This window comes from Uloborus diversus, chromosome 1 (genome assembly GCF_026930045.1).
Source record: "Uloborus diversus isolate 005 chromosome 1, Udiv.v.3.1, whole genome shotgun sequence".
In the NCBI taxonomy this organism is placed as follows: domain Eukaryota; kingdom Metazoa; phylum Arthropoda; class Arachnida; order Araneae; family Uloboridae; genus Uloborus; species Uloborus diversus.
Genome location: NC_072731.1, coordinates 231492552 through 231613868, shown reverse-complemented (window position 1 = coordinate 231613868; position 121317 = coordinate 231492552). Strand labels below are relative to the sequence as shown.

The following is a 121317-nucleotide window of genomic DNA, read 5'->3' as shown; positions in this document are numbered from 1 at the left end:
ATTTCACGTATAATACGTACATTAAATTGAAAGTCTCGGCTAAGACGAACAAAATTTTCTGACTTCTTTACTTAAAATGTTCGTGGTTTAAAAACAATATTCATCATTTTGTTGGGTATTAGAAGTCCCATTGTGTATTGAAAAGAAAACAATAAACATTTTGCGTAGAAAATAGCCCGTACATTTGTTTTACTATGGACATTCTAATTTACTCGGAGATAACATTGTTCAACTTCCATTGTGGATTACAACCTATTCCGCAATTGTCGATTATCATCTTCATTTTTCCATATTTTCCAAAAACATTCATTTATAAGAAATAGATTTTTTTTCTGAATATACTAATAGTTAGGTTACAATGTGTGTATTGATAGTACTATTTTTTACATATAGGTAAGCATTCCATCGTTTTTTCACAATATCGCTCGTTCACGGTTGTTACGAATAACGGTTAATACGAAAAAAATCGTGAACTTTTAACATTTCGTATTAACTGAGTTCAACTGTATTTATTTAATCAGACTTGTATAGTCAGCTCTTAATGTACAATTTCTATGAGTTTAAAGATTTTATAATAAAGCGATTTATTGCGAAGTTTTTTCGTATCCAAACTGTTTAATATGTTTTAACACAGGCATAATATTAGTATTTCCATTATTATTATTTTATTATTTTCATTTTTCATATTTATTTTAATTAGTAGATTAGATATTTACATATATTCTTTTTTTCTTTGTTTTGAAGAGTCAAGCTTTCGTTTACAACGCATTTTAAATATGTGCCTCACAACGCTTTTAAGACTGTAAACGTTATTATAATCGTTTACAACAAGTTTCATGAAGTGTATTATGTTCAAAAACATGTGATAATATATAAACGTTTGAATTGAAATCGTTGATTTCAAGATTCTGATTTGAATTTTAAACACATTCTACTACTCATATACACTGTGTATTGTTATACATTTGATAGGATCGTGAAAACAATAAAAGAAGGAATCTTCAGTTTAATTTAAAAAAAATAAATAAATATAATAATAACAATAATAATAATAGTAATAATAATAATAAAAACAAGTTTTTTTTCAAACAATAAATTGATATAAACAAGTTTTAGAGTCTTCAATAAAAGAAGAAAACTCATAAACGTTCGGTGATTTCGAAGAATTGATGAGTTAAAACTGCACATCTTTTTGTTAAATTATTTACTACAAAATAAACTGGATAAACTTTGAATTTACTTAATTTGGAGAGAACAAAGTTCTCGCAATTTTTTTTCTCAGATGAGATTTTTTTTCCTTAAACGAAATATTAAATACAATATAAATGTTTTTTTACAAACTGGAAAATAAAAACTCATCAATTAACAACCTTAGTTACTACTGTTCAAGTTTTTTCAAGGTAAATTTGAATTTGAGTCGAGGAATTATTTCATTAATTCGGAAAATGTTAAACTAAATTATCAAAAATTATTCAATATTTTTCAATTCATACAAAGAGTAAAATATTACACTTCTACGAAAATTTAATGCACATGTACCTTTTAGACAGATAACTTACTACTGAAAAAAGAAAAGATAAATAATTTTCAAAATTTTAAAGCTATTCAGAATACAAATTAGTACATCGGTAATCCTGAAAACGTGTTATAAACTAAAAACAAATTTAAAATGATTTTGAAAAAATGCATTTCTTAAGCACATGAAGAAGTACGAAAACACCACTTACCGTCAATGAGCAGTATTTTCTATTTCTAACCAACTCCAAACATTTTACAAATTAAAGCTGCAATTTTTTTTCTTGTGCCTCAGTAATGAAGTTAAGATCGAAATCTTTTCAAGATCAAACTCACTCATTTGAAGCGATTCGTTTTAAGATTATCTATGTTCTTCCATCACCCTTTTGCAAACATTATGTTTCTTCACTCTTCAAAGCTTTAAAAACTGCATACATATTACTTTAATTTATATTCAACAAACATTTTTCTCAAAGAGGTTAAAAGAATTTCAAAATTGTTTGGCAAATGCAACTAACTAATTGACTTTCAGATCCCAAAAACTAATTTATTTATTTGAAGAATTTTTCGTGTTGCATGGGTGTAGTATTTATGTTAAGGTCGGCATTGTAAAGTTTGCATCCATGCGAGACAATTTCAAAGTGTTGAGTCTGAGAATTAATAACTGTTTTCCGAGAAAGCTTCATGTCGCATTGGTGTAGTATTTCAAGTACACATTATTTGGGCCATTCCACGGAAAAATAGAAATTTTGTCCTGATTCATGTCGTATGGGTATAGTATTTCAAATATACTAGTAGTAGTAGTATACTACTACTATACTATTACTAGAAGTATATACTAGAAGTATTTCAAATATACTAGTATTTCAAGTATACATTATTTGGGTCATTCCACGGAAAAATAGAAATTTTGTCCTGATTCATTTCGTATGGGTGTAGTATTTCAAATATACTACATTTCGGCCACTCCGCGAAAAAACAGACATTTAGTCCTGCGTCATGCTCCATGGGGCTGCTTCAGATATACTTCACTCGGATCATTTCACGGAAAAATGGACATTTTGTCCTAAACGTGACAGTTCCATACTTCATTAAAAAGGTGTGATAAAACGAAGTTTTTCTCCAAGTCGGACATATATGTGTCCAGCTAGTCCTACTTGTGATGGTGCAATTGTTCATTCACAAGACATAAATAATATTTTTGTACCACTTGATTTAACCGATAGATGCCACTCCAGCAAAGTCCCAGTACATACTGTTACAAATTCTGTAAATAACTTATTATTTTGTGATTAATTTGTCGTAATCTAGCTAAATTTGGCGTTTATTAAATTATCTTTTATCTAAAATTATTGTAGTAACGTAACCTGTAAATAGTTTCTTGTGATGAATATACAGCACCCGTACATTCGGCTGAAGTATACGGACCCCTCATTTCTGAATAATAAAATTTGTGAATGGAAAGAAATAAGAAAGTTTAGAACGGTGTAGGATTTTCTGGAATATCTGAGCATTTCTCTTTCGATGACTATAAATAGCCGTGCCGCATGATAAAAAGTCAGTCTCGGCTGAGCGCGGTTGTACTGATAGTGTATTAGCACTGTTTATTGCGATGCATTTCGCTGTGTTGTTTTGCGTATTTCGATGTAAATACCTGTGGCATCGTGGAGTATACGGTGTTAATTGATATTTGCCTAATTGCTATGGTGAATTTAGCAGTTGTTAACGATCTTTATTGTACACAGTGTAAATAAATCTCCTGTGTTTTCTCAGGCACTGTGTCGTCATTTCAAGAAAGTTTGAAGCTGCACCGAACTCTTAACAATACAATAGAAATCTTTGAATCAAATAAAAGTATTCTACTTGCCTTAATGAGTACTAAACAATTTTCCGAATCGGTTCCGTTAAAAAAAAAAAAAAAAATGTAAGGAAACATGATGGGGCAAAGTGAACTAGCGGGGCAAAGTGAAATGATGAAATATTTACTCTACTTTTAGATCCACCTATCTGGTATTATTTCAACTATGTAGTACCATATGTAGTCTATTCCAGTCAGAAAAAAAATACCGCCGAAGATTAAAGCATTTAGTAATATAGGCGATTAAAAAAATTTGGTACTCATATTGTGACATTTTATTGTCAGTCCAAAATTATTTTGGTACTGTAAAATGATAAAGTTCTTGCAATTAACATTTTAAATATTAATTGAGACCTCCTAATATTCAATGCAGTATTGATTTAGTTAATATTAAGCATATTTGTATTTTAAATAAAATGTAAAATTAGTCAAGTACATCCGGGGCAAAGTGAAATAGTTTGTTTCATTTACTCACTCAATCATTTAACATAAATCACTTTCGTTTTCATTTATTAATTGGTTCATTTACATTCTTTCATTTAGTTATTCACTTATATGTATTCATTCATTCGCTTATTTTCTTATTCATTCATTTTTTTTCGCTCATTTATTTTTCTTCATACATTAATTGATTATTAATTGATTCAATTATTTGTTTATTGTTTCATTATCTTTTCATTTAATCATTCAACCAACCTTTTATTTATTGATTCTTTTGATCAAAAATATGTTTTATAATCGAACAGGAAATACTTTATTAGAAAAATATTGTACTTTTCACTTCGCTCCATGAAAAAAAATAGTAAAAATATCCTTTTTTTTTTTTTTTTTGAAAACTGAAATTAACTGCCAAAAATAAAAAATACCGTTTCAACGTAAGCTGTATTATAAAATACAATGTTCTTTCTTTGTAAACTGTAATTTTCAAAACAAATTTCCGCTTTGTTCATTTTGAAAAAACTCCGTCATCTTAACTATTTTACTTTGTCCCACATTCCCCTACTGAAATCTGTTCTAAAAGTGTACCTAAATATGTTCCACTATGGAAATTTGTTAAATTAAAACTTGGAAACAAAACGATTCCGGATCGGATTAAAAGATAGTGCTGTGAATAAATTGGGGACGCATTTGAAAATAGAGTGGGTATACTTGTGAAATCACCGTTTCTTTCTTACAAAAAAAAAAAAAAAAAAAATTAACCAGCTTTTTGTAACTACCAGTTAATCAAATCGCTCAAAATGGTACTACTAGAAGTTTGTTGTATTAAAATTCCAGATAATCTCAAGTTAATTAAAAGCTCTCCGCCTACATTCTAAAAAGAAAATCTAGATTCTTTCAACAATGTTTATTTTTTGTCTCAAAAATGTGATATTCAAAAAAAAAATCTGCTAAGGCACTATCTTGAAAAAATCTCAAGTTATTTGGTACAGCTCTAAAACCTGCATTCAAAAATAACCTAGAAATTTACCTTAGTACAATTTTTAAAAAATGCAATTTTTTTTCTCTAGATTTTCTCGAAACGGTTCTAGCTTGAAATCATTAAGAGTTTTAATGTGGGATTTAATATTATGCTGAAATGTGACAATATTAATTACCAGTTATATCGTTTACATAAAAATTAATTTTCAACACAACTTCAGAAAAAAGAAAGAAGACTAGGAATAAATATTTTTCATTAATGTTCCAAAGTTTTCTATGTTTCACTTCGTTCACTCTAGTACGACCATTTCAAAAATAAAATAAACATTGACATTTAATATGGTAATAGTTTTAAAAAGACTGAAAAGTACAGCTTCCGTGATTAGTTAGCTTCTTTTTTAATTCTACAATCAACAAACAATTTGAAATTAAGACACTTTTTTCTGATAAATCATTTGAATTGTTTAATGCTCACTCTGTTACATTTTTATGAACGTCAAGAAAAAATTTCTTGAAGATTTAGGCAGAATGAATTTTAGAATTATTACTTAATTTTATGCTGGTTCTGTAAGTTAACGTTCTTTTGTGATTTAGGAAAAACTTTTCTGTGCTTGTTCGATCTGTTACGTGAAATGATCAAAATATTTAAAGACCTTTAAAGAATTACTTGTACAATTCATTACTACTTTATTACAACAAAAAAAGGGAAGTTAATTTTAAAAAAAATCATAAGTTGGTTGAAATTATTTAAATTGATAAATAAAGTTGAACAGTCTCGGACACAATTTGTTCCATTTTCGTGAGAATTAGCCAGTAATGGTGCATCTTTCAAGCTGTATTCTGCCACTAAAATAGGAAAAGAACTGAAAGAGAAACGCGGCACTTCTTCTGAACGTCTGAGTGTGGGTAAACCCCCTAGTTCCTCTCCGAATAATTATACTTTATAGTATAATAATAGTAGAGAGAACTGTAGCATAAATTTTGAGCGGAGACAGAAAAAAACTATAACCTTAGCAGCCTAGGAACAATTTTAAGTGACAGATAAATTGTTTAAGATTATATAGGAAAATTCAATGTATGTGACTTCTAAATAATTTTTGTTAAACTAGTTCCAGGTTATTTTTTTATTTGCCGCGACGATCTGGCACCCAGGATTTTTCACTCTAACTGTATTTGGCTTCAATAATATTTTTAACTAAATTTAATGATATCTATAATTTTAAACACAAAATTTCATCTATAACTGTGAACTAAATTCAACGGCCCTTTTTGTTGCTAGACATACTGCCTATAAAATTTTGCCTAACGTAAATTTGATAATTTCTTACATTTTGAGACTAAGTTCTTTTGTTTTGATCCTTTGGGAAATTAATTTCATTTTGACATCTTGTCTTTGCAATCACGTTCCACAAAACTGCGACGCAAACTTTACGTGTTGATTGTGCCCGAAAATGACATTTGAATTTGTTTGTTCATTATTTTTAAAAATAGTTTAATTATTCCTCTTTTTTAAATATAATTACTGCACGAGATACTCTGAAAATCTTTCAGCACTTAAATCGTCCAGAAACAAACGCATTAAGTTCATATTTTAATATTTTCTGATATTTGTTTTAATTTTAGTGGAACAAATAATAATTTTCTTGATAATAAGAGGATTTACTTGTTTTTTTTTGGTTTTGTAAATGAAAAATTTTTTTCTTCTAAATATAGATATTTTTTCTATTAGTAGTACTTTGCTTTCATTAATTTATCAGTTTCATATATAACAACATTCGCTTTCCAGAAAACAATTAAAACATTAAATGATTCATTGATACCCTACGCAAAGGAACACACAGTGACACAAATCAATGAAATAAAATCAAGTTTTATTAAAGTCTTCATGAAATAATTACAAAAACAGAAGCAGAGAGAGAGCGAGAGAGAAAGCGCTCTACGACGCAAGCTCTCCATAGATTTTCTATGCACTGCTATTTACCAGCATTGATCTGAGAATTGTTGATCCTCTTCACTCCGACAAAGAAAGAATGAGTTGAATATATCTCTCATGGGCAAATATTTTTTTCTTTCAGTATAACCGACTTAATAGTTTTAATATAATTATATGCTGATGCAGAGGTCATATTGACACGGAAAAATATGAAAAGTTACGGAATCCCGCTGATTGAAAGAGGGCGACTAGACAAAAATTATTATAGAGAAAATTATATATCGTGTAAGTAAAAACAAAATCACGTTCCGGATTTTTTGAGCCATCATAATAGTAATCAGAATATCCGTGTTTTCTTCGTCGGTAATTACGCAATGCATCCAGTGTTACATTTTGGTAACATTTGTACTGCTTTCATTTTTCATTTTTCTTCTTCGTTTGCAGCATAGTAGTCATCATACTGAGGTTCCTTATCCTCATATTCCTCGCATTTAATCGTACTCTTGATGATGTCAGAGGCTTTTTCACCAATCATAATTGTAGGAGCTTGAACACTTCCTGATGGGATTATTGGCATAATAGATGCATCAACCACACGTAGTCCTTTAATGTGTTTCACTCTGCAGAAAAGATAAATTAAAAAATGCAGTAATAAGTAATGGAATATGAATGTTTAAAAAAATATAGTGGAAAATATAAAATTTTGCATAATTTCATAAATTAAAAAAAAATGCAGTTGTGGGGCAGGCCGTCATGAGCTATGCTTTTATTTTATGCTCTTTTTATATTACATTTATATATATGATTATAAAGTTGAAGTTGATAATGTTGAATAAATAAATTTAACTCTATTAACTGAAACCTTTTTCGATTTGTTGTTTGGACATACTTTCAGAATTACAAACCTATGTGATTCAGTAAAAGTATATCTTCTGTCGACCGGTCCTGCGACTGCCATTTTGTTTTTTAAATAAAGAAATACATCGCTTCTTTTTTATGTGGGCTTGAACCTCCAACTTTTTTCAGTTAACAGCTGAACGCGATAGCCGACTGCGGCACGAAGGCTTCACTTTAGTTGAACTGATAGACAAGTTAAAATAAAGTTATGCGCATTCGCTTTAAAAGTAGCAAGTGCAATGCTTTTTTTTATATCGTTCTCTTTCTTCTTTCAATTTACTCCCGCCGCCAACGTGCAATGAGAAGCACAGCTTCAAAAAGAAAAAAAAAAAAAAAAAAAAAGAAAACATCCAGCAAAGTATTTTTGGCTCATTTTTTTTTTGCCATTAAGCTATTAGTATCAGACTACATTACTTACATACTAAAAATTTATTCCAGTCTTCAAATATTTATTTTTGCGTACAAAAAAGTTAAATATTGAGCTTTTTTTTTTCGTTATTCTCAACATGCCTGTATAGTAGAGGAGAGTGTTGTACCTAGAACACTGCTAATTTCTAAGAATCTGTTTTTAGCAGCCATGTTTTTGTAATCTCTAATAGTAACCTTCACAACTAAATGGTGTCATAGTAAAAATCACTATCAAATGAGTAAAATTGGCGATTTTGTGAGAGAAAGAAAATTTCTCGACTCAAAACTAAATATTTTCTTAATTTTTATTTTATTTTCTGTCATTGTATGTGTAAATTTAATAAACTGAATTTTATTTTGTTATAAAAGAGAACAAAATAAACTTCACACTCTTCCCTACTATTTATCATAATAATGACATAGTTAAAGAAGGAAATGTAACTAAATATTAAAGATTTTACCATTAATTATTTCAAGTTTGATGTCACTATGTGCAATGTTGTATGAGTCATCAATGTTTCGCAGATTTTATCATTGAGCCCTAAAACGTTCGCGTACAGATATTATTCTATCCCGCACTTGACCAAATCGCAAGAAAGATGAAATTTTAAACTGTTTAAGAGTTAAAAAATAATGTTTAAGAGCGGAATATCAATAGTAATTGAACTGCCTTTATTCATCTAATGTATTTTCCTTCAACTAAAATTGCAATAAATCGTCGAAAATCCTAAAACTTTTTTTAAAAACAATTCGCGTTTGTTCGTTATGAACTATCGATTTTTTAGACAGGATACTGTTTGACCAAGGATTACATGTAATTCGGCAATCGTCCAAGTAAAGACGATTCCAAGTGAATGCATTTAGCAGGGGAGAAGGGAAAATAACGATGGGATTTTGATGCACGAGCTTCATAATGTCACTGGTGCCTTATTCATTCATTGCATTCTCAAAAATAAAATAAAGGGAAACAAAAATAGTTACCATGGAAACAACAAAAAGAAAATACAGTATTTTCAGTTCGTTCAGGAACGTTAAAACAAAATGGTAAGCTCAAAACTTTGTTGTGAATAAATAAATCGATTATTTTTTACCGCAAGAATATAGATCGAACATACTTTATATTTAAAAAATGTTGCTGTGAGCAAATTTTCATTTTTACAAAACTAAGGCTAAATAATAGAGAGGCAAAAGTGCACATCTAAAAGCAACCAAACTAATAGATACGTCCATTTCCGACTATATACCGGATATTAGCCTTTCCATGTAATCGATGGTCAGACAGTACTAGTGTAGCATCAAAATTTAAGCAAAAATAGCAGTCTAATACTTTTTACATTTTCATTACCTTAAGAATGGATCTACAACAGTCGAACGATCACCAGGGTTACCCATTTTAGCCGTTCCAACAGGATGGTAAAGTGTTATCACCGATGTTCTTGCTTGACACCGGAAGTACAAGTCATCATCAGAAGCATATTTTTCACATCCAGGAAATACGGTGCTGATGGGTTTCAAGCCAATTTTTCTCAGATATTTTCCGTTTCCAATACGATTGCAAGATTTCAAAGCTAGAATTAAAATAACACGTTTTTAAAAACTTTTACTATTACTTGTTGTCACTTCATTCAATTAAAATTTTGGCAAAATACTTCAAGAAGATTTAAGCTCTGCTGACACTTAGTATTTGTTCTATGGTTAGATGTAAAAAGAGGAAGTCAGAAAAAATAGAAAGTTATAATTATTATTTACTAGTGGCACCCGCACGGCTTTGCCCGTAGTAGAAAACTAGGTCTTTTGGTTCGCCTGTCTATTTACAAATAATATATGGAGCATTTCTTGCCAATTTTAGCTTGCCCATGTTACGGTTCCACGTTATGATAACTTGGTAATTTACTCGTCCATCTTATGATAATTTTGCTCGGAAAAATGTTTTTAAAATTGGAATAGAAAAAGAACAAAATCGAATTTTCGAAAAATCGCTTCGAGTTGCACACTTTGCAAACTAACTTTGTACCAAATTTCATGACAATCTAGGCGCTATGCGCGTCACAGAGATCCTGATAGAGACAGATCCAGGCTTCAGCTTTATTATTAGTAAAGATTGATTTGGCGAACGTAACTAGAAACAATATATAATGTGTGGTTCAGTAGCTTTCAAAAGGCAATAAATTTTACCTCAAACGTAAAGCGTTTTCCTTAGTGGTAGTTTGCTGCTTGTGTTGAGAACAAAGCGTAAGAAAAATGGCATACGACCTTGAAAAAAAAATCCGTTATTACGATTTCCCAATATGTGTGTATAGAAACGTAATACGAGTGTAATATTTAAAGCAAGGAGACCATAGTCACGGACATGCTTTACAATACTAATCCAGTTAAACAGTGTCTAAACTATCCTATAGCGCGGATCTAGTTAGTAGAGCTAAGACTCTGACAGTGAATACCACTTTTTTGGTAGTTAAGTTAAAAAAAAAATAAATAAATAAATAAACGTTTAGAAAACCGATTAGATTTGGGTTAGCAAAACTACTTCGAAAGTATTTCTACTATAATCAGCGCCAATTACTGAAAAAGAGGTAAGAAATGTCCAGGTTACATAAACGTAACTAACCGGAGCTGGGATATACTTCAGCCAGCTGAAACAGGCGGGCAAACTTGCTTAGCTTAAGTGTTTTATCTTTTTTTTTTTTTTTTCAAATCTCTGATTTGAAACCAACTATGGAAATATAATTATTGCAACGAATTGAACAACACTGTTTGGTTAAAATTTTGGAAAACTTATGCGTATTATTTCAATTTCTGTGGTGATGATTATGATTCAAGTAATAAGTAAAATATTCGATTGTTCCGAAAGAGATCATGCATAATATGTGAATTTAAAATAAAACTGCGGGAAGTAGCTAAAGGTATGGGACAAGAGAATGTGACATAACCTAACCTAAGAATTTTTCCTCTCGTAGACTATTTTAATAATTTACAGAACATACATTTAAACCAGAAGAGTGCGCCATTTAATCTTCCAAGAGGAATGGCGGAAAGTATGCTGTTATCATATTGTTCAAATATGAATTAGAAGTGAATTATACAAAAAGAAAAAAAAAACTCACCTTCGACAACGCTGTCCAAATCACGAGGATCATCAAAGTAGTTCGGGTCAATGAGAGGAGGGTCGTATGGATTTTCTGAATTTAGGGTCACACGTCCTCGACTTTTAGGCTGCAGCAAGAAAGCATAGCATGCCAGTAAAGGTTTGTTCTCATATGGTCCGTACACTTGTCGATACACCTGATGAGAAAAAATTCATATTCTATATGATAGTATGGCTATAGAATGCTATATACTATTGTAGTTGGCGCTCGATTTTACGAAACTCTATTTTAATAACTTTCAAAATTTTACTCACCAGTCCAAAATGTATTTTATTGAAACAATGCTATTTGATTTTATGTACTCATCCGTGGTCCCAAACAGTACGCAAAAACAAGCGTCAACTAAAGTTAGTTTTAAAAGTGATAACTTCTTAGAACCGATTTGTGACATAACGAGCGTAACGGCGCAACTCTCGTCTGGCATTCCTTTCGTGCGCGCATACGACAGAAGCACGCATGGTCGGGGAAATTTTGTTTCTTTACTCTTTGGATCAGCTTTAGGCGTTAAGTGATAGTAGAAAAAGCAATGAAACTAACAGAAGATGGATGATCGTCGCAACATAACGCAATTTCCTAACGAAAGGTAAGTTTAATAATACAATATAATACCAATAACATTGTAAACAATATATATTCAAAACAGCATTTAATCTTAAAATTTATTTTCAAAACAAAACATATTTGCGATAGCTGAACTAAAAATATCTCGCTTCATTTAGGGTTTCGAACTGTGATAAGGTGTACATATTTTAAACGAATTTCATCCCCGCAAACTCCACAACGCGGGGGTTGCAAAAATGTCGTTGCTACCATAAGCCAATTGTTACTTTCCTAGGATTAAATAACGATAATAATTTAATCCTATGAAAGTATTTACTTCTGTTGAGCGTCCCGTGACGCACATTTTGTTTTTTGTTTCTTTAAATAAAACTATGGTAACAATAGTACACAACATTCAAATTAGCAATCAAGCACATTTTAGCAAATTGATTGCAGACATGTGTTTTGAGGTTTTAATGAACCCTTTTTTCAATGTGAGGCAGTGTGATCATTAGGATGAAACGTCATTCAAGAAAAGGAAAACTGTTCTCGAGTACGTGTCTGCATGCTGTTTACTATAGTTACTTTATTACGCAAAGGTATTTATTAATTTCATAACTATATTACCTTCAAGATTTCCTTATTTATTTTCTCTCTTTCATTTTTTCTTGTTTGTGTATTTAGTGGTACACACAAGAAAAAATTGAATTTAAACCAAAATTTTACATTTTTATGTCTAACTTCAATCTCAAGCATTTCTCCTATAACATATTGTTTTCAACCTTATTACGAAACTACTTCAACAAACTTAAGTAACACTGCTGTTGCTGTAACACCTTCTATAAAACGAATATTTTCCTCATGAAATCTATATTCCTCCAGTCTGGATTTACATACCTCTGGTTTCAAACCAAAATATTTTCGAACGCTATCTGACGTTCGTTCAGCAAATAACAACTCATGGTCGGGAAAATCTTCCTCTGAATCAGTATCAGGATTCAAAGATGCTGTCAGGATAATTCCATCGCTAGATGCCAAGGGTCCTAGAAGAAACATTTATTATTTTTTATAGCACCTAAATACTTTACAATGTTGGAAAATAACAAACTACACAATGAATAACATTATTCAAAGTCATACTTATGCTTTCAAATTATTTATAATTTTTCTTCAGTGTGACTTTAATGCATTTCAGTCACCTAATGAAATCTTACAAAAAATAATTTTACTGTAGAAAAATAGTGATATAAATGCTTCTTAAAATAGGTAAATCCAATATCCAATGGTGGCAAGCCTAATAATGAACCATTTGATAGCTTCTGGTAAACTCCAAAGGGGTTAGGGTTCAGATATAACTAAAAACCTATTACTTTTCACACAAAAAGTAAAATTTAACCAATACTAACCTCTTTTCGTTTAAACGAAAGTGATGTACTGTCACACTGCTCTTTAAGTAAATATACCGAGTGGTCACAATTAAAGATCCCTAAATATACCATGCTTAGAGTTCGTTTTAATAGACCCATGTCATTGAAACTTGGCATGAAAGTTATACACCGTGGGAAAAAGGAATCCGCAATAAAGAATAATACTTAAAATGTGTCCCACAAGGTGAGAAAGTGATACATGAAAACGAAAACAACGCAAATAAGAAACAAAACGCTGTATTTAATCACTGCATTTATACAGTGTGCATTTTCTTCGCGGCAATCACATGTTCAGAGCGTGTTACTGCTTCAGAGTAACGCAAAATTTGTTGTTCTCAATTGCAGAAACATGACCAGCCATACATTTAAAAATTCCCACAACTAGAAGTCACTTATATGTAAGTCCGGAGAATGTGGAGATCAGGCAGCCAGGTAATTTCCAGCAATCATTCTATTGTCTATTAAGTGGTCACAACGCAGTGCCACTACTAGTTGGGCATAGTGAGGTGTTGCACCTTATTGCATAAAAGCAGTTGTCTCCAAGCAGTCTCGTTCTTATAATGCAGGAAGAGCTTGCTGCTGAAAAAGTTTGCAGCAACGTGTTCCGGTGAGGAAACAGCCTTGGGGATTTAAGGGATTGTTCTTCTCAAAGAAAAAGGACCAAGAATGTGATTAGCAGTTAACCCACTATGTACAATAACGGAATTGGAGTGCAGTTCTTGCTCAACATTAGGATGCACAGTGCCCCATAAGCGACAATTTTAAGCATTCAATCCTTCTTCAAAGAATAAATAGGCCTCGTCTCTAAGCAAAACATGTTTCAAGACCATGTATTGTTAACATCTATTCTAGACAAAAAACGACTAGCAAAGTCGTTTGTAAGGGCCTGTAAAGAGCAGTTTTTACACTACATAGTTCTTGTGCTGTTACTTTACAATGAATAGCAGATTTTGTTTTTGTTCCATAAACAAAGAGAGAGACAAATCACGCTACACTGCTAGAGCGCTTGCCAAGGGGTATAAGGAATCAGATGAAAATAATCTGTTGGCCTAGTCTTCTCGTTCTCCTAGACTATCACGTCTGTAGAAAAAGCAAACTTAAAATCCCTCTGAAAAGAAACATAACTCTTTATGTTGCTGTAAGTGACCAGCGAAACCCTTTAGGAGCACGCTCTAACTCACTTTAAATATCCGACTAACACGAATGGAAAGCACATTAAACGAATACTATGATTAAATATCGTGTTTTGGTTACATTCGTGTTTTTTTCTTAACTTTGCATGCCCTACTTTCTCACCTTATATCAAAAATGTGAACTGTAACTCTTTATTGCAGATTTACTTTTCATATAGCCTATATTACGCACAAATCAAGCTTGCAGGAGATGAAAGCGTTCTAAGCAGTTTTTGACAGGATGGCTATAAGTTAACCACACGGCAATTCTAGCACTAGATCAGCATTCTACACAGGTTATCTCTTTGAATGTTTTCATCTGTACTGTAAAATAACTTGCGTTGTGTAGCAACAAAAGATGATGCCAAATGGCTATCTATGAAGGGTGTATAAAATTACTGTACTTTTGTGCAACATACGAAAGTAAGCACCAAAATGTGTATCTGTTGCATAAAAGTATATTAAAATTATTATCTTATAGTTAGTAAACTAACACCATGCTCCGTTTTAACATACCTCTTTCTTTTTACTCAGTATAATTATGATCGTATCTCCATAAGGTTAAAAATTTGGGAAAAGTTTCTTTTTTTATGTCTTTAAGCGTCTGTCAAGCGGTTAGTGGCTAGTTTTAGACTTTCACTGTACAGGGTTTTTTCTGTATTTCAGCTTTGGTTTTTAGCTATCAGTATTTTGTATAGTTATACATGTTATTTGCTTTTTTCGCCTGGTTCTTAAGTTGGTAAAATTCCGTTCAATTTAGTGTATAAAAAATTCAACAAATAATTCTACTGCTTAAAAATTCTTTTGTTTTACTTACAGAATGAAAATTACCTTCAGCATAAGATGTCTGAATAAATGTCCTTAAAAAGGTTTGCATGAAATACGAATTATGTAAAAATTTCTCACATTTCTATTTCACTGAACATACCTGTTCTGTTATAAATATATTGATAAATATATTTAGGATCTCTTAACTTTCGCTCAAAGTTTTGAATAGAAGAGGGCAACACAAAATCTTGAGATGGACCGACATGATCTTGTAAGTTCAATCCAACTGGAAGGTTGGCTTCCACTTTGATCTAAATATTTTGGGCAAGAAAAAATTACCAAGCATGAAAGATTAATTGCATCAATTACGTAAGTTAAGCAATAGAATAACAATATAGTAAGTTTGCATAGTTGTAATTTGCATAGTTTATATATATAGTTATTGCAATATTATGGGTAAAATAGCCCGTAACATTTGATTGAACGTCAAAAGTTAATATTTTGTTCTATTGGATCGGTAAATTTTTCATCTTGGTCAGACATCCTTGGAACATAACAAATCATTTTTAAATGCCTTATTGGAGAAAAAGTAAAATAAAATAAGTAAATTAATAGTGAAAGAACACTAATTTTCTACATCTCACCTTAAATTTTTCCAGTTCTTTTTTGGGACCAATTCCAGACAGCATGAGTATCTGAGGGGTATTGATGGTACCCGCTGAAAGAATGACTTCTCTCTTAGCTCTTACTTCATAAGTATCGCCACTGTGGTCAAATATCACACCTACTGCTTGCTTGTTTTTAATTAAAACCTGAAAAATAGGCATATGGATGTGATTCACTCATGAAAAGTACAATTTCATTTGCAATTCTGCAAGACATTCAAAAAACTGACATAATCTAGTGCCATGCCAATCTGAAAATCCAATAAAGTAAGTGCTGTTTTATCTGTAATACTGGGTTTATTACGCTTTGCTTTGAATAACTTTTCTTACCATGTAAAAAATACTTAAGTTTCGTAGGAACTTGCAACAGGAATCCTGAATACCAAAACTGTATCGTCCTCATTTTGAATCTCCAGATTTAGCCTGATAAATAATAATAATATAGTAATAAAATCATTATTATTTCTTTTATTTTTATTATTTTTCTTTTTTTTCCTGCAATCTGCGTACTTTCTCGAAACATTTTCATTTAATTGTGGAAAAATAGCACTAAAAGACAGATCGAGCAATTTTTATTTTAAAAAAAATTTATTTAAAGCCTGTTATGTAATTTAACACATTTTACAAACTAATTCAAGTGAGTTAAGTATTAATAACTGATTTTGAAAAGAAGTTATCTTATATTTTAAGATGGTATTAGGTAAATTAGAAAAATAATTTCTATCAAAATGTAGTATTGGTATGTTTGCTTCGATTACGGTACATAGTACTAAGATGTAAGAACTAAGCCAGACCAATCAACATTTTCAAAGCATCTCTTTCGTTCAAATTGCTTTAACTTGAACCAAGTATTGTGGTAAATTTTAAATTTTATTTTTATCTCAAAATTGAATGGAAATACTTTTAAAGCATTCATAATCATGATACGACTTTGACTCACCTTTCGAACCATAGCTCTTGTAAGGATGTCTAAATTTGTTCTATTTTCAGCTGGAACAAGATACGCTTTTGCAGTGCTGCACCTCTGACCATCCCGTATGAACGCCTGATGATCATTGAAGCCTAAAAAGCAGTAAACAATCACATACACCTTGCCGACAAGGAAAAAAAGCTCTTCATAAAAAAATAATGTACATCATATTTACCTGTTTGCATTTTGCCATTTGGATCTGTGAAATCATATCCCATTTCTATTGCCGATTTAATGAGGGGAATTTTAATTTCTCCTCGATACCGCGGTCGCTGGACTGTGACTGGGCCTCCAACAGCATGGTATCCTTAAATTACAGAGCAACCACATGTATTCAGTTTGTTTATATCAGTATGTCACAACTGGTTTTTATAGAAAGTGAGCAAGTTTATTAAAGTCAGTAGGTTCAATATTAAGGTGTTCTGCCCTTAATACATGCATTTAAAAATTTTGTTTTTTCAAAAATAAAGCAAAGAAAGGTTAAAGCTTTGAGCTATGTTAGAATATTACCATTTGATACCACATCTGCATTCCGATTGTCTTCAAACTTCTTAAAGTAGGGCAATACGTCTTTATAGCTCCAACCTTTGGCTCCTTCTGCTGCCCAGTCGTCATAGTTGTGCGGATTACCACGACTGTAAATCATTCCACTCGAAATGGTAGTGCCTCCCAAAGTTTTTCCTCTTGGGTATATCAATTGCTAATAAATAAATTCACATTAAGTTCCACTTTGAATTTTTTTTTTCTGATTTGCGCAGTAATATCCGCAATAATAATGCATTTCATAAAGTAGTTTTGCGTTAATTTTAGTGTGAAATGTTGACGAAGAGACTTCAAAATAAATGGTTTCTCAAAACTAATCTACCCATATCCAATGAGGTTATATTTTTCGTGCAGTATCCGAAACCAAGTAAATAGTATACTGGATGCGGCTTTTTGTTAATTTATCGTATGCTGTGTTTTGAATTCAATTTTACTTTTTATTATCGTCTTCCATGTATAATTTTTATTATTATTTTTTTATTTTTTGTTGTTTATCATCTGCGCTTACCATTGTATTTTTGTAATGGCAACAGCAAAATATTGTGATGGAATTGTGAATGTGGTTTCTTTCTCGTCTCATGTTGGCGGAGAGCATAATTTATGCAGTTTACATAATGATGAAATAAAAAGTCTTCTTTCATAAAAAGTAAGAATTCTCTTTATTTATTTATTTATTGAAGTCCAGATTTATATTTATTCTGGAATTTCCTGTACTGAAAAGGAAGAACAAGTACTTGCAATAAGCTAAACCCCCCCCCCCCCTCTCTTTGGAGCAAACACTATGAAATTCAGTCAATTTTATTAATAAATGTATTACTGTTGATTGTAAGTGATACTTTAAAAAATGCAGGAAAATTTGTGAATTTAAAGACAGACAAGCTCAAGTTAGAATGATATATACGACGAAAATGATTGATTTTAAGTTAGAGTGATTTATATGACGAATATGACTCTAATTGACTTTAGCAATATATAAAACAACTGGAAAATTATTTAATATTTTATTCAAATGCTAAAAAATGAATATTTGCACACAAAATATAAACGTATGCATATGAACTTACGAATATTCTGCAATTTTTAGTATTTCATCTATGATGGTAATTTTATCAATTAATTTAAGCTCCGACAATAAATTGATGAGTAGGTTAGAAGTATAGTTTTTAAAAGTATTCACATTTAAGGTGAAACACCAGTAGTGACCAGTGCTTAAGTAAAGCCAACTTCAAGGTTTATATTTAACAAAAATAGTATTCCAGGTCTACCAATGTATTCAAAAGTGCATCAAACGTCCAGGATATTACCTCCCTCACGTTTGACCCCGTTGGGAAACAGGGATTCCTATTTTGTCAAACATAAACCTCGAAGTGGTCACTGCTGAAACACTGGCCACTACTGGTGTGTTTACCTTACTATATTTAGCTTTTTTATTTAAAGAAAAGAGTAATATTTATAGTATAATTAAAGAATTATTTTTCGATTTACAATGAGAAAAGCTCGTGTTTAAGAGAACCTGTCGTTTATTTAAGAGAATACGAGCTGTTCTAGGTTTTCATACTAAAGGATGTGTTTATCAGAAGTGCATGATATTAGAATTATATATGCTGTGCTGACAAAAAGAAATTTTGTGCACACATTCAGAAGGCAATGGTACACTTCAGTGTGACTTTATTACGCAACAATTTTCAGTAAGAGCACCTTACGAGAAAAAGTGATTTTTGTCTTTGTATTGTTGACACAAAGCAGTCAATCAATTCGCTTTAACTTAATAGTGACAACGGTAGCTTGAGTACATAAGAATTTCGCTTTAAACTTTTTACTTATTTTGTAACGACGAATTGTTACTTATCCTCACTTGACCGTCATTCGTGTTCCTTTGATTTAGAAGATTTCCATGACGCCGAGAATAAGTCTAGCTCGTTGTTTTTGATACCTATTTAGAGAGACTAATTTTCGTCGTCATGTTTACAAATTGTCTGCGTTTATTCAAGGCTTAACTTCAACAGATTGTACATTCAAAAACGGGTTTTTAGGTGTAAAATCGCGTTTTTTTCGGGAAAAACAACTATATAAATAAATTTAAGTAGCACAATTTCCTCTATATACATTAGTAATTCCCATCATTTCGGATTGATATGAATAAAAATAACGTTACGGCATACGCTGTAAGTATAATCTTTATGATAAGTGTACGGGAGCAAATTTGCTATAATAACAATATCTTTTTTAGCGCATCTTATTAACCATTTCGTGTTTTACCGATATGCTTCGTATTACCTAATCTAGAAACACACCAATCATAATATGACGAATTCCAATTTTCTTTTCCATTTTAATTACGTAGAAACAAGAGACCCAGCAAGTCAAAAAACCACACTAGAAGCAGTCTGTGTCTACTGTGGTGTTGAAAGAGTAAGGTCCTATCGCAATTCGTAATAGCGAAAAATGTAATTTGTATTCAAGACTTCGAAATTCAGAAGAATGTCGGGGGCTTTATGATGCACGTTTTTCTAAAATATATATTAATATCAGAAAATAATTCATCTTTTAGCTCAATGAATGACTCTTACCCTTCCAATGAGCCCTCGTCCAGTGTTTTTCTGAGGAGTTGTGACGTAATTCCAATCATATTTCGTGAATGAAGTGTCTTGTGTGAATGCTGGTACTTCAGAGAGTATGGGAGGTGACGGACCCGCCTCAAGCAAAAGGACATTTACACAGGATACTTCTGATAGCCGATTGGCAACGACGGATCCAGCTGCTCCACCTCCAACTAAAGAGAAGATGATTATCTGAATACAGTAGAAAATACAATGACACAAGTTGTTTTAAAACATACTATAATCATCAGATCTAATAGGAGATATAAAACATGAACGATTCCCTCGAATTATTGGTAGCATTTTATATAGTAGTATAAGCGATATGTTTAGTCAAGCATTTGTCTGGAAAGATGTAAAAAAAAAACATCTCTTCGCACAAAAAAATATTATAAATGTGATATTTAATTACCGATAAAGCAAACCCTTTCAATCAAAAGGGAACAATGAAGTATTAAAATTTAGTTCTAGAAAAAATGAAGATAGATATATTTTTCAATAATATTACGTTGTATTATATCATGTTGTCTTTGTTTTGCATTTTTAATGTAAGCAACTTTGCTTGCCTTTCATTATATACTTATTTTTTAAAGCTTCAACATATTTTATGTCTCCAAAAATATTATACTGCATCAGTTTATCTTACTATCAATCGAAATAAAGAGGGAAAGGGAATGTATGTGTAGGAAATGTATGTGCATGTATGCGTGCACGTTCTCTTCTCCCTTATCTGAGTTTCACGTCAGATCTCTACCAAATTTATCCCAAATAAATCTCATAGGTACAAAAGCTAGTGTCACAAGTAATTTTTTGAACAAGACCAAATGAGGCAGTGAGAAGCAAAGGAATGCAAGTGGACTATTTTAAGTTTCGAGTAAAACGCGTTTAAAGATCAGATCCTGCGTAGGTTATCATTGAAATTTTTTTCTAAATCAGGCTGTACAGCAGCACCTACCAGGGCTACTAGTACAAGTTTTTGCCCCAAGACAAAGAAGGGGTTCACCTACCATGTGTACTGGTTATCTCCAAATTATTAATTTTGCCACTTGCATCCCTTTGCTTCTCACTACCTCAAATGTGAATTAATCCTGTTTTTGACAAAAGCAGTGAAACATTATATTTAGAAAAACCATTTTAATAGTGAGTCATGATTTTCTTTGACGGGTAGCAACAATATAGATATTTTAGGGACTTGATTAGTCAAATGGATCACTGAAAATTAATCATTAAGAATTATTTCAACAGAACCATCCATCCCTCTTTCCAACTGAGGAATACATTTGATGAGGGAGATAGGCAATCAACAGGCTCTGAACATGTTGTTTAGGGGTTGGGACAGAAGAATATACTGGTCTACCAATTTAATATGTTTGTACATATTTTTAAAGCATAATTTTTTTCGTAGTGTTCAATTTTAGTTGGTCATCATCTTACCCAATAGGTGGCGTAAGGTGACGAAAAACGATTAATGACGTATTTTTGATATTTGAAAAGGAGATAACAAAAGTTCCATGTTTTTTATTAAATGTAACAGTTTAAAAAAGTCATGGGTATAAATTTCAAAATTCAATTCACATCCTAAAGCGAGAAAAAAAAAAAGCTCAGTATCGTCATCTTACCCCACTTTCCCTTAACTACAATTAGTTATTTTCATACTGCTTTGACGAATCATGAAAGATTTTTTTTTTTTCGATTTTTGGATAATGTAAAGATTTAAGTTTAATGTTATTGCGCCTCAATTTCTAGTTTTCATTCAATCAGAAATGTTTACGTGTTCTTTCGAGCAAATATTTTCAACAAAAATAAAATATTTTTGAGCAATCATGATTGCTAATTGCTTTCACTTGACCGTCCTTGATATCCGGTTCCTTTTTCAACCGGTAGCCGCTGCTCCTGGTCGGCAGCGTCTATGTCCTAGACACACACATACACACTCACACACATCCACACACGCACCTTTACACACATACATACACGCCAGCGTACTTACACACAGGTCTACGCACACACACAAGCCTACACATACACAACTATACACACGTAACCGCCCAAGAGGAGGGACAGGAGCCGTTTCTAGAAACAAGCAAGTAGGGTAGTAATAAGTAACGTATTACTTACCAAGTACAATAAGTACGGTCCTGGGGGCGGAGGGTTGTAACTCGTGATTGCGAAAAACACAATTTGAATTCCAAATTTCAGAATTCAAATTAATTTTGGAAATTCGAAAGGTCCCCCCTCCTTCCTTCAAATTTGCAATTACCCAGATGCAGACTCAGCCCACGATGTAATAAAAATTACTTACCAATGACATAGTCATATTCGGTTCTGATTTTTGTTGCCACTTTTGGGGAATGCTTTTGTCTTGCGAGCGAAAGGAGCAACAGAGGTAGCAGAGTGGAGTTGCTGACAGGTGTGGAGTACACCCGTTGCGGCGAATAATTCATTTTTGTACCTAAAAGTCAATTAATAACTTTTTAAAAAGACAAACATTGTTTTTGCAATGTTTTTGCAAAAAAAAAAAAAAAAAAATGAAAATCCGTTTTTGAAGAATCTGAGTGTATGAAGCTATACAGAAATATGGTTTATGAAGCAAGTCTTGATCTCATATAAGATAAGAACTGAAAGCGAAATATTTTATGCACTAAGCAGAATAAAGCTTTTAAGAGGTCAAAGAGATAGAGAGGAGGTCCTTAATATATTTCAATACCCAACTTCTCCATATTCAATGAGTTGAATAACGGAAACGGATTCAGAGTGCCAGTGTTCAGTGTTCTAAAGACATGCCGGAAAAAAAATATCAGAAAAAAGTGACTCGCATAGGTCTTGGTAATTTTTTTATTTTAATTTTATTGTAATTAATTTATAATTACATGTTCGATTCGCGTGATTTCAATTTTCAAGTTGTAAAATGCATTAAGTTTTTAATTTTGTTACTTTTTATTTATTCATTTATTTATTTTATTCATTTATTTATTTTATTCATTTATTTATTGTATTCATGCATTTATATTCATTTATTCCATTTTTTGTTTGTTCATTTATTTGTTTATTTATTCAACTGTTCTTTTATTTATTTATTTATTCATTTATTGTTTTGTCATTATAATTGCTGCTGTTGTTATTGTTATTGCTATTTTGATTATTGTCAATAAAATATTAAGTACTGGTGAAATACTACAACCAAAAGAAGATACTTTGTCGCCACTTATATAAACAATTCAAAGTATGAAACTTTATTTTTAACTAATAATAAGTAATGATACAAAACTTAAGCTTAAATTTAAATTTTGTCTTTCGGAAAATTCATTCTTGAAATAGAAAAAATATTTATACTTTCAAGTTTTTATACAACAAAATGGTACTCAGATTGTAATTTAAATGCAAAAGCAACCATTCTTTTCTTGATTCTAATTTATTTACATAACTTTCAGCGATATATGCGACTACGCTTAAATCGATGTTAATCAAAGACGTAAAAAAACAAACAATAAAAGAAACCATTTAGAGCACTGAGAAGAATCAAAATATCTCTCGTGAAAACTGATTGTTTTTGAAAATTCTCTACATACACTTACGTATTTTAACTACTAACATTTTTTTAAAGTCCATTGAGTCTTATACAGTTGAGCTCGGTTAATACAAAATGTCAAAAATCTACGAATTTGTTCGTATTAACCGTTATTCGTAACAACCGTGAATGAGTGACACTGAGAAAAAACGAAGAAATACTTACCTATATTTCAAAAACATCCCTACAATTACATACATTGTAATCTTACTATTAGCACATTCAGAAAAAAATCACATATTTCTTATAAATGAATGTTTTTGGAGAATATTGAAAAGGAAAATGATAATCGACAATCGCGGAATAGGTTGTAATCCACGATGGAAGATGAACAGTTTCATCTCCAAGTGAATTGAAATGTTCACAGATAAACGAATGAATGGGCTTTATTTTCTATGTAAAATTTTTAATATTTTCTTCTCTTCACACAATGAGACTTCTACTACTTAACAAAATGACGAACAATTTCCGAAAAAGAAAATTACAGTAGCACGAACATTTTAAGTAAAGAGGTCAGAAATTTTTGTTCGACTTAGCCAAAATTTTAAATTTAACGTACGTATTATACGAGAAATTTTTAATGTAATTAGATAGCAAACGAAACTTGACGAACAAAATGATCATTTTAGCCGTGATTTCGTATTAAACGTGATCGTATTAAGAGAGTTCAACTGTACTTTTTCTTTTCTGAAAACTATTTAATTTGATTTGACATAGTAATCCCAAATGTCACAGTGGTTATTATTTTGCTATTTTGCTTATTTATTGATTTATTGCATAAAACTTATATTAATTTATGAGTGTAATATTAAAGTATGCGCTTTATTTTTTTTTTTAATTAAAACTTTCAAGATTTGCTGTTCGAGTTCGACTTTTTTTTTTTTTTTTTTTTTTTTTTTTTTTTTTGACTTTGTGACCAATATTTTTTTTTTTTAATTTCAAGCGTTATTATTTTTTTTATCCCAAGTATAGCATTTTTATAATATTTAAGTATGTATAATAGACACCGTTGCTATTTCCAAATTTCGAAACATTGATTTCCATTTTAAAGTCATTTTTTTCTAAATAAATAGTTTTCCTTTAGTTACACTTAGAATTGAATTAGAAAAGGAGTGAAAGGATAAATCTTAATTAAGCACTAGAAAATTAGATTTTTTTTTTTTTTTTTTTTATAAAAATGAAAAGGAAGAACAAATCATTACTTATAAAGTTGCCAATTAAATCAGTAAAATAGGAATGGGGCCGTTTCCAAAATTTTAAAAATATTTTTTTTCTGAAAGAACATGCTTAAAAACTTAGGATCTAACCATTTTCTAAGTAATTTGTTTAAGTTTAGTATTTTTAAAAAATTACTTAAATCGGTGCGCTTTCATTGTTTACATTTCTTGCCGATGACATCACAAATGATGAAATGCCATTCTGTGTTGCCATTTACTGAGCAAAATATTTAATTCGCATCTTTACTCACGTGTATTGGCAACGAAATGGTTGATAACAAGCGTAGAGCGCAATTTTAATTCGCTTCTTGATTATCATAACGTGGAAACGTGGTACAAAGATGCGCCAAAAAGCATCATTTCGCCATCAAGACCATGCCTTGTTTGCAAAATCGGACATTTTAAAAAATTAATTAAAAAATAACTGTTGGGAAAAATGAAAGAATTTTCTGGGTTCATGTTTTTTTTTTTTTTTTAATTCTTTCAATTTCAATGACTAAAAGTAGTACTTTTGACTGAAGGAAACAACCCAATCTCAAATCTTTTGTGAATTTATTGACAGAATTAATCGCATAAGTTTAAAATGACTTGATTAGACGAAACGTAGATTTTATCATTTATTTTCTTAAGTAAATAAGTTTCTCAAAATTTACGTTTCCTGTTGTTCTAGTTTCCTAGAAAGGAACATTTCCTTTCCTCAGAGCCAAAGCAACGTAAGTCACAGTCGCTACTTTACAAGAGAGATAGAAAACGTTTGTCTGACGTATGAAAATGATAGTACCGGAGCTTTTTTTTATATATAAATCGTAAAAATTACAGGAGTTTTTTTTTTTTTATTTATTATTTATAGAGTTTCGTTCACATGTCTCTATGGGGAATAGGATTTTACATACAACGCACTTATAAACAAAAAAAATCGGAAATTTTGGACTAATGCTAGTCCGGCTTTTAGTTACAGATTTTATGCAATCTAAATTGTAAAAATTGTAATGCAAAAAAAACAATAGTTCATCAAAATTTGGTTTACAGAATAAAAAGTGGATTTAATGCGTCATAAGTTATAGTTCCAATCAGAAAAATATTTCATCTTTATTATTTGTGCTAAAAATTTAAAAAATAATAACCGTAAAACTGTCAGCATTCTTTAATTTACAATTTCCACGTTCTTGTTTTTCAGAAAATTTCTTTACTTTTAAGGAGAAATTTTGAAAAGTGACAAAAAGTTAAAGCAAAAGTTATTGAAAACGAGAAGAAGTCCTAAGTTATACTGAATGGAAACAAATTTGAAACAAGAAAAAACTGAAATTATCAAGCACCTGAAGAAGTTGGAAAATTCACTTACCGTAAGACAGCAATATTTTGTACCTCTAGTCAATTGCAAACATTTTCCAAATCGAACTCAGAATGAAAGGTTCTTCCCTTTTTTAGCAGTTTATGCCTCAGTAATGAAGTTAATAGCGAAATCTTTTCAAGATCAAACTCAGTCAAATGAAGCGATTAGTTCCAAGATTATAAATGTTCTTTGATCACCGTGATGCAAACATTATGTCTTTTAATTTTCTTAAGCTCTAAAAATTGAGCAGAAAACACAATACGTGAATTTATTTTCGACAAGGATATTTTCTCAAAGAGGTTATGAGAATTTACACAAGCTCATACAAATAATTAACATTCTGTGGTATCGTATCATTGATTTCAATTCTAATAAAAACAAACCACCGGAACTAATTTATGAGTGTTAGTTTATGACTAAATGTTAAGGTCGGCATTGTAAATTTTGCGAACTATCCAAGCGAGACAAGCAGCTAGATTAAAAGATGATCTGTGTGCAGGAGCTGCAATGAATAAATGGGCTGTTTCACCGTGTTGCTTTTCTGGATGACTTTTCATCCAGAAACTCACACTTCTTTGGATTGAAAAAAGTGTTCCTTGTAACACCGAAACACGTGTCTGCAGTAATTTGCATTTTTTGTGCTTCAAAACGTTGGATAACCGATTTTTTTAATCAATGGGGTTGTTTCCAAAAACTTAAAAGTGTTTTTTCTGAAAAAGCATGCTTAGAAACACAGAATTTAACCATTTTTTAAATAATTTGACAGAGTTTAATATTTTTTAACAATTAATTTAATCTGTGTGCAGATTGATGTTCATTTTTTACGCTGCTGCACATGATCACAAATGATGAAACGCCATTCACTGATACCATTAGCGCACAGCGCAAATCATCATAACCTGGCAACGCGGTTGATAGCAAAGCGTAAACATTTAGCGTAGCAATGAAGTAGCACCTAACAGCACATTACTTGTGACGTCATAAAGACCACGCTTTATTTCCAAAATCCGACATTTAAAAAATAACTCTTGGAAAAATAAAAGTTTGTATTGCTTTATTTATTTATTTTATTTTATTTTTATTTTTTATTTTTTTTTTATATTTTTTTATTTATTTATTTATTTATTTTTTTTTTTTTGCTTATTCTATCAATTTCAGCGACTAAAAGTAGTACTTTTGACTGAAGGAAACAACCCCATTGAGGCAGTGAGAAGCAAAGGGATGTAAGTGAGCTTTTAAAAATTTTGAGTAAATTGCGTTTAAAGTAGAGGTAGGCAATGTCGTTCTTTTAATGTTCCGTTCATCAAAGGATCGTTCTTTCTTTTGATCCGTTCATTTAACTCGTTTATTTGAACGACTTCGTTCATTTAATAAAAGTTTCAGGTCGTAAAGAAAGTCCCAGGCTCTGCACGATATACTCACGTACATTCAAAATGTTTCATTAGATCAGTAATATTCTTTGAAGGAAAAACAATTAAAATCATCTAAAAGTAAGAAACTATGCCTATGAAAAATGATTTTAAAAAACTTAATTCAGGTTTAGATGTACAAAGCAATTATAGTTCATTTTGAAAGATATTTCTCAGTTGCTGGATGGTAAGATATGTTTTCCATTCCGAAAATCGCAGGTTCTATTTCAGCAAGATACAAAATTAAGGTATTAAATTTTACTGTATAAAAATAAATAAACTGCTAAATGAAATTTGCAAAATTTAACTTGCGTGAAATACTGCACTAGTTTTAAATTGAAATATCATATCGCCAAGTGCAGTATGGTCACGGGTGAAAATAAAACAAAATATAATTTTGAACGTGTACTTGGGGTTACACTTTAAAAAAGGAAAATCACAAAATAAATAAAAGAAAGAATTACCGAAAAAAATGAAACAGGTTATAACGCATTAAACACGAGGAAAAAGAAATGTTTATTAAAACTATGTACGTTAAATATACATAAACTTAACAAAAATATTCTAATCAGAAAACGTTTGCTTTTTAAATAAGAACTGGCGTAAATTGTCAAAACTGACCTTTTTTAACAACAAAACAAACATCTGTTAACCATGACATCTACCCAAACAAAAAAGAGGTGCGTTCCTTCAAATGTTTTTTCTAGCTACAGCTCTGTATACATACATATAGTATTACCAATAGAACGAAAAAAGTAACAACAAATATATTGGTAGTTCTACTGGATAATGTTATGGAAGACAAAATGATCACTAGAAATTAGAAAAGTTCATTGCAACCGTTAAGGAAAATTGCAACCGTTAAGGAACTTTTGTCCTCATTGCCCAGATGACATCCCACTGTCTCGTCAACACATCTTCAGCTGTCCAGCAATCCAGGCCAAATTTTTGAACATCGGCTTAGTAGATCCAGTGAATCTACTCTATACAGATAAGGCTGTTGAAGTTGCAAAGGCTGTCTACGACAGCTTCGGAGCCATATAAATGCACATTATCATAGACACGACATCATCATCAAGGAAAGTAATGAATATAGTAGCAGAAAGTAAAAAGGTTCGAAATGAGCATATTGTACTGCACTGAGAAAAAGGAAATTTGAGATTAATTGTTAGTTAAAAATTTGAAGATTAGTGTAATTCAAAAAAAAAGCGATTTTATCACAAGTGCATCCATAATGTTCCAAACTGCTCACCGTTCAAAAGAACGGTCGTTCACATTTAAGGTGAACGAACGGATCCCTTCATTCTAAAGATTCGTTCCTTTTGACCCGTACGTTCATGAACGACACATCCCTAGTTTAAAGTTAAGATCATAGGTAGGCTGTCATTGAAATTGTTTATTAAATTTCGCTGCATAGCAGTACCTACCAGAGTTACTAGTATCTTCAATGGTCCCATAATAGAGAAGAGGTTCTCCTAACCTTTGCAGTAGTTATCTTGAAATTTTTAGTTTTATAACTTACACCCCTTTATTTCTCTGTTTCAATTATTGCCTGTAATTATATCTACTTAATCTCGTATGAACGTAATTTTTGAACTAAAAACTACAATTAACTAGATTTAGCTATCAGATGCATTGTTCTTTCTTTTCTTGTCTAAATTTTTGCTTCCTATGTAAAAAGGAGGGTCAAAAGCTGCCATTAATTTTTCCATCACGTCAGAATTTTTTGAGAATCTCAACTGTCGAAAACCCGTCGAAAAACATAAATTACGAATTCAAAATAGAGTTAAATTGTTTTCTTCTTGCGATAAATTTTTCACAGATTTAAAATCTTATAATCTTGTCCGAGCTGAGTACATTTTACTACGCGTGTTTTTTAACCCCTTCTTGCCCGCTCTCGTCAAAATACCGATTATCCTTTCGTATTCTATTTCTCGCATCCGTGATATTTCCGGGCTAGAGTTTATTTTTAAATCCCAAAATCAAAAATGAAGGCAGATATCGTACTAACATCTTTATTTATATAATTTCCTTGAAGAAAAAAAATTGGCCCTTTGTGAGTTTTTAGGATTTTAATTCTTGATGAGTAGAAATTATTGAATCTAATGTCCTTGTTTTTCTTCGCAATAGTAGTCAGTCATTAGCTTGAAAAAAAAATAAATAAAAAAAAATAGCAAGCTTGGGAGCTATATTTTTTGAATGCTTGGTTTCGGAACTTGAGCATATCAACACATTCAAGCAAGATTTTTCAAGATTGGTGCAGTCAGAAGGGTTTAAAACACAAAATTTTAATACCTCAATTTTAGATCTTTGCCTATCATTTCAGATGAATTTAAAGGCAAAATTTTGTTTGTTGCATCCAACACTTTTAGAGTAAATGTGTTTGAAAAAGTTTACTTTATTGCTGTTTTTACATAATTAAATCATGTTTCTATTAGAGAGTAAATAGAAGCAGGAATAGATGCTTTCTCCATGCGTATGATGTAGAACGTAACTATGTATTAGAATATAAGAAACCATTGTGTACTGTACATAATGGTTCATTATATTCAAATATATCATAATTAAAAGTTCAAGTTTACTGTTCCGGAATAATGTGCAAATGTATGAACAAATTGTGCGAATGAATTGAGCATGTTCTTGATTTTTTTTTTTTTTTTTAAATATTATTTAGGGCCATACCGCGAAAAAGTCAACCCTTTGTGCCGCACGTGACGGTTCAGATATTTCAATAAAAAGTAATAATTTTCAACGGCAATGACGAAATTTTTTGCTTAAGAAATCTCACATAGGTTTGTAATTTATAAAGCAGCAAAAAAATGTTCATTATTAATATTTTAAAATATTATTTTTAATGAAATACAAAATGCCCGTTTTCCGTGGAGTGGCCCTTTAAAATATCCTAAAAATAATACATAAAAACATCTTTCCAATCATATTTGTTCGAAGCAAAGCCATTAGTTAGGTCAAGATTTAATGCAGCGTTCAAATTCCCCCGCAATGATTTACGTTAAGATTTTTTATGCATAATGTGAAACATGTATAAGTTTCAATTGAAAAGAAAATACTGGAATGAGGCATCTTTGTCTTTTTAAAAAATGTTTTTCTGGAATTGAGCTTGTTCTCAACAGTTATTAAAATGGCATGCAAGCATTTCCTTCGAATCATTACTTTACTTTAAAATATTTAATTTTGTATAGTAATTATTTAATTCCTTTGTTTTAGTTTCTCTTATTTTTTTTTAATGAAAGACATTTTTTAGGGGCATTATGAGTTTTTACAAAACTTAAACTCAGTACAACAGCCCATGGGGGCCAAGGTCTACAGCACCCATCTCAGTTTTCTTCACCGAGATGTATGGGGTGCACGGCAGATGTTTTGCTTAGGTGGTCAGTAGAACGTAAAATCGCTAGGGTTTAGTTCCCAAACTTGCTTAGTACTCATTATATCGATCCACTGAAGGAATTAAAGGCTGAATCGAACGTGTCCGACCCGGGAATCTAACTCGGTTCTGTGGTGTGGAAGCGCGAAGCGCTAAGCCACTGTAACTCATTATGCGTTTTTGCCATGGTTTAATTAATTAATTACTTTTTGATTTATATGTATTATTATTGTTTATATTTTAATTTATTTTATTAATAAAGTAGTTAATTTGTTAATTATGCTGAATTGAAATATAAGATAAGCAAGAAGTCCTCAAAATTTAACCTGAAACCATTTAAAGAGAAATGTATTGCCAAAAATTAAAATACAATATTTTTTTGTAAAATACTAGGGAGCTCCGACCCCTCCTCGTTGACAATCACCAACCCCCGAAGATGATTACTTCGCAATCTTATTTCATTCGCAAAGATTTAAATCGTCAATTAGCAAGAAACAGATTAAAAACGCATTACGAGTTCCCTTTGGAACAAAAAGCACCGGGTTTCAAAATAACTTGTTCTAACTTGCAGAGCTGTAAATGCTAAGGGGCTCCTGAGCATTGCAAAACTGCAGTTGTGTACGTTTGAAAAGTCGCTTTCATATTCGTGGTCTTTAGCAATATAATTTGTTCTTTAGCCCGGGGCTTGAATTGAGTTAAACCAATGATTTCCTTTTTTTTAAAAAAAAGGAAACTTAAACTAAAATTAACTGTTTTGATTAATTTTATTTTTTTCTTAGCTTTTATTTTTAGCGTGAACACTTTGTTTTACTTTTACATCGAGTCATTTTTGTGAAACTGCTCTATACCTCATGAAAACAGTTAGAAAACCAGATTGGATACTATGCCAAGAGCCTTCGTATAAGAAACCTTAGCATGCATTACCAACTTACCACTTGATGCTACATCTGCATTTCGATTGTTTTCCATTTTCTTAAAATAGTGCAAGACGTCTTTATAACTCCAACCGGTTGCTTCATGTGCAGCCAAGTCGTCATAGAGGTGCCGATTGCCACGAATATAAATCATGGCATTTAAAACGCTCGAGTCTCCTAAAGTTTTTCCTCTTGGGTATATCGTTTGCTAAAAAATAAATGCACATTACGTTTAACTTATTAATAGTATTTCTTTCTGATCTATGCAGCAATATCCTCAATAATATTGCATTTCATAAAATATTTTTGCTTTGATTTAGGTGCGAAACACTGACGAAGATACTTCAAAATAAATGGTTCCTCAAAACCAATCTACCAATATCCAATGAGGTTATATTCTTCACACAACACCTGAAACCTAATTCAAGGAATGGTTGTTTTAACCTGCGCAATGATTTCCTGAATTTATCTGATTTTATATATTTATATTATATTATTGATATTTATTTCCTGAATATCTTTTAGTTTGATTAAAGTGCTCTTACCCCTCCATAATGATGACTCTTCTTGTGTTCTTTTGAGAAGTTGTTACGTAATTCCAATCAATATTTGTAAGTAAAGCTGTCCGTGCCGTGGTGGGCCCGCCTCCAGCAAGAGGATATTTACGCAAGATACTTCTGATAACCGATTGGCAACGACAGATCTTGCAGATCCTGCTCCAACTAGAAATAATGCGAATGTCTAATTAAAATTAAAAAGGTTGACATAAAAGGAGCCCGAAAAAATTCCTCCTCGTTAAAAAGTAAATTATGGAAAATACTTACCAAAAACGTAGTCATATTCGGTTCTGATTGTTGTTGCCACTTTCGGGGAATGCTTTTGTCTTGCGAGCGAAATGGGCAACAGAGGTAGCAGAGTAGAGTTGTTGACAGTTGTTGACATCCGTTGAGGCGGATAATTCATTTTTGTTCCTGGAAACAATTTAAAACCTGTATTTGAACATATAAGCCAAAATATCATTTTTCAAAAGGGCTAAATGCCTTTGTATGATGTTTTCGAAAAATATTTTACGAAAATACTCCTTCAGTATGCGGGTATGAAGGAATAACTTTATCAAGACATATTTATTGAATAATTTTTAAATTCACAAAATAAATGGAATTAAAAGAAAAATATAATTTCCTCAGACAAACCCGTTTTTAATGTACCAAATTCAAAGTAACGGAAATCTTCCTATTGCGCTGCATAAAGCTTTTAACACAAAGAGCATTAGTAGAATAAATTGGAAAAATTTGTCGATTTAGGGGTTGAAAGATTTTTTTTCATTTTTTCAAATAAAAAAAGTCATCAATTATTTCCATCTTATGGTTGTTTAAAATTCCGTAAGACAAATTTTAAGTACAATCTAAGATCCAAAATTAAAAACTTGCAAAATACTTGTTTATTAGTTGGATGCTTCACTTGCCAAATTCATTAACAAGAAGTCGAGAAAAGTGATGAAGAAGATAGTGTTATCCAATAGGAGTGAATGGGACCTCGTGTTATATTTTCTGCCATCGCAGGATCAGAAATGTACTGAACCAAAAGTTTAATAGAAATTCACATTCTAAGCATTGATTAAGCACTATTAAAGCAGAAATGAATATTTTTTCAAAAAGGCAAAATTTTTAATCGATTTGGCAACTGAGCCATCCAGTTATAATTTGTTTCCGCAAAGTTTTTGAGGTAATTTTCATGCTTGAGAGTCCGACAAAACATTATAATATCAAAATGCTAGTGCTACATTTTTTTAAACTCACCAATTATTCAACTTTTTTTATTTTTCGTTAAAGAAAACATTTTAAAACATAGTGCACTTTTTATGTCTTTCTCTTTCTAAAGTATAATTTACTTTTAAGGGTAAATCATATTTAATGTCATAAATATTATAAGTTATTTAAAACAAAAATTTGTCAATAGATACTTAATCATATCTTCGGAAAATTTCAAGATTAATTTTTAGAAAGGTTATTGACGCCTGTTTATTCCACATATGTAACTGGCAGAAATTAGATACACTATTTAATTACTATTTTCCATTTACGTTCCTGGATGTTTTTTACAGTGTGCGTTTTCTTGCAAAACGAAAGTGGCGGGCAGTTTTGTTTTGTTTTTTTTTTGAGCAATCACGATTGTTTATTGCTATCATTTGACTGTTTTTGACGTGCTATCATTTTATTTTCCCACCGCCACCCTCCGCACCATCACCGTCGACCGGCTCCTCACGATGCTGCTCCTACAGCGCAAGCCGTCTCCAGGTTGCATCCATGTCCTACACACACGCGCATACATACACACGCCTACATACACACGCCTACATACAAACGCCTACACACACACACACACACACACACACACACACACACACACACACACAAACACGTACACACACATACACACGCACGCATACATATAGACACCTACACATATACACACAAAAAACATACACACACACATACACACAACTACCCACACATTCATGCCTGCACACAGACAAACACATATGCCTGTACACACATACACATACCCGCCCCGCACACACATTCATACACACAACTACCCACACACTTATGCCAGCACACAGGCACAAACACACATGCCTACACACACATACACATACCCCTACACACAAACACACATATCCCTCACACACAAACACACACGCCTACATACACACACTCGTGATTGCGAAAAATATAATTTGAATTCAAGATGTCAAAATTCAAATTAATTTTCCTTTTTTTTTCCTTGAGCAATCACGATTATTTATTGTTCTCACTTGACTGGACTTGATGTTGTGATTCCTTTTCCAGCTTGGACCAGGGGCCTCTGCAGCACCACCGCCCACCGGCGCGGCTCCTCTGGTTCTGAGCACTGTCCCCCATCGCCCCAGAATCCACTTCTGCTGGGCGGTGGCGTCCATGTCTACACACACATACTCATAGACATACACACTCACACACGCGTGCGCCTTTACACACATACACACACGCCTACGTGCACACACCTAAGCCTACACACACACATACACACACTTAACTATACACACGTAACGACCCGGGAGGAGGTATATGCTTGGGGGGAGCCATTTCTAGAAACAATAACTCAAATGAGTAGGGTCTTGTTGCAACTCGTGATTGTGAAAAACATAATTTGAATTTAAATTTTCGGAATTCAAATTAGAGTTTATTGGGGGAAGCGGTTAACAGGTCTTTTTTTGAGCAATCACGATTGCTTATTGTTCTCATTTGACCGTCTTTGATGTTCCGTGCCTTTTTCAACCACCACCGCCACCTGCAGGCGCGGCTCCGTCCTCCGGTAGCCGCTCCTGGTCGGTGGCGTCCATGTCCTACACACACGCACGCTCATACACATACGCACTCACACACATACACACACGCCAACGTGCGTACACACAGATTTACACACACACAAAAGCCTACACATACACAACTAATACACACGTCTCCGTTCAACAGGAAGGTAGAATTGGAGGGACAAGAGCCGTGTCTAGAAACAAGTGAGTAGAGTAATAACCAATGAGTAGGGTCCTGTCGCAACTCGTGATTGCGAAAAACATAATTTGAATTCAAAATTTAAGAATTCAAATTAATTTTTTTAATTTTTTTTCTTTTATTTTCTCCAGAAAGTGGAATCCCAAAAAGGCGACAATAACATTCTTCTTTCATAGAAAACAAAATCAGTTTATGCCATCATTTTACAGGTTCTTTTAAGTGCACAAACATGCAATGAGCTGACGTAATAAAATTAGTATTCAAATGAAAATGTATAAGAACTCTTCAGCAGAAACAAAAGATTTCTTAATTGAATACAAAATGGATACAAAGTTGCGCTTACGTTAAGGCAGAAACACTTCGGCATTCCATCGACTCGTAAGTCCTTCAAATTGCGACAAATATCTTCTAATCTTATGTCTCAGTTACAAAGGTAATGGCAAAATGCGTTTCAAGATCATATGTAGTCGTATGAAGCGATATGTTTTACGATAAGCTGTAAAAGTCATTCAAAATTCCTCATGGTCATTACGAATTTAAGTTTTCAGAATTAAATGCAAATTATTTCAAACCTGCGTAAATGTTTTGAGAAAGATAGCTGCTCGGTGATGCGCTTCAATCGTTTCAGTGTTTAAAAATGTAAAGAATGCTCCCATTGATTTTTATTTCCTTTTAAAAAAAAAGGAAGTATTGCATTCGCGAAAACATTTTCACCCAAAAATCGACCTTAATTTCCATTTTACTCACCCCCGAATGAATGTTGTTTTTTTTTTTTTTTTTTTTTTTTTTGCGACTCGACCACACGTGGATAGTGCTTAAGGACGTATAGATCCCCGAAATATCCATTACGACGATTCCCGAGTTAATTGAGTTAATTACAACGAGTTTTCTCGTGACGTCTGTATGTATGTGCGTATATGCGGACGTGCGTTTGTGCGCATGTACGTATGTATGTCTCATAACTCAAGAACGGTATGTCCTAGAAAGTCGAAATTCGGTACGTAGACTCCTAGTGGGGTCTAGTTGTGCACCTCCCCTTTTGGTTGCGTTCGGGTGTTTCTAAAGGAGTCTTTCCTCCTTTATAAACCCCCCTTTTTGAGGGGAAATCATTGTTAATTTCGATGTAAACTCAAGTGGTGTTATAATTTGGTAGACATTTGGCGATCTATCACCAGCACTTTGGACGCCAAGTTTTGTCGCTAACTTGGCGACAAATTTGGCGATTTTTATTTATTAATTTTTTTTAAATCTGGTTTCAATTTGCCTACTGTTGGTGATGTTTAGAGAGTAAACTATTGAATCACATTTAAAATGCCAATAATGGGGAAATGACATTAAATTGGAGTAAAAGGAAGTCATGTGATGTACACATCAGCTCGTTTTTAAATCTAATATCAATTTCGTGTATCTGGCATCAACACTGACTGTTTTTTAGCTCTTTAAAGTGCGTTAAGAAGTAAGGGGTTTAATAATTAGTTTATGGGAAATGTTTCCTATTGATAAAAGAATTATTCTTTAGTGGGTGATAAGCTCAGCTTTGTACGTGCTTTAAATGAAAATGTTAATTCGAAGAGAGGAGCAAATAATTATCAAAACGACGCAAACATTCCAAAGTCATTTTTTTTTCTACTGAGGCCAAAAACTAAAACAAACATAATTTAATTATTTTTTAGTGATATTCATGATATAAGTTTAAAATAAAATTTGCTAGTTTTCTCTAATGCTTTGCATGTCATTTTTGAAGCAAACCCTTGAAGTAACGGAAAAGGGAAGGTGCTTTTGTATTTATTTTCAAAGTTCTTATACAAGGTGTCCATAATTAAACAACTTTACATTAAAGTTATCTAGCAGCGAAGCATTTGCTCAGAAATTGACGAAATTTTGTGTACAACAACATGAAAGGATGGGAATTTTTATTAGTTTAAGCTAATAAAAAAAGAAGGCGAGATTGGATTGTATATAGAAACTTATTTCTTATCAGAGATTGGAATATAGTAGTACATCAATTCATTTCAAATATCCTTAACTTCAAACTTTTGAAAAGAAAAAAAAAGCGATTTGTGACCCAATAAAAAGTTTTATTATTTGCTAATATCCATTAATATTATAGTTGCTATCGGTGAACACATTGCAGTATAATTTTGTTCATCCAATTCGATTCTTGGCTTTCCACGCAAGTTTACCTTTTCTTTGCCGTTTTAGTAGATTGCTGGATATGAAATTCAAGCAGAAGAGAAACAAAATAACTATTTTAACTTAAAGATCATCATGGGGAAAAGCTATTACGAACTATAAATTATTCAGTTTAGCTCTCAATGCTCGTTTCAAAACCGATCAAAGAAATTCTTTGCTTTTGCGACTCATTTCAAACAAAATAGTTCAAAGTAGTGAAATTGTTACCCCTGTTTTTGGAGTAAACTTTTCTTCCAATACTTTTCTCTTAGTTGCGAATGTATCGGCACAGATATCAGACACACGAAGAACTATTGTATTTCAAGGGGTGAGTAAATGCTAATTAAATGCATGAAACAAAAAAAAAAGTTTGAAATTTACTCTAAAAGTCTGATGATTCCAAATATAAAGAGATTATCAATAAGCATTTCCTTTTTTAACAAGAGTAGGTGTAAATAGAGTAAAAACTCAAGCAGGGTGTAAAAAAATTCAACGCGTTTTTTTTTTATCGGATTGATATTGTTCTTTCAACTGTTATATCTTTTATTTTTAAAGAAAATGCTCCTAAAACTTCAGTAATTAATTATTTTACGTTTGTAAAAACAGTTATAACATATTGTTATACATGGTCCGACAAATCCCATGCTCCAGAACGTCTGGGTGACTAAAAAATTCCCTTTGCGACTAGGGTTTTTTTTTTTTTTTTTTCAGAACAAGAGGGGATGGGAGGATCTGTATTACAAATATAACTATTGATCTAGCGTGTGTTTTTTTTAATAACATTTTTGCTTTTAAAATACCGAATGAAATAATATTTTTCGAGCGAAGCATAATTTATGGTCTTGTAGAAATGTAGATCTCCCAATTTTCGGATTTTCTTATAAACAACATATTTTTAATGTATGACGTAAAACATAATGTAAACTAACGGAAAAAACATAAACCAGTGAATATTTTGAAAATAATTGCGTCGCCAGGCTTTGCACCCTCTACCTCGAAAATAAAAGTTACGTCAAGGGACACGTGTTCAACAATCAAGCATGAACAAAAAACAAAATCAGTGAACTTTGCGGCAGATTGCGGGAAAATGACCAAAAAGTAAAGATTTTTAAAGCCCTCAATTAGAGGAAAAGCCTTTAAAACCAAAACCAGAGTTTTACTTATTCATACTTGAAAAAAAAATGGCAACAGATCTTTCGTCTCAATGATTTTCTTCACGCTATAAAATTCAATAAAAGCATTGTTACGGAAAGTTGAGATGAAGCACTGAATAATAATTTGAATGGAGGAAAGTCTTCGAAAAATAGGGATGTTATGTTGAAATCTAAGTGTCATAATTAATATATATATATTAGTTTTTAATTGATATCTCCTCTAATTATTATCGGAGGATTATGCTAAATAGCCAAATCCATCGATACCCGGCTCGATGATCTGGTCACTGCCGTTCGGAAGAAGTAACTTGGAGATACATACATAGATACATACCCTCAGTTTTTAATAATATAAGATTTAATTTCGATTCGAAAGATTTAACAATTTCTCTTTTGGTTAGTTCTTAAAATCGTCGATTTGTAAAAAACCAGAATTTTGCCTATCTGTATGTAGCTGCAGTAGCAAAGTCGTTAGTATAGTGAAATTGTGAATCGGTAAAATATTTTTCCAGTTTGCTGCTCCACTTACATTCAATATTTGAACTATGCTCTTAAACATTTCATTGATTCTAATCAAAAAACAAATAGCTCTAAAGATCAATCCATATTATAATAACAAGTCATTTTCTAAATTTGACACTCAGATTGTTATGTCCTATGTTCTATCAAAATCATTTTTTAATTAAAATTAAAAAGTTTTGGTAATAAGCGTTTTAAATGTTAATTGAGGTCTGAAGATATTCTTTGCACTATTTAATTATTTAATATGGCACGGTTTGATTTAAAATGTTTAATACAAGTTGTCATGTTTACGTGGAGCAAAATGAAATAGCTTCTGTCGTTTATCAATTCATTCATTTATTACATCATTTATTACATATTCATTCTACTTAATTCACTCATCTATTGTTGTTCATTTCTTCATTTGTTCATTCCTTTATTTTCTTATTCCTTGATCGTTTTATTCACTTTTCACCGATTTATTTACTATTTTGTTTCTCTGAAAGATAAATAAATTAATTTACCTAATTATTCGTTTACTGTTTCATAATTTATTCATTTATTAATTCTTTATTTATTCATTCATTCGTTTATTTATTTATTCATTTGATGAAATTTTGTTTTTATTACCAGAAAGAAAAATTTCATAGGAAAACAATTTATGTCTCATCTTTTTTTAATGTTTAAATTTACTGCTAAACATGAAAAACGATGTTTTTATGCAAGTTTTATTGTAAAACAGATTGTTCTTATAAATTGTAGTTTGCGAAAGAAATTTCCAATTTGTTCAATTTTAAAAAGATAAGTCATCTTAACTACTTTGTAAAACGTTAGTCCACATCCCCCTTCCCCCCTAACGAAATCTTTCAAGGCATTCGAAACTGAACAAGAAAGTTAGTTTGAAGTGTGACATGGAATTTTTCAAAACAATATTTGAAATTTCAGAAAAAATTATTTTTCGCTTTTGAATTTTAGCCCTCTTTTTTAAAGTTTTCTGTAATTGATTATTTTTTAATTCAATTAAGTTGTTAATTGCAAATCGTGTGTTGACCAGCCATGTCGCACCGAAATTTTCTCCAATGGTCTAGTTTCAAAAACTTATAATTTGTCGTGTGTGGCACCAAAACATATTTTCCTGACGCCAAAACAACTTTCGTCTTACGCTGCCCCCTAGTCGTCCTTCCCTCTAAACCACTAAAACAAACTTATTATTGCACTTGAAAAGTATGGAGTATCATTTTCAAAAGGTTGGAAGGAAATATCAACGCATCGGGAATAACTTATCTTTTTTACTTCTTTTTACAAAAAAGGAAGTATTGTATTCGCGAAACATTTTCACTCAAATATCGACCTTAATTTCCATTTTTCTCACCCCCGAATAAATGTTGAGTTTTATTTCCGACCATACCACACATGCATATATACCTAAGAACGGATAGACGCCCGAAATATCCATTTCGACGATTCCCGAATAAATTACAACGAGTTTTCTCGTGACGTCTGTATGTACGCATGTATGTATGTGCGTATGTGTGTATGTGCGTATGTATGTCGCCTAACTTAAGAACGGTATGTCTTAGAAAGTTGAAATTTGGTACGTAGACTCCAAGTGGGGTCTAGTTGTGCACCTCCCCTTTTGGCTGCATTCGGATGCTTCTAAAGGGTTTTTTTGCACCTTTTTATGGGGAAATCATTGTTAATTTCGATGCAAACTCAAGTGGTGTTATAATTTGGCAGTCACTTGGCGATATATCGCCAGGCTTTTGGTCGCTAAGTTTTGTCGCCCACTTCGCGACAAATTTTGCGGTTTTTTTTTTTTTTTTTTTTTTAAATCTGGTTTCAATTTGGCCTCTGTTGGTGATATTTAGAGAGTTAACTATTGAATCACATTAAAATTGCCAATAATGTGGAAATAACATTAAATGGGTGTAAAAGGAAGTCATGTGATGCACATATCAACTCGTTTATTTCATACTAGAAAAAAAGATAAACAATAAAAATAAATACACACAGACTTTCAGCTTTATTATTAGTAAAGATATATATTTCTTTTTTGTTTTACTTTCACAATTTCAAGCAGACCTCGTGAATTTTAGCGGGTAAAAAATCAAAATTTGGAGTAGAAGAAGAAATTTCTGTTTGAGAAACTTGTTATTTAAAGTGCGCTCCAATAACAAGTGTAGATATATTAAACGGAGTTGCTCAGAGTTCAAGAAATTACTTTCGAACAAATAGATTTTCTTTCGATTTCTAGAGTATCAAAAGCTCATTGATAGCAATGCAGTTTTAGCTTTATAACGCTGTAGTTGCAGGAATTATAATGAAGTATCGACCTAACTTATTTCAAGTTTGGCACAAGTTCTTGAGGTCCTTCCCTTTGGTCAGTAATCACATAATGCTCAAGAAACGTTCTTATCCCATGTAAGCATTTGTCCCAATTTAACTTACGTCCTGAGGGAGGAGGTTTAACTTCTAATTAAATAATAAACAGTTAGGACTGGATAAGTCAGCGCTATACTAAAACACATTCTGATGGGACTAAAATATGCCACATCCAGTTGTGACACTTGATAGCGGATGACTGTTTACGATAAACACGAAGGAAAAGTATTTTTTAAAATTGAATAGCGCTGTACGATATCGAATTTTTTTGTTTGCCATCGAAATGCTACTTGCTGTGAAAGAAAGACAATCACCTAGCTAATATTCAAACACTCTGAATAAAATTTAAACTTTTTATCGTAAACTTGTATCCTGAAAGTACAATTACATTTTAATTTCAACATGTGAGCCCGATATTTGAATTTTCGTTTTCTTTCTTCTTCCCCAGGAGGACGGAATTACATTATGGAAAACTTAACTCGTTTACCTGACGATTTCAACAGTACCATATCGGGAGAATATCAAAGAATATTGTCCATGAGAATACTGGGCTCTTCTGTCGCTCTTTTGATAGGGATGACAAGCACTTTGGGCAACCTGGCCGTGGTTCTAATTTCTACCTGGGACGAGACATTGCGGACCCAGCCCAGCAATCTACTCCTGATATACCTAGCGATGACCGATGCAGTGACGGGACTTTTTGCCACCATTCCTTCTGCCGTTTCCGTAGCCTACGATTACTGGCCATTCGGAGACATTCTCTGCAAATTCCACAATGGACTGTACTACGCAAGCACTTGTTCTTCTTCGTTCAATATCTTAATTATCAGCATTGACAGAGCTATTGCTGTGATGATGCCACTGCAGTATCCTAACATAATGAACACTAAAAGGATTCTGTCACTGTGTCTTGTGCTTTTGTGTCTGGGCACTTCTCTACTCATAGCTCCCTTAATTTTTGATTGGTCTCACTACAGATATCCGGAATCAGCTTGTGCTTATGACTTATCAATTCCTGAGGCCCGTTTAACGATATTACCGGCACTATTTACCTGCTTCTATCTTCCTACCGTGAGCGTTGCCATCTGCAATTCGATGATCGTTTTTGCAGCTCTGAAGCAAAAGAAGCGAAAGCTGTTCATCGTTAGAAGACAATCGATGGCACTTCAGAACCATTCCAACGGTTCAAACGTGAACAAAACGATCTTAAGTATCATTGCAGTGGCTGTAGCATACATCACTTTGCAGCTTCCGTTTACAGCTGCAATTACCATTCACGCTTTGATTGATTTGGAAATTTCTTGGAGATTTTTTTACTCCTTTTCAATACTATTCTATCTATCCTCCGTTGTTAATCCTTTTATTTATGGATTTCTCAGAAAAGATTACAGAAATGCTTATAAAAAGATTACAAGAGTTTTTATCCGCAAAATTCTAGGGCAGAACTGAAGCACTGAAGTGTCTGGGATTTCTTACATCACAAAATACAGAGATCTTTATTTATGTAGCGCTAACATAATAAAATTTAGTTGTTTATAGGGGTTTATATAATTATATAATAAAATTTAGTTGTATATAGGTTTATATAATAAAATTTAGTTGTTTATCCAGGGTACTAAGAAAGAAAATTTTAGCAGAATATTTGCATCAATGGCGAGAAATCCTGTTAAAGTAGGGGAACGTAGGACAAAGTTAGCTAGTGAAATATTTACTTTGCTTATAGTTCCATTAATCTGGTAATATTTTAATTGTATAGTAACATATGTATTCAATTCCATTCAGGAAAAAAAAGCCGCCGAAAACTAAAGAATATGACAATATTGGCTATTTTCAAAAAATGATACTTATAATGTAATATATTTGTTAAAAATAAAAAATTATTTTTGTTAGTATTTAATGATAAAGTTTTTATTATTAACATTTTAAGCAGAAATTTCTAATATTTGATTATGTATTTATTTAGTCAATATTAAGCTGATTTGTATTTTAAATATTTTGTACAATTAATCAATCGCATGCGGGGCAAATTGAAATAGATTATTTCGTTTATTTCTCTCAATCATTTACTAAATCACGTACAAGTATTCATTAATTCAGAAATTCATTTCCTTTTCTTCATTTAGTAATTTACTTATATTTATTCCTTCATTCACTTATTTTCCTATTAATTCACTCGCTTACTTACTCATTTATTTTTCTTCGCGTATTAATTAATTAATTAATTAATTAAATTATTCGTTTATTGTTTCATTATCTCATCATTTATTTATTAAACCTTTTTTTTTTACTGATTCATTTGATCAAAAAAAATTTTTTATAATGGAATAGAAAATATTTCGTTAGAAAAATATTTCATTTTTCACTTTGCCCCATGAAATAAAAAAAAAGTGAACATTTTCCACTGCTTTTTGAAGGCACAAATTTACTACATAAAGTAAAAATATTTTGTTTCAATGCAAGTTTTATTTTTAAATACAGTGTTCCTTCTTTATGTACTGTAATTTTCAAAACAAATTTCCAATTTCTTAATTTTGAAAAAGCTCAGTCATCTTTAACTATTTAATGGACGTAATTAATAAAACCAAGGGAAAAAAGATATCCCGGGTATTTTGTACCGACATATTTGGCAATAAAAGGTATCTATCATATATTTCAGTGTGTTTGCGTTCTTCATATTTGTTAGATTATTTTGTACTGAATATTTCTCGCATGTAACCCCCCCCCCCCCCAGGTGTTACTTTTAACTGCATTTTCATCGCCTAAAACGCGACTATGAAACTTTGCTTGTTGTTGCTATTGTCGTGTACCAGGGCTGTCCAACCGGCGGCCCGCGGTCCCACCAAAACATATTGTGCGGCCCGGCAAATTCTTATTCAGCATATTTCTTTTTTCGATATTTTATGGTGTTAAGAAACATTCGAGACTACCATTCTTGTTCTAGCCGGGGTCCCCGAAATTTTCTCTTGATCGCTCTTTTGCTCATTTCATTGTACTGAGAGAAAAAGGTACAGGACATCTACAAGTCAAGGTCAAGCAGTCCTGCACTCTGGTGTTCAAATGAATTCCTAGAAATAGTATTGCCTCGCGTTGGCGGGGGGAGACAGACAGGGAGGGAAGAGGAGAAACATTTCAGATAAGCAAAACCTGCCTGCAATTGGTTAAAAATAAAGACCCCCCTCACTGACTCTACGGCCTTTGTTGATTTCGAAAAATTGAGAGCTTGCTCTCGTCAACTCTCCGCCCTTTTCCGTTGATGATATCGATGTTGACATTCCTGCCCTTCTAAAGAAGGTGGATCGACCTTAGTTTTCCCCTTAAAATGTAAGCAAATTGTTTTATAATCCATCTGTTTCATTGTTTCATAATTAATAATTTAACTATTAAATGTTATTGTGCAAGAGGTACGAGGTTATTGTTCAACTTTTTCAAACTGCGGCCCGCCAGGTGATCAGTGACCGGAATTCTGGCCCGTGGGCTCCTTGCAGTTGGACAGCCCTGCCGTTTATCGCTTAGTAGATAAAGCTTGATTCGTGTGGAAGGCTTCTGGTAGACTGCTCGGACTGAGGCCCTCGAGCGGAGAGGAGTCAGATTTTGGGTTCCATGCCTAGATGACAGCACCTCCTCCACAACATAGGCACAGTTCTAGAGGGGGAAACCGTAAATTTCCAAGAACTATGCACGAGGGTGATGCGAAATAATTTTTATTTTCAAAACGCTTAAAACTTTCGATTGGTCAAAACGTAAAAAAATGAATAAATAAATAAATAAATTTAAAAATAAATAAATAAATGAAATCAGATTTTTTTTTTTGAAAAGTAATTGAACTCTATATCTACAAATTATCTTTAGAATTTAGACATCTAACAATATTTTTAAAAAATGAAAGTTTACATTTTTTGTAAATTTTTAAAACTCATCTGCTTTAACTTTTACTGCGTCGTGTTGGCATAAAAATAGTTCTGGACGATATGGAAGTATATATTCCCGATTAATGAGTGGATCAACTAGGCCCAAGCCCAAGTTTCCCCGACGTTAGGGCCCCCAAATTAAATTCGGTTCGCAGTTTGCTAAAAATATTAATCGGATTATTTTTGAAAACTCTTATTTTGTATTTTTTATTTTTAAACGATATTTCAGGAGCAAAACATTAAAAAAAAAAAAAAAAACATATTTTTTTTTGTTTTGTTTTGATAGTAAAATTTTGTTATTTTACTATATGACATGTAGGGGAGGGTGGCCCAAAGCAGGTAGGTCGCCCAAAGCGTGTAGGCATTTATTTGCTGCAGCATTGTGTGCATGCTGCGATGTATGCGTATGCCGTGTTTAGCCGAACATCCCCGAGTTTCAATCAGTCACAGAGAAGCAGCAATGAAGCGGCATGGCGTAACCAGGCTTAAAATAAGAAGAATGATACATGTCTAAAGAAACTGAAGGTATGTAACTTGTGATTAGTCGAAGACCACTTTATTTATTTTTTTTTAATGTCAATAATATTACGTTATTCTGACACCATCAACCTACAAACTACGATCGTCACTTTGTTTGTTTCTTTTTTAAATTTCAGATTGTAATTATTAAAACAAAAAAAGTGCTTTCGGGCAAAACGGGTATAAGATTTAATCTTATATTTATTTATAATTTCTTGACACATGTGCTGACGATTTTCTGTTTCAACAGGATAAGTATAGGTAACATTAAAAAGTTATTTTCCATGATAGCAATTAGTTAGACTATCAATTTAATCAGTTATTTCTTTATGTTTTATAAACAAATGTGCTGACTAGACGTTCAATTTAAATTGGATAAGTACAACTTTTTTATACCTTTTTTATATTGGCATTCAGCAAATCAATTAATTTATTGATTTATAACTTCATATTTGATTGGTAAACTTACCAATCACAATTAGTTAAGTTTACCCGCTTTAAACCAAACGGCTTACACGCTTTAGGCTCCCTGGTAGGACAAAGCAGGTTTTTCAAGTTTTTTGTTAATGTTTTATAATAAATAAATATCGGGTTTGAGAAATAATGCGAAAATCAATTTTTTTTTTTTTTTTTAAGTTCAAGAACCCTGCTAGGAGGAAATAAAACCGAAATTGTTGCGATAAAAATCCAAAAACTACAACTTTCGAGTGTTCTTCGTTAACCTACCCGTTTTGGGCCACCCTCCCCTATGGATTACTTCATTTTTCATATTGCTATGATATTGTGTGGGATTCGATGGGTTCTGATCTTGACACTGTCACTCAACGAACGATTCGCATTAACACTCATAATGAAATTTTAATTAATACTAGAACCTATGTACAACAGCTATTTACATTTATGAAATCAAATATGAATTCTACATCTACAACTACGGCATTTTCACAGCGAACTATTCGGGCGGCCTTTTAGCGCGTCCGTCCATTCTCGTTTCCTTGGCTCTTTTTCCCGCCCGTCCCGCTGACTCGTGGGATATGTTATGTAGTAGATACTCGGTGGCGCCGGCTCTTCCAGCCATCTCAAGGTAGTCTGAGCGCCCCGGTCTGGGCTCCTACACTCGGCCGTGCTGACAGGCATTGCGCCCTCGCAATGGGCTTCCTACGACAGGGCCCATACGTCAGGATAATCTGAAAGAACAAAATAGAAAAAAAAAAAAAAACAAAATAAGAGAACAAAAAAAACAAGGTTTTTTTTTTGTTGTTGTTGCAAGAAACTTGAGTCTCTGATGATGCATCTCATGACAGATGCTCTCGTCTGATAGATTGGCCTATCTAATTTTCTTGGCTGTTTGGGTGACTTTTTTTTTTTTTTTTTTAAATCCTCCATGTCGAGATAACATGCTTCCTCATCTTTTCTGTAAGACGATAATCTCCTTTATCTTCAGTGTCATGGTGACACTCTTTTTTCCCTCTTCAGTGTCGTGTTGACACTCTTTTTTTCTTCAGTGTCGTGGTAACACTCGTTTCTCTTCTTCAGTGTCCAGATGACACTCTTTTTCCTCTTCAGTGTCGTGGTGACACTCTTTTTTATTCTTCAGTGTCGAGATGACACTCTTTTTTTTCTTCAGTGTCCTGGTGACACACTTTTTTCTTCTTCAGTGTCGAGATGACACTCTTTGTTCCTCTTCAGTGTCGTGGTGACACTCTTTTCTCTTCTTATAAGGTCAGTCGCACAGGGAAGGAAAGAAAAAAAAATTGTAAACTTAAAAATCTTCTTTCAATTTGTGGTTCTTCAATTCAGATTGAGCTAGATTTCTTCCGTCCAAGCTTTCATGTATTCAGCACATGAGCTTGTATACATTGGACCGTCAGTGAAACCAATTTTTTGAACATCGTACGTGTCGTTTTTCTTCACTTTAATAATCTTGTAAGGTCCTAGAAATTTTGCTTTTAGTTTCAAACCGGGACCTTGCTGTGTACGTTTAATGGCGACTATGTCGTCAAGCTTGAATTTTTTAGCACTTTTTCGTCTTAAATTATAAGTATGACAATTTTCATTTTGAACTTTTAAGATTTGCTTCTTCGCTTCTTTTCTTAGGTCGTCGCGACTGTTAACAAAATCAATCTGTGATTCGGAATTTAAAAGTTCAGAAATTTTGACATCACTTTTGTGCTTCATTTTAGTTCCAAATAGTAACTCGAAAGGGGTTGTGTTTATGCTTCTTTGAAAAGTAGAATTTATAACTTGCTGAACAGGGTTGACATGTAAATACCATTTGGCAGGATTTTCAATTGATAGTTTGGATAAGACAGAAATTATAACGGAGTTCAGACGTTCAACTTGTCCATTGGCTCTTGGTAAGCCTGTGGTATTGAAAATGTGGTTGATATTTTCTTGATCGCAATAGTTCTTAAAGTCTTTTGAAGTGAAAGCCGGGCCTTTGTCAGATATTATTTGAGAAGGGCTTCCAAAAGTAAACTTTTGTAATTCTAATTTTGCAATTACCTCCGCTGCATCAGTAGATTTTGTTGGATACAACCAAACAAATTTTGTGAAGGCATCTATGACAACGAAAATATGTTTGTAGTTTTTGTGTGTACTTTCTAACGGGCCAAGGTGATCGATATGGTAAGTGTGCAGAGGAGAGTCCTCTTTTTCTATCGGATGCAATAATCCCTCTTGTTTGCCACGTTTACGGTTACTTAATATGCACGGAATACAATTCAATATGCATTTTTCTATTTTTTCCTTAATTTTATCAATGTAAAATTCATTTTTTAAGTTTTCTTTAGTGCGTTTTACCGAGAAGTGTCCCTTTTCATGAGCGGTTTTAATTAAACTCATTTGCATTTCTTCTGGTACTACGATTAAATCATTACCATTGATATATTTATAAAGAATATTATTTTTCACTAAATAATCATCGTACGGTTTCGACTTTAAAACTTCTTTAATTGTTCTGATATGTTCATCAGTTTCTTGAGCTTGGATTATTTTCAGAGTTACAGTATCTTGTGTAATCATGCAAATAGGGTTTCTGCTTAAACTGTCAACGTGATGCATTCTTGTACCTTTTCTGTGTTCAATTTCGTAGTCGAAATCGGATAGCATTAAAGCCCATCTAGCGATTTTCGCGCTAATTTCTTTTTTCTCCATAGTCATTTTAAATGCGTTGCAATCGGTTATGATTTTAAATGGAATGCCCAAAACATAAATCCTAAATTTTGTCAATGCTTCGATGACAGCTAAAACTTCTAGTTCATAACTTGAGTAATTGCGTTCGGTATCTGTTGTTTTCTTACTCATAAAATACACTGGGTGTAACTGATTATCTACTATTGATTTTTGCATTAAAACAGCACCGTAGCCATCTATACAAGCATCGCAATGAATTTCAGTTTCACTTTTTGGGTTGTAAATAGACAGAACAGGTTCAGAAGATAAAATTCTTTTAAGTTCATTAAAAGAATTTCGTTCATTAATGTCAAATTTGAACGCAGTTTCTTTTTTGAGTAAATCGCTCAATGGTTTAGCAATTATGCTATAATGTCGAATAAATTTTCTGAAATATCCAGTCAAGCCTAGAAAACTTAAAACATTTTTAGTGCATTTTGGCTCTGGAAAATTCATTACAGCTTTAGTTTTAAGCGTTGAAGGACGCAACACACCATTAGCAATCCTATACCCTAAGAATTCGATTTCTCTCTTCAAAAAATTACATTTTTTGATATTTAACTCTAGACCATATTCTGACGCGGTTTTCAGAACAAGTTTCAATTTTTCTATACCTTCAGCTTCAGTTTTGGAAGGAATTATGAGATCATCCATATATATTATAACGATATCATCTTTTAATAATTGACGAAAGACATTATAAACATATTTAGAAAAGACGCTGGGACAATTTGTGAGACCAAATGGGCATTTTAAAAATTCGTATTGCCCTTCATGAGTTACAAAAGATGTGTATTTCCTAGAACTTTCTTCTACATCTACATGGAAGAAACCGTTTTTAAGATCTAACGTTGTGAATACCTTTGCGGAATGTAATTTGTCGATTACATCATCTATTACGGGCAACGGAAAATGTTCTCGTACTGTTTTCTTATTTAGGCGTCTGTAGTCGACACAAAGTCTAGACGTGTTATCTTTTTTTTTCACCAGAACTACAGCAGAAGAAAAGTCCGAACAGCTCTCGCGAATGATTCCCTTTGCTAACCATTCTTCGACTTGTGCTTCCACGACCTTTTTTTCAACGGGTGGTAGCCGTCGAGGGGAAGAGAAAATCGGGGTTTCATCAGTTAAATTAATTTTCATTTTTACATCGATGGATTTAGTTTTGTTGGGAACATACGTCTTTATTAAGGACAGTAATTCAAAACGCAATTTTTCTTCGGTCAAGTGACTTAAATCAATTTCGGAATCATCCAAAACATTAACCATATTAATCAAAAAATTTTCGGGTTCACTCTTCAGCTCTGAAAATGATACTTCATTTGGTGAAATGTTTAGAACTCCCTGCTGGATAACATCAATGCCGATAATTAAGTCAAAGCAAATGGAATTGTCTTCTATGACAAAAATATCTGTGGTACATCTGAAATTGTCAATTTCAATGTCCGCTTTAAAATATCCTAATGGTTTGATAGACATTTTTCCCAAACCGGTCAAAGATATGCTTGTTTGGTCTAATTTTACAAATTTTTTTATTTTTTCATACTGGCTTCTTTTCAAAAGTGTTTTTTGACTACCTGTGTCCACTAATGAAATTAAATTAAGAGAACAAAGTTTAGCATTTTTCAAGAGTAAGTTCTGAGAATTAATTGTGTTTACAACCGATTGTCCGTTTGTAGCAATTGTTTCCTTAGGTTTCGCACAATTAAGTGATTTGTGCCCTAATTCACCGCAACGAAAACAACGTATTCCTTTTTGTTTATGATAACAGTCTGTACTTATGTGATTATTTTTCCCACAAAAAAAACATCGTTTTTCTGGCGATTTTGGTCTCTGAGGGTAACTTTGGTTATGTTGATTAATTTTATGCATCGGTTTATTTGTTTTGTAGTTTGTGGAAGATGAATTGGGTTTTGTTCGGGGTGGCCGTATATTTTCATATGCATCAAGTTTTTCTGCAAGTTTGAGGGGATTCGTCAAATTTTCCCACTCATCAAGAAAATGTTCTTTACAATCTGGGGGGCATTTTTTCTTAATCTCATCTGAGATTATGAGTTCCTGTAAACCTTTGAAATCGTTTATTTGTAATTCATCTAACCAGCCTTCAAAGTAGTTTCTGATTTCAAAATAAAAATCTTTCCACGTACTGTTATCCCGTTTTTGATGTTTTCTGAAAAGAGTTCGAAATTTGTCGGCAGTTAATTTGAATCTTTGCAATAAAATGTTCCGAATATGTGAATAATTTTTAAACAGGTCTTCCGGTTCTCGAGCAATTAATTTTGCTATATCGGTTGGAAGTACTCCGATTAAATGTGAGACCCACAAATTTTCTGGAACATTGAAAAGCTTCATTTGTCTCTCCACAATTGTTAAAAATAATGACATATCGTCTTTTTCAGGGTTGAATAATGGTAAGACATTTTTAAAATCAATCCGCATCCGGTCAAAGTCTATGGGATTGTGTGTTACAACATCCCTAGGGCGGTTTTGTGACTCTAATTTTAGTTTTTCTAGTTCGATTGCACGTTCGTCAGCAAGACGACGCGTTTCCCTATCGATGCGTTCATTTTCTAATTGTTTTTCCACTTTTTCCGCTTCTTCCATTTCTTTCCGTTCGTCAATAATTGTGTTTAAAGTGTTCTTTACAAAATCCAGGTCATCAGTAAATAATTTACATTTAGTAATTTTGTCCCGTAAATCAATTATTTTGTCATCGGCATTTACGTCGACGCGTAGTTCTCTGGCTAAAGTTTGCAGATCAGCCTTTTTACCCTTGGACAAGAAAGACATGGCTTTTGTTTTCGCTTTTGAAATTTTTCGTTAACTAAGAACAATGTGAATTATCTTTGCGATAAAATGAAAAAAAAAAATATATGATTTCCGGGATGTTTTTGTTCAATGTTGAACACATATCATACATTCTATAAGTAAAATATTTCAAAACCAAAATCTTCAGTAACAAAATGTAAACAATTTTTTTTTTAAATCTTCAACACTGATATTGGACATATCTAATATCTTCTCTAAACAAAATACTTCAATTTTAACGACATCAAAACGAAATGTACTTTTCTTTAAAAGTTCAATGTTGAACCACACATCATAAATATTCTATCAATAAAATATTTCAAAACCAAAAGCTTCGGTTACGTAATGCAAGTAAAATGCTTTATCTTCAATACTATATTGAACATATCTCATATTTTCTACGAATAAAATTTTCAATTTTAACTAAAATGACATCAAAATTGCAAAATGTACTTATCTTCTTTCCTTTTTATCCCACTTCTGACACCATTGTGGGATTCGATGGGTTCTGATCTTGACACTGTCACTCAACGAACGATTCGCATTAACACTCATAATGAAATTTTAATTAATACTAGAACCTATGTACAACAGCTATTTACATTTATGAAATCAAATATGAATTCTACATCTACAACTACGGCATTTTCACAGCGAACTATTCGGGCGGCCTTTTAGCGCGTCCGTCCATTCTCGTTTCCTTGGCTCTTTTTCCCGCCCGTCCCGCTGACTCGTGGGATATGTTATGTAGTAGATACTCGGTGGCGCCGGCTCTTCCAGCCATCTCAAGGTAGTCTGAGCGCCCCGGTCTGGGCTCCTACAATTGCAAGAAAAAAAAAATTGCGAAATGATATTGATTTTTTTTTAAATTTTTTATGTCATATACTGAAAATACCGGAATTTTGAATAACCGGATCAGGAAACAATTTGTCATCATTTATCCTAAAAAAAAAAAAAAAACTGCTTAAAATATCCCAATAGTGCATTGTGGTAGTAATGGTTTCGGGTGTAAAAATAGGAGAAACGGGAGAGATGACACGAGCTCTAGAACCAGTGGCGTAGCTAGGGTGGGGCGGAATGAGCGGTCCGCCCCCGGCAGCATATTTTTAGGGGCAGCGATTCAGCAACTTTCTTGCGGGAAAAAATCTAAATAAGGGAATCATACTTTAAATTTATTACTGGAAGCAAAGGAAAAAAAAAAAACTTCTCGAAATGTAAGGTTTTGTTGTGACTACAATTGCGTTTTGCAGTGTTCAAAGTTGAAATATTTCCGTAGTGAGCCCCTGAACCTTCCTCATTCCCTTAACGTCCACTAAGACCGACTTAAATTGCAGTTATTGAAACCCAGTAATAATTAACAAAGCTCTGCGCATGCGCGTCGAAAGAAGCAGGTTGAACACTTTTTTGTCGTACTTTTTCCAGCTTACTCCAGCCGCAAAACATCCCTTAAGAGGCATAGCTTTGAATCTTCTTTAATCGGATAATTCTTCAGATCGAGCAACATGCTTGAATATGTTTCCTTTCTTTTTTTGAGCAATCACATTGCTTATGGTTCTCACTTGACTGTTTTGATGTTCCTATGATTTTATTTTCCCCCCTCCTCCCTCTGCAGCACCACCGTCGACCGGCCTCCCGATGCTGCTCCTCTAGCGAAAACCGTCTCTAGGTTACGTCCATATCCTACACACACACGCATACATACACACGCCTACACACGCACACGCACACATACGCACCTACACACACGCGCACACATACACACATACACACACACTCATGCTTGGACACTAACACACGAGCCTACATACACACACACTCGTGATTGCGAAAAACATAACACGCATACATACACATACCTATACACACACACACACATACCCACGCAACTCATGCCTGGACACAAACACACGAGCCTACATACATACACTCGTGATTGCGAAAAACATAATTTGAATTCAAAAAGTGAAAATTCAAATTAATTTTATTTTTTTTTCTTTTTAAAGTTCAATTAAAAGGCTTTTTTTCCCCTTGTTTTCCAAGATGTTATTATTTTCTCCTTCATTTTTAGTGCTGTCCACCAAAAATGTTGCAGCCCGCTTGAAATTAAATTTTCATATATTTTTCACATTCTCATTATTGGAAAACCATTATTAGGCAATCGGTAAGTCGGGTAGCTGTTTTCAAAATATTTAAATTCTTAAGGACATAAAATGGGTCAGTGATGGTCCTGAGTTTATGAGAGACGATCAAAGTTTTGGCCAGAAAAATATTAGATTAGTCAACATTTATTCACTTTCGCAGTTTTTTTTTTTTTTTTTTTTTGAGCAATCACGATTGCTTATTGCTTTCATTTGACTGTTTTTGGCGTGCTATCATTTTTCCCACCGGCGCGGCGCCACCCTCTGCCAGCACCACCCGTCGCGTCGGCCGGCCTCACGATGCTGCTCCTCTAGCGAAAACCGTCTCCAGGTTGCGTCCATATCCTACACACACACGCATACATACACACACCAACGCACACGCACACACAAACACATACACACACGCATGCATACAGACACCTACACATACACACAACTGCCCACACATTCATGCCTGCACACAGACACAAACACATATGCTTACACACACATACACATACCCCGCCCCAACGCACACAAACACTCATACACACAACTACCCACACACTCATGACTGCACACAGACACACATGCCTACACACATACCCCCCCCCCACACACACACACATACAAACACACACTCGTGATTGCGAAAAACATAATTTGAATTCAAGATGACAAAATTCAAATTATTTTTATTATTATTATTATTATTTTTTTTTTTTTTTTTGGAGAACATTGCGCATCAAATTTTCTCCCTCATTCATAGTAGTTATTAAAGTTTCCTAAAATGAAATGAACAAGTATCAAAACATTAAATAAAAGATCATTCTCTAATTTCTATTCGAAAAGTATATTTATTAAAGTATATTTTTTGTTGAATGTTACGCCGAACATGAACGAGAGTGAATCTGACGTCTTAGAAGAAAATAAAATAAAATGAAATAACGGATATTTTACGGATTCGATGACAATCATTTCAGAAAGAATTCTTTTTACATCCGAAAGAAAAGTTTGGAACCGGCTGATTGCCTACATCATCGCGAGTGCATGCACAGATACATTTGGTGCACATTAAACGAAATAAATAATAATAATTTAAAAAAAAAATAATTTGAATTTTGACTTCTTGAATTCCAATTATGTTTTTCGCAATCACGAGTGTGTGTGTGTGTACGTAGGCATGTGTGTTTATGTGTGTGAGGGAGTATGTGTGTTTGTGTAGGGGGTATGTGTATGTGTATGTAGGCATATGTGTTCGTGTCTGTGGGCAGGCATGAGTGTGATGAGTGTGTGGGTAGTTGTGTGTAGGTGTGTAAGTGTAGGTGTCTGTATGTATGTGTATGTGTCTGTATGTATGTGTTTGAGTGTGTGTATGTGTTTGTGTGTGTATGTGTTTGTGCATGTGTGTGTAGGTGTATGTATTTGTGTGTGCGTGTGTGTGTGTAGATGTGTATGTAAGCGCGTGTGTGTAGCATATGGATGCAACCTGGAGACGGCTTTCGCTATAGGAGCAGCATCGTGAGGAGCCGGTCGACGGTGATGCTGCAGAGGGTGCTGGCGGGAAAATAAAATGATAGCACATCAAAACAAGTTAAGTGAGAACAATAAGCAATCGTGATTGCTCAACAATTAAAAACAAGTTCTGTGTAATATTTTTACCAGGAAGACTTACGATAGTGAAAAGTGAAAAAAGGTGAATAAGCTTTCAACGAGAAAGAACCTAGTAAAACAAGTTTTCAACAAAACAAGTTCCCGTTATTCTAAAATTTTAAGAAAATTAGCCAAGTTTACCGAGTTTCGATGCGTTAATAGATAACATCTTTCACACGCTTTGCAGATGGATGTCTTGCCAGTGATAAAATCGCATTTCACCTTCCATTACTAGCCAAGTTTTTTAATTTGGTGATTTTTCTTTAAATTTCGACAGAATTTAAAGAAAATTCTGCAGGAATTTAAAGAAAATACTAGAAAAAAAGTAATATGACTACCTAATACAAAGAACTTTTTATTTTGTAAATGTTATTCTACAAATATTTTGCTTTTAAGCTTCAGAATTGTTTGAGAAAGTATTTTAAAATGATTTTGAAATTCAGTTTATAATTCAATGAAAATAATTTGTGTCTTTTTATTTCCTATAAGCTATTATATATAACACAAAATTATTGACTTCATTAAAAATTAAATTAATTAATTAATTTATAACAAAAAATAAAAAATAAACATAAATAAATAAGTACTTATTAATGTTAATAACAATTCACAATAAATTTACGAACCAACTATAGGAAAATAATAATTATTAATATTTACATTTTTTAACACTTATTATATCATGCATTAATAATAATAGTACGGAGAGCGGCTATGAGAACTGTTTACTTGTGCCTCTAGATGTTATGTTCACTAGTGCCCCATTCGTCTACTTTAGAGCTAACTCGCAAAAATAAAGATTTTTTAAATTTAATTAAAAAAAATTAAACATTGTCATACATTTATTTGAATGTTCATACAGTGGTTCGTAATACTTAGGTTTAGCACTGCAATTAGTTTTGAAAAGGTTTTCACGCGAAGAAAAAAAGGGAAAAAAATTTTTTCAACACCTGCTAAAACAAAGTTGCCACCACAGACACATAAAATGGCTCATTGCTCCAAATGTTTGTCCAAGAAGTACAACTGGTACTTACCTTATTTAAGAGATTTTTTGCTTGAAGCGAGCTTAGTACACGTCTTGTTTTGTGTCCAGTGTTCACATGAGTCCTTTTCCCCTACGTAATTTATATTTTGTAAGACTGGGGAAACATATATAGCAGTTATATGGATGTGAGAAATGTCTGTCAGCTTTGGAAGACGACCACATTTTATTAAATTCGTGACACATTTTGTAAAATTTTCCCTTAGCTTATAGTATTTCTTTTCTTTTCTTTTCTTTTTGGATATGAACTTCGAAGTTATCACATTTTGCATACCTCAGCCATAATGCCAAACCGTTTTTATATGATTTTCTAATTGCTAATTAACACGTTTAGCCCTTTTTATTTTAACTATTTTGACTTTGGTTGTGAAAGGTCTGTGACGCTTTTAAGCAAGCTTATGTGTTTCATTTTATACTTTTATCCTCTGATTCAACCATGAACCTGACCAGTGTATGTGTGCGTGTGTGAACCTGATTACTTTCATGTTACTTATTTATTCTGCCTCCAGTTAGAGTGACTCTAGTCCTCTAGAGTTTGATTTTGACATATAGAAAATTAGCCAAACAGGTAAATTATTTCAATTCTGCACGGACAAGGCAATTGTCTCATTAAACAGGAAGGGGGTTGACAGAAGTTTTCTCTTTTTCAGCCAGTATTTACGCGGAATTGTCGCGCTCATATAGTTTATTTGAATTGCAAATTATATACGTATAGTTCAAATTAGAAAGAATTTTGCCAGGGCTGTGGAGTCGTAGTCGGAGTCGAAGAGTTGGAGACGGACTGATTTTGGGGTAAAGGAGTCGGAGTCGGGGTCGTTAGAAAACATGCCGACTCCGACTCCGGGCTTCTTTTTTCTTTCCTTTATTCCTTTTCACTGACTCTCCTTGTATTTTTTAAAAACTGACTACCAATTGGTTCGATTACATGTATAAAAAGATACTAATGAGAAAATAACTACCACTATATGGCAATCAGCTAGCTTGAGTGCTTACCGAACTTTCTGTAGTCGATAGTCGTCCCCTAGTTTGCTTGCTTTTTAACTTAACTAATAGCAACTGTCAGCAAACGGTTTTGTTGCATAACATTTTCAAGTAATCATCTTTATCTTTACTAATAATAAAGCTCGCCTGTGTGTGCTCGCCTAAAATGTTCGCCTGTATTGTAAATACAGGCGAACCAAAAGACCTTTTAATTTTTCTAATACGGGGAAGCCGTGCGGGTACCACTAGTTTTCAAATAAAAATAGAAATATAGTGTTTTGTTCGATCTCAGTTATAAAATAGTAAAAGAAATGTAACAAATCAGTAAGTCGAGGCCCTTAGCTAAGGTTAAAACGTTTAAGGGTGATCGGCAAATTCAAAGAAGTTCGGGCGCGGAAGCACGAATCCAAAAGATTCGATGAAATAATCTTATGCTTTTTCTTTATTATGACTATTTCTATAAGCCTGGTTCTCACTAAAAAGTATGGAACAAAATAAGTGTAAATGATTTCTTGATTACAACACTCAATAATTGCAGTTAATCTTAAAATCTCCATATTGAGGTTAATTCTAAAGCAGCCAATAAAATTTAAATTAAAAATTTAGCGAAGAAGAAATATAGGTATAGTAAAAGCTATTCGCGTACAAATTTGTACACCACTGCATTTTGTGTAAAATTAGCTCCTGACGTATATGTGCCCTATTTTCGTGGAAATTTTATTGATGAAATATAATTTAAAATATATTCATGTAAATCTTCAGAATTAAAGTATTTAAATTTTTTATAAACTCTGAAATTAACTTTGGGTCTCCTCTACCAGATGGGTGTCACCCCGGGGCAACCCCCCCCCCCCCCTCAAGAACTTGGATTTAGAACAAAAAAAAAAAGCCTTTTTTCTCTCAAGTTACAGCTTTCAAAAATTGAAAGCACACGATTTGATCAATATCTATTAGTTAAACATTAAAAGGGGGCAAATTACAGATGAACCTATTCAAATTTTTTTAATAGTGATTTTTAAGTCATCTCACTTTTTAACTCGTAACTATTGGAGTCGGGATCGGAGTCGACCATTTTCCTTCCGACTCCGCAGTCCTCGAATTTTCTGGAGCGAAAACGACCTAATATTGTAGTGGCGTCCTCTACTAGTCACATTTGAAACTTTTGTGCTCGCATAAAAAGAAACAATTTTATCAGCAATGGAGAACAAAAATTTTTTTCTCAAATCGCTGTCAAAATTAAAAATAAAAAGCCAAATAAAATGTTTTCAAACAAAATATTAAAATTTTCTACGTGTACAAAGTACGTTAATAAAAAGAAAAAGATAAGTTTTCTTATAGTAAATCCCTTTTTTTATTGGTTGCTTGAGATCCTGAGATACGGAAACTTCAATACAAATCCGTATTTTCGAGGCATCAGGGAGGTCAATTGACCGCTATCCCTCTCGAACTTTGAAACATAAAATGTTTTTACTTCCGATAAAATTTGTATTTTGAGTACACACCGGCCTATGACCCCCCCACCTCCCCGGAGAAATTCAAAAGGACGGGCCAGCTTCAAATTTAAGATTTTTTTTAAGCTAAAGGGTTTTTTTTTTTTTTTTTTTTTAAACCTTGTTTCGAAAAAAAGAAGCTCAAGGTGTTCAAGATGATGATATTTTAGCAATGACAGATTCCTTTTTTTTTCCTGGAACATTTTCCTCCTAATACATATCAAGATCATTACTGTTCTACGAGTTTATCTTTATTAAAACTTTCAGTGAACGTAAACAAATGTTTGCTTGAACAAACTATTCCCTTCATGAAAATCCTGAAACGATTTAAAGCGTCCAATATTCTAATTATACAAATACTACATTCTCTTTAAGTTTCAAATGTTCCTACTAGATGGCAGAGCTGCTTTCATTATTTAACAGGTCATTGTTTGTTCTCTTACACAGAACTAAATGGCATAGCAATGGACATGAGCAAAGCGTAGTAAAAGCGCAAATGTTGTAAATTAATATTTTCTTATTTTGCCATTTTTTGTGACTATCTTTTGCGCAGCACTGAATTTAATTCGTGACGGTCAGCAGTATGCATCACTTCATGGTAATTCTTTCACAAATAATAATAAGATTTTAAATAAGAAATGAAGAATGAGAACAAACTAATGGGGATGCTGCAAAAAATATTTCTTTGGGAAAAGATGATTTATGTCTCGTTTGGACTCGCAACTGGAGTCAGGGATGGATTTAGAGAAGGGCAGGCGGGGCTACTGCCCCGGGGCCTCCACAACAAAGGGACCCCCACAATAAAATTTTTACAAAATATCTTAACTTTCACGGGTCAGCAAATTTTACGTTTTTTCTCCCCTATAAATTATAATGATAATAATATAAAAAAATAAGCAGCAGTATATAATTTCAGGATGTATTTTTTATTAAAGTGCTGATCAAAAATATCGGATATATACATATATATCAAAACATTCGGATATATATCAAAGTATCGGACATTTTCGAAAATATGATGATCTTTTCGAACCCTGATTAGCGGCCTCCACACAGTGGCGTAGCTACAGTGTTTGCCGCCCGGGGCGGTTCCTCAAATTGCCGCCCTTTGGTTTTGAAATAAGACATAAAACTATCAAAGGTATTTAAATTAAAACTAGAAATTTAATTGAACAGAAAAAATAAGACTTAATTGTCCTCTATATTTTTCATAAGAAAAAAAAAGTTAAGGAGGATAAGGGCGCACACGCGGAGAAAATTGCTAAATTTAAGTCAAAAACTGCAATTTTAGTAAAGTTATTAGAAAGAGCGCTTTGGGTTTACTGCCGATTTTTTCCAGAATTAATCTTTTTTGTGTTTCTTTGTTGACGTGAGGGAATCAGTGGGCAACGAAAGGAAATTTTACGAAATTTTAAAATGCAGCTTAGGCTACTTAGGAGAAGTCAAGGAAATCGGGAATGGTAGGATACTCAATGCGGCGTGCGTAGTCTAACGCAGTTGTAGGCACTAAGGCAGAAAGGGGCTCGGAGGTTTCTTACTCAATTTTTAGGTACTCTTGGTGGTTTGGTTGAAAGGGAAGGTTCGGGTTCTTTGGAAATTTTTCGGCACCGAACTCTCGAAAACGCAATTCTAGGATGTCTTTGGTGACTTTGGGGGGTTCCTTAATGGCATAAAAAAATGTTGTGAAGCCCAGAGGTTCTCTCCTGAAAAATTTCCGTAATTGACGTCCGGCTTTGGGCTTTGTTTTATAATGTTAGGAGAAAGAGAGAGCAGAGGGAGGTTCCCCTCTCAAAATCATTCTTAAAGCTGAAGTTCATTTTAGACTTTCTGTCAGAAGGAAGGGTTAGCAAACTCTCCTACTCACGCAAATTTCTAAGAAAGAAAATTTTGGGCTACCTTTGGGGACATTACGAAAAGGGGTAAAGAATTCTTCCCTAGGAAATTTTTCAAAATTGAAGTTTTCAAAACGCAGTTTTAATTTTCGAGACGTTAGGTGAGAGGAGAAAAGCGATTAAGATAGCTCTCTCGGAAAATTTGCAAAATTTAAGTCCTAAAAACATATTTTAGGCTATATTTGATCACGTTAGGGAATCAAAGACACTCAGAGTTCAAATGCTGTTTTCACAAATTGATATTGAAGTAAAACGATGCTTTAAAAACGTAATTTTAGGCTAGATATTGAGACTTAGGAAGAGAGAGTGGGAGTTTTTTTTCTCCAGGAAAGTTTTCAGAATTAAAGGCCTAAATATATACTTTTTGGCTGTATTTGCTACGTTAGAGGAAACGGCAGGGGAAGGGACTCTGTCCAGAAAATTTTCAACATTGAGGTCTAAAAACGTATTTCTAAACTATCTTTGGTGATATAAGGAAAAGGGATGAGATATTAAAGCGCTCTACGGCCTAAAAACATTTTTGCACTATTAGACTACAGAGTGGGGGTGGGAGAGGTTTCCAACCGGAATTATTTGAAACTGAATACTTTAAAACGCATTTTGGACTATGTTTGTGTAAGTAGAGGGTCCAAACCAAACGTTAAGAAAGGACATTCGCTTACCTTCTACATCCAAAATTGTCGGATGCATTATCTACCCTCAAAAGCGAGAAAACGGAAATCCCTTATACTTCATTTGAAGAAGAGATTTCTTGTAAAGAGTGGGAAATTAAAGCAAACTCCAAAACATATAAAGTATGATGAGCAATAAATTGTTTAGTGTAACATTTTACACCTCCCATTCTTTTTCTTACTCTTGTCACCATTTTTCTGATGTAAAAAAAAAGTATTTGTTTTACGAGTAGGCTTTTAAGAAACTCTCTTAAAATCTTGTTTTAGCTTTTTCTTATAACAAAAAATGGAATAGTTCATTGTTTTCGTCTTTCTGAAGTTGACCTCTACAACAGTCTATAAGTAACAGATTTTTTAAAAAATTCTTTGCACTTTTCATAATGCACTTAAAAGAAACAAAATAACTTTTCTGGGTTAGAATGGAATATTTAAGTATTCCTTTAGTTTTCAATTTCTCCAATAAAATGACACCACAAACGGAGAAAAGTGTGGCTCAAGTCAGAAATAGAATTTCTTATTATTATCAAGCTTTCATTCAAATTTGAGTGTTGAAACACGCATATTTTTCTGGGGAAGTTTGATTTGAAATGACTTGAGCCGCACTTTTCTTCGTTTGTGGTGTCACTTTCTTGGAATCATTGAAAACTACAGGAATACTTAAACTGTCCATTATGCCCCAGAAAAGTTATTTCGTCCTTTTGAGTGCTTTAAGAAGAAATTTTCGTTCTGTCTGCAGTAACAGAAAAATCATAACTTCCTTATTTGGAAAATACATTTATTTTTTCCATATCAAAAGGGTCAATTTGCCGCCCCTAGAAAAGTGCCGCCCCTTGCGGGCCGCCCCCTCCGCCCCCTTAGCTACGCCACTGCCTCCACACTTCCAAATCCGGCCCTGACTGGAGTGTTGTGGATTCAATACCAGCCGGTCGAAAATAATCCGAGTAGTGTCAGAGATGTACGTGAAATCTATCGTGTGGTCACGAAGTCCTCCAAATTTCCGTTCCAAATCAATACGTCTGGTGTTACTGGACCTAGGGTTGCTCGGTTTTTCCCAGTCTGGATGGAAGGGGGGGGGGGAGGAACAGAGCAGTCTTCCGAATCCCTTCCAAAAAGTACGTGAAGTGGTAACTACGGGGGACCTAGTGTATATCACGACTCATCAGGAGTAAAAGTAAATCGCGTGAAAACAACACGATGTTACCGAGAAAGATAGTTGTACCAGGTCTTTGGTAATATTATCAGAGTAGCATTTTGTATTAGTAAAAAGTATGGATAAAAAGTTGCGCTTCGTTTTTGCTTTGGTTTTCAACTCTGAAGAAAGTTCTATCAAACAGTCTTTTAACTAGCTATAAAAAATATGTTTAAACTTGATAGTTAAAGAAATTCCATATTAAGAGTCCTCCAAAACTCTCAACATAAACTTGACGGGAAGAAATGACTGCAAAACGGTAATTTCTTCCCACACGTGACGCCACATATATTTCATTAAAAATAATCATTCAAAAGGATAATGAATAAAATTTTGTTGCTTTTAGAAATCAAACATATATGTGATCCCTTAATCAAAAAATTTCGTTATCAAATTTTAAAACTATTACTTTTTTATGAAATACATGAACCATCACGTGCTGGAAAAAGTGACTACTTTTTCGTGGAATAGTCAAATACATAATTTTTTTTTTTAGGGTGAATATCAGAAAAAGTTCTAACATAAGTCCCAGATGAATTTCTCAAACACTTCAAATCAATAGCAAGTTTTTTTTTTCCCCCATTCAGTAAACTTCGTCGTACATATCATCCAAGACAAAATTTTGAGGCTTTACTTTTGACCCTGGAACTCTTTTTAACCGACTTCAAAAAGGAGGCGGTTATCAATTCATACCGTATGTATGTTTTTTTTTTTTTGTTTGTCCACTCATAGCGTCTCACCTAGTGAATCGATTTTGATGATTCTTTTTTTAATGGATAGGGGATGGCTCAACTTAGGTCCCATTACTTTGTTTGACCATATTTGTTCTTTAGAAAAAAAGTTATGGGCAAAAAACAGTACATTTTATGCAATTTCCCTATTAAATGATTTTGTAGCGAAGTTCGCACTTGTCATCCGTGGATAACGGTGGCTCAGTGGTAGAATTCTTGCCTCCCATACGAGCGTCCCGGGTTCAAATCCCGACTAGGACAAAGTGAATTTTACTAAAATTTCGTTTCGACTGTTTCCCGTATTTTCTCGAATCTTCTTTTAATTTCTGTATCTTTCCAAGTCTGGAAAGTTCCCGCACTTTCTCAAGTTGTATATAAAGAGATGTAACGTTCATTCTTGGTTCTGAATAAAGATCTCGAGTTGAGACTAACGAGTATTCGCTTCATTTAGCTTTCACATTGTCTTCGCTATCTTCATCTACGCGACAATAGGAAACTCATTGTTATAAAACTTTGGTGCCCTATAACAGTAACATTAATAGTAATTGTAATGATAATTTTGAATGAAGGCTTCTCTGAAGCAAGCATCAAATTTCTTCAAGGGATATTTCGATAATGGGGAATCTGGCGCTGTCGTCTCATTTTTGGGTAAAGAATTTTATTTTAGTAACCCTGCTGATGTATAGTAACCCTATGTGAATTATCAAAATCTTCCTTTCTTCAGTGCTATTGCTCCATAGTAGGGGTAAACCTAACCTGGAAGCGAGGTGATGCAGTGATTAGGATCTGCTTAGCCTTCACAATGCTACCATTAGGTTTGACTCAACTACTCTGTAGTATTTTTATCGTTATCATCTCGGGGCTAAGTAAGAAAATACAGGATTGCATCATGAGCAACTTAGATGCTGTGGAATGTAAATTAGTTAGGAAAAACGTAATACTTAAATGGTTATAATTAAATTAACTACGCATGATTTCCAGAGAGGAACAAAGATAAGTTTTTAGTGCCAATCGCTTAAAGTTTAACGCGTGTCAATGGTTTTTTTTTTTTTTTTAGTATGGAGCATTTTTAAGAAAAAAATGTGAAGTTTCGTGATGGTAACTTCTTATTGTTTCTGAAATACTTAATTTACACTAAAAAGAATGAAATAAAAAAATTTTGAAAAAAAAAATAGAACCGACTTCAAAATTGCTCTAAAAAGTGAAAAATAATTTTATTCTTTAAACACCATCGATAATGCTTTTAAACATAATTTTTGAAGTTGGCGCAAAAACGATAGATAAAATCATTCACAGCCATAACTCAAATACAACTATAAATTTAACCAGGACCAGTTTCTTCACTATCACATACATTATGCATTGATGACAGCATATTTGAATAGCGATATAAATGTTTCGTTCGTAACTTAGGATGCTTTTCTGAAAAAAAAATATGAACGAAGCATGATTACACTAGATTTTACGTTTTGTTTTTGCGCCAACTTCAAAAATTATGTTTAAAAGCATTATCGATGGTGTTTAAAGAATAAAATTATTTTTCACTTTTTAGAGCAATTTTGAAGTCGGTTCTATTTTTTTTTTCAAAATTTTTTGTTGCTCCAAAATCATGTCGGTAACTGTCCCACGTCAGAATCGTAAGTTTAAAAAAAAAATCCTGTGCATCATAAAACATCGCAGCAGAAACAAATACAAAATGAATTAACGTGTTTTATGTTTGTCTATGAGAATGACTCTTGTATTTTAGAAAAAATAAATTTACATCAATAAAAAAAGCATTTTATGCTTGTCTCAAGTTTTCACACCATGTCTGGAGCTCAAACTTCTGGGATGGTTCCTTCTGGTAAAAAAAAACATTTATTTGGCTCAAATGAATTGCGCCTTTTATGTGATGTATAAGTTAAAATCAAAAGTTTTCACTTCAGTTGCATAGAATTACAGGTAAGAATTTTCCAATTTTTACTATTCTGTTTCGACCAAATGAAGCGCCATATCAGTCGCAAATTAAAACGGAAAATAAATTTATTTCTCAAACTATTTTTGCATAATTGAAAGTAATTTTTCTGCGATGAAAATTACAATGCTTTTTAATTTTCGAATCTTTAATTTGCGATGTTCCGCGATCAAAAAATCGGCAATTCGTCGTGTCGGCAATAATTATGTAGGTAACTCGTAAGAAGAAACCGTTTGTCGCTGAAATGATGCGTGCGTTCGTTAACGATGTTTTTATCAATTCTTTCTTTGTGTAATGAGTTTGGCGACTATTTCATGATTAAAAAGTAGTTTAATTTCTTAAAATATGCTTCTGAAACCTTATTTTCTCTCCAAAATTTAAGTTCTCTAACAAAATATTTTATTTGTTCTTCACCTTCTTATCTTTCACATAAATATTCAGACCTTCGTTCGTAACTACTGCCCCAAAAGATGTAATTTTGGTTTAAAAAAGTAAATCTGTAACTTGGTGTAAATCTACCTTCCCCCTCCCCTCGAAACTCGGACTGTCTTGAATTAGTTTTGTTTTTCAAACTTGTTTTAAGATTATTTTTTTTCTCATTCTAAAAACTATTAACTCATGCGTTATTTTTTTCTCAATCTATTATTAATAATTTTAGTCTCTAAAAATACTTTTGAATTCAAATTTTCAACTTCAGATATTATGAAAGTATAATCCAACGGCTATCAATATAAATTAAAATTTTCTTTTAAAAATTACATATATTTCCTACCTATGAGGCAGTGAGAAGCAAAGGGATGTAAGTGGCAAAATTAAAAATTTGGAGATAACCAGTACAAATGGTAGATGAACATCTCCTTTGTCTTGTTGCAAGAGATAGTACTCGTAGCCCAAATAGGTGCTGCTGTACATCATGATTTAGAAAAATAAAATCGATGAAAGCCGACCTAGGACTTTATATTTAAACGCGTTTTACTCAAAACTTGAAACAATGTCCACTTACATCCCTTTGCTTCTCACTGCCTCATATCCATCCACTATAATATTAAAATCTGTTCGCGTCCGTCTGTCTGTCTGTCTGTCTGTCTGAAGATCGATCTCCTCGAGAACCGCTGCAAATCGAGAGTCGAACGAGATACCGATCAATTCGAAATTTTCCAAAGAAAACAATAGAACCAATTTCGTAATTGTACGACTTTAATTAGCGGAGATATTAATTAAAACGTTAATTAACATAACGTTATTCAGGAATTTTTATTTCTTTCCTGTTGCCATTTTGCGTATGAGCAAATAAAATTCTAATAATTGTTTTAAAAGAGATTTTTTTGGCTGCTGTCCAAATCTTAAAACAACGTTTCCATCCAGAATTTCATTTCATATTAGTTTAAAATTGGTTGTTCTATTCGGATATAGCCTTTATTCTATCGTCTGTCCTTTTTTTATTTTTTACATTCAACGTTCTTAACTCTTTTCCTCATATAAAAGTTGTTTCTTTAGCTATGTTTATTGATTGTAGTGTAAGTTTATCATTCACCGGCCTCATATTTTGATACATTTAGGATGTGCGACTAATTATGTTTATTTTGTTGAACTTTTTCCCGTTAGATGGGTGAGTTTTCGAATTGCAATAACTTTCTTTTTCTTTCCTGTTTCTATTTTTGAAATACAGTTTGTATCGTTAAAAGAACATGTTAAATCAAGATTGTTTGGATTTCTTTAAGTGAAACAGAGTTGAACAAAAAAATTGTTTTTAAGGATTTTAACTAAAGCTATCTTGGAATCTGATGACTTGGTATTTAATTAATGCTTATTGGTATTTATTTAGTCTTGGTGCTTTAGTTTCACATAATCAATCAAAATATGTGTGTCATTTTATGTAAAAAGATGATCGTAATTGTACATAAATATTTCAGATATAGTCTATCAGATTTAATTCAGTTTAAAGTGACCAGAGATTATAGTTGATAATGCATATATTTTCATCTTTTGTGCTAATTGAAAATACTCATAACTTGTATCATTGATAACTATGATTAACGTTAAAGAGAATTTTGACAAAAATATGCTCTACTGGTGTTTTACAAAATTTGCATTACGCGTATTTATTTACTTCTTAGCGCTTTAGAAACTGATGTCAGAGTAATACAAAAACATCAATTGGACATCTCTTTCATTTTTTAAGTAGCCCGTGCAACGCCGGGCACGCAGGCTAGTGGTATAATAAAATTGAACATTTAACAAGTAAAACATGAAGCAATAAATTTTTAACCTAGTGACATCGAAACTGTCAGCAATCTTTAACTGATAATACCAGCTCTTAATCATTGGTATTCTAAACCAATAACAAGCAAATTCCGAGCGTGGAGTATTTATTCTTTAAAAGCTCTTCATTGATTGCACTTTCCATCTTCACTGTCCGTCCTTTTTTTATTACATCCCATTCCAAGAATTTAACCCACATACTTAACTGGATAGATTCCCAAGATAAATCGCTCTCCAATCTTCAGCTTTACAACGTGACTACCATCCTAAAAAAGTCGGAAGCAATTACGAGGTATATCTTTCTAGTGTATATTATATTATTCGTATAAATTATACAGGTAATGTATCATGCATATTATGTATAAAAATTTGTAATATTCATCTGATCTGTAGTATTCACATCAGATCTGTAGCAGTAAAATACAACCACTCTTAGAATGGGGGTTAAATGTTCACTTTGACCTTGCTCCTATTTAAAAAAAAATATGTTTCAGACGTGTACCCTATTAACTTTAATTTCTGAGTACCTTGAAAAGTCGAAAATTTCTATGATCAAATTCGCATTTTTTCTGATATCTATTATTAGACTATTGTTTCTCAAGAAATGAGATATGTTCCTTTACATTGCAACCATCGCTTTCAAAATCTAGTTTATTTTGTTATTGCTGCATTAATAAGGCAAAAAAAAAAGGAAAGAAACTGATTCATTCATCAAGTTACCAAGTGGTTGACTTTGGATATCCCCGTACGTGACGCATGTAAATAAAGTAAATTTTAATTAAAAACCTTATTGAATAAAAATATAACTGTTTCAGGAGTATCTTTGTATCAAATGTAAAGATTGAAAATGTGCTAAGTTTAACTAAAATGTTAAGAGATGCGACAAAATGCTAGTGAAATTTAAGTCTCTGATTATCTGGCACGTGACGATGGAATGACCCATGATTAGTTAAACTTTTAATTGGTCTCATCACATTTCCAAGAATTTAGCAGTAATCTGATGATTTTAAAACACCATGGGAGAAGTTTAACCATTCAATTCATTTTCTTAAAACGACAAGATGTAAATATTAAACTACCTTACTGATTTCAGGACTAGCCTGAGGTAGGGGGTCAGCGAGAAACAGAAAAAAATTGCAAGGGGTCCATGGAATAAAACAAACTTGTGAACTCCGGCTGTGTAAAGACTCAATGAACACATTTTATTTATTCTTTTCCATTACAGTCGAACCTCGTTATCACGACACCTTTGGGACTGTCAACAAAATGTCGTCATACCCGAGCGACGTCATAACCGGAATAGTTTTAAAATTCGTAATTAAACATTAGTTAACAACAAAATTAGCTTTAATGAAGAAATTAATAGCGTTTATATGTTTTTAATTAGATTAAACTAATGACAATTTGAATTATTGGTAGATGTAACAAAAATTATTTAAAAAAACTTCACTCTCTCTCCTTTCGAAGGTGAAAAACCCTTTTAGTAATTCTTTTATCCACTTGAGAGTTGTGTGTCCCTTTTCAATCTAATGAGGAGCTCTTATCTCTTTTTCTCTCATGGCAGAAGCTTGCAGTGACCACCTACAGCTTCAGGTAGCTATGATCAGTGGCGTAGCTAGACCCGACTTTCGGGGGGGGGGGGTTACTTCTTTTATATATATATATATATATATATATATATATATATATATATATATATATATATATATATATATATATATATATATATGTGTGTAATCGCTTGGAATTTTTTCCTTTCTCTTCTCTCTTCTTTTTCTCTTTTTTTTTGAGATTAACTTTTCGGGGGGGGGTTGTCCCCAAACCCCCCCCCCCCTTAGCTACGCCCCTGGCTATGATCTTTCTTCTATGATGATAGCTATGAGTAGTCTTTCTCTTCTTCTGCTCTTTTCCTCGTCCATCTTTACAATCCACCTGCTTTGAATTCCTTTCTATTGTCCCTCAACTTGTCAAAATCTGAAACCTGTACCTTTCAGAACTTATCTACTCGCCCCCCGCCATTCTTGAGGTGTTGTGCCTGATCAAATCTCTTGTCAGAGTCCAAAGTTCGTACAACAAACATTTCCAAGTGTTTTCATTATTTTACTGAAAATTTGTCAATTTCAAAGAAATTTTTGATCTAGTTTGCGCAACTCGAAGCGTCGTCGTAACCGGAGTTGCACCAAAAAAACTGTCGTAAAATCTGGAGCCAGTTAATATTAAAGTAATACGGCATAAGTTCGCGACTTTCAAAAAGTGACGTGAAACCGGAGTGTCGTGATAATAAGGTTTGGCTGTATTCACAATCTGGGACATCCCGATGGGAGATCACTATAACCTTCCAAAAGTTTTCTTACTCGGCAAATTTTGTCCACCGATTCGGCAAAGCTATCCTCATTCGGCCAAACTTTGGAGCTCTGTTCGGTAAAATTATCATCATTCGGTGAAATTTGGAACTCCATTCGGCAAATTGGAAATTTCCGCCCTTCCCGAAATTTAAGTTCAGGGCGCCCCTGTTCAGAATCTCTGGTTAAAAACTAACTCCATAATAATGTTGTACATTATGCTCACCATTGCGTGTTGAAATCGCATTTTTGCCTCAGTTAGAAGGTCATCCAATTTCAAACTTGATAAATGGAATTATAAATTCCGTACACATTACTGAAAAGAGAATATATGACAAGAGGAGGTGAGAAGTTTCCCGAGACACTAAACGAGACTTAAACGTTATTTTCAGCCTTGACAAGTCTAGACCACGGGTCAACTTTTTATTCGAGGATGTTCGTTTAACTATAAGTAATGACCCGGTAGTTTCTTTTCAACACGAAACCCTTCATCATCCATGTCGTATTTACGGAATTTTAATTTTTTCAATAGCCCAATTCAAATTGCAATGTTAATATCACGAACCTGTATCATACTCAAGAGCACCCATGTGCAAAATTTTAAGGGGGGGGGGAGGGCTCAAAAATTTTCCCCATGGTTTAGCAGAATATTTTCCCTGTAGAAACCGATTTCAGTACAGATTAGAAATATTAAAATTTAACATTTTTTAATAACTTATTCATTAATGGCTGGAAAAGAAATTTTTATACATTTTTGCGAAGAAAAAGCACTAAAAGCAAGGAAGTTCTCATTTCTAAGGGGGGGGGGCCTGTCCCCTCTCTTGCCCCCCACCCCCTATAGGGGCGCCCTTGATCATACTCTCATGCCGGTTCAGTCATCATATAGAAGAACCTATGCTGACATGGCCAGGTAAAGAACAGTGAATGCAAATTTTTAAATTTTCTTTTTCTTTTTTTCTTTTCTTTCTTTTTTTTTTTTTTTTGCATTTTTGTCATCTATTTTACGTTAGTTTTATTGTACATGCTTGCTTATTTGGCTTCCGCTGAAAAAAGAGCGCCAAAAAATTTTCAATTCCAACATTTCCTTATTCTTAATACATAGATTCCAAAACCCGTTTCTTCAAATATCTCGAAAACTCATTTCTGCAGGTACTGCCGTTTACCTGCACACGGCAGTATAGAACTAAACTGTTCAAGCTATAGTTACATTAGTGTAATTCAATTTGATTGTGTTATTTATTCATAGTTTTAGTTTTGATGTCCAATGTTCATTTCTGTCCATTCATTTCAATTACAAATATTGTTTGAAAAACATGATATCACCCCCCCCCCTCCCTGCCCATGACAATGAAGCAAGGGCGCCCATATAGGGGGCAAGGGGGTCTCAAGCCCCCCTTTGAAATGAGAACTTCCTTGCTTTTAGTGCTTTTTTATTTCCAAAAATTTATTAAAATTTCTTTTCCAACCATTAATGAATAAGTTATTAAAAATGTCAAATTTTAATTTCTCTAATCTGTACTGAAATCGGTTTCGAAGGGGAAAATATTCTTCTAAACCACGTAGAAAATTTTTGAGCCCCCCCCCCCCTTAAAACTTTGCATATGGGCGCCCTTGCAATGAAGCATGAATTCTGACTTAAATGTATGTCTATGGAATGGCTCACCGCTCACCATTTGTTTCTTTTTAATACTAATACTAAAGACTATAAGTAGGAAAGCAAAGTTAGTATTTTTAAAAAATTGGCATCACTAGATTCTGAGGATATTTTGCGAAAACTCCGAACTCTAAAACTACAGTCCAAAAGTGTACCCAGTGTGCAAAAGATAAACTTCATTCAAAAAAGTAACATGAAAAAGGTATTGGGAAAAAATGTTTGCTTGACAATCACACAACTCAATTGTATTCCCCCCGTAATGAAATAAGGGGTCACTCATGCAAAAAATGTGGAGATGAGGACTGATACTTCCTTATTGGGAAATAAGCATTCCAAAAGCAGTTTCAAATAGAACGTTTTAAAAAACAAAGTTCCTGTTTTTAAAACAGAAAAAAACCTTTTGCTATGGCAACTAGAGACAATAGCAAAGCAAAGAACATGCGGCAACCGTCAACAGACTTTTTTGCAAAGTAATGCCAATGAAGAAAAGTGTTTACTCATATACTTCCATCATAGAACATTTCTGATGTTTTGACTGAGTTTTTACTACCATTCTGAGTGTTTACTACCAGTATTTCAAGCACTACTTTTGTTATCGGGTTTAAAAAATGGGAATCCAATGGTAGAAGCGGGCTGATATTCATTTGCAATCTGAGGAAAAATAAAAACACTTGAACTTCAATTGAAAACAAACGCTACAATAAATTGATGAGAATGCAGTTCGGTATTGAAAAAAAAAATACATAAAAAGAAAATAAATAGTGGATAGATATTTTTCATGAGTTGGTAGACATATTATTTCTTGACAAAAAAATTTAGTCTTCTGTGGTCACAAAGAAGAAAAACATCTTAAAAGCAAAGGAACGTCTTGCGGTTTGTGATATTATTATCCAATTATATGCCCCCTGTCCAAAGAACATTTAGTTTGTCAACAGACAGAAAGTCTCATCAAAATTTCGTATGTTTCGCCTAGCACCTAAAATGAATGAATTAATTAAATGGCATTATAGCAAGTCATGATGGAAAACAAAATTATTACCAAAACGCAATCTTCTAAATATTGTGGGTTTGAGTACGTTTAACAATACACACAGATCAGCAGACACGATTGAAATCCATGCCTTTTTATAGTCAATGAAGATGATGTGAGTTTCAAGGTTAAATCCTCTCCGCTTCTCAACTATTTTTTTTACCACAAAAATGTCATGGATACAAGATCTGCCTAGCCTGAAAATAGATTATTCCTCCAGAAGTAAGTAGTGATTGGAGGAGGATTGTTAGTAGGAGTAAGTAGTGACACCCCGAAGAAGGTGCCAACCTTGACTCCCAAAGGGTGTGCCGGGGGAAAAAAAGAGAGTGTGCGTGTGTGTGTGTGTGTGTGAGAGAGAGAGAGAGAGAGAGAGAGAGAACACAATGGCTTGAGAGCGCAAAATAAATAAATAAATAAATAAATAGCATTAATAAGAAATACCGAAGGAACGTAGGTTTTATGAGGGCGCAGAAAAAAAAAGGTCCACAGATTCGAGAGAGCAAAAAAAGAAAAGAAAAGAAAAAAGGAGATGAAAAATGGAGGCGCACTCGTTCGAGGACGCAAATAAAGTAAAATAAAATAGAATTTGAAGCAAAAAGGTTCGAGGATGGGAGAAAAAAAACACAAGGCGCACATGGCCTCGAGAGCGCAAAAGAAAAACCAAATGAGCTGAGGTTTGAGGGACCAAAAATAAACCGAAGGTGCACAGGTTTGAGGATGCAATAAGAAACAAAAGTGCACGAGTTCGAAGGTGCAAAAAAAAAAAAAAAAAAAAAAAAAGAAAAGAGAAAACGAAGGCGTACACGTTCGAGGGCACGAATAAAATAAAATACAAAACGCACAGGCTTGAGGGCGAAAAAAGAAAGAAAAAGATCGAAGGCGCACTGCTTTAAGAGCACAAGATAAATAAATAACTAAATATAAAAAACGAATGCTCACACAGAGGGCGTTCGAGGGTACCCAGGTGGCCGGTCGCATCAGCCGGTGCGCCGGCGAATCACTCCGCCCCCGATTTCATTATTGCCATTATTTCATTACTAATAACTAGTGGTACCCGCACGGCTTTACCCATAATAGAAAATTAAAAGGTCTTTTGGTTCGCCTGTATATTTACAAATAATGTATGGTGAATTTTCTCGCCAATTGGCTTGTGCCCATGTTACGATTCCATGTTATGATAGTTTCGCAATTTACTCGTCCATCTTATGATAATTTTGCTCGGTAAAATGTTCTTAAAATTGGAATAGAAAAAGAACCACATCGAATTTTCGAAAAACGCTTCGAGGTGCACACCCCCATGCTACAAACTAACTTTGTGCCAAATTTCATGAAAATCGGACGAACGGTCTAGGCCCTATTCGTATCACAGAGATTTTGACAGACAGAGAGAGATCCGGACAGAGAGACTCTCAGCTTTATTATTAGTAAAGATTTCACAATATGATTGATAGATGCTATTAAGTAAGCTAATTCCTCTGTAATTTTCACAACAGTTTTAAACTCTATCCTTAAAGACAGAGATTATTTTTGCCCTTCTATAATCTGCAGGTATTTTATATTTTCTCCAGTAGATATTAGCTGACCTCTTGAAAGTACTTCACTTGACTAATGTGTAATTAACTATGCAAAAAAAATTACTATATCTTTTTCGCTTTTTTTTTTTTTTTTTTTGCATCAAGTGTACCTGTCTCGTGCAGAAGATTCTTTTGAACATCCGTTTCTGACTTCTCAAAATCCAGCAAAATACCCTCCAATTTTACTGTTGCAATTTTTTAATGTTTTGCTTCACTATTTAATGCTTTTAGTGCTAATTTCAAAAAGAAACTAATTGTTTTGGCATTTGACAGAGAATGAGACATTTTGTTTAGCGCTTGACGACTCTACATTTTTAAGCCAAATCTAATACATATTTGAAAATTTTCGTTCATTGCACGTTTTGAAACGAAACATGAAGCTGTCACGTGCACGACAAAATGTCTGCGTTTCCGTGGAAAGGCCAACTCGTTATTCTGACATCTGACGTAATAGAGAAATTTGGAGTTCATATTTTGAAATCAGCACGTTCAGAGTAGACTTGAACACTTACATTTCTCACAGAAGCAAAAATGCTCTTGACCGGTGTTATATAAGCAAGATACGAGGTTCATTATCTATTCTCTCAGCGTAAAATGTAATTTAGTTGCAAAGGAATGTCCTAGCAAATCAGATATGTCGGCTGTTATAAGTATCCTAGAGTATGATCAGGAGCAGATGATTAAGCTTAAGATTATGTGTCCCCTGTCTTCACAGAGGTTGGTGTCCTCATGTAGTATTGAATGGGTAAGCGGAGCCTCTTCAAGTCTTTCCTTTGTTACGTCACTTGCTCAAGGAATACGGTCATAGCCCTTTGAATATTTCTCTTTTTTATTCTATTACGAGAAAAAATGGAGTTAAACTTAATAGTTTTTATTAATTTCTTATATTGTTCTGCGTATATCTTTATGGTTTCTTTTATTTTTTTATTTCAATTTTAACAGCTTAATTTTAGATGATCGATAATTTCATTTCAAAATTAGATACTACTTATGTAGAGTTAAGAGTTTATCTCAGACAAAATACGAAATAGTCTGGGCAACCATGTTGTTTGCTTCCATCACTTGTTGAGCTGGAATTAATAGTTAATTAAAAACTAAAAGATTAATGAAGAATCCAAATATAAGTTGTTTTTTTTATTTAATTTGGAGCGAGTTGTACCTTTTAAAGAAAAATTTTAACTCCTTTTTGGCTGAATTTAATACTATAATGCGAATGGATTTCTCTTGAAAAGTATTATCATTTTTCTTGCAACCAGAAGTCTATACTGCCGTGTGCAGGTAAACGGCACTATCTGCAGTAATAAGTTTTCGAGATATTTGAAGAAAATCTTTTCGGATTCAATACCAACAATGGGAAAATGCTGAAAGTTAGTGGGTTTTTTTTTTCGCGCCTTTTTTTTTTTTTCAGCGGAAACCAAATACACAAGCTTGCACTGTAAAACTGACGTACAATAAAGGACAAAAATGAAAAAATAAAAAATAAATAAATAAATAAATAAAAATTGCAGTTACTGCCTTTTTAACATCCCATGGACACACATGTTTTCCTCGGAAAACTGAATCTCTAACCGGGTGTATTAAACATGTGAAAAACAAACAATTTAATTTTGGCATTTGGTTCACAATAAAACTTTTATAGTTCGAGTGAGTTCCAATGGGATGACGAACAAACTCGGGTAGGAAAAAAAAGGTAAACAATAGGAAAGAAGAAAGACTGTAGGAAATAGCGTGCATTCATTTTCAAACTATATGTTTACAAATATATGACGTGCAGGAATAACATATCGTCATTTCTGGACTGATTGAGCTAGAACATAATTGGAAAGTCGACTTTTCATGTGATCGGGAGACAAAAGCTTTAATGGCAGTAATGGACAAGGAACACCGATAAATGATGTTCTTTGTCTTTGAGTCAAGCATATACTTATATGGAGTGCAATCACATTCAATCGCTTTACAGCGCAAATATGCCGGGTTTTGTGTACAAAATGGCGGAAACCAGTTATAAGATGAAAACTTTTCCTTTCATTTGAACTAATTGATCTACTTGCTTGGAAAAAAATACTGAAATATCGCTCCACATGAAAAGATATTTGTATGTTAACAAAAGTTGTCAGTATTTTACCAACTTCCCTGTGGGTAAAGAGAACAGTTAAGCACTAGCCAGTAGGTTCATTTATTACATATCATATTGAATTATTATCCTATTGCATTTACAAATCAGATTGGAAACGAAAACAGAAAAACAGACAACATTTGATTATAAGCAAGTTGCAAATCTTAGTCATAGAAATAAAAATCGTAGCGACTCTAACACAAAAGCAATCTAAAATGGAGAGTTTTACATGTACACATGTGAATAAATGAAAAACATATGTAGCTAGATGCATAGAGGTGTAAAATAGTTTTCTAGCCTGTTTGTTCACTAATAAAAAGCATATGTCTTATATGAAGCAGTGAGAAGCAAAAGGATGCAAGTGGACTATTTTAAGTTTCGAGTAAAACGCGTTTAAAGATAAGATCCTAGATACACTTTCAATGAAATTTTTTTCTAAATCACGCTGCACAGCAGCACCTACCAGATCTACCATAGACTAATAATAATAAGAGTAGACCGAGCTTTCTCATTCTTGCTGATAAAGAAAATTGGTTCATTGATGTATCATGTGACTAGTGGAAGGGCTTGGCGAAGACTTTGGCAGCATGGTTGCTAGATGGCAGCATTATATATAGTTTGGCATTCGACATGTATTTTAAGACAATGTGTTTTCATTAAAAAAAACTTCCAGGTGCAGAGATTGAACTGTTTTTCTTTTAGTTATGCATTATTTTGACATAAGTAATAGTTTTTGATCAGTTTTCGGTAACTTTTATTTCATTTGGAGCTGTCAGCGTTGGCGTGAACGAAATGGCGTAAACGTTTTGCGTTAACGCAAAAATGTACTAATCGGTATCTTAAATTGAAACTGTAGGTAAAAATCTTACCGTTTGCTGATTCTTCTTGGTCGCTTGCATCTTTTATTGCTTAGAGAGTTATTGAAATTGACTAAAGAAAATGCACAATGCTATCTAAACGAAAAACTCACTATATTAACAAAATATTTACAACTTAGAATAACAAATTTACAAATCGGACTCCATAAAAGATCATTCTTCCGTGTTACATCAATTCTATTTATTTTATTTCGCGCTGGCGTTGATCGTCTGCTACGATTAACGCCCGCTGTTGCTAGGATATCCACCAGTCACATGGTTTGGTTTATGAGCAGCAAAAGGGTTGCCATAGCTCGGTCTACTCTTATTATTAGTCTATGAGATCTACTAATACAATCTCTTGCTCCAAGACGGAGGAGAGGTTCACCTACCATTTGTACTGGTCATCTCCAAATTTTCAATTTTGCCACTTGCATCCCTTTGCTTCTCACTACCTCATATGTTATTGGAATAAAATATTTCATAAAATTTTAACATCTCTTGGAAACGAAAGCGCAGAAGGAACTATTAGTTGAAGCTCTGTATAGTTTGCTTCTCATTTCAAATTTTAGACTTTTCTTGAATACGACAATGACGAGAAATGGGATAGATATGGAGTAATTTTTGCCTTTCGTCTTTAAATTGCCCGTTCCTTCGCTGTTTTGAGGGAGAAATATCTTTGAATAAATAAGTCGGTACTTTTTTTTTAGATAAATACTTAACAACCTAGTCATACTGCCCTAGGACTGTAAAGCGCAGTATCTGCACAAATGAGTTTTTAAGACTTTTTTTTTTAAGAAACGTGTTTTGGATTTCGTACTAACAGTAGGTAAATGTTGGAATTTGCTTTTTTTTTTTTTTTTTACATTTTCAGCGTAAACCAAATAAGCAAGCTTGTACAATAAAGCTGAAGTACAATAGATGATAAAAATGCAGAAAAAAAGAAAACGAGCAACAACAAAAAAAAAATGCAGTTACCGAGCTTTGTCTTTCCACGGCAGCATAATTTGACTGTGTTTTAATCACACAGAATGAAGAAATTTCATCTTCACCCATCAACTACTACAATTCAAAATTTCTAGACTTAAGTGCATAATAGTGCGATCAACTAAATTGGTTTGCCTAATCTTTTTTTAACATTTTAAACATTTTGACATGTATTTTAGTTTTTTACTATGAAGATAAGTTATCAGTTTTAGATAAACATTCAGTGGAAAATAAAGGCAAGGTTGCAGAAAATCTACCCACCTGTATTGTGGTATATGGGTCATTAAACCCTTGCTTTTGACAGGTCAATGTCTGAAACTTTGTTCGGAAATCCAGTTTTCAGATAACCTTCATTTATCGATAACTGATAAATTTAGAAATATGAAGTGAAGGCTAAGAGTTTCTTTTTTTTTCAAACAATTAATCGTTCATTAAGTATAGTAAACCTTAATAATAATGATACATCATTTATACACAGCCTCAAAATACATAGCCAAGTCTGAATAATCAATATCTATATAGATATTTTTTATTTTAGAAATAAGGTTTCAAAAATGTTTTCTTACTTGAATTATCAACAGAATCTTCCCTTTATACAGTTCAAAGGAAAGGACTAGAGAATGTTGCGTTTGTGCACTGTTTAGACAGGCTCATTTACAGTGTTTCTACTCTACTTTTTGTTTAAACTCACCAAAAACTTGATGTAAAGCCATAAAAGTTTTCCATTTGTCATTACTTTTTCAAAAAATTACATATTAAGAAAAATAATTCAATTTTATGTAACGAATGCTGCGATTTTTTTCGGTACTGTGAATGTTTGAAAATAAATTTTCGCTTAAAGGTTCAATCTAAGTCTAGGATTGACTCAGAACTGTAACATTTACAAGCGTGGCGAAATCAACTGTACCGTAGAGCCTAAAAATTTGAATTGAAAAAAAAAGTAAGAAAAATAATGCTCTAAAACTGTAATTGATTGCAAAAATTTGAATTTATCATGTGTAATTTTTTTTTTTAAACTGTGCCTTCTATATCTGAGGTGTGACCAGGCCGGAGGGAATGCCATGTCAGCCTAGTCGGGAACTTGGGGCCCGTGCATTGAGTGGGCCCGGAAACCCAAATGCTTGGGTTTATCAATAGATCTATTTCAAACAAATCTAAGAAGGTTGTTCTGCCTTTATATAGGAGTTTAGTAAGACCTCATTTCTAGAGTATGCTGTGCAGTTTTGGTCGCCTTATCTGAAGAAAGATATTTGTGTATTGGAAAGGGTTTAAAGAAGAGTAACTAGACTAGTAAGGAGACTTTCAGATTTAGATGATGATACTAGACTTAATATGTATCGCCTGGAGCAAAGGAGGATCAGAGGATACGTGATTCAGTTTTTTGAATTGATCAAAATGAATAACGTTAATGGATTAAATTTTTGCGCCCAAAGCAGGACGAGGGGTCATTGTTTTAAGCTATTCAAATCACAGGCTAACCTAGAAATAAGGAAAAACTACTACTTTAGTAGGGTTGTGTGGGCACTTGGAACAGCTTACCGGAAGAGGTGGCAATGAGCAAGGAGGTGGATAGCTTTAAGAGGGCCATTGATCTTCATTGAGGACTAATAAATTAACTAGGACCAGCCTAGCTGGGCCAACAGCCTGTTGCTGGTCGTCACATTTGTATTTGTAATAAACTCGAAAAGTGCCATAGTGCAAGATATGGAAATTGTTTGGCAAGATATTTTCGACATGTATCTCCTTATCAATAAGGATGTAGTTTGAATGAAAACTGTTACCTGCATTTCTGAAAAAATATTTCTTAAATTACATAAAATGCTCCCGTTAAATATTACGCCAAAATATTTTCGTTAAGGTGCTCAAACAACGAAAGGAAGGTTTAATATCACAAATTATATTTACAATCCCAAAGACAAAATTTTCATAAAAAAGTTTTTCTACTTCTACAAGCTCCTTTCACAATAATTATTGCCTTTTCCACTAATCCTTACGTCCAGAGAAAACTAAGAGAAGGAATCATACTAATTCCTACTGCAAACGACAAAAGATTCATGAAGATAATTGTCGACATAAAAAAAAGACTGACAGCGATTAATACTAAATTACGTCTGCAAATTGAAGTTGAAAATTAAATACGCATCGCATTTTCACGTGGGCATTTATTTTTCACGTGGACTTTCATGTGATGCATCAGACAAAGGAAGATTGGAACGAGATTACCCGGCCAAACAATCGATGCTCTCTAATGTCTGTGAACTTGCTTCCTGCGATGTTGGTGAATAGACGAGCAGAGCAGTAATTTCATTTCATCAATGTGAGCGGTAAGTATTAAAATTTGATTCAAAAGTAGAATTAACTTACATTATTATTCACCGGAGGCCTTCCGCAAATTTCCTCTCAAAACGTTACTTCCAAGATAAATCAACTTTAATAATGCTGAAATAATCGTGCTGTAAATTAATACGTAAGCGATAAAAACTAGATTGCAATCATTTAAGCATCGTGGTAATCACTTTCCTGAAGAAATTTTGTCATGTATCATACAAGACAGGGAGTTGAAATGAGTATGGTTAGTATTGGATATTGTCTCCGATGACGTCATCATCTAACCTGACATCATCCATGAACACAAATTATGGGTGTCGCATTGACAGGTAATGCCAATGTACCTGACCAAAACGGGTGGGAAAGACTGCACTGAAAATGACATACAAATGATTGCAAAGGGTGGGGGGGCGGGTCCGTGGTCGAGTGGTCAGAAGTATCAGCTCCAACACCAGCTGCGCCGCCTGTCGCAGGTTCGGTTCCGTAGAGGGGAGATATTTGGGGGGGGGGGGGGGATGGGTGATCGAGGGGAAATACCTCATCTCAACTCTATGTTCTATTCTCACCTTTGTCCTTGGGGGTAATTCCCTTCTCTTTTTGACGTAAATTTTATTCTGACTTGTGCTTTGTGTATGCAGGGGATAACTTATTAGAACCATAGTTTTGGGACAAAAAGAACGGCTCAAACATTTTTGCGTTAATAACTGATTTTAAAACAAATTTAAAAGCTACACAGTGTGTATAGCTTGTACTAGCGGTAGTGCCTAGTTAGCGGTAGTTTAAACAAGTGTTGAAGAGAAGTTGGGCAATGTCACGAGATGGTAATCCATTGAATCACTATGTCTTAAAAAGGTCTACACTAAAAAACTACTACAAAACGTAAATTTTATTTTTTAAAAGCCTTTTCTTAGCTATGTGAATAGAAATCTTTAACCAGAGTCTAGTATATCAGGGATAGCCAACTTGGCTGTCAATTAGATAGAGTTTATATGTAGGAAATAGGTTGTGGCTTATCTTTGAACAGAAGACTTCGTGTAAGAAGGGGGCATCTCAACTTTTTAAAAACTTTCAGGCATAACAAAAAAAAGTTTTTTCCAACTCATATTTAAAGATTGTTTCCTTTTTTAATATGTTAAAATTTGCCTCTATGAAACCAATTTCAATGACAGGTCAATAAAACATTCTGTCAACTTTGTTTAGTTATTTGTTACGCGTTGGAACTTTACCGTTATTGTTTTAAATACGCTTTGGATTTTTCAATATTAATGTTTGGTTCTAATAAAAAAATTGAGATTCATGTGATGAAAAACACATTAGTTTCAAAGTAACACAGCAGCTTCGGTAACGGTTTTCCTCACTTTCTTCTAAAACGTAGCCTGTTATAGCTCCTATTTTTTCCAAATATCTTACGCAATGTTGGTTGGTGCTGAGTCTTTCCTCAACATAATGAAGAATAGCAAAGGATGTGTTTAGGGGGAGATGTATCCCCAAACTCAGAAGGATATATCACCGATAGAAGCCCTCGAATTACTGACGTGCTGTAGTGAGAAATAATTCATGAAATAATTCTTTCCAATGCTAGTAATGTGCATATTTTGATAAATTAACAGATGTTTTCAAAAATGTAGGTATTACTTGATCGGCAATTAAACAAATTATTGAATGTAGGGTAAGTGCATCAGTGCTCGGCCAGTAACACTTTAGAAATAATGTGTACTGTTAAATTCTGTAAATAGTAATTATTTTTATGATTAATTTGTTGAAATCTGACTAAATTAGGTATTTATTCCATTATTTTTCATCTAAAATTAGTGTAGTAACTTAAGGTGTAAATAGTATCTTGTAATGAATATACAACCCCCTTACATTCGAATGAAGTATACGGTCCCCCCATTTCTGAGCGATAAGATTTATGAATGGAATTAAAAGAAAATATGAGAAATTCGTAGAACTTTGTAGGATTTTCTAGATAATTCTTCGCTCGATATTAAACGCCGGGCGTCTTGTGAATGGGGGAGTCAGTTTGTTTGTTTTCTAACTGTGGAGTCTCGTTTTCAACGTTCCGCTGGAAGTGTGTATCAGCCTTTGTGCTGTGTTTTTGCGTATTTTGATGTTAATACGTGTGGCATCGTTGAGCTTACTGTGTTAATTGATATTTGCCTAATTGCTATGTTTAATTCAGCAATTGCTAAGGATATTTCTTGTACATAGTTGTAAATAAATCTCCTGTGTTTTCTCAAGAACTGCATCGTCATTAAAGAATTTCTTGAAGTGGCTGGACTCGTAACAGTATCAAGTTTAAAATAAAAATGGGGGGGGGGACATCTCCCAAACTCACTAATCATCCTTTTTTTAGCTCAAAGCAGTAGTTTACGGATTCCTTTTCTTTCATTAGTAATGATCCATTTTGTTTGAAGTTGTGTAATCATCTTTCTACTTTGTCGTTTGCTTTTTTTTCCAAGTAACCGGGAACACCTCAAATATTCATTGTACAATATTCTGTTATCACTTCAGTTTTAAAGAGATGTAATGTTTTAATGAAAAAGTAAATGCCTTTCAAAACTAAGTTCTGTTTAAAGGGGTTAGCCGACCACTTTGTTTAGGGATCCTTTGCATTTCTAATAGTTAGCCATGTTAGATTGTCTACTGATACTACGCTGAGTGGTGAATTTACCATGGAGTTAGTCACGTTATTAATTCTTTGTGGGATCGTGGTTTCACTTGAAGCCAGCTAGCCTTTTATTATTTTTTTTCCAGCCAATTGTTGAAGCCACTGTGTCAGATGGCTGAAAAAATAATACAAGACTAAGTGGCTTCAAACGAAGCGTTTCTGCAACCATTTTTTTTTTCTGAAGAAAAACTTGAAATTAGTGTCTTAACTATTTTTCAAAAGCTATCAATTTGATTTTTGAGCAATCACGATTGTTTATTGTTCTCACTTGACTGTTTTGATGTCCTATGATTTTATTTTCCCCCGGCCTCCCTCTGCAGCACCATCGTCGGCCGACCGCCTCACGATGCTGCTCCTACAGCGAAAACCGTCTCCAGATTGCGTCACTTGCCTACACACACACACGCATACATACACACACCTACACAAAACTACACGCAGACATATACACACTAACAAACACACACACACACACACCTACACATACACACAACTACCCACATCTAAACATACCCCCCACACACAAACACACATGCCTACACACACATACACCTACCCCCCCCACACACACGAACACACACGCCTAAATACACACACGCTCGTGATTGCGAAAAACATAATTTGAATTCAAGATGTCAAAGTTCAAATTATTTTATTTTATTTTATTTTTCTTCTGCTGTTAATTGCAACTAACGAATTTCTAAAACAAATTTCTTAAATTCAGTCAGCTGATGCGTCAAAAATTTAAGTTCCAATGCTAAAAGGATTGGTTTAGTTGTTGGTTCCTAACAGATCTTCTTACATTATGAAACGAATGATTTGAATTTAAGGTGGGCGCTCTGCTGTTAATTAACATTCTACTAATAGAATTTGGTGAAATTACTTTTACAACTACGTTAGCTAAAACTATTCCAAAATGTGAAAAATCTGCGATTGATCTTTCTATTACTCATTATGCTAAATTTAGATGCTGTTCTAAGTGCTCAAGAGTCTGTTATTACGTTTAGGATACTTTTTTCAAACATTGTTTTAGCTTCCTATTACTGCCGCTATAAAAATATTTAAGTTCGTAGGTCTTTTTCCTGAGTTGAACGATAAAATTTACAAAGACATGAAGAATTCATAATACGGGTGTAAATACTGTGATTATCAATTTTTCTGGAATAATGATATGTTTTCAGTTCCGCATTAGATTTTTTTTTCTTTTTTTTTCATTCAATTCCTTATACCCGATAAGATTAGTGAAAATGAAACGATCTATCACTGAATTTCGATTGTTTATTACTGGTGCATTTGCTCGTGTTAAAAAGACCTTGATTTTCAAAGTATTTTTTTTTTAATTTCTGAAACGGACTGAGAGAAATAACAACAAAAATATACATCCTTGAGTTTTACCGATATTGTGTTCTTGTATTGATTTCTGAAATTCATAGTTTATCGAAAATCGATAATCGAGTCCCGACTGCAGGTGCTTTAACCTTATGTATTTTTCGAAGTTCTGTCTGTTAATTACAAATTTCTAAAAGGCAGTTTCTTTGGTCTAACCTTGACGAAACTATTGATCATTTAACTATATCCCCCCTTTTTATTTTATTTATTTATTTATTTATTTATTTTTTTGAGCAATCACGATATTATTGTTCTCATTTGACAGTTTTGAATTCCTATGATCTTATTTTCCCGCCAGCACCCTCTGCCAGCACCACCGTCGCGTCGACTGGTCTCACGATGCTTGTCCTATTGCGAAAACCGTCTCCAGGTTGCGTCCATATCCTACATTTACACACACACACACACACACGAATGCCTACATACACGAACACCTACACACACGAACGCCTACACACACGCGCGCGTACACACACAGCACTGCATACACAACAAGCACACACATGCATATATATACACACACACACACAAACACACGCACCCACACAAATGCGCCTACACAAACACACACGCGGATTCATACACACACACATTCGTGATTGTGAAAAACATAATTTGAATTCAAGATGCCAAAAATTCAAATTAATATATATATATATATATATTTTTTTAGTTTATTTATTTATTTATTTATTTATTTATTTATTTTTATGTTTGGAACATCCTGATTGAAATATTACAATTTATTCAGATAAATATTTTATTTATATCTAGAAAATCAATTACCGTGCTTGAAGATCCAAACCATACTCATCTTATGAAATTGATTTTCTATTATTTTTAAGAACAGTAGCATTATACTTCCCCTACTCCACTAAAAAATGTTTATTTTTAAATAAATATTTCTATTGAAAGAATTCTTTAATCGCTACTGATTGAAGTATTTATAGAAGTAGTTTATATAGCAACAATAGAGTAATTGATTTTGATATATTTACTGCTTTTTAGTAAAAATGTAAAAATTGCGTATCATTATCAATTTCAATGTTAACATACCGTCTGTCTCAGATGCCGATACAGTAAAGTTCATTTTTCATTACTTTCTTATATTTGTGAACTTTAATTAATTCGATAGCAGTTATGAAATTATTGCAGAAAAATAGATCTAGCACAATTAATTCAGATTCATTTTTAGATTCAGAATACTAAAATTTCAAAAGGTAATTTTGCAAAGATCATTCTCATTGTTTTTTCCGTAAACAAATAGCATTAACTTCGATAAGAGATTCACATAATCATGTATAATAGAAGTAAAAGCAGCCTAAATGAAACACAAATTAGCAATAAATTTGTGAGATATTAATAACGTCGAATAGATGTTCGAAACATTGAAATTGTCAAGAAAAAAAGTTTTACCTTCTGAGAAACGTTTTAATTGGTATTACGGAATTAAAACTTTGAACAAAATTCAAAGTATTTTAAACTTCTAAAGTTTTTAAGTTTTGAAGTGCGGTGACACTTGAGAAGATGATTTGTCCAGTTTTTATTAAGAGTTCTGGGGATTGGTATTTAAAAGTAAAAGAAAAAATACCCTCTCCCAATTATTCTTGAATGAGCATTGGTGATTATTTCATTCAAGAGATCGTTAAATTTTTCCAAATCTAGTTCGGATCTGTTGGAGGTTATGGAGTTGCACAGCGTTAAAACAAGCTTTCAGGTTTATAACTATATCGAATATACAAGGTGTTCCGTTTTAACCTGTGTTGTAGTTCGTATAGAGAGAGGTGACACTTGGTTATAACATTACATTTATTCTCAAAGGTAGTTAAAATAAAAACATTAGCAAGAACAAGAAACCTGGAACAAGACACGCAACAAGTACACAAGTGAGATTCAACATGGCCGATTCATTCAGTTCACTTCTTCATTTTATCTGTTGAGTGCTAGTCAACGTTGCCAGATATGACACTCTCCTCCTTATTTGTTAGTTAGAAAACAAATAAAAATACACAATGATGTACAAAATAAATTATTACAAAGTAATATATACATTCATGAATCAATGCCATATCTTTGAATTGGTTTTACGTTTCGCTTTGGTCTGGTAGAACGTATCGGTGATTTTTGCGATTCAGCATTCGGAGGATTTTCGGGCTTAACTATTGACGGTTCTGCATTAGGTAATGTTTCATTTGTACAATTATTTTGAGCATTTTCTTCATTAGGTTTGCTAGCAATATCTAATGCAGGTAAAATAGCATTCCTAATGGATGGTAAATTAACATCACGGTTCATATTAGTTAAATTTGAAAAACTAGATTTTTCTTCGTCTATTACAGACTTTCTAAGATGATCAGAATGAACATATCGTGTTTTGTTATTAACTTTAACTAAAAATGTATTCTGGCTTATAACTTTAGTAATTTTACCAGGGAACCATTTAATTACATCACCTCTAGTTGATTTAACCCACACCCTCTCATTTATTTCAAAATTTCTTTTAGTAGCGTTGCGATTGAAATAAGATTTTTGATAATCCTGATACTTTTTTTCTTTTAACAAATGATTACTTCTAACCTTCGTAATAACAGTTTGTGGCAAATAGCCAAAAATTAACTCTGCAGGAGTTTTTAACGTTACTGATGAAGGAGTATTCCTATAAGCAAAAAGTGCCGAATCTAATCTATGTTGAAAATTATCATATTTACGATCAGAAAATGTTTGTCTTTTCAACATGTTTTTAACAATAGATACTGAATTTTCCGCTGCACCATTAGAATTTGGATGATATGGTGGAGAATTTGCTGGATTAATCCCGTTCGATTTAAAAAACTTTAAAATTAAGTCAGATTTAAGTTGCTGAGCATTATCAGATACTACATCACTTGGTAAGCCAAAACAAGCAAATAATTTTCGTAATTGAGTTATTGTCGATTTTGAATCAATGCTATTTACTACAGATACGTCGATCCATTTCGAATAGGAATCTTTAACAATTAAAAGATTTTTACCCTCAAATTCCGCAAAGTCTATGTGTATTCTTTCAAAAGGCTTGCCAGTTAAAGGCCAAAAATTTGATTTTACTTTTGGAGCTGAAGGTCTTGTGAGTTGGCAAGGTATACATTTATTTACAAAATTTTCAATAAACTGATCAATTTTTGGGAACCAAAAATAAGCTCTAGCCAACTGCTTCATTCTAAAAATACCTGGATGCTCATTGTGAAGAAGCTCCAGTATTTTGTTATGCCATATTTCAGGAACCACTAACCTATTTGCTCGAAGTAAACAATTTCCTTCAACACTTAATTCATTCTTTACCTTTTTGAATTCCTTAAGATTTTCTTCAACATCAGTAGGCCAACCAAACTTAGTGTAATTCAACACTTTTGATAAACAAGGATCAAGAGATGTTGCTCTCTGAATATCATCAATTTTTAAATTTTCAAAATCAGAAAAGAAACATATGAAATGTGTGAACTCATCAATTGGTTCATCATCTTTACATGGTAATCGAGATAGTGCATCAGCGAGCAACAACTCTGAACCCTTTTTATGCCTTATTACATAATCATAATTTGAAAGGATTATGGCCCATCTTTGCATTCTCGCGTTAACCATAGTTGGTACAGGTTTATTATGACCAAATAATGTTAACAATGGCCTAGAGTCTGTCTCGATGGTGAATTTTTGACCTTGTAAAAATTTATTAAACTTTTTTATACCAAAAATTATGGCCAAAGCCTCTTTATGCACTTGAGCATAATTTCTTTCAGCTTTACTCAAAGTTTTGGAAGCGAAAAAAATTGGTCGAAGCTCACCGCCAGGAAATTCATGACACAAGACAGCCCCCACGCCATAGTCTGATGCATCACATTGCAAAACTATTGGTTTTGCCATATCACAATGAACCAAGATATTATGCTTTTTTAACAAAGTTTTGCTATGTTCAAAAACTTTTACACAATTTTTATCAAATTTCCACTTAACATCTTTTTCCAGTAATTTATAAAGTGGACGAAGAGTATTAGATAAATTTGGAATAAAATGAGAATAATACCCTAATAATCCAAGATAACTTTTCAGTTCAGTACAATTTGTAGGCACCGAAGCTTGATATATATCATTGCACTTTTCATCTAAAGGATGGACACCAGTGAAATCTTTCTTATGCCCTAAAACTTGAATACTGTCTTTAAAGAATTCACATTTAGAAAGATTTATCTTAACATTGTAAGAATTTAGCCTATCCAAAACAATTTCAGTTCTTTTTATACATTCTTCTTTTGTATTTGCCCTTATAAATAAATCATCTATGTAACAATTTGTATACGAAAAATCTTTCAATATTTCATCCATCTTTTGTTGGAAAAGAAAAGAAGCTGATTTGATCCCAAAAGGAAGTTTAGAATACCTGAGTAAACCTCTGGGGGTATTTAATGTTAGCAATTCCTGTGATTCAGGGCTAATTTGAATCTGATGGAAAGCTTTTGATAAGTCTATTTTAGAAAAATATTTCCCACTTCCCATACTAGTTATAATTTCTTCCTGAGATGGTAGAGGATAAAATTGAGTTTCACAAAACTTGTTGACAGTAAGTGAAAAATCCCCGCAAATTCTAACAGCTTCCCTACCATTTCCATCAAGTTTGGGAACAGCAACTATTGGTGTTGCCCATTTGGAATGACCAACAGGGTACAAAACACCATTGTTAATAAGAGTATCCAACTCCTTATCAACAAGATTTCTTAAAGCATAAGGGACTGGTCTACTTTTGCAAAAAATGGGAATAGTTTCCGATTTCATTGCTATATTAATAGGTACACCCAAAATACCAGTTGTATCATTTAAATTAAAACAATTTGGATATTTATGCTTAAAATACTCAACAGTAGAAGAGACATTATCAAAATTTACACTTTTATCAAGTACCATATTTATACAATCATCAATCCTAATTTTCAATATTTTGATCCATTTTCTACCCAACAAAATAGGCTTATTATCATTATCACAATCAACCACAATTAATGGTAAACTGTAACACTTATTCAAATAAATTACGGGTACATCATAATTTCCTACAATTTTTAAATCATTGTTAGTGTAAGATTTCAATATTGGGGCTGGTTTCGACTCTATGTAATTTAATTTCAATTTTTTAAATTTATTTAACGAAATAATTGAATATTCACTGCCAGTGTCAATTTGCATATTCACTTTCACCCCATTGATATGAACATTAGTAGTGTATGGGTTAACGCTACCCAAATTCTTAGACATAACAATGTTATTCAAATGTTCTGATTGTTCACTCACACTTACGTTACCCGAATTTTTAGAAAAATTGTTATTCAAATAAGGTTCTGGTTTATCACTTACATTTGCAGCACCTTCAAGAAAATTCGTATTTGAAGCTTTACATGCAGGCTTAATGTGACCCTTTACACCACATTGATAACACGTAGCATTCTTGAATTTACACTCTCCTCTGTGAAATTTAGCACAGTGCTTGCACGATTTTATTACTTTTGTAATTTGATGAGGATATGTTGGCTTTCCAAAATTCTTCCGTGTCGAATCTTTTGGTTTTACTTTCTTATACTCATGAATTTTGAGGACGCTTTGATTTTCTTCTTTTAGTGACTTGGTCTCTCTAGATGCTGTTTCCATAGCAAGAGCCAGTTCAGAAGCTTTAGCAAAATCAACGTCTTTTTCACTGAGTAATTTGTTTTGAATTTGTTCGGACTGTAATCCACAAACCAATTTATCTCGAAGTGCGTCGTTTAGAAATGCACCGAAGTTGCACTTGCTGGCGAGTTCCTTTATTTTTACAATGAACGTTGAAATATCTTCATTACCTTGTTTGAGATTGTAGAAGCGAAACCTTTCCATAATGGTTGAAGAAGCCGGGGAATAGTAATCCGTTAAAACTTTCACAATGTCGGCATATTTTACATCTTTAATTTCTTTCGGCTGAAGTAAGTTGCGAAGCAATGAGAAGGTCTTCTTTCCAATTGCAGTCAACAAAAGGGCACGCTTTTCATCATCGGAAGTGATTTTGTTGGCCTCGAAGAAAAAATCCGCTCTCATGAGGTATTCCACAAAGTTGTCCCCTTCGACGAAACTTTGCAAATGAGCAATACCAGTGTTCGGCATCTTATCGTAATATTTTCCAATTTACTCGTCGCCAATATTGTAGTGTGTGGGAGAGAGGTGACACTTGGTTATAACATTACATTTATTCTCAAAGGTAGTTAAAATAAAAACATTAACAAGAACAAGAAACCTGGAACAAGACACGCAACAAGTACACAAGTGAGATTCAACATGGCCGATTCATTCAGTTCACTTCTTCATTTTATCTGTTGAGTGCTAGTCAACGTTGCCAGATATGACAACCTGCAAGACCTTTATTTTTGCAACCGTTAGTCCTAGATGTATACTTACAATTGCATAAATGTTCAAAATAAGATGCAGAGTTAAGGTATCAAAAGTTTGAAGTAAAAATAAAAATGAGTCAAAAAATACAAAATTTAACTTTTTATTCGTGTCCCAGGTCCCCTAACTTATATTTAGAGAATAAATCTCCATTAAAAAATAATTCCAATGCAAAAAGTTTGGAATTATTACGACTAATACTCATCGAGATACGAAACGCAGTGTTTAGTGACTTACACCACTTTTCACTCGCCGTCAATGACGCCTTTTGGGTTAAAATATAGCGGTTAACAAGTGTTTAAAATTATATGTGTCATGTGTGCATAGAGTGTGGTTTTTCAAGTTGTTCAATGTTTTGTAGTGTCTTTGCGTATCACGGCATAACATTTGCATTTATTTTTGAATAGCAATGGAAAATATACCTTATTTTCCTTACCTTATTTTTCTTATACCTTATTTTTCTTACTTTGACGACCTGCCATTTTTCTGAAAGGGCGATGAGTTCCAATCTCATCTTCTGTTTGGTCCCCTAAAACTTTATCAGTAATAATTTTCAATGGAGATTATTTCTTTAAATATTAGTTAGGGACCTAGAGCCCGTATAAAAAGTAAAATTTTGCATTTTTTAAATTCATCTTTAATTTTCCTTCAAACTTTCAATATCTTAACTCTGCCTCTGATTTTGAACATTTTTTGCAATTGGAAGTATGCATCTAGAACTAACGATTGCGAAAATGAATGTCTTGCAGGTTAGAACGGAACACCCAATATGATGTCTTAATATCACAAAGGTTTTGTCACTCTCTTTTCTCTTCTTTTAATGGATTTTGGATGAGAGAATCTACCCTTTGCATTGCGGAATAGTGGAATATTAAAAAAACTAAAAATCAATAACAAACTGAATCAATTAATTCAGAAAGGGCGTAAGTTCAATGGATTTCGCTGCAAAAAATCCGAAACGTTACTGACAATTTCCCTGGAACATTTCGGGACTTGACAGGTTTGAGTCTATTTCTCCGTACAATCAAGTATCTGTGCAAAAAAAGTTTCCTGAATTGCTACAAGTTTCACTAATGCAGAATTTTCACTGGTGTAAAAAATATTTTTAGTCACCAGTTTAAAGAGTGACTAAGCGTGTTTATTTAGTGTATCGGCTTTAGGTTGATTACGGCCCGTCCGGATTGACTAAGCTCCCAGTGAGAGAGAGCATAAATCACTGGATAGCTGCAGCTTTATAAGGTAAGAATTGCCGGCAATCAAGTTGCTAGGTTCTATCTTACAATGGGGTTGTTTCCTTCCGTCAGAAGTAGTACTTTTTGTCACTAAAATTGATAGAATAAGCAAAAAAATAAATAAATAAATAAATAAATAAATAAAAATAAAGTAAAATAAAATAACATGGACCCAGAAAATACTTTTATTTTCCCAACAGTTATTTTTTTATTAATTTTTTAAAATGTCCGATTTTTCAAACAAGGCGTGGTCTTGATGACGTTACAAATGATGCTTTTTGGCGTATCTTTCTAGCGTTTCCATGTTATGATAATCAAGAAGCGAATTAAAATTGCACTCTACGCTTGCTATCAACCATATCATTGCCAACACACGTGAGTAAAGATGTGTATTAAATGTTTTGATCTGTGAATGGCAACACTGAATGGCATTTAATCATTTGTGATGTCATCGGCAGAAATATAAACAATGAAAGCGCAGCGATTTAAGTAATTTTTAAAAATATTAAGCTTAAACAAATTATTTTAAAAATGGTCAGATCCTATGTTAAGCATGCTTTTTCAGAAAAAAATACATTTAAAATTTTGGAAACGGCCCCATTCTTCTTTGGCTATGATTGCATTTATGCTTCTGGATCTTTGTTATTTAATCAGGAAGGTTCTTATCAATAACGTTTACCTACGTAACTTTTTTGAAAGTTCAAGAAGCATGTCTGGCTTTAACCGGGATGATTTGCATATCCTGCTGAACGTTTCAAGGATGATTTTAGAAAGTTTACCGACATTTAGCGGAAATCGTTCCTGTTTTTTGCACACGTTCCAGGCAGAAATTAGGCACATCAGTTGCCCATTATTTTCCAGGAACGCTTAAAAATTGTTTTTCCATTGTTTTGTAGGACTTATGCCCTTTTCTAAAGTAATCGATTCAACTATTTTGCGAAATCTTTATCAGCTTCGAATGATATGTATCCTCCGGAGAAAAAGGTCGTTTAATATATTTGAGTTCCTAACTGCGTAAGACGACAAAACTGATTTATTAACAATCTACGCATTATTTTCTCAAATAAAAAGAAACAGACAACGCAGACTGGACTTTGATAATAACGTGTGGAAGATGAGAAGGACGTAGAAATATCGAAAATTGATAAGATGATTGAAACGAAATTTATTTTTAGATTGCGATTCTATTTTTCTTTTTTCTTTTTTTCCTAACTTCCTTTTTACTTGATGTTGTTTTTATGATTATTGAGAAATGTAATTGAAAAGTGGAAAACAGCAGAGCTACTAATGAAATTTTTTTCACAACACAAAATTGGGCGCATAAAATTTCAAAGATCTAATACCTACTAACAATTCTGAATATTTATTTTTTTTTAACTTACTTTTACAAAAAAGGAAGTATTGTGTTCGTAAAAAAATTTTCACTCAAAAATCGGCCTTAATTTTCATTTTGCTCGACCCCGAATGAATATTGAGTGTTTTTTTTTTCCAACCCGACCAGACGTGGATATATGCCTAAGAACGTACAGACACCCGAAGTATCCATTTTACAATTCCCGAGTTAATTACAAGGAGTTTTCTCGTGACGTCCGTATGTACGTATGTATGTGCGTATGTGTGTATGTGCGTATGTGCGTATATATCTCACATAACTCACAAAAACAGTATGTTCTAGAAAGTTGAAATTTGGTACGTAGACTCCTAGTTGGGTCTAGTTGTGCACCTCCTCTTTTTGTTGCATTCGAATGCCCCAAAGGGGGTCTTTTATTTTTCATTTAGGAACAAATTCGTCGCCAACGGTGAACTGACTTGGCGGAGGGTTGCCATTTCCTCGCGGGAGTCGGGGAGACACCCCCCCCATGGAGATTCTAAAGCCTTTTGTATCTGAAGATTTGAAGAGTTCCAGATGTTCAATCGTTCTTCTCTTTTAACTAATGTACTCATTTGCTACTGTTGAAAAACCGCAACTGATACCGCGATTTTTCTCTTTGAGTGGGCCTGGAAGAAGTGTCATCGCGCCGTTCGACCCCTGAGCGTTGTGCGAACTAATGCATCTACTAATCAGAATGAATTCGCCCTAAATTTCCCCTTTTACTGATCATTGAGGGAAGAAACATTATTATTTATTTCCACTTTTGCTGATTTATATCATTGAGGTTGTAAAAACAAAATAACCTTTTTGGTCTGCTACGGGAGTTGTTTTAGGGGAGTATTCTTCTTTTTTTTTAATTTAAAGAAATGGTTTAAACGAAGAAATAAATTTAAAAGTTTCTCTAGCAGCTCTAGTTTTCAGATAATTTCAGCTGCTTTACCCAAATTATGCAGTTTTAACTCCATTTTATGCATTTCTAAATCAAAGTGTAGGCCTCTGAAACAAGGACTGCCTCCAGCATGTTTGCTCTGCTATAATCAGTTGGCAGTCTAGTTACATTCAGAAAAACTCACTACATGAAGTAAATATCTAGTAAGTTTAGTAACAAGGCTTCAACGAATTGCGGTCAACTTGTAAGTTCTTGCAATGCATATATTCGCTTTGCGTGATGTGTGACGAATTGGATCTTTGTATGTAATATTTTCAGGGTCCGACTAATGTAGACAATAAACAAAATTTTTTGGGGGTCCTCTACAGTCAAACCTTATAAACAAAAGCATTAATAAAGAATCAGGGGTAGTAGTTTCAGGGGTGTTCAGGTGTTAAATCACTTATTCAAAGCAACCCACACTTGTACACATGAAAAACTAGATAAATTCAGGAGAGTACCTTAATTTTCTTACATAGAAACTGCAGCAATTTTAGTATTTTTGGGGCTCTTAAAAATTAGGGACCCATGGCCAACAGCCTAATTGGTCTGGTTGGTAATTGAGCTCTGATTCTTTTGTATAATACACTTTGAATAAAAATTCCATTATTTGTTTTTCATTTGATCTATGGATGTAACTTAAACCCATGTCACAAATATTTCAATGCTATGTTTTAGAAATTTGAGCTCCTGCGCAAAAATTGATGCCCCGTAAGAAATGCTTTGGTGAAACGGATGCAACGTGAAAATGCAACTTCAGACCGTTTAGTTACATTCATTCCAATAAAAGATTAAACAAAAAATAAAATGTGTTAGCATCTCACCCCTTCCCCCCCCCCCCCCCCCGCACACACAATCGTACTCCGATTTCCCTGCTTTCCTTAACAAGGAGGAACAAGCGAAGTCTTAATTACATCGTATGCAATACTTCACACTTCACTGTTGCATTTTATGTAGAGGTCAAGTCCACCGAGAAGTTAATCGGGTCAACGAGAGAACATGAACCAACGGGACCCCACCTTACCCTAGCCTTGTCAAATAGAAACGCAGCTAAAAGGGAGCTAAGAAAATACGAACCTGTACAGCGAAATAAATGCGGTGTGCTGATCTTCTGACAACAAGCTTTAGCTATAAACTATCTGAATTCTATTTAACGTGTAAAAAAATCACCTAATAAAATAAGTACAGATTTTAGCTTCTGAGAATTCCTATGCAAACTAAGCTCTGACACGGGACATCTTGTGGCTGCATAAAGTTTAAAAATTTCATACGACTTATTCATACAAATGTATCGAAATTTATTTTGGATTTAAAAAAAAATGTTGAAAACTCTCATAACTGTCTCTCTAGTGAAAGTCACTGGTTATTCTTTGTGCGGACTCGTCTCCAGATTAGAGGTGCTTTAAATGCAGTTTTACCTACACGGGTATGTACTAATTTGTGAGGTTTATTTTATTATTTTTTTTAAACTTTTAAATTACTCAAAAAATCATATATGTTTCTACAATCAACTCTCTTTAGAATACGCAACCAGTTTCGAAGAAGGCAATGCAAAATGATGGTAACAGTAAACGAAATGCTCTCGTAAATTATTTTAAAACAATTTTTTACTGTGTTGTGCCATTTTTGTTCATTTATTTTTTAACTCTTAACATGCATTTCAGCCCAAAGTATCCTATTCAACGTTTATCATATTTACGACGAGCCCTTTTTGTATGCATACATTACACAAATGAGTAACATGTATATAAGTATTGTGTTCTTGATAATATCGTGTATATCATGATGCATGCTATGGTATATGCATAAAACAGTATGTTATGCATTTAAGTTATTTTTAATAGACATTTACTCACTATTTTCAATGACTCAATATTTTCAATATTCTCAATAACTGTATTTTGTTTGTGGTCATTAATCATTAAGTTTAAATAATTAAAAAAAAAATTTCATGTAGTTTTGTTGAAAATTGATCATAGATCTTATAATTAAATACCTATTCCGAAATATTAATTCTAATCAGTGGATAGGGTCATATTTCATTGAAAGTCGTAGGTGTACGAACACTTTTGGGAGCCACTGTAATTATGCATCTCAGAATACCGTAGATTGCAATGTTCTGTGTCAGAGCTGCTTGTTCTGCGATCTTACTAGTTAGTCGGCTCATTCTGACCTGTAGCTCATTCTGCTATTTAACCCCCCCCCCCCCCCCCAATGCAATGTTTTAAAATGAAATCTTTATTAGGAAATACTGCAGCAATGCGTATTTTCACAAATTATGACGTTTCTTTTTCATTAAATTCCGCATACATAGTAAAAAAGCTTTGACCAAGCTTCCAAGCAGCAACGCTTTAACTTAAGAATTATTCCACGTAAACATTATCAGCCGGTTCGATGGATGTCAACAGCTATGAAACGATTGTTAAAAACGTATTTTCATTACGTTAAAAATATGAAAATAAAAAATTTAGAAAGAAAACCATGACTTTCTTTTCTACTCAACTTCGAATCAAGATATTTTAGTATTTTAACCATGGAATATTTTCTTGTTCATTCCTGCTGTTTTTTTTTTTTCATTTTGCAATTCCATTGTCGTAGAATGAAACAATATGGTTGACTGTCCCACGGACTATCTGCTTTAGGAATTGCTCAGAATGTGTTAGATATCGTAAAAGCAGCCTAAACCATAAATTGAACAAACAATATGAATCAAATTTTATTTTGGCGTCTATGTCCTTAGTATCTGCAAATATACCTTATACAGCGCAACCTCTCTGAGCAGCCACCCCTTCGTTCCGCAAAATTTCGGCCGTTCAAAATGGGTGGCCGCTTTAAAGGGTTTTCGTTACAGTTGCAATGTTATTCTATATTACGCAATATAAGTTAGTGTAATACATAGAATGAAATTTGAGACTGTTCTAAAATGGAAATAGTATATTATTTAATTATTGTTTACATTTTTTCGAAGAAAGGATACAATTTGGGAATAAAGTTTTCAATTTTCTCCTACAATTGTTCACAAAATCAAATTCAAAATGTTGCTTGTTGCAATTCAAATGTTTTTCAGTTCAAAATGACAAAAAAATTGCTCTAACCAATTTATTTATCATTGCATCTGAGCAGATTTCTAGTGAAATGTAGTGTTGTAATTAATTTGTTACCCTGACAACAATAAGAAATGTAGTGATATGGAAGCAAACTAATGAACTAATCATGTAAATATTCTTATTTTATGTAATAAAGTGTTTCAGTGTATTATGAATTTTATTGACTCAAATTTTTAATGCAATCTTTATTTTTGATGCAAACAATACAATTGGGAAAATGAGAATACATACCAAACTGATTGAAGTCAAGGTAAATTTAATATAAAAGGAAATAACTAATGAAATTGCCTATTGATCATTAGAATATTAGCTCTATATAGGCTGTAGTACACATTACGTAGCATAAAAAACATTGTTTTACGAAAAACATTGAATCATTTCACCAGAAATGAATTGAATTTGTGGGATCAAAGCTATTTTTTAAATTAGACATCTTTCATTACTTTTCATCATTGAAAGACTATCACTCATTATCATGTTACCGACCTTTGTAAAAAATTATTATTATTATTATTATTTATTTTTTTTTTGCACAATCTAAAACATTTTCACTTTTATTAGATTCTGTTGAATTTGTCAAAGTGAAGTTTCAGTACGAGTTCTCTCGAGTACATTTCGGGACGAAAATAGTTTTAAACATGAGTTTTTAATTGTTTCCATCCAGGTATAACTATTTTGAATAGTTTCGTACGGCGAAATGGATCAAGCTTATTCTCTTCCTACTTAATCATGGAAAATTATCGAACTTTATCGAATATCGGAGCAACTTGCACGCTTAATAAGGGGACCCACTAATGATTTTTGGAAAACTGCTGAATGATCCTAGTCGTTGTTACTTTTTAGGAAACTCTGTAAAGATACATTTACCGGGCTTTCCCCCTTCCCCATCTCTCTTATTAATTCTGTCTTCTCTTCCTTTCCTCCGAAAACACCAATCACTACCCATCACCCCCAGAGGCGCGGAAGAAAAAGCTATGTCCGTAAGGTTAGTTCCCCCTCCCTCCCCCCCCCCCCCCGGAGATCATCAGTGAAATTGTTAATGAGGTCTAAGGATATCAATGGTGCAATACTGTACTGCCGTGTGCAGGGGAAAAGCAGTAACTGCAAATTTTTCATTTTTTGATTTTTTTTGCATTTTTGTCATCTATTGTGCGTTATCTTTACCGTACAAGCTCGCTTATTTGGTTTCCGCTGAAAATAACGCTCGAAAAAGACGTCTAATTCCAACACTTTCCTATTGTTAGCATTAAATCCAAAACGCGTTTCTTCAAATATCTTGAAAAATCATTTCTGCAGTGACTGCTGTTTACCTGCACAGGGCAGTATGATAAGGTTTAAGGCGAGCTGAACGATGGTTTTTCTTGATCGTAAGAGGTCTGTGATGAATTTCCCTACTGAATGGAAAACTGGTAGTCGGCCCCGCTTAAACGAATACCGTGAGTTCCAAGAAATATTATTCGAATCAGCGGGGAAATTTTATTTATTTTTCCTGATTGACAACGTTTGTCTTAAAACGTTATAATAAATCAATATCTAAGTAATAGAAGAAACATGTTTTTTATTAAAAAGCGTTTTAAATAAGCTAAGTAAATAAAAGTATGTATGAAAATTATATGTCACTTACAACTATGGGTAGTGAATCTTTGTTCCGACACCTTTTTTCAGTTAATATTTTTTGGAGACAGTCCATAATAGTGAATTCCTTGCTCAAGGTATTTTGGGAGCACCTTTCAAACTTCAATTACCGTGTTTTACGCAATTAATATCTATCAATTTCTTATCTTCTGCAATGTTTATATTTCGTTGTGTTTTTTAATTTAATTATCAACTGTCTGTTGGTAATGGGCAACGATAAAAGAAAATAAATAGAATAGTGGATATGCTTTGATGGATTATGAATGTTTTTTCCCCCGCCGGTTGTTTGCCGAAAAATACAATTTTTAATTTTTGCTTCAGTAATTGCTCTTCATTGATTTTTTATGTATTCAAAAATTTTCTCAGCTAAAACATATGCGAAAGCTGATCACTATTATTCGATTAACCGGGGAAATTGTTCGATTAAGCGGGATCCCTAACATTGCGAAATGTCTAATATTGGGAAATATTCGGTTCCTGGAGATTTTATTCGTATAAGCGGGGTTTTCGTTTATCCGTTACGAGATAAGGCGGGGCTGACAACATTGTGTTTCCATTACGATCCAAGTGCGCAGAACAAAAATTGACTTATTTTTGTAAACAAACAAATAACAGAATTTTTTAAAAAATACCAAGAACTTTTCATAATGAACTCAAAAAGTACAAAATAATTTTTCTGGGTCACAAAGGACAATTTAAGAATTCCTGTAGTTTTTTGAAAATGACACCACAAACGAAGAAAAGTGCGGCTCATGTCATGAAGAGGATTTATTATTATCTAGCTTTCAATCATAACTTTGAGTGTTGAAACATGCATATTTTTGTTATTGGGAAAGTTTGGTTTGAAATGACTAGAACCGCACTTTTCTTCATTTGTGGTGTCATTTTCGTAGAATTTTCGAAAAATACAAGAATTCTGATCTAGAAAAGCTATTTTGTCCTTTTGAGTGCATTATGAAAAGTGCTTGGTATTTTTAAAAATATTCTGTTCTTTTATTCTTTTTAGTGTAAATGTATTTCAGAAATAGAATAATTTTACCCTCACGTTTTTAATATAAATGCTCCCCACTAAAAGGGGAGAAAACCTATGTACGTGTCTAAAACTTTAAGTAGTAGGCACTAAAATTTAATCCTTGTTCCTCTGTAGGATTTATGTTTGCTAATTTCATGATTGCTTCAGAGGAGCCTTGATTCAAAATTTTCATTATGATTGCTTTTAACATTAGTGTTTGAAAGGCAACAAAATTTGTAACAATGGGTTTTATATTTAAACATTTAATGAGGAAATTACATGAAACTTGCGGTTTTCCATCTTAACTTAAATAATTATTTTATTTTAGAATTTTATTTTTTCAGCGCTAAGTTGTACCTTAAGATTAAGCAAATCATTTAGTGAAATCCCGAAGTCCTCTAAGTAGTCTAATAGCAGAGATATAAGAGAAACCAGGCCTCAGATTTCTCCGAGACAATCAGGCCAAGTATAATAAAAGTGCTTAAATAACATAATTAAAAAAAAAAAAAAAATACTAAGCACTTTTCATAACGCACTCAAAAGGACAAAATAACCTTTCTGGGTCAGAAAGGACAATTTAAGCATTCCTGTAGTTTTCGAAAATTCCAAGAAAATGACACCACAAACGAAAAGTGCGGCTCAAATCATGAAGAGAATTTCTTATCATTATATAGCTTTCAATCATAGCTTTGAGTGTTCAAACATGCATATTTTTCTTATTGGGGAAGAACGCTTTTTTGTGTTCTCAAGAAGCATTATGATATTGAATGCAAAATAAACCTAATATTTACTCTTTGTTAAGCTTTAGTAGTTCAAAAAAAAAAAAAAAAAAACTCTTAAAAGTGTTACATGACGTTGTGTATTTATCTCTGTGCTTTTTTAAAAAACCTTCTTCATATAAAAACGCTGTCCGAAAAGGGTGATTTTCAGGAAAAAGTTATAAAGGTCACTATATATGTGTCGTGGAAAAGGTCTGCGGACTGATTTCTAGTTGATAAGGATACAATGCGAACATTTATCGCTTGAAATCTGAAGACTTTTATTGTCTTAAAGTTAAAATTGCGGAATAAAACGCAAATGCGTATATTCACAAGGAGCGAAAAAATTAAAAATTTTAAAAACCTCCGATTGAGTCGCAACTGCAGAATCAAGAGGGAAAATTGAAAATCCTTTTAAAAGTCTTATATTATTTAAAATCAAAGTCAAGTATTTTTTTTTTTTTTTTTTTTTTGCTAATTAAATTGAAACTGGCAACAGATAAAAACTTTAAATCACTGCTTTTAATTCCCTTGTTGGTCAACAATGAATGGGGTCGTTTCCAAAATTTTAAAAGTATTTTTTCCTGAAAGAGCATGCTTAAAAACACAGGATCTGACAATTTTTTAAATAATTTGTTTAAGTTTAATATTAAAAAAAAAATGCTAAAATCTGCGCGCTTTCATTGTTTACATTTCTTGTCTATGACATCACAAATGATGAAATGCCATTCTGTGTTGCCATTCACAGAGCAAAATATTTAATTCGCATCTTTACTCACGTGTATTGGCAACGATATGGTTAATAGCAAGCGTAGAGCTCAATTTTAATTGACTTCTTGATTATCATAACGTGGAAACGCGGTACAAAGATGCGTCAAAGAGCATCATTTGTGACGTCACCAAGACCACGCTTTGTTTGAAAAATCGGACATATTAAAAAATTAATTAAAAAATAACTGTTGGAAAAATGAAAGAATTTTTTGGGTTATGTCATTTATTTATTTATTTATTTATTTTTGCTTATTCAATCAATTTTAGTGACTAAAAGTATTACTTTTGACTGAAGGAAACAACCCCATTCGGTTTTCAATCGCGTGAATAAATGTTTAGCGGTTATTAAAATCTGCATTAAAAAACGTCATAATTCGAATTTTATGAAAGATAGAAGCTCCAAACACATTTTATCAGAAGGCGGAAAAAATTTCTCTTTATTTTGGTATTAAATTTTAAAATTTTTAACTATGTTCTCACTGCAAAAATCGCGAAAAACATTTCAGAGGTTTTTAACTAATATCTTCGTTAATTAATGTCATCCAAAAACACAACCTAGCTAAAAACACTCCCGATCAACTCCCCTTTCGATTTTTTTTAAAAAATTTTTTTTTTAAATAAAGCTGTCCCGTCCATTTTGGCGCTAGAGTGCGACAGACAGATACACACACATAACGGGAGCTCAGATTTTAAGAAAATGCATATATCTTGAATAATTGCAAATTGCTTATCTCTACTATATCAGTGATTATAATTGATTCACGTGCTTTAAGAAGTACTGCGGAACTTAGAATTGGATATGGAGAATGTCCATCCGTCTCAATTTTTCAGGCTGGCCAAATTGATTGAGAAGGTAATTCAATAAATGATGAATTACTTTTTTTTCGAAGATCTTCTAACAATTGTTTTACAACAACATGAGGGGTATTTAGCACGTTTGGGAACAAATAACAGACGTGTTTAGCGTTTATCAAAAGTCTAGAACATTTTGACTGCAAAAATCCACAGTGAAAAACACACGAACACAATGAAAAAGTATGTTTTGGTTTTTCCAGTAACTGAAATAAAATATTTAGATTTCGGATGTTTAGTTCTGATGTAAATTAGTATGCTAATTAATTAATATGTTGAAGTTTGCTGATCGTTTATTTAGTACTTTTGATATAAAAGTTATCTTACCAACCCACTAGTACTCTCATTTTAGAATTAAGAGAGGGGGGGGGGGATATGTAAGAGGTAAAAATGTCGCGTAAAAATGAATAAGTGAAAGGGAGGGGGGGGGGGGGTTCACAAGCGGTTTCTTTATAATATCTGATACCAGGGTTCACCGACTGATGACAGGCCCTGGTGTTAAGCAAATTGTGATTTAAAAAAAGGACAAAAAGAAAAAAAAATTCGAAGTGAAAAAACAACGCATGTTTTTTTTTTCCGGCAAAATTAATTTATTTTAAGGATTCAAAATTTTTACTCGTTTCATACTTTTGCGCCATTCTAATTTCGCCCCAATTCTTTTAAATCACGTATCGCTAACGTAATAACTTACGCTTGACGATTCTACAATGACTTTTTTACTACCCTTTAGCAATGAACCATCGTACAAATGAGGCTTAATTACCTCCCTTTCAGCGCTTCCGCAGAGGGGAGAGAAGAGAGAAAACATCTTCACCTCCGGATTCGCATTGCAAATGGCAGCGACATCAGCATTGGCGATTTAGTGCCTTTTCGATCATTCAAGCACGCTTTTTCCCAAACTTGTCTCGCCAACCTGTTCCTTAATGTCGGCTTCTTGGTCGAACCACTTTTTCGTCAGGGGTCGAAAGGAAGGTTACATACGTTTCTACCGGAGTGGAACATCTTTGCGTGTGAACTATCTTTGCTATTATCATTAAACTGGAGTAAAAGAAAGTTATGTGATGCACACATCACTTCGTTTTTTTTTTAAAAACATTCATTAACTACAAATTTCCTGCTTGATTGAAGTTGGCGTTTCGGATAACTTTTAAGATCCAACGGCCTCCGCGAGCGGGACCTCCTCCTGGGCGGTTGCCTTCCATGTTTGCAAACTGTAATTGCACGCTATCAATTTGGACAACAAAAGCTAACTAATAAGCATAGCATCATATGTGTTTTGCACTAGTTTTAGCATTAGAGAGTAAATTAGTTAAAAGTAATCCTGCATAAAACCTCGTTTTTTTTCGAATAGGGATTTATTTATTTATTTATTTATTTTTGAGATGTGTCACTTTCATTGCCAGTGAGCGATCTGTAGATGAAAAGATAACTTTAGAAGTGATATCAAATGGAAAAAGGCTATGACTAACTTTTAAAAAGTCTGAAGAAGAAATTGACTTTTTGAAGTCAAATAATGAGCATAAAATTTTCTTTGTGCATACTTATTACGATATGCATTTACTTCCCTAATAACAAAACTCGAAATTAGAAACATCAGTATTTTTTCAGAAGTTACAATTTTTCTTTACTTAAGTAAAATAATATTACTCTATATTTTAGGCATTTTTAGAGTACATCATCCTGGTTCTACGCAACTAATCTAAAATCCTGTAATCTCAAGAAAAATTATATTCTGTTCATTATAGAGTCAAACTTGCTTACAACCGAGCCCTGATTTAACGAAAACTTGGATTCAGCGAGGAAATCAGGAAAATTTTGTTGGTACAATGTTAAATCTGTAAGAGCTTAACTCTCTTTTAACGAGTAAACCCCGCTTAAAGCGAGGTATTTTTTGATATTCATAAAATTTCTTTTGACTTTCAGCTCAGTTTATCCTTTCTTGTAAAATTTCCTTTAACTTTCCGAAGTTAACCGAAAGTTATTGATGAGAACAAAGGAGAGAGAATGACGTTTATTTATTTATTTTTTTTTTTTGAGAAATCACGATTGCTTATTGTTCTCACTTGACTGTTTTGATGTCCTATGATTTTATTTTTCCTCCGCCTCCCTCTGCAGCACCTCCGTCGACCAGCCTCACGATGCTGCTCCTCTAGCAAAAACCATCTCCAGGTTGCGTCCATATCCCACACACACACGAATACATACACCTACACATACATACACAACTACACACACACACACCTACACACACGCATACATAATACACACACAACATACACACGCTCATGCTTGCACACAGACACAAACACACACACCTACACACATACATACACACTTACACACATACATACATACACACACACTACACACGCCTACATACACACACACACACACACACACTCGTGATTGCGAAAGACATAATTTGAATTCAAGATGTCAAAATTCAAATTAATTAATATATTTTTTTTTCTCTCAAAATAATTGTGGAGTAGAATAATGTGCGGAGAAACATTTGAATAATAAATATTTGTTGACGAAAATACGAAAATATGTTATCACTTCCGAAATAAATTTTGAAGGATAGTTGTAGAATAAATTCAATCAAATGCAGATTTAAAAAATAATGAAAGCAACGACAATTACGACAAATGTGAAGAATTTGAAAATAAACTTCTTTCACTATCAATGGCTTTTGATGTGCAGAAAAGCTTTGACCACTTTTCAAAGTCAAGTGTTGATTTTTTTCGGGTGTACTCAGCAATTTTGTGCAGTTAAACGTTGTTATTTCTTATTGTATGCTTTACCAAGATCATTTGAAGCAAAAATCTTGAAAATTTTTCAAGTAATAGCAGTACCTATCGGCCAAACTTTTAGAGCTATGAGACAGCTTATGTTTCTGCGGCTATAACTTCTTTGCTTTAACAAGTGTCGTACGTCTATATAATTGTATCAGTCTTTGTCACGTGAAAACATATTTTAAACTAACTTAACTAATAAGCTGAACTTAATTATTGAAAACTATTGTAAGAACATTCAAGTAAATTTATGTAATTGATCTATTCTTTTTAAATCAAGAGTTATTTATTTTTTGCAAGTAATTTTTAAGGTAGATGATGGAACACTTGTGAACACATCATCTTGGGGCACAAGTGAACAGTGTGTAATATTAAGATTAGCGTGTGTAAATAATTATTGTTCTACAAACAGTTTTTAAATTTATTGTTAATTAGTATTATTATAATTATAAATATTTATTCGTTGTTTTCTATTCTAAATTTTTTATTTACTAAATAGTTGGTCAACAATTTAGTCTATATAATACTTACAAAAAATAAAAAAATAAAATATTTTCACTTAATTAAAAACTGCAGTTTAAAATAATTTTAAAATACACTGGTGTGCAAAAATTAAGGACGAAGTCGAAAAATTAGTATATCAGCTGAACGAAGACTCAGAGCGGACAGAAAGACCAATCAGGAGATTAAGTAAGGTGATGTACGGTAGCACATGCGCAGATATGCAGGCAGACGTAATGGGAAGTGTCTGAGTGGTATAAACCATGTTGTCGGTGTAAGATCAGTATTTCTGGCAAAGAGATTGCACGCCGTATAGCAGTTAAAATCACACCGAGTTGCTTCCTCAGCGAGAAATGGCGAATAATCAATCTGTTAGACGACATCTGGATGCTTTTACCCGAGGTCGAATCATTGGAAGTTGGAGGAAGGCCGCAGTGTGACAAGTGTGGCTGCAGAGTTCGGAATTGCTCACAGCATCGTTTCACGACTTTGGAGACAATTTCAAACTACAGGAACAGCTATCCGGGGGTTCAGTAGTGGTCGTCCACGAGGAACCACACCCGCAGATGACCAGTATATTGTCTTACAGGCCAGAAGAAACAGGCGGCAGCCAGCGGGAGAAATGGCTAGACACACGACACAGGCGACTTTACGACCGATATCGCGTTTTACCATGACCAGAAGACTGCACGGTGGTGGTCTGTTTGCACGACGCCCTATACGGTGTGTACCTCTAACTCCTGCCCATCAGAGAAGGCATTGTCTGTGGTGCCGGGAACACCGGAATTGGAGAGACAATGAATGGGGACGAGTACTCTTTACAGATGAGTACTCTTTACAGTCTGAGTAGCGATTCTCATCGCATACTCATCTGGAGAGAGCGGGGAAGCCGCAATCATCCCTCGAACATCATTGAAAGGGACAGGTATGGAGGTCGCGGTGTTCTTGTTTGGGGAGGCATCATGCTTGGTAGTCGTACAGACCTTCACATCCTCGGCGCAGGTTCAGTCAACGGGACCCGTTATTGTAACGAGATTCTTCTTCCATATGTGCGTCTTTTTAGAGGCTCTGTGGGTTCGCAGTTCCTTTTCATGGACGACAATGCACCATGTCATCGCACAGTAGCTGCCGAACAGCTCTTAGAGAGTGAGGATATTGAACGTATGGATTGGCCGACACGATCTCCGGCTCTCAATCTCATCGAGCATGTATGGGATTTTCTAAGCAGACGCTTGGCAGCTCGTACCTTACCACCAGTAACGATTCGGGAACTTCGATTGGCGCTGCAAGACGAATGGGCAGCAATGCCTCAGCAACTCATTGACACACTCATTCTCAGCACGGGCAGACGCTGTGAAACCTGCCGAGCAGTCGGGGGAGATCATATCCCCTACTAAAGACCGGATGCTTCTTGCTGGACACCCATCACAGGGGATGTTTCGGCCTTCTGTCGCATTGCGCTCCATGGTACTTTTTCAATAAAGCTTCTTTTTAACCGACTTCAAAAAGGAGGCGGTTATCAATTCATACCGTATGTATGTTTTTTTTTTTTTTTGTTTGTCCACTCATAGCGTCTCACCTAGTGAACCGATTTTAATGATTCTTTTTTTAATGGACAGGGGATGGCTCAACTTAGGTCCCATTACTTTGTTTGACCATATTTGTTCTTTAGAAAAAAAGTTATGGGCAAAAAACAGTAAATCTTATGCAATTTCCCTATTAAATGATTTTGTAGCGAAGTTCGCACTTTTCATCCGTGGATAACGGTGGCTCAGTGGTAGAATTCTCGCCTCCCATGCGAGCGACCCGAGTTCAAATCCCGACTAGGAAAAAGTGAATTTTACTAAAATTTCGTTTCTACTGTTTCCCGTATTTTCTCGAATTTTCTATTAATTTCTGTATCTTTCCAAGTCTGGAAAGTTCCAGCACTTTCTCAAGTTGTATATAAGGAGATGTAACGTTCATTCGTGGTTCTGAATAAAGATCTCGAGTTGAGACTGACGAGTATTCGCTTCATTTGGCTTTCACATTGTCTTCATCTACGCGACAATAGGAAACTCATTGTTATAAAAGTTTGGTGCCATGTATCATTAATAGTAATTGTAATGATAATTTTGAATGAAGGCTTCTCTGAAGCAAGCATCAAATTTCTTCAAGGGATATTTCGATAATGGGGAATCTGGTGCTGTCGTCTCATTTTTGGCGTAAATAATTTTATTTTAGTAACCATGCTGATTTATAGTAACCCTATGTGAATTATCAAAATCTTCCTTTCTTCAGTGCTATTGCTCCAAAGTAGGGGTAAACCTAACCTGGAAGCGAGGTGATGCAGTGATTAGGATCTGCTTAGCCTTCACAATGCTACCATTAGGTTTGACTCACTACTCTGTAGTATTTTTATCATTATCATCTATGCGGATAACAGATGATCGGGACTAAGTAAGAAAATACAGGATTGCATCATGAGCAACTTAGATGCTGTGGAATGTAAATTAGTTAGGAAAAACGTAATACTTAAATGGTTATAATTAAATTAACTACGCATGATTTCCAGAGAGGAACAAAGATAAGTTTTTTGTGCCAATCGCTTAAAGTTTAACGCGTTTCAATAGTTTTTTTTTTTTTTTTTTTTTTTTTTTAGTATGGAGCATTTTTAAGAAAAAAAATGTGAAGTTTCGTGATGGTAACTTCTTATTATTTCTGAAATACCTACATTTACACTAAAAAGAATGAAAAAAAAAATTTTGAAAAAAAAAATAGAACCGACTTCAAAATTGCTCTAAAAAGTGAAAAATAATTTTATTCTTTAAACACCATCGATAATGCTTTTAAACATAATTTTTGAAGTTGGCGCAAAAAACGATAGATAAAATCATTCACAGCCATAACTCAAATACAACTATAAATTTAACCAGGACCAGTTTCTTCACTATCACATACATTATGCATTGATGACGGCATATTTGAATAGCGATATAAATGTTTCGTTCGTAACTTTGGATGCTTTTCTGAAAAAAAATATGAACGAAGCATGGTTACACTGGATTTTACGTTTTGTTTTTGCGCCAACTTCAAAAATTATGTTTAAAAGCATTATCGATGGTGTTTAAAGAATAAAATTATTTTTCACTTTTTAGAGCAATTTTGAAGTCGGTTCTATTTTTTTTTTTCAAAATTTTTTTTTATCCCTCTGATTTCTCTTTTAGTAAGTGTTGCTTACATTACACATGTCCTTACGTATTGGGGATATTACGGTATTAAATGTGTTGATTTGGAAAGCTTTTGTACAAAGTTATATTGAAAAAACCGCCTCGTCCTTAATTCTTGCACACCAGTGTATGTTATCAGACTCTATATGAAGCGTAAAAGTAATATATGATAAGGATAATTTTTACTTACTAAAACGTTTTTTGTACCATATAGTCCCATAAGTTTTTTTCTTGTCTATCCAGTAATAGAGAAAAAAAAAAAAAAAAAAAAACATGCTACGAAAGAACCTGCTACGAAACTTCAGAATTTGCCAGTCAGCAGAGTTTTAAATTTGGGAAACCATGTTTTTTTAGTGTACAGTTAAAACTGACACTGTATAGGTTTCAAACCCTTCAATGTAATTGGTATATACGTATATGTTTCGTATAAAAGAGTTTTTCGCTGAAATATATTTGTCCTGCATTTTTTGACCGTGTTCATAGGTGTCCTCTTACACAAGCATAGCTATGTGAACAATTGTAGACATTTGTTTAAAATGCAATAAAGTAAAGAAATATAATTTTATTAACCTTAAATGATTTCATAACGTAAACAAAAATATATTTAATCATTTGAGGTAGGGGGGCATTTTCACTCTAAGAAATTGATATTATTTTTGTAAAAATGAAAAAAATGTTCCCATGTGCCCCCTTTTCCCCTAAATATTATTCACAATTCGTAAAAGGGCCATGAAAGGGGGGAAAACTCAAATGATTCCATAACTTAAAGAAAAGCATATTTAATCATTTGTGGGGGGGGGGGGAGCATTTTTCACTCTAAGATATTGATAATACTTTTGTAAAAATGAAAAAAATTGTTCAAATGTGCCCCCTTTTCCCCTAAATAATATTCACAATTCGTAAAAGGGTCATGAGAAGGGAAAAAAACTAAATTAAATATCAATGAAGGAAAAAAAAACAAATAAAAAAGGAAAGCACTGACTAAAATTAAAATTAAAGAATGACTGAATCAGTCGATAAGTCCGAAGGTCGGTCATCTCCTTTGGCAAAACCCAGGAGATGACTGGTTTTCTGATCGATTTAGTTTATAAAAGTGGATCTACGTAATATGCGCCGCGCCGGTTTATCAGACGGAATGCTTTCAAATTTGAAAGGATCTTTCCTCCTTCTTCTTAATCACACCTTCCATAAATCAATTTCTGGAGAGAATTGAAGAGACCATGTTCACACAACACACACAAACTAATTTATTTTCTACACACTGAAACAATTTACATGATGGGCAGCCAATTTTTCCATTTTTTCCCCGAATAACAGTCAAAATTATGCCATAAAATGCTATCCCGCTATTCGGTCAGGAGATTTACCAGTCATCCTTTGATAACTGTCTATATATAGCCATATGAACTCAGGCACTCTCTGCCTCTGTGCAGTAGTCAAACTCGGAAAGCCCCATTGCGCTAATATGGAGATCCCTGTTATTAATCTTGGGGATTCCGTTCAAGTGTTAAGCAATGTCAGGGGTGCCCATCCCCCCCCCCCAAGTTCAATGGCGCAAATCCCCCCCCCCCCAAAAAAAAATCTCAACCCTCTTTCCCTTTTTATTTTTAGCTCTCTTTTTTATTTTATTATTTTTTAAATATTTTCTATTTAATTTATTTTTAAAACTTTTTTTTAAATTTACTTTTTATTTATTTATTTTTTATTTATTTCAGTTACTTTATTTTTTTTATTCTATTTACTTTTTTTATTATTTTTATTTTATTCACTTTTTTTTAAAATTTATTTTAAATTATAATTGTCATTATTATTTTATTTGAAAAGTTCTGTGCTACGCCAATGACATACACACAGACACACAAACTAAAAAAAATGAAATAAAATATTTACAGAATAAAATAAAATAAATTAAATAATTTTAATTAAAAATAAATCAATAAATAAATTTATATAAACCAAGTTAAAAAAAAAAAATTCCCCCCAAAAATTTTGATGGCGTAAGTCTCGCCATAATCCCCCCCCCCTGGGGGCACCCCTGCGCAATATAACCGTGTGGAGCATATAATTTCTTACACAAATTCACTTGTGGGTGACTTTCACTGCAGAATAAAAGTGATTGTCATTCATCAGTGTCGTTATCTGCTGCAAGAGAAAATAATCAAACACTGCAAATTGTCTTAAACGATACTGCTCAAGGAAAGTTTTCTTTTTTTAAGCTGCTGCCTGTTTAACTTCGAATTTTCAAGACTGATATAGTTGCCAGAATCATATTCTAAACTATATTGAAGGTTATTTGGGGGTATACGGAGTGGCCCTCTAGTTCTTTCTCAAAAATATCCTTTAATCTCTGCTTTTTAATAAATTTTCTATTTTATTCTGATAATTGCTTTAAAAAAATGTTAGGCAAAAAATATCTAGCAGCAATATCTTATATAGACATAAATATCTATTTTTACTTCCTTTTACAAAAAAGGAAGTATTGTATTCGCGAAAAAATTTTCACTCAAAAATCGATCTTAATTTTTATTTTACTCACCCCCGAATGAATGTTGAGTTTTTTTTTTTCGTCTCGACACACGTGGATAAGTGCCTAAAAACGTATAGACACGTGAAATAACCATTTTGACGATTCCCGATTTAATTACAACGAGTTTTCTCGTGACATCTGTATGTACGTATGTATGTGCGTAGGTACGTATGTGTGGATGTGTGGATGCGCGTGTGTATGTCGCATAACTCAAGAACGGTATGTTGAGATTGAGTTGAAAACCGAGAAAGTTGAAATTTGGTACGTAGACTCCTAGTGGGGTCTAGTTGTGCACCTCCCCTTTTGGTTGCATTCGGGTGTTTCTAAAGGGGTCTTTTGCCCCTTTTTGTGGGTAATCATTGTAAATTTCGATGTAAACTCAAGTGGTGTTATAATTTGGCGGACATTTGGCGATATATATCGCCAGTCGTTTGGTCGCCAACTTGGCGACACATTTGACAGTTTTTTTTTTATAATCTGATTTCAATTTGGCCACTGTTGGTGATTTTTAGAGAGTAAACTATTGAATCACATTAAAATTGCCAGTAATGGGGAAATGACATTAAATTGGAGTAAAAGGAAGTCATATGATGCACACATCAGCTCGTTTGTATCGCATTCCCGTAGAATATTTTTCACTACTTATTATAAATTTATCATAGTAGATAGACGAATATGCGTCTCTCCCTGCTATATAGGATGCTTAAAAAAAAAACTCTTATTACCCTATATCTTAAATTTTTAATCTAAATTAAAATCTCATCTTCCTTCTAAAACTTTTATATTTTCACTTATTTTTTAATAAAAGATTAGTAATCCTTCTGCTACGCAGCAATATCTGAGACATTATCTATTTTTCTCATTGAATTATCTGTAATTATTCATTACTTATTTTAAGTTTATCATAGTTGATAGACGAATAACATGCCGCAATGCTATATACGGTGTATTTTCAGAAGAATAAAAATTCTAATCACCATTATCTATATTGTAGCCAAAATTATTCATCAGCATCCCTCTAAAACTTCAGTGTATTCCCACTTAATTTTTAATTCATCAATGGTGCATCTTCAGCTACTTTTACGACCCCAGCACTAATCACATTAAACAGATAGTAGAAATAACGTTCAAAAGACGTTTTGTAGAGTTTTCCTTTGAAAAACCAAAGTTTTCAGAAAGTAAACACGCAAAATGATTGTGAGAACGATGATTAACTCTACCAACTCTTCTTTATCAGTCCCTATGATGTGCAAAGACCATGTGATGTGCATGTTTTTTCTAATCAACGCGAATAGCAGGGGTTCGAAAGTGGATGTAACTACACCCTTAGGGTCTTAGGGGGGGTGTAGCAGAGGGAGGCGAGGGGTGACTCGAAGTGTCCACAGTATTGTCACGTAGACATCCCTCCAAAGCCAAAGGGTGAATCCTTCTCACGAACACAGAGCAACCAAAGATAATAGAAGTCTGTGGAGTAACCCCGAACCCGGAGGGGTCGGGAGAGGAGAATAGGTCAGAAGCAGGGTGACCACTGTTGGAGAAGGGCCAAGCGGTTAGCGAACTGGCGCTGATTGGCAGCAGGGGGTGAGTTTATCTGGAAATCTTCTTGTATCTATTATTCTTGAGCGATGTAATTAACGTAAGGCAAAGTACGAAATAAATTAAAGAATTCCATGTGCAAGTTAACTATGTTTAGTTCTTGACCATCGTTATGTCCCAACATGTCCGAGCGTTGGTTCATCTGGTGCCGAGATCAGGATAGTTGGTGCATCGATTTGAGAAAACATGTGTATATGCATGCAATTTTTTTTCTCCTTGCACCATTCTGTTATAATTTAGCTCTAGGCATTTTTGAAGGAAGGCGTAAACTAAGTAAAAGAACTATTTTTTTTTGCAATTTTGACTTTGTATTCGTGAGCATTCAAGTCTGAGCCACGTGGAAGTTTTTTCAATAATCTGTTTGCATCAGTTGCTGAATTTTATTGAGGTTCAGATGTTGTTCTTGATCTTAATTCATAATTTTTACTCCAGACAATTGTACAATTATTTTGTACATTTCTTAAGACGTTGCAATTAACTGCACTGATTTTCTTGTTATGTCACGTGGTGTTGCTGATGTTGGGTATTGCAGACACGAAATTTCTGGTATTTTGTAGCTTTATGTGGTATTGTTTTGTGTGCTCGCAAATAATTCAAATTCCTGGTTATTAATTTAGTTTTGCTCCTTTTTGGGAAAAAGTCAAAATGAGTCGATGAAGGGGAAGCAGACAAATGAACGATACCGTATCAGGAAATGCAAGGGCTTCGTTAACAATGAACGCTAACTCCAATGTTAAATCAATTCCCAATATTTCTTTACTGGAATTAATTCCAAAATTTTCTGAGACTGCTGCGCTTTCCTGGAGGGCATTTATAGCAAAATATAATGAGATTTCTCAAATAAGTGGGTGGTCAGATACGCAGAAACTAATAATGATAAAATTGAATTGACAGACGGGGCGGAAAGTTTGGTTCTTGACCATCGTTATGTCCCAACATGTCCAGAGGCGTAGGAACTTGGTGGAAGTAGGGGGAGCTGAGACACATTATGCCATAACCAGAAAATAACTTAAGGAGAGGGGGCACTTAAATTTTTCCCCCATAAAATATTAGCTTCTCAAAGCTTTTCTCTCTCCATCTCTCTCTCTCTCTTTCCCAGCAAAATTTTCAATCATATTTAATAAATACATTGTATATGGAGATAATGAGGTGATAAAACTCTGGTTTTGAAAGAGGATCGGTCAGTACTCGAAGATGAGCGCGTATAAGGGAAAATTTCAAAATTCTTGTTCTAAAAACGAGTTTTTAAGCGATTTTTGGAATGTTAAGAGGAGAAAAGGTTCGAATAAACTTCCCTGAAAATTTTTCGAAATTAATGTCTTAAAAACGGATTATATACCATATTTGTTGTCGTTAGTGAAACTAGTAATATGACTCGAGGTATTGTCCTCGATCGAATTTTCAAATCTATTTACATTTCCCTCTCAATATTTCGAATTTGAAGATCCAAAATCGCTATTGTAGATAATCTTCAATGATATCAGGGGAAAAGGCTGTACTAGGGCTCTACTCTGGTAATTTTTCAAAGTTTTCCAAGGGAGCGTTCTTCAATGATGTTATCAGAAAAGGTTCAGAGGTTCCTTCTCCTTATTTTTTTCGAAATTATAATCTCTAAAAAACGCGACTGCGGATGATATTTGTCAGCGTTAGGGGCAGGTCTCGAATAACAAAATGTGAGGCCCTAGGCCTGCAATAATTTCAGGGCTCCCTGAAGACTCGATTAGCCATGTCGGAATGCATTTTCGGAGCCCAGAACTATGTAAATTATTTATCATGTGCATTCACGAATCCTTTTCGAGGCACTCGAAATTGTGGCATGGTAAATTCGCTAGTAGCAGAATTAATAAAAGTTCTCCTTTAAGGAAGTTCTTTTCTAAATAAAATGTCTTTTTTTTTATTATTACTTTTAAAAATACATGGAACTTTTTCGTATAGTTGTAATGTTATGCATAATTATTTCAGTAATTTGGGGACCCTTAGGCCAGGCCAATTAGGCCGAGGTCTAATTGGCCTGTGACGTAATCAGGTTCTGGTTAGGCGCCGGGCAATTTTTTGAAATTGAATTCCCAAGAAGGGAATATTATTTAATTTCCCATGTTGTTGGAGAACAAGGTATTCAGGGACTCTCTTTCGGAAATTTTCAGGGAACCGAGTCCTGAAAACAAAATTTTAGGCGATCGTCTGTAATAATTTTGAAGGAAAGGGAGGACTTCGGCAGCGTAGCATTTAGAAGACTCTCTTATTTTCGGAGAACTAGAAAAAGGGAAAAATATGAAACAGGAGGGTGGAGAAACAGAACGTTGGAAATTTGTTAAAATGAAGTGTTCGTTATATATTTTATTGTTCAGATAAATTTTAGTAAAAGTCTTTGAGATAAACTATAAAATATTGCTGGAGTTTTTTTAATAAATGAAAAGTTATAAATGAAAAGTTACAATTTTGGCATGAAAATATATCTGTATGTGACAAAAAAATCGTAAATTAGGAAAGCAAAAAAATTGAATAAATCTAACTTCGTAAAGTATTATTATGTTCAAAATTTTTCATTTCAATGAACTCGCATTTTTTAAAACTGATTTTTACGTAGTAACTGTTGTTATAATCATTAAAAGATTTTAGGAATATTATAATAGTGAAGATTTCACCGATTTTGATTTATGTGAATTTTTGTTCCTGCAATGTTTCTGTACCTTTAGTATTCTTTGAATGATATTTATCTTTTCAGTTTTATAACTTCATGAAAAAAATCTATCCCTGACGGTTTAAAATGAATCAAAATACTGGGCACATTTTTTTTTTTTAATTTTTTACAGTGAGATTGTTCTAAAAATTGCGTTTTTTATCACAGCAATGATTTGCGCCTACAAAAGTAATTTCTGAGTACGCCACCGATTTATGTTGTTTCTTTTGATAATATTTCCCATTAAAAATAAGTAAAAAATTTGTTTGAATAATATCTATTTCGGGCGCTACAGGGTCTCTATCTGGCAACAGATTACTTTCGGTTTCGATAGATCATCGAACAATGGCATTTTTGCGATCTGATGGTACCTTTTGATCGAAACATAGAATTTAAACCTTAAATATATGTACGTTCATGATCCCTCGAGAATTAGTTTAGGACTGTTTCTTGTTTTGTAACTACATAGACTTTTGGGAAGTCTTTAAACATTTTTCTTTGTTCGGGGCTTAACTTTTTATGAAGGAGTAAAAAATGATAAAAGAGAGAAATAAATGACGGAGTAAAAAAAATTAATTAATTAATTTGTTTGTAAATGGGGATCCCCCCCCCCCGAGTTTTTTTTATGTAGGTAATTGCAATGAATAAAGAACACGACCACTTGGTCCTTTAGTTTAACTTTCACGTTATATTTTGCAAGTTTATTTTAATCAACCAGTTTCAAAGGACTCCGATGGAAATTCTTTACATTGTGCCTTAAGAAGTCAGATATCTTAAGATAAGATAAGTTTCTGGAAAGTTGAAAGCATTTGATTTGAACAAGTTGCTTACCTTAGTAACCTTTTTTTATGGTTATGTCTGTAGCACCTTCCATATTATTCGTATTTAAATGCCAAACTGACTCACTATCCTTTTTATGATAAAGTAACAAAAAAACGGCATGAGAGCAAAACTAATGAAAATGTGAACTAAACTGCGATGCCGCTCCCGAAACACGAGCTCAAAGTGGGGAGCAAACCCCTATCGGTACTGGTACTGATTTTTGCTGGTCGCGGGGCAAAGCCCACTTTTCCGCAGCCGGTAGGATAGCTTGTCTAAAATTCTTTAATTTTTCTTCCGGGAATCAAGAGGTGTGTAAACAGTGAGAAAAAGGGTGAAGGTGGACTCAAGTGCACTGACCACTCCCTCTGTCCCCTGCTTTTGTTGCTTATTAGGTGGAAATTCTTAGAAAAGGCAGATCACATTTTTGAAATCAGGTTTGAGGTAAACAATGTACGACAGAAAGCTGCTGTGCGAGAATTTTTCCGGGGGAGCTGAGCCGGTCTGAAATATTCCAGGGGGAGCTCAAGCTCCCCCAGCTCCCCCGGCTCCGACGCCTATGAACATGTCCGAGCGTTGGATCAGTATCAATATACACAGGGTGTTCCGTTTTAACCTGCAAGACCCGTATTTTCGCAACCTTTAGACCTAGATGTATACTTCCAATTGCAAAAATGTTCAAAATCAGATGCAGTGCTGAGATGTTGAAAGTTTGAAGTGAAAATAAAAATGAGTCAAACAATACAAATTTTACTTTTTATACGAGCCCCAGGTCCCCTAACTTATATTGGGGGAATAATTTCCATTGAAAAATAATTGCAACACAAAAAGTTTGAAATTAGTACAACCAATATTCACCGAGATATGAAACGCAGCGTTTTGTGACTTAGGCCACTTTTCACTCGTCGTCAATAACACCTTTTGGGGGGAAATATAGTGGTTAACCAATGTTTAAAATTACATGTGTGCATAGAGTGATTTTTCAAATCATTGGAGGTTTTGCTGTGTGTTTTTGCGAATCATGGCATAACATTTGCATTTATTTTTGAATAGCAATGAAAAATATAAATACCTTGTTTTTATTACTTTGACGACCTGTCATTCTTCTGAAAGGGCGATAAGTTCCTATCTCATCTTCTGTATGGTCCCTTAAAACTTTGAACTGGAATATCTCCTTGAGTTTTGGTACCACAAATGTCAAGTTTTTTGTGTTAGTACTAATAGTTTTCAATGGAGATTATTTTTCTTAATATTAGTTAAGGAACCTAGGGCCCGTATAAAAAGTTAAATTTTGTATTTTTGACTCATTTTTATTATTGCATCAAATTTTCTCTATCTCAACTCTGCATCTGATTTTGAACATATTTGCAATTGGAAGTATACATCTAGGACTAACGGTTGCGAAAATAAAGGTATTGCAGGTTAAAACGGAACACCTTGTATACATATTTCGCTTTTGTTGAGACGGGAAAATCTCAGGAGCTGTTCAGTATGCAATCTTTCGAATCATTAAATTGTAGCTTTTACATTAAGCTAAGTTATTCCTCCAGATAAAAGTTCATTTCACTTAAACGACGCGAAAAACAATAGCACAGTGCGATTATTACACTCTCAACAACTCACTTTACAAGAAAAAAAATTAAAGAAAGAAAAAGACCACCCCACGCTTAGATATAATTTTTAAATAAACGCACTGCTTGAACAGTAATTCAGATCAAGATTGATATCACCATTGTTCAAAAACACCCGTGCAACATCATTTAGAGTAACATATTATTTTATATTGAAATTCTTTTGAAGAAAGGAAAATTTGACGATAAAGATCTCAGCCTCTCCGTTCATCATAAAAGAAGAAAGAAAAAGTCGTAATGACGCATCCTTGTTGTGGGCAGCTTGAATGGCTCTGGTAACGCGTTCAATAAGCAGCCGATTTATTTCACGATTAGAAAAAAGCGCCTTGAAATAAAACATCAAGGCCAGTTGGTTACATTTTCCAGATGCCCAGATTTAGATTAGCCGCAGTATCATCCGTTGATAAACGTCCCGCGATCGCGTATGGATGCTTTAAATTTTTCTCATCAGCAAGACGTTAGATAGATTATTCTCTATCAATTCTTACAGGTGGAAGCTACGTGAGTGCAGCGGGATATTTCATTTTTGATTTGAAAAAGAAACAATTTCCAGTAAAGGTGAGTTTCGGTCTTTGAACATTTTTTTCCAAACCGTTTCTATGTTTCTCTCTCTCTCTCTCTTTCTAAAATGCAAATTTTTTTATAGTATTTTTTTTTTTAATTATAAGGAAACATGGGGCAAAGTGAAATGGTGAAACATTTACTTTGCCTTTAGCTCCACTTTATTTAGTCTATTCCAGTCAGGGAAAAAATACCCCCGAAGATTAAAGAATTTGGTAATACAGGCAATCTTAAAAAATTGATACTTATATTGTAATATTTTCTTGTAAGTCAAAAATTATTTTTGTAAATATAGAATTATAAATTTCTTGTTAATATTTAAAATATTAATTGAGACTCTCTAATATTGAAAGCAGTACAATTTGAGTTAATATTAAGTTTATTTGTATTTAAAATAAATTGTACAATTAGTCAAATACATATGGGGAAAAGTGAAATAGTTTGTTTCATTTATTCTCTCAATCATTTGATGTAAATCACTTACGTTTTCATTTACTAATTAATTCATTTACATTTCTTCATTTAGTAAGTCACTTATATATATATTTATTTATTTATTTGTTTATTTATTTATTCATTCATTCACTTATTTTCATATTCATCCCTTCCTTTACTCGCTCATTTATTTTTCTTCCATATTAATTGATTTTTTCATTTAATTGTTCGTTTATTGTTTCACTATCGTTTCATTTATTCATTCAACCTTTTATTTTCTGATTCTTTGGTTCAAAAATATATTTTATAATCGAATAGAAAATATTTCATTAGAAAAATATTTTATTCACTTTGCCCAATGGAAAAAAAAAAGTGAACATTTTACTCTTTTTTTTTTTTTTTTTTGAAGGCTCAAATTTACTGCCAAAAATTAAAAATACTGTTTTATTGTAAAATACAATGTTCTTTCTTTTTGTACTGTAATTTTCAAAACAATATTCCAATTTGTTCATTTTGAAGAAACTCAATCATCTTAACCATTTTACTTTGCTCCACACTCCCCTACCGTAAGATTTATCTTTCCAATTGCTTACAATTTCATTATTAAAAAACTCGCTCTCGTGATATTTAGAAAAGCAGAACATCTGAACGGATGTATTGTTACGCGCTTGGAATTTTTGAAAGGGGTTCTCGGGGATGTTCATAAATCATGTTCTGAAATTTTTCTTATTTGAGGTCATCTTGACAAAAATTAATCGTCTGATCCAGTGTGTTGCCATTTTAATTAGATTACGACAGTGCTCCTTTACTTTACCAAACGTTTTCAAGTAATTTTTAACCCAGTTTTACTTGTTGAGTGCATCTACGATCTGACACATTTTAAATTTATTATTTTTCATTCATTGATTTATTTTTATTTTTTGGTGATGTATGCCCAGAATTTATAAAATATATCACGGACAGGCATACTCTAATGTAATACAGATTAAAATTGCAGTTCTAGTTCACCTCACAATTGTTGGCACTCGTATTTGTGCGAATTTACTTCAAAACCGTTGGAAATTGGAGAAGATATCAGGATTGCAAAGATCAATCATTGTTAGAAACATGTTTTCTTGCTGAAGAATATTTGTTTACCGTTTCACAAATGGCTTGTATTTGAAATGATAGGTTTTTGTAGTTTTCCAAGAGCTAACAACTGTGAATCTATGGGACTATGTTTCTCTTTTGCGCTCTTTAATTTGTTTATTTTTCAATGGGATTCTAAAACGTTTGTCTTGAACTTGGCTTTCATCCGCGAAATTGAAGTTTTAAATGTATCCACAAAAATATATTCAGGTTTTAAAAGGAAAAAAAGAGAAATATTTCATTTTTAAAATAAATATAAAACAGATTATTTTCATGTTTTACAAAACATTGTACTATGAATGCATTAAATCCTAACTAAAAAAGTTTTGAACTAGGTTTCATATTTTCCCCAATTACAGAGTTTATTATTGCATCATAATTGTTACTTTCAAAGTCATTTTACAAAAAATTCATTAGAATTGTTAAAATCTTTGTTTATTTTTCCAGAACTATAAACAATTAAACATAAAAGGCTGATTTGCCACATCGCAAGTGTTGCAATTGTAAGAGGCCCCGACGGACATAGGGACCCCAAAGTGGA

General features: G+C 33.3%; 2 protein-coding genes across 2 annotated transcripts in view; one reads left to right on the top strand and one right to left on the bottom strand.

Moving 5' to 3' along the window:
• Nucleotides 1-6959: 6959 nt before the first annotated feature.
• On the bottom strand, nucleotides 6960-90945 carry LOC129219245 (glucose dehydrogenase [FAD, quinone]-like). The gene is made up of 16 exons (XM_054853574.1): nucleotides 90270-90945; nucleotides 88866-88979; nucleotides 32509-32655; nucleotides 32351-32406; nucleotides 31703-31892; nucleotides 22164-22313; nucleotides 19832-20034; nucleotides 17229-17418; nucleotides 16894-17025; nucleotides 16689-16810; nucleotides 15728-15895; nucleotides 15244-15394; nucleotides 12614-12759; nucleotides 11135-11312; nucleotides 9376-9598; nucleotides 6960-7345 (listed from the first exon to the last, which is right to left on the bottom strand). The coding sequence occupies exons 1-16, from the start codon at nucleotides 90943-90945 to the stop codon at nucleotides 7147-7149; spliced, it is 3045 nt and encodes a 1014-aa protein (XP_054709549.1). The 3' UTR covers nucleotides 6960-7146.
• Nucleotides 90946-119031: 28086 nt separating this feature from the next.
• LOC129225830 (alpha-tocopherol transfer protein-like) overlaps nucleotides 119032-121317 on the top strand; it is a 39611-nt gene continuing 37325 nt past the window's right edge. The window contains exon 1 of the mRNA XM_054860350.1: nucleotides 119032-119210. The gene's annotated coding sequence lies outside the window, so the exon portion shown is untranslated. The remainder of the gene's footprint in view (nucleotides 119211-121317) is intronic.

Coding starts and splice junctions, on each gene's coding strand:
- LOC129219245 (XM_054853574.1), bottom strand. CDS start 90,945: ATGCCGAACACTGGTATTGCTCATTTGCAAAGTTTCGTCGAAGGGGAC. Junction 17,419..19,831: donor GACGAGGGCTCATTGGAAGG/GTAAGAGTCATT, acceptor TTTATTTATTAG/CAATTGATATACCCAAGAGG. Junction 11,313..12,613: donor ATTTTGGTTTGAAACCAGAG/GTATGTAAATCC, acceptor TTTTCTCATCAG/GTGTATCGACAAGTGTACGG.